The sequence below is a fragment of the Microtus oregoni genome, unplaced genomic scaffold, assembly GCF_018167655.1.
Source record: "Microtus oregoni isolate MIOR12 unplaced genomic scaffold, Mior012 000006F_ref0000085, whole genome shotgun sequence".
Classification (NCBI taxonomy): domain Eukaryota; kingdom Metazoa; phylum Chordata; class Mammalia; order Rodentia; family Cricetidae; genus Microtus; species Microtus oregoni.
Genome location: NW_024543065.1, coordinates 55972825 through 56114085, shown reverse-complemented (window position 1 = coordinate 56114085; position 141261 = coordinate 55972825). Strand labels below are relative to the sequence as shown.

Here is a 141261-nt window from a genome sequence, read left to right as displayed (position 1 = left end):
AGACTAGTTCTCAAAAAGCTAAAACAGAGCCAGGCTTGGCAGCGCATGCCTTAATTCTGTCACTCAGGAGGCACAGGCAGGTGGATCTCTGAGTTCAAGGTCAGCCTGGTCTACAGAGTGAGTTCCAGAACAGTCAGGGCTACACAGAGAAACCCTACTGATGTAGGTGGGTCTTCTTTCTATGTGTTGCTTTCATTGGTTAATTAATAAAGAAACTGCTTGGCCTGATAGGTTAGAACATAGGTGGGTGGAGTAAACCGAACAGAATGCTGGGAGAAAGAAAGCAGAGTCAGGGAGTTGCCATGAAGCTCCGGCCCAAGATGGATGTAGGTTAGAATCTTCCCGGTAAGCCACCACCTCGTGATGCTACACACATTAATAGAAATGGATTAATCAAGATGTGAGAGTTAGCCAGTAAGAGGCTAGAGCTAATGGGCCAGGCAGTGTTTAAATGAATACAATTTGTATGTTGTTATTTCGGGTGTAAAGCTAGCTGTGCGGGAGCTGGGCAGGACGAAAGGCATCCTACCCCCCTCAAAAAAGCCAAAACACCAGAAAAATTAGTTTTGTACTAAGAGTGCGCACAGCTCTGGCAGAGGCCCTGGTGTGCGTCCCAGCATCCACAAGGTGGCTTCCCAGCTGCCTGTAAATTCAGTTCCAGGGATTCCATGGCTGCTGCGGGCATGGGAACACACAGACACAGACACACAGAGAAACAGCTGCTAGCTAGCTGTCAGAGCTTTTGTCTGAGGAGGACCATTGTGGGCTTCTGTTTTGCCAAGTGGAAGATCTCTTGGGGTTCCTGTGGCTGTGTCCTTTAGCATCAGAGCCGTGTCTCAGCAACAACTGACCTGTGCTCACTGGGAGTCGGGGAAGTGTTCTGATTTCCCGCCCCTGTCATTATTCTCACTTGGGATGTTAGTTGCCATTACCAAGGTCTGGACCAGAGGGACCCTCACAGGTCCTGTGTTCAAGGCCACAAAGCTCCTTCCCCAGCACCTTCCGGTCGCTAGTGGTTGGTTTAGCTCCTGGGACAGAGGACAGCCTGGAACCAAATTTCCAATTCCAGTGACTTCAATTATCTGGTCTCCTAGCTATCTATTTGATATTTATTTATTTATTTATTTATTTATTTATTTATTCAGGGTCTCATTATGTAGCCCTGCCTGTCCTGGAACTGTGCATGTGGACCAGGCTGGCTCAGCATGTCCCTCTGCCTCTGCCCATGTCTCTGCCTCTCAAGTCCTGGGATTAGCCATGCATGCTACCGTGCTTGGCTTGCTAATTTAATTTTGAGACAAGGTAGCATGTATCGCAGGCTGGCTTCAAACTTTCAATGTTGGTGAGGCTGGTCTTAAACTAGCTCCCCTGCCTCCACCTTCAAAATGCGGGATGGCAGGAACACAACACTATGCCCAGTTTTGTGACTTTGCTTGGGTTTGTTGCCACTGTAAACACTGGCCAAATATGAGCCCAATTTTCCAGAGCTGTCTGTTCCTGTGTGTGTTGGCGCGGCAGGTGGGTTGTTGCCTTTTAGCGGGCTCCTGGGTCCCATGACTCCTGGTTTCTCTGTATGAAGACTTCTTCTGAAGTCTTGTGAGCGTCAGTGTCGAAAGCGTAATTCAAGTGTTGCTTTACCTTGAATAGCAGATTTTCCTGGCTAAGAGTGGTTCTTCTGCGTTCACCAGGGTCAGGAGCAACCTAAATTTTTAACCGCGGTCCTGAGTCCTTAGCCAGCTTTGGGAACCCAAGATCACCACTTAGAGACTGGGGTTAGAAAACATGCACTGTGCAAAAGTAGCCACTGGGAGGCGACAAAGAGCTCCTATTTATGCTCAGGAAGACTAGTCTAAGGGCAGCAAGAGAGACTTGAGGTATGGCTGGGTGGCCTGGGTTGTTTGGGATCCTTAAGGATTGCGAGATGGAGACACAAGAGCCACACCTGACTGAAGCTCAGCTGTAATCCCAGTACAGGGAGGAGGAGGCAGGATTACCAGTGTGAGGCAAACCTGAATTACAAAGCCAGACTGTTTCTCTAGGCTGGAGAAATGACTCCTGGAGAGGACCATAGTTGGATTCCCAGCACACACACAGCAGTTCAGAAGCAACTGTAGGCCGGGCGGTGGTGGCTCACGCCTTTAATCCCAGCACTCGGGAGGCAGAGGCAGGCGGATCTCTGTGAGTTCGAGACCAGCCTGGTCTACAAGAGCTAGTTCCAGGACAGGCTCCAAAACCACAGAGAAACCCTGTCTCGAAAAACAAAAAAACAAAACAAAACAAAACAAACAAAAAAACAGAAGCAATTGTAACTCCAGGAGATCTGACACTCTCTTCTGGCCCCTGAGGGCACTGAATGCACTTGGCGCTCAGACGTCCATGCAGGCAAAAACCCATGCACATCCTAAATCCTAAAAACAAAACCCCACACACCCATCAAGGGCTGGGAGTCAGGTGTGGGGGTGCATGCCTGTGGTCTTAGTACTGGGGAGGTTGAGAAAGAGGAATCTGCATGAGTTCCAGACAGAAAAGCCAGGACTGCAGCGTCTCAAATCATCAAGCAAGTAAACAACACAAAACACAAAATGGCAAGAGTTGGAGCTGCAGCTCAGTAGTAGTGCCTGACCAGGATCCTATCCTCACCACCACTCAAAACAACATACAACAAAATACCACATCTCGGCTCTGAGAAAGGGCTTGTTTGATAAAGTTTGCTCTGCAAAGTGAGTATGAGTTTGGAGACCCAGGTGTGGCTTGTACCTGTGGTCCCTCAGCTGGGGAGGTAGAGTTGGAGAACCTTTGAGACCCTCTGAAAGCTAGGTTACCTGTATCGGTGACCTTTAGGTTCAGTGAGAGACTTTGACTCAAAAAATTGATGGAGGAAGGTCATTGGTTAAATAAAAAACTGCCTTGGCCCATCTGATAGGCCATCCCTTAGGTGGGTGGAGTAGGCAGAACAGAATGCTGGGAGGAAGAGGAAGTGAGCTCAGACTCGACAGCTCTGCTCTCTGGAGCAGAGGCCATGCTCCCCTCTCCTGGGTAGACGCACGCGATGAAGCAAGCCGCCAGGTCAGACATGCTGAATCTTTCCCGGTAAGACTGATGCTACAGGGCTGGAGAGATGGCTCAGTGGTTAAGAGCATTGCCTGCTCTTCCAAAGGTCCTGAGTTCAATTCCCAGCAACCACATGGTGGCTCACAACCATCTGTAAAGAAGTCTGGCGCCCTCTTCTGGCCTTCAGGCATACACACAGAATATTGTATACATAATAAATAAATATTTTTTAAAAAAGACTGATGCTACACAGTTTATTAGAGATGGGTTGATCGGGATATCAGAATTAGCCAGTAAGGGCTAGAGCTAATGGGCCAAGCAGTGTTTAAAAGAATACAGTGTCCTTGTAATTATTTCGGGGCATAAGCTAGCAGGTGGCCGGGGGTGCTGGGGACGCAGCCCCGCCGCTCCTACTACTACAGAATGCCTCCCAAGTGTTGGGAACACAGCCTGCAGCTCCTACTACAGAATTCCCATGAGCTGGGGCGGCAGGAACACAGCCTGCAGCTCCTTCAACAAAAAGTAACATAGAGAGCTATTGAAGATGCTGAACCCCAGCCTGCACTCGCACGCACATACATGTTCACTGGGTACCCCCCCCCAGGTACACATGGGGAGACAGGGGGAGGAGGAATCATGTTGGAGACTGTCAATGGCACCGTATGTGTCCCAGATGGATGGAGGCCAGGGGCAAACAAACACCTCAGAAGATGTCCTATCCCACCTAGACATGGTCTTGTCCAAGGTCCTAGGCAGAGAAAATACTGAAGGATTCTTGAGGCATTTTTGAAAACTGGGCAATTAATCTTCAGTTTTCCACCCTACCCAGATGGCTGGCATTGCTTCCTGGCCTGGGGCAGGCTGGGAGGTTTGCAGAGAATGTTCAGCCCCATCCTGCCCTTCTTGGGACAAACTCATACTGTGTTAAGTCCAATCTAGTCTCTAGTTCATGATCCTTCTGCCTCATGGTAGAGCCCCTGCCTAGAATCCCCCAGTGAGGGGCTGGGGTGTGGCTCAGTGGTAGAGCCCCTGCCTAGAATCCCCCAGTGAGAGGTTGTGGCGTGGCTCAGTAGTAGAGCTCCCCCGCCTACATACACAAGGCATGAAGGTTCCATTCTAAGAATCAAGGGGTAGGGAGGTGGGGGAAAAAAGAAAAAACATTGCCATCTAAAGTTTGACCTCATAGTTTTTCCACAATGAAACACGAGATCTAGAAGATTCCAGGAGCCTTTTGAGAACAAAAACGTTAGCTCAGGGCTTTTAAACTTGAGCTAGAACTTGGTCCTTCCCATCTTTTCTCCGGCATAGACGGAATTAGGGAGGACCCTGCTGCAGCTCTGCTACATCGGGATGGCGACAGTTCTCACAGAACACTAGAAACAGACACATGTTGGAAATTGGGGGTTCTTGTGTCCCTCTATCTTGGGTGAATAACTACCTATAAATCTTTAGGTTCCAGAAAGTTCTCAGATATCCAGAGAAGTCATGATTTTCACTGTGGTTATGGCTCGGCAAGTGTCCTATATAAAAAGTCATTGGGTTTTATGTTCTAGCCATAGACTGAGATTTCACTGGGGTGAGATGTGCAGAGCAATGACCCACACAGACATAGGGACATGTGTGTGCACAGCAATGACCCACACAGACACAGGGACATGTGTGTGCACAGCAATGACCCACACAGACACAGGGACATGTGTGTGCACAGCAATGACCCACACAGACATAGGGACATGTGTGTGCACAGCAATGACCCACACAGACACAGGGACATGTGTGTGCACAGCAATGACCCACACAGACACAGGGACATGTGTGTGCACAGCAATGACCCACACAGACACAGGGACATGTGTGTGCACAGCAATGACCCACACAGACACAGGGACATGTGTGTGCACAGCAATGACCCACACAGACACAGGGACATGTGTGTGCACAGCAATGACCCACACAGACACAGGACATGTGTTTGCACAGCAATGACCCACACAGACACAGGACATGTGTGTGCAGAACAATGACCCACACAGACACAGGACATGTGTGTGCAGAGCAATGACCCACACACACACAGGGACATGTGTGTGCAGAACAATGACCCACACAGACACAGGACATGTGTTTGCAGAGCAATGACCCACACAGACACAGGACATGTGTGTGCAGAACAATGACCCACACAGACACAGGACATGTGTGTGCAGAGCAATGACCCACACACACACAGGGACATGTGTGTGCAGAACAATGACCCACACAGACACAGGACATGTGTTTGCAGAGCAATGACCCACACAGACACAGGACATGTGTTTGCAGAGCAATGACCCACACAGACACAGGACATGTGTTTGCAGAACAATGACCCACACAGACACAGGACATGTGTTTGCAGAGCAATGACCCACACAGACACAGGACATGTGTGTGCAGAACAATGACCCCCCCCCCCACAGGGACGTGCAGTTTGGAGGCTGGGAAATTGGGAATGACGGGTTTAATGAGTCTATGGTTTGTTTTGGGTAAGTGGTGGGTGGTGGGAGAGAAGAGCAACATCTGGAATTACTGCTGATGACTGCAAGACTCTGGGGACATCTGGAATTTACTGGTGTGTGTGTGTGTGTGTGTGTGTGTGTGTGTGTGTTTGTGTGTGTTACTCTGTCCTCCCCACATCTCTCCCCCATCTCACCTTCCTCCTCTCTTCCCCCCATATTTCCATATGTTTTAGATGGGGGTCTTATTCTATATCCCGACTGATCTGGAACTCATGACATTCATTCTGTATCAATAGCTTCCCAGGTGCTGAAAGAACGGGCATAGGCCTCCATGCCTGACTTACGACAGTGAAAGTTACAAGAGATGAACTGTGTCTCAGTCTGCTGCTAAAACATTTACTTCAGATATGAGCAGCTTATGGTATATCAATTACATGTGATAAAGCTCTATAAACCTGGGCCTGGAGAGATGGTTCAGTGGTCAAGAGCACTGGCTGCTCTTCCAGAGTAGCTGCAGAGGGAGGCCAGAAGAGGGTGTCAAATCCCCTGGAACTGGAGTTACAGACAATTTTGAGCAAACACAAGGTTACAGGAAGTCGAACCCAGTACCTCTCTGCAAGAGCAGCCAGTGCTTTTTTTTGTTTTGTTTTGTTCTGTTTTTTTGGATTTTTTGAGGCAGGGTTTTGAGGCAAGGTTTCTCTGTGTAGCATTGGTGCCTGTCCTGGAACTTGTTCTTGTAGACCAGGATGGCTTTGAACTCACAGAGATCCACCTGCCTTCGCTTCCCAAGTGCTGGGATTAAAGGTGTGCAAAACCACTGCCCAGCCCAGCCACCACCACCGCCCAGCCCAGCAATGCTCCTAGCCGCTGAGCTACCCTCTGTCCTCCTCCATTGCTTTTCTCCTGGGAGCTCGCTGATCTTCGTGGACAGGTATAACATAACCACTAGTTCTTCGATCCATCTGGATGCTTTCAGCTATATTTTTAAAATCATACTTTGGGAGATGGTAGTCCGAGGTAGCATGGCTTGACCTACTGCTTCAGCCTCTGAAATGGCTAGGACTGCAGGCGTGAGCTGCCACACCCTGCTTCGGGTATATCTTAGAATCAATTTCTGCCCGTTTCTCCCTCTCCTCTCATGGCGGGAATCTGTTCTCCATAATGATATCCACCTTTTCTGGGGGCGGGGTGGTGTTGGGGCTTTGCTCGTTTTGCCTCATTCTTTTTTCTCTCAGTTCTTTGGACTATGTAATTGCTCTCTGGAAGTTTGAATAACATTTTCCTGCGAGTTCTACTGTTGGCTCCTCTACAGAACTTGTGTTTTGGCTAAAGAAGCTCCATTGTGTGCTAGGCACCATCATGGTGCCCACTGAGCCGTTTGTCTCCGACTCCAGGCCCTGGAAGGTAAGTTCCTGGTAACCCCATCCAAAAATGCACAGCTGTTACTATCTCCTTGCTATGCTATGACTAACTGCTTTTTTTTTCTTCTGTAACTTGCTTACGCAGATCCCCACAGGTTGTTTTGAGTTGTCTTACCACTTAACTTGGCAGAACAGAACAGATTTTACTTGTTTGCGTAGATATTAAAGGTCTTCATGTGGTTTTCCCCTTTAAAAGTCCTTCCCCAAACCCCTCCTCCACAGCAGTCTCAAGTTTGGTTCCGTGATGGTTCAGTCGGCTAGCAGCTAATCAATAAATCATTAATTATAATTAGATTGAGTCTGTGATCTTTTTCCAAGGGTCCACAAACTCCTCAACATTTGACTGTTGTTTTGTTTTTTCCAGCCCCACGATTGCAAATTTGTTCTACTTTTAAAAAGTTTATTTTTATTTTTAAATGTTTTAGTTATGATTGTGTTTTTGTGTGTGTGTGTGTGTGTGTGTGCATGCATATGTGGCTATGTTTATCTGAATGTAGATACCCATGGGGGTCAGAGGCATCAGATTTTCTGAAGTTGGAGTTCCAAGCAGTTGTGAGCTTCCCAACGCGGTCCTGGGAACTGCAGTCAGTGTTCTGTAAGAGAATCACACTCTTAACCCTGGGGCCATCTTTCCAGTCCCTTTAAAGAGTTCATTTATTTTTAATCTTGTGTATACTGGTGTGATTTGAAAAATGGCCATAGGCTCCCAGGGAGTGGCTTTATTGGAGGCCTTGCTGGAAAGTGTGTCCCTGGGGCTGGGCTTTGAGGTTTCAGAAGCTCAAGCCTGGTCCAGGGCTCACTGACTCTTCCTGCTGATCCAGAGGAAGAACACTCAGCTACCTCTCCAGCACCCTGTCTGGCTATGTGCCACCATGCTTCCCACCATGATGATAACGGTCTAAACCTCTGAACTGTAAGCCAGTCAGTCCAATCAAATGTTTTCCTTTATTAGAGTTTCTGCGGTCATGTGATTTGGGAGTCCCCTCTGTGTGCCGTGATTACCATTAATGAATAAAGAAACTGCCTTGGCCTGTTGATAGGGCAGAACTTAGGTAGGTAGAGAAAACTGGACTGAATGCTGGGAGGAAGAAGGCAGAGTCAGGGAGAAGCCATGGAGCCACGGAGACATGCTGAAAGCTTGCTGGTAGGCTACAACCTCATGGTGATGAACAGATTGATGGAGATGGGTTAAATTAAGATATGGGAGTTAGCCAAGAAGAAGCTAGAGCTAATGAGCCAAGCATTAATTTTTTTTTTTTGATTTTCGAGACAGGGTTTCTCTGAAGTTTTTGGAGCCTGTCCTGGAACTAGCTCTTGTAGACCAGGCTGGCCTCGAAATCACAGAGATCTGCCTGCCTCTGCCTCCCGAGTGCTGGGATTAAAGGCGTGTGCCACGACCGCCCCAAGTATTAATTTAAATAATATGGTTTCTGTGTGATTATTTTGGTTCTGGGTGGCAGGGACAAACAAGCGGCCGGCTGCAACAGTCATGGTGCCTCTTCACAGCAATAGAGACTGTAACTAAGACAACTGATATGTGTTTATGTGGAGATGTTCATGTGAGCACAGGTGTTTGAAGATGCCAGAGGGGTTGGATCCTCTGGAGCTGGAATTACAGTGGCAGCCAGTCACCCCAGTGGGTGTTGGGAACTGCACTTGAGAAAGCAATATTCACTCTGAAGTACTAACCCATCTGTCCAGTTCCCCATCTGTGCTAGGTTTTTTTTTTGTTTTGTTTTGGTTTGGTTTTTCAAGACAGGGTTTTTCTGTGTAGCCCTGGCTGTCCCGGAACAACTCAGAGATCCGCCTGCCTCTGCCTCCTGAGTGCTGGGGCTTTAGGCATGTTTCTTCTTGTTATTTTTAACTCGTTCATTCTTTCTTTTTACTACTTCATTCATTTACAATATCTTAAGCATTGAGTGTGTGCACGCTTGCACATGTGCAAGGTGTGTGTGTGTATGCCATGGTCTTTGGCTCCTACTTGTCAGAGACAGGATCTCTCCTCTGCTGCTGTGTATGCCAGCCTAGCCAGCATAAGACTTTCTAGCTCTTCCTTCTCTACAGCCTGTGTCGAGAAGTGCTAAGACCACACAGGCACCCACACATTGTATAGCTATCACGTAAGTCCTGCGGATCCTCCCAAGCTGGGTCATTTTTCCAATACCCTTTTATTATTTTAACAAGATTAATTGTATCTATCTGTTTTGTGTGCTTGTGTATATGCGAGTGTGACTGGCCTTGATTTTCCGTCCTCCTGCTCCTCGAGCCTTCTGAGTGCTGGGATTACAGGTGTGTACCTCTGTGTCGGCTCCTCGAATGTATTTACCTTTTTGTTTCATTTGAGACAGGGTTTCCCTGTTTGGTACAGGATGGCCTCAAACTCTTGGCCATTCCCCTGGTGTGGCCTCCTGAGTATTGAGATTATAGTTATGACTGGCAAGCCTGACCTACCTGAACAGGCGTCCAGTGGTTATCACATAGATTTGGAGCATTCCATGTGACATCTGGTTAGTCTCACAACTGCCGGACGTCACTTGCTGGTGTCAGGGGCCACACTTTCCTCTTCTAGACTCCGCATGATCCCTCTTTGCTCACCTGTGTTTCCCAACAGAACACTTGGCAATGATGGCGGTGTCCACCTGCCTTGGACCGTGGGATGCCCACTAGTTTTTTTTTTTTTTGGTTTTTCGAGACAGGGTTTCTCTGTGGTTTTGGAACCTGTCCTGGAACTAGCTCTTGTAGACCAGGCTGGTCTCGAACTCACAGAGATCCGCCTGCCTCTGCCTCCCGAGTGCTGGGATTAAAGGCGTGCGCCACCACCGCCCGGCCAAGGGATGCCCACTAGTTAGATGTTACCATGAGCACTCATGATGCATTGAGTACAAATGAGAGATTGGTTTAAATATTACTTTGTTTGGATTCACCTAGACAGTCATATGCGGGCTGGAGATGTGGCTCAGTGTCCAAGAGCACTTGCTGCTCCTGCAGAGGGCCCACCGCCCACCTTAGGTGGCTTCGGGGACCTGCTGCTCTCTTCTGGCCTCCTGGGGCACCTTCACCCATGCAATGTACACACACAAATATAAATAAAAATATCCTTTTAAAAAAATTACTAAAAGGCCGGGCGGTGGTGGTGCACGCCTTTAATCCCAGCACTTGGGAGGCAGAGGCAGGCGGATCTCTGTGAGTTCGAGACCAGCCTGGTCTACTAGAGCTAGTTCCAGGACAGGCTCCAAAATCACAGAGAAACCCTGTCTCGAAAAACCAAAAAAAAAAAAATTACTAAAAGGCTAGCAGCTATTTTCTTAGACAATGAGGTTCTAGGTCACACACTGAGTCCCCAGAACCCTAGAATTCCCTGCCCACACATTCCTGACTCAGTTTTTGGCTTCCATGTCTGCCTCTTTCAGGTCTATAGCTCACCAACAACCAGGAAAGACCTGGTCTCAGTTCAAGGGGTGAGAGTGTGTGATCTAGGGGGGGATGAACGAAGTTCCAGCATATAGACTTGGGGTTCATGTGCCTGTGTGGCTGTCTCCTCCAGAGTGAGGGCCACAGACAGGGATGACTTACAGTTTGACTACACACTGTCAGTGATACGACTTTTCTTCCAGAGGGGTGAAAGGTCTCATAGTGTTACTGGCATGGAATTTCCTGTGTAGCCCAGGCTGGCCCTTGACTCCCAGCAATCCTCCTGCTTCAGTCCTCTAGATGTTGGAATTGCAGGTGAGGCACTGCGTGTGGCTTTGGGGATGCATGCTTGCTGCTCACATGCATGATGTGCTCCTGGAGCCTTACGGTGTCTTTACTTTTGAGACAGGGTCTCTCATTGAACCCGGGGCTCACTGATTAGGCTAGGCCTGGCTGGTCACTGAGTTTGGGAATCCGCTTGTCTCTGGCCCTCCAAGGCTGGTTACGCATGCTGCCACCTCTGGCTTTTATATGGGTACCGATGATCCAAACTCAGGTTTTCTTTTTTGTTGTTGTTGTTTTTATCTTTCCAGACAGGTTTCTCTGTGTGGCCCTGGTTGTCCTGGAACTCACTCTGTAGACCAGGTTGGCCTTGAACCCACAGAGATCCGCCTATCCCCGCCTTCCGAGTGCCGGGGTTTAAGGTGTGTGACCATCACCTGACTACCAGATGGACACATCTCCCTGGCCCCAAGGGATTTGTTTTGTTTTTGTTGTTGTTTTGTTTTTGGCTTTTTGTTTTTTGAGACAGGGTTTCTCTGTAGCTTTGGAGCCTGACCTGGAACTTGCTCTGTAGACTGGGGCTGGACTTGAACTCAGAGATCCGCCTGTCTCTGCCTCCCAAGTGCTGGGATTAAATGCCTGCGCCATAACTGCCTGGCGGGATTTTTTAATTTAATTTTATTTTATTTTTGGACGCAGAGTCCAAACCAGGTGTATAACCCAGGTGGCCTCAAAGTCACCAGGTAGTGAGTCTGGCCTTGAACTCTGAGCACCTACCTCCTTCATCTAAGAGCTGTGATTGCAGGTGTGCACCAGTTTAGGCCTTCGGGGATGGTTCTGACGGGCAGCTCTCTTTTCATCTATATGGTGGCTATATGTATGCTCGATGTCATTTTATTTACTGTAAATGTAGAAATATGCACATACACACAGCACAATTTTAAAGTGATATTTAGAAACTCAGGACTTTTCAGAAGAGAGTGATAAAGAGGTTGTAAGAACCAACAACATTTTCCAGATACAACAAAGCAGATTAAAGGCGCTTGTGCCTCTACCGCCCAGCTGTTGTTGATGTTGTTGTTGTTTTAAGAGAAACAGGACATGAAGTTGGGTAGGGGAGGTTCTGGGGAACACAAAATATGATACAAAATACAGTATAAAATTATAAAGGGATAATATTTTTTAATGATAAAAAGAAACAATCAGCTGGGCACATGCCTTTAATCTCAGCACTCGAGAGGCAGAGGCAGGCGGATCTCTGTGAGTGTGAGGACAACCTGGTTTGCAAAGTGAGTTCCAGGACAGCAGGGTTACACAGAAAAACCCTGTTTTGAAAAACCAAAACCAAAACAAACAAGAACACCAGGAAAACCAACCAAACAACAAAACAAAACGAGGGTTTGGGGAAGCCGTTCAGCAGTTAAGGGGACCTGGGTTTAGTGGTGGCTCACAACCTCCCGTATCCCCAGGCTTAGGGAATCTGACGCCCTCTTCTGGCCTCTCTGGGAACTGACTAGACTAATTTACAGACAAACCTGCAGGTAAAATACAGGGAAAACAAAGAGGAAAAGCAAAGCAAAGACCACGGTCAGGTTCAATCTCGAGCTCTCCTCACAGCCCCATAGAACCTGCACACTTCATTCCACCCTCAACCTGACCCCGGTCACCCTTGCTCATGCTCGGAGCCCCAGCCATACTGACCTTCCGGCCCCAGCCAGGAAGGCCGAGTTACTTCTTGGAGGAGGTTTAATTGGCTCTTTATTTAAGACTGTTCGTTTTAGCGGGTCCCCTGGGAATTGAATTAGGACTGGAGTGGGACAGCTGGTGTTCCAGGAATGATGTGGTAACTGCAGCTTCCCAGGGGTTGGAAGAAAGGTGTCTACTTATATAAGAAAGCTGGAGACAGTTCTGAAATCTGAAAGCAGCCAAAAAAGGAGCAGCCGTGGTGGAGGGAGCCATCAATCAGGTGTCCTGAACAGGTGGACGCTGGGGCGACGCTCAGGGGAAAGCCGGGTTCTGAGCTCCAGTTACCCGCTGTGGGAATCCAACCACGACAGCTGATGCCAGAAGGGAGGGGCGGGGGCAGAGGCCTGAGTCAGGGAAAAACATCAACTGTGGATCACCTGAGGTGACTGAAGAACCACCCGGCGGGGGCTGAAGACCAGGACCAGGAGCACCCCATCTTGTGATTGTCACAGTGGGACTCCCTGGGTCAGCAGCATCAACTTGACCACAGCTCTTGCTAGAAACTCGTTCCCAGGCTTACCCTAGCGAGTGTTACGGAGGAAAAAGAAGGGGGTACCAGTCTGAAAATTGGTGAAAGTTCTACCACTGAGCCACACCCTAGCCCCTCACTGAGGGATTCTGGGCAGGGGCTAGAGTCACACTCTCAACTCACTTGGGTCTAGGCAGGTTCTCTGTTGCTAAGCTTCATTTTCAGCCCTTAAATTTTTGCTTTGTTTTGTTTTTTCAACATAGGGGTTCTCTGTAGCTTTGGAGCCTGTCCTGGAACTCACTCTGTAAACCAGGCTGGCCTTGAACTCACATAGTTCGCCTGTCTCTGCCTCCTGAGTGCTGGGATTAAAGGCATGCACCACTACCACTTCCTGGCAATTTTTTTTATGGATTTTAAAAATTTAATTAATTTTTTGAAACAGGTCTCACTGTGCAACTCTGGCTGGCCGGGGACTCGATATGTAGATAAGGCTGGCAGGGAACTCAGAGATCCTCTTGTGTCTGCCTGCCTCTCAATGCTGGGATTTTTAAAATCATGTGCCACCATGCCTGGAAATTTTTAAATGGAAAGCAATCAAGCAAACCAACAAACAAACCAGAGTCTCCCTAAGTTGCCCAGGCTGGCTTTGCATTCATGAAGTCATTGCCTGTAGTCAGCCAGACTTTGAATTTGGGATCATTCTACCTCAGATTCCCACGTACCTGGGATTACAGGACTGTGCTCCCAGAATGGGCTTTTGTTGTTGTTGTTGCTTTTGCTATTTAATAAGTTACATTTTTATTAATATATTTCAAGTTTAATATATATATACATATATATGTAATGAATTCTTGGTTACTTCCCCCCATCCTTTCTTATTTTCCTCACATCCCCCTTCCTTTTTGACTCATGGGCTTCCTCAAACTCACAATTTCCTTGCCTCTAGTAAGTAGAGGCTAGGATCACAGGCATGCAATACTATGCCCAACTGCAGCCAATGTTTTACCAAGTCCTCTAGTTGAATTCATTGCCCAGTAAGTCTGGGAATCACTGATCTCCCTTTGAAATTGACTAGATACAAGGCACTGCTTTGAACATTTGCCTCTGTGAATTCACCTACTTACATAACAACACTGTAAACCAGGAGTCCCGTCATCCCTGTCTCCTGTCCGCTGGGCTTGTGCTATGTCCATATGCCTACACCTTCTCACTCTCTGTCTCTCTCTCTCTTCCAACACAGGGTTTCTCTGTGTAGCCTCGGCTGTCCTGGAACTCACTCTGTAGAGAGGCTGGCCACAGAGTGGCGGAGATCCGCCTGCCAGTGCCTACTGAGTGCTGGGATTAAAGGCGTGTCCCACCACCGCCCGGCCACCCGGCTATTTGCCTTTTCTAAGATAAAGCATGTCTCAGCCTGAGGCTCTTAGGGCGTGAGCACCTAACAGACTGCTAGCAACACAGAGCCACACCTGCATCCATCTGCGTGTACACCCTTTTCTGAACAAGGGGGTCATTTTTTCCTCCCCTTCATCACCGTCATAGTTAGATTCTGTTCAATTGTCTTTTTCTTACGTCTTTGTATGAGACCAGAAAGGCCTATCCAGCCTGAACTGGTGGGTCTGGGTATATGAGGGATAAGGGGGGAATAAAAGTGTCCACAAGTGAACACTTATTAGGGAGCGTCTTCTAGTTACTAACAATTCTGCGGAAGCTGAGAATGCACACGGCTAAAGTCAGATGCATCATGGGACATATGCAGTAGAAGAATTATCATATAACCTTAATCTATTAATCAAATGGGCGTGCTGGTGCCAACTTTTAATCCTAGCACTTGGGAAGCAGAGGCAAGAGGACCTCAGAGTTCAAGGTCAGCCTAGTTTATAGTTTCTGAACAGCCAGGACTAGGCTGAGAGACTCTGTCTAAAAAAGAAAGAAAAAAAGAGCCGGGCAGTGGTGAACACACCTTTAATCCCAGCATTTGGGAGGCAGGTGGTTCTCTGTGAGTTTGAGGTCAGCCACCTCTACAGAACAAGTTCCAGGACAGGTTCCAAAGCTACACAGAAAATCCCTGTCTCAAAAAACAAAAACAACAACTAAAAAGGACAACTAATTCACACCCTTTAGTAGCTAACATCTCTTTCCTTTAGACCTCATTTAAAGAGCCCCCAGGCTACGCTCTAGGAATCTTGAGTAGCTTTAAAAATATTTATTGTTTTTATTTTTTTTAATTTTTAAATTTTTTTTCCCATGATTTTTTGGGGCTCTACATTTTTCTCTGCTTCCCTCCCTGCCTCTCTCCCCTCTCCCCTTTAATCCTCCCCCAAGGTCCCCAATTTACTCAGGAGATCTAGTCCTTTTCTTTCTACTTCCCATGTAGATTAGATCTATGTAAGTCTCTCTTAGTGACCATATTGTCTACATTCTCTGGGATTGTGGTTTGTAGGCTGGCTTTTTTTGCTTTATGTTTAAAAACCACCTATGAGTGGGTACATGTGATAATTGTTTTTCTGTGTCTGGGTTACCTTACTCTAGTTCCATCCATTTTCCTGCAAAATTCAAGCTGTCGTTATTTTCTTCTGCTGTGTAGTACTCCCTTGTGTAAAAGTACCACTTTTCCTTATCCATTCTTCCATCGAGGGGCATTTAGGCTGTTTCCAGGTTCTGGCTATGACAAACAAAGCTGCTATGAACATAGTTGAGCATGTGTCCTTGTGGCATGATTGAGCATCCTTTGGATATATACCCAAAAGTGGTATTTTTGGGTCTTGAGGAAGGTTGTTTCCTAATTTTCTGAGAAATCGCCACACTGACAGCCAATGGGGTTGTACCAGCTTGCATTCTCACCAGCAATGCAGAAGTGTTCCCTTTTCCCCACATCCTCTCCAGCATAAGTTGTCATCAGTGTTTTTGATCTTGACCATTCTTACAGGTGTAAGATGGAATCTCAGAGTTGTTTTGATTTACATTTCTCTGATGACTAAGGATGTTGAACATTTCCTTAAGTTCATTTTAGATTTCTCTGTTGAGAGTTCTCTGTTTAGGTCTGTACTCCATTTTTTAAAATTGGATTATATGTTCTTTTTGGTGTCCAATTTCTTGAGTCCTTTGTATATTTTGGAGATCAGGCCTCTGTCTGAAGTGGGGTTAGTGAAGATCTTTTCCCATTCTGTAGGCTGTCATTTTGTCTTGTTGACTGTATCCTTTGCTTTACAGAAGCCTTTCAGTTCCAGGAGGTCCCATTTATTAATTGTTTCTCTCAGTGTCTGTGCTGCTGGGATTCTATTTAGGAAGTGGTTCCCTGTGCCAATGCATTCAAGTGTACTTCCCACTTTCTCTTCTATAAGGTTCAGTGTGGCTGGTTTTATGTTGAGGTCTTTGATCCATTTGGACTTGAGTTTTGTGCATGGTGATAGATATGGGTCTGTTTTCATTTTTCTGAATGTTGATATCCAGTTATGCCAGCACCACTTGTTAAATATGCTTTCTTTTTTCCATTTGATATTTTTTGCTTCTTTATCAAATATTAGGTGTTCGAAGATGTGTGGATTGATATCTGGGTCTTCTATTTGGTTCCATTGGTCCTCCTGTTTGTTCTTATGCCAATACCAGGTTGTTTTCAGTACTGTAGCTCTGTAGTAGAGTTTGAAGTCAGTGATTGTGATGCCTCCAGAAGTTCTTTTATTGCCCAGGATTGGTTTGGCTATCCTGGGTTTTTTTGCTTTTCCAAATGAAGTTGAGTACCGTTCTTTTGAGGTCTTTGAAGAATTTTGCTGGGATTTTGATGGGCATTGTGTTGAATCTGTTAGAGCTATACATTTTTCTCTGATCCCCTCTTTCCCTCCCCTTCCCAGTCTGCCCTCTCCCATGACCCCCACACTCCCAATTTACTCAGGAGATCTTTTTGGGTTTTCTTTGCTAATTCCTACTTTTTCATATGAATTTGTTCCTTAAGTGCACAGTTTCAATAATTGCTTAAGGACGGCTTTGCTATACAATTTGAATTAGATCATGTGACTAAATCATATGCCCTGTGTTCTGATCCTGCCAACTGAACAAATGATGCCGGGATTGATTGATAAGAGGGCAATGGCGATGGAGAGAGACCGTGGATGTAGACCATCGAATTACTCTTTACTAGTGCATTCTAATGTGTGTGTGTGCAGGTGGGCACAGGTGTGTTGACCCATACGTGGAAATGCATGCAGAGGACACTTTCGTGGCTTTGTTCTCCGTGTGGAGACATGCACCTTTTCTGGCTGTGCCATCTCTTCCTACCCTCTTACACCTTTTGCTTGAACACGTGTCCGTCATGTTTTGCTCCGCAGCACGTCTTTGTTTAGGCTGGGAGGGAACTGCTGTGCTTGGTTGGCGTTGTTGGTAGCGGACATGGGCATGTTTGAGGAAGCCAAGCACAAAAGAAGAAGATCCAATGGACTGAGTCATTTTAAAAGCCACTTTTGTTCATTCTTAAAGAGATTTTCACATGGAATTCCTTGTTGTAACAACATATCTAGGATTTATATTTGAATTTATATTTGAATCCCTTAGAAGCTTCAAAACCATTATTATAAGGTATAATTAATCACTTCTATACATAAGTATAATGAAATAGCTATTTTAAGCATACAGATTTTTTTTCTGTTTTTTTTTTCTTTCTGAAACAGTGTTTCTCTCAGTAGCTTTGGAGCCTGTCCTGGAACTTGTTCTGCATACCATGCTGGCCTCAAACTCAGAGAGATCTACCTGCCTTCTTCCCTGTCAGTGCTGCCATTAAAGGTGTGTGATACCACTGCTTGACTAAGCATACAGATTTTTCTATTTTATAGTAGACATTTTTTACATTGATATCCATAATGCATGCTACATGTGTCTTTGTTAGAATGGACTGTTACGGATGAGTCATATGGTTCTCCTTGTGCACACTGACTAACAGTGTAATGAACATCATCTTGTTCACATTTGTGAGTATTCTGTATAAGTGGAGCAATCTCACCAGCGAGAAAAGCACTATTCTAATGTAAAGAGTCATGGTCATTTGGTCACATCTGTATACACGATTTATGGGATTCCAGTCTCATTTTTATTAGCATGTTCCAGAAAATGAGTTTATTCCCTCTTGTGTCCTTTCTGCAACAATTTTGGGGACATTAGTCTCTCTCTCTGCGTACATGTCTGTGTGTTTATGAGCATGTGTGAGTTTCACTTCCTAGTCCTTCTAACTGGGTTGTCATTCTGAAAAGCTAAGCTGTAGTTTTAGTCAGGAATCAAAACATTGTAATGTACTAACAAACAGTAACACCTTTGAGGAGTATTCATCCTTTCGGGTGGAGCTACGATGAAGTTCAACAGATTCTATCTAACTTGTATTCACTTGTTTCTAATGTATTTCCGACTGTGGACAATCATTCTGAGTCATTATTTCCTGCACTGGGCCTGTTTGCCTCGCTGAACCCCTGTCCATTCCCTCTGACAGCTGCCAGACCCTGACTTTATGCTCCAGGCTCCTGCAGGCTCTCTGGCCTTTGGCTCTTGCTCAGGCTTGCTGAACTCTCAAGGCTTCCAAGTTCACTTAGTGTGGACAGAAATTTCTGTCCCGCCTGGTCCTGCAGCCCTTCAGCCCCAAGGAAACACACAGAGGTCTACATTAACTATAAACTGGTTGGCCTATTAGCTCCGGCTTCTTATAACTTTTATAACTTGTATTAGCCCATAACTCTTGTCTGTGTTAGCCATTTTTGGTCTTTTGAGAATTATCCACACTAATATCCATAGCAGCCGTCCTGGTTTACAATGCCACAAACTGAAGGAGAGCTCCCTTCATCAGCATCCTTTCCAGCATCTGTTCTCAGATGAAACCAAACATTCTTAACAATTTGCATTTACCCAATTGTTAAGGACAATGAACAAAATGTTAAGGTATTTCTTAGCTTTATTTATTTAGAGAACTCTGTTCAGTTGAATAGCATGTTTTCCCATGACCCCCACACTCCCAATTTACTCAGGAGATCTCTCGTCTTTTTCTCCTTCCTACGTAGAAAATTATTATTTTTTTCGAGACAGGGTTTCTTGTAGCTTTGGAGCCTGTCCTGGAACTAGCTCTTGTAGACCAGGCTGGCCTTGAACTCACAGAGATCCGCCTCTGCCTTCCAAGTGCTGGGATTAAAGGCATGCATCACCACAGCCCAGCAAGAAAATTAAAATTTTTAAAAAACTTAATTTCTGTGTATAATTGTTTTGTTTGCAAGTGTATATGTGAACCATGCATGTGCCTGGTGTCCTCTAAGGTCAGAAGAAGGCGCTGGAACCCTGAAACTGGAATTAGAGGCAGCTGGGAGACACTGTGTGGGTGCTGAGAGCTAAAGAAGGTCTTCTGTGAGAGCAAGAAGTGCTCTGAACTGCTGAGCAATCTCTCCAGCCCCATTTCATCAGTGTGTGTGTGTGTGCGCGTGCATGCGCGCACGCGTGTCTGCTTGTCTGTGCTATACCATGTACTCTATGTCTAGCTGGCTGGGTGAGAAATGGATTTCCTTTGGTTTGAACCTTTTGGAGCCAAGTCCTTCTATCTACAGTCAAGGAGTTGCCCACAGGTCAGTGTATCACAGTTAACCTTTTGGAGCTTGTAGGTAACTGGCCCTGTGTTGAGGCCTGGAAACTGAGCAGAAGGACTGCAAACTGTGACGTAGGTAGTTCCAGGACAGCACGGGCTACATAAAGAGGCCCTACAGAATTTTTTTTTTTTAAAGACAGGATTTCTCTGTGTAGCCCTAGAACCCCCTTTGTGAAGGGTCTAGAAATAAGAATATAGAAATGTAGGTACCAGAGATTAGCATGTAGAAAGAAAGACACAGAAAGTCGGAAACCCAGACAAACTACCAACAGCTTTCTCAGCAGTTTAAGGATCGATTGTCACAGTGGGTCATTTTCTCAGCTGCTTAAGGATCTATTGACAGCAGTGGGTCATTTCATTTTACAACTGGCCACTCTGTTTACAAGACCAAGTCTCGCTCTGCAAACTGAGAGTTAGCCCTAAGATAACACCCCTGCCATCCCCACCCGTCATTAACAACACAGATGAGCTGAGTTAACTTTTAAATAATGGGGTGTACCTGACTTTTGGGTTGTGCATTTTCCCATACCCTTCCCTGTTACACAAAACCAGCAGTGTCAGGGAAAGTGCAGAGCTTTGGTAAACAACATCAGGGAGCGCCAGGGAAAAACAACAGACTAAATACAAACACCAGTAAAACTCTGGAAGTGAAAATTGTAAAAAAAAAAAAAAAAAAAGGCAATTTGTATCTGAGTTTTACCTCCAGATTGTAAACATTCCTTTGTTCATGCCTAATGCTCTTGCATCTTGCTATAAAAAGGGGGAGTTCAGAAACCGGCCTCTGCCACAGCCTTACAGAAGCCATCTCTGGCTGTGGTCTCAGCTAGCTGATGAGCTTTTTGTGCCCCATGGAGATTTTTTAATTTTTAACTTTTTTCCTGGAATAGAGTTTGCTTCTGGTTTAATAGACTTTGGTGGTCTGTCCCCATCTTTGCGTGACCCCCATAGACACAACACTTTGTAGACCAGGCTGCCCTCAAACTCAGAGAGATCTGCCTGTCTCTGCCTCCTGAGTGCTGGGATTAAAGGCATGTGCCACCACGCATTTTATATATTTTGTTTTGGTTTGCTTTTTCGAGACAGGGTTTCTCAGTAGCTATGGAGCCTGTCCTGGAACTCGCTCTATAGACCAGGCTGGCTTTGAACTCACAGAAGTCCACTCTACCTGCTTCTGCCTCCTTCATTGAATAATTTTTTTAAAAAAGAAATTTATGTAGTATGCAAACACACATTTCCATCACCTAATACATGCCCTGTTGCACTGAGAGGACCAGTCACTCAGCATCACTCAGTCCTCCTGGGAAATGCAAATGTGTGGGCCCTGCCCCAGGTCAGTCCAGGGCTGTGAGGTAAGAGCATCCTTTCAGGAATGAGCACAGTGACACCTCCCACTGATTTCATTTGAGCTAGCTAAACTGGCCTGCGTCTCCATGTTGGTGTCTGGGGTCTGGGTTGGGTGTTTCCCGGTTGTTAGGCCTCTCAAAACTGACATAGGCTGGAGAGATGACTCAGTGGTTAAGAGCACCACATACATTCTGAGGACCTGCATTCAGTTTCCAGTACAAACCAGGCAGCTCGCCGGGCGGTGGTGGCGCACTCCTGTAATCCCAGCACTTGGGAGGCAGAGACAGGCGGATCTCTGTGAGTTCGAGGCCAGCCTGGTCTACCAAGGGAGTTCCAGGACAGGCTCCAAAGCTACAGAGAAACCCTGTCTCGAAAAACCAAAAAAAAAAACCAAAAAAACAACAACAACAACAAAAAAAAAACCAAAAAAAAAAAAAACCCAGGCAGCTCATAACCTCCTGGAAGTTGAGCTCCAGGGGAGCTGACACCTCTGGTCTCCGGCTCTTGCACTGGTGCCCGCTCATGCATACCATCTCCTTCCTCGACAATGAAATAAAAGCCTACATAGATTTCAAAGTAGCAAGGAAACCAATCAAAGCAAAGTGACAGCACCCATCAAAATACACTGCAAGACAGCAGTGGGCCATAAGAGTTAAGATACTCAAGGGTGGGGCTGCTGATGGGCTAGCTCTTACCAAGGACCTAGGTTGGCTCACAACTGCCTAACTATAGTTCCAGGTGATCCACTGCCCTCTTCTGGCCTCCACACTCACATTCATAAAGACACATAAATAATAAATCCAGAAAAATAGGTGGCCAGCTCCTGAGGAACACCTGAGATTGTCTTGTACACACACACACACACACACACAGTGAATGTAACTGGACATATGTCAATGACTAACAGAATATCAAAGGAAAAAAATGGATATTTTGCATATGAGTGCTCTGCCTGCATGTATATGTGCCTCGTGGTCAGAAGAGGCTATCAGATCCCCTGAACTGGATTTACAGTTGTTAACAGTCATGTGCGTACTGGGGCCAAACCTGTGTGTCTTCTGCAAGAACAATTGTTCTTAAACACTGAGTCATTTAACCAGCTTCTAACTGGCAGGTTATTTTTTGGTGACTTTAAACTGGGTGACTGATCCAGGGACTGGAAGGCAGGGAAAGGGATCCCGGGAGCAAGCTGGGTTCAAGTGAGAGACCCCCGATGTTAACTCACGTACATGAAAATACATGGACTTCTCCACACGTGAAGACACACACAGATATTGACACTCATGTGCATGAAAATGGATGGACTCCTCCGCACATGAAGATAAACACTGACATACAAGAAAGTGCATGGACACTTCCACACGTGATACACAGATGCTGACAGAGGGCTGGAGGGTAGGGGAACTCAAGTCCAGTACAAGCTCCTGAGAGCTCCCTTGGGAAGACTGTGGGGGAAATCTATGGATGAGACCTTTAGTTTGTTTTGAGACAGGATCTCATGTAGCCCATGGTGGCCTCAAAACTGTCATCTTGCTGTCCTAGCCTCCCAGAGGGCTGGGAGTACAGGCATGTGTCACGACTACCCAGGAAGAGACAGACTAATGGCAAATTCAGACACCTGGAACGAGCAGCTGGGAGAAGAATGCACTGAAAAGAACACACACCAAAAGCAGCCACAACAGGGAGTCCAGAGTACCCTGGACCAGCGTGGCTCAGCAGAACAGCCAAAACACAAACAGCCAATGTAATCCCAATTTTATTATTAAAATTTTGTTGATTTAAAATTTACATTTTTGGGTGCAAATGTCATGTGCCACAGCACCTGTAAGGACGTCAGAGATAACTTGAGGACGCTGGTTCTCTCCTTCCATATGTGGGTCCTGGGGCTTGAACTCAGGTCCCCAGGCTTGGCAACAAGCATTGTCATCTTGCTAAGTCATTTTGCTGGCCCTAATTTTAAATTTTCTAGTAGCCACATAATAAAAATAAAAACAATATAAGTGAAGTTAATTTTAATAATATATTTTATTTAACCCAAGATATCCAAAATATTACCATATCAACATGTGAGCAATATAAAAAATTATTTTTTGTACCACATCTTTCAAATCAGGTGGGTATTTTACACTTAAAATATATCTCAATTCACACAAGCCATATTCTCAAGTGCTCCAAGCCACACTGATCCTGGTGGCCAATGACTGAACAGTACAGCCAGGCCCTCACTATGCCAGGCTGTCACATCCTGGGCCCCTTAGAAGTGTGGTATCTTGGGCCCTTTCCAGATCCCAGAGAAGTCAAATGCACATTCAAGACTGAGGAAATGGGCCAGTTCTGCTAACACTTCTGTGGCTGCCTATTGCTCTCGTGCTAAGTGCCTAGTTACTGAGCGTGGCAACCATCCATCCATCCCTCCATCCATCATCCTAATGTCACTCACTCCACACCTGGTCCCTGAGCACTGAGTGCCAGGCCCCATGGTGGGTGGTTTGGGTGGTGCTGGGGACACAGCAGGCAGGCAGACAACAGTGATCATCCATGCTCCCTTTGACCAGTGTGGATGCCATGTGCTTCACAGTTATCGTGAGCGAGGGGTATCCCAGGAGGCCTGACCTGGCTAGGGTGGACAGGGACCCAGAAACTAAGCCAAATAAGGGAAGAGGCCCCAACTGTGGCAAGCAGCCATGAGCAGATGAAATGTCCTACTGCAGGAGACAGGACTGCCAAGCAACCTGGCCTGCTGTTAAGATGGATCACTTTCAGGCCGTACAGAGGCAAGGAGACAGGCCCCAAGCATAAGATTACAGGAAGATCTCCAGGGCGACATGACACCATGCTCAGAAAAGTGGGATAAAGGGGACAGAGGACTAGGAAGGTACTCAGCTGGCCAGCAGAGGAGTAACTTGGGTCAGAGAATCCTGGTGAGCCTTTCTTTAAAAAGTCCTTCCATTATCCAGGCATGGTGGCACACACTTTTAATCCCAGCACTTGGAAGGCCGAGGCAGGCTTATCTCTGTGAGTTCAAGACCAGCCTGGTCTACACAGTGAGTTTCCGCCATGTCTACATTGAGACTGTGTCAAAAACAAAACCAAACAAACAAAAGATTCTTCTATGAAACATACGTGAGTTTGCTCTGACATCTGAGCAGGGGATGAAACAGCAGGAAGAGATGAAGGGGGCTTTGGGGACACAGGGGTGTGAGGCTTCTGTGTGTCTGAAAGCTTCCCTAAGATGAAGGGAGTATCCTGTTTTCTTCAGGACAACTGGGGACTCTGAAAAGTTCCAGCCACTGGTGAAGGAAGGCATTGAAGCTCCTCTGAAAGGCGACCCCTCCTCTCACAGCTATCAAGGAGGGGAGTGGCTAACTGGCACCCAGGACCCAGAGAGCTGCCTTCAGATTCGGAACATGAAAGCTTGAGCCTGGTGCAGCGGCCCAGGTCTGGGGCCCAGCCTGCCCAGAGGCAGAGGCAGGAGAATCTGGAGGCAAGGTCAGACCACACAGTGAGCCAGGCTACAGGAGACCTTGTCTTTTCTCTCCTTTTGGAGACAGGTCTCACTGGGTAGCTCCCAGTTGGCTTGGAACTCTCTGTGTAGACCAGGCAGGAACTGAATTTAGAGCTCTGCCTGACTCTGCCTCCCAATCACTAGGATTAAAGTTGACCCACCGTATCTGGTTTTTGAAAAATATTTTCTGTGTATGAAGGTTTTGCTTGCATGTATGTATGTGCCCCACATGTGTGCTGGGCCTGCAGAGGCCAGCAGAGGGCACTGTGCTCTCTGGAAGTCGAGTTATGAGCTCCATGTGGCGCCTCCATAGAGCGGCAAGTGCTCTTCTTAGCTGCAGTCATCTCTCTGCCCTCTCTCCAGCGAACAGACAGGTGATAAGTTTAAACTCCAAATGTTTCACTGAAAACCGGGAAAGGAAAGGTGAATACCCACTGGGCTGTTTCAAGGTGATTGAATCTTGGCTGTGGTGTGGCTGAGGCTCCAGGCCCGGGTTCTATTCCCAGTGTGTCTGTGGGAAAACTAGGCAGTGACTGCAAGCTTACGAAGGGCTCAGGACTACAAGCTTACGAAGGGCTCAGGACTACAAGCTTACGAAGGGCTCAGGACTGCTTCGTCTGGAGAACCTGTCCTGGAGTAGGCAGTTATCAATGCAATTTGGGCTTCTGAGGCCAGCTGGCTGCAACCTTATGATCTTCCCGCCTCTGCCTCTCAAGTTCTGGGACAGGCCTGATTCACCACATCTGGCAGGCAGTCACTGTCATAACAAGTGTCCACCATGCAGATCACTCTGAGACAGCCCAAGTGACAGTCATGGACACCAACCTGCTATCCTCACAATGGCCAACACCCAAAGAACCCGTCAGCTATTCAGATGCTGCGACACTGGTGCAAGTCAGGTGACATCTGGAGATGCTTAGTGGGACAGCTGGCATGTGCGTAAGGGACAGGAGCTGCAGCGCAGATGTGTTTCAAGAGGCCTTGCAGGCCTGACTGTGACAGGCCTTCCCCTCCCACTCTAGGGCCTTGCAGTAATGCAGCAGTTCCTGGAGACTCTTATCCTTGTGGCTAAACACTATCCAACTTCTTCAGTTAACTCTTCCTTACACCAGTTATACTGGGCCGGAAAGGGGGTTGGGGACGGGAAAGAATCGCAGTGGATGAGGTTGAGTGACAGAGGGAGGTGAAAGCTCCAGCGGACAGGCTGGGTGGGCTGGTGAGCATGCAAGGGCCACTCTGAGAGAGGGCAGGGTGAGGCAACAGGTAGAAATTAGGGCCCAAGGACCAGCAGGGGCAGAGGCTGTTTACCAGGCCTCAGGGCCAGGAGAAGACAGGAAATGATGGCCCAGGGGTGAGGAGAGCCCTACATGGGAGAAACTGGGGAAACACAGGGATTTGCTGGATGCTGTCTCTGGGACCAGCAAAGGGACAGAGTGTGGTTGCAGGGAGAAGCCTCAAAGTGCAGGCCTGGCCATGTTGCCAGGTTCCGCAACACAGACTCCACAGAGCAGCCAGTTCACTGTAAAGAAAGGACAAAGGAAACAGGAGCCTGTTTGGACCCTGGGTGCCGACCTGGGTCAGAGACACGCACACGGGAACACAGCTGTGCTTGTGTGGGCTACAGATGCATGATGTTAGCTGACAGCAGGACAGGAGGCAGCAGCACATCCCAAGTCTAGACTAGACCCGAGTCTAACACCGCTCTCCTGTAGAAGGGTTCAGAGTTGCCTGAGGAAAGACCGAGAGCCTGCAGCGTGATGCAGCACAGAGAGGAAGCTCAAGAGGAGGCAGAGAGAATGCAGGAGTCTGCCTGGAAGGCAACAGCAACTTGAACAAAACACACGGAATCACAACAATGCTCTAGACCAGATGGTAAATGGATACCCTGAGTTCATGCTGACAGACTGTTGTAGAAACAGACAAAAGGAAGACAAATACAAGAATTCTCATTAGAACGCCACAGTGGTTGCTACAGGCCAGGTCCCTGGGAAGCACCAACAGCATCCTCCTGAGTTTGTTAGTTACTGCGGACTATGCCCTGGAAGGTGTGAACGCAGCTCAGGTACATGTGTTGGAAGCTTGGCCGCCTGGCCTTCACTGTGATGAGGTCACAGGGTGTGCTCTCCAATAGAACTAAGTTCTTGTGAGACCCCAGTTAGTTCTCCTCACTGTCTGGCTCCCTACCTCACCATCGACCCCTTTCCCACATGGTCCTTGCCATGATGACTTCTACCTCAAATCATGAAAAAAGGGGGGCATCTGGTCTTGGAGTTTCAGTTTCCCAAACTTAGCTCTTCTCTTTATACATTACCCAGTAGCAGGCATTTCGTTAGAGCAACAGAAAGCAGACTACTGCGCTGTAGTTGTAACACACGGGTACAAATCCTCGTGACAGCTTCTTCCTTCGGGAACTGGAGCTTAATGCTCCTCACTCTGAGTGTGGACTGAAGTCAGTGACCACTTCTTACAAAAAGGATGGAAGAGGAGAACAGGAATCCTACAGCTGGGAAATCTGCAGACTGAGGTCATGGGCGACACCACCTCAGCAGACTTTCCAGAATTTAAATCCCAACCTAGCCATGAGAAGAATACCTAACAGACAGACAGAGCAGCACGCTGTGAGCTCCTGACCACCATCTTTAGAAACCGTCACAGAGAAAGTGCCCCACAACAGAAGGATACATGCGATATGGCCTCCTGGGCTGGGTCCTGAACAGAAAAAGGGAGAGGTGTGACTAGGACATGAGTGAAGTGAGTGCCAGTCAACAGGGGGGAGGGGGGTGTCTTATGAAAGACACCGACACCAGGGGAGCCAGGCACACCAGGGGACAGCCTCTGCATGACCCCGACATTTTCCCACAAGGCTAAAGTGATGGATAGGAAGTTCCCCCTCTACTGACTTGGCTACAGTGGTCCTGTGCCCTCATTTGACTTCTGTAGACCTTACCCACGTCTCCTGGTGCAGACTGGTCCAGGTGTGGCCCCTGGGTTTCCCCAGCCCCCTGCCACCATGCCTTGCCCAAGCCTGTTTTCCTTGCTCAGCCTTGAGCACTCGGCAGGCGGGATGCCGCCCCGACTGGTGAGGTGTGAGCTCAGAGGCCGGCCCTGCCATCACTGTCTGACTCACAGGGATGCAGGTAAGAAAGAAGAACTGGGCCAGGAACACTCCTGGCCTAATCTTGAGCCCTTCTCAGCTCAGAGCCTGCTAGACTCTACTTTCTACGGGGATGCTCCAGGGTAAGTGTTTCTCACCCACTTCTCAGGTCCACACACCTGAGGCAACATCAACAGTTCATTCCACACACCCCTTCCCCCAAAACATGGCCAAATCCTCAACCTATTACACCAGCTGTCAGCACACTAACTGTGAGGCTTGGGGTGCCTGCCGAGCTCGGCGCCCTCTGAAGAGGACACACATCACAACAGGAGCTCTCCAGAGGCAGCAGGTCTAACTGGGCTGTAGTGCTGGCCCCTGCATTTCAACTCCTGCTGGCCACATTGTGACCAAGAATGGAGGAGCTGTAGGGAGCTGAGCAGGAAGGCCACATAGGGCTGGGGCAAGAGTTCCCTCCAGGGCAGCCAGCCACCTGCACAGAGGGGAAGCAGTAGGTGCTGAGAAGTGGGGGGAGCCTCGGCTGCAGGCGCCGTCACAGGTCCTGACTCTACTCCCAGGAGGGCCTTCAATTCTCTCGCTGTCACTGCTCATGACCAACCCATGAGGCAGGGCGTTCTGAATTCAACACTACTCAGACTTGGCAACCGCTCACCACCCCGTGCCCTGGCCCCCCTAGTCATCTCAGAGATTACTGTGGCCGTCCAGGCTGGGCCTCTGCTCTTACTCTCATCCCCACTTCCATCTTCCCCATTCTGACCTCCAGGGCTCTCATGTTAGCAACATGGTGACCGTTCTCACACGCGCCTACCCGACTGCTCTTCCACATTCAGCGGCCAGCACGCTTCCTCCTTCCTCCTCCACTCAGGCTGCTCCGGACTCATGCAAGCCAACACCTTGCATCTGACACCTGACCTCTTCTGCTACCACCATGACCAAGCCACAGACACCAGCGCTGACTAGACTGTCTGTCCCACTGGAACGTTCCATGCCTCTAATGCACGGCTCTCAGAGGCCCTTTGAACACCGCACTGCTCCCCGCTAACTGAAAGGAATGATGCTTTCCAAGACGCTTGGCATCCAAGTCAAGGCCTCCCTTGGCTGCTCAGGGACCTTGCCCTTGTCCATGTCACTCCTGTCTGTTTAGTTTTAGTTTCCCGACAGGGATGTCCTTCCTTAAAGAACACACGGCTTCCTCCCTTTTGGCCTAGTCCTCTAATGCTTTCCTTACCGTCTCTGTCCCCCAACCAGTGTCCATAGCTCATCTCCCTGGCATTTCACTGAAATCTACCTTGTCCCGGGATGCAGGCTTTGAAACAACAGGGGCGCTTGTTACTGCTGTAGCACTGGCACCCCCCTCCCCGCCCCAACAGTGCTCACAAAGTGGCAAGCACCTGTGACAGGATAAATCAACAAGCAGTGAACAGGAACCGGGTTCAACCAGGACTTCATGCTTCCTAGTAACAGGAGGCTCCGTCTGACTTGGCTCGACAAGCCGCTGGATTCCCTGGGAGCGAGTCAGAAGCAAGCGGACTCCACGGCACTAGTGCCACCAAGGACTCGCTGCCCTCTCCATATTGCCAAGGAAGCAGGCTAGAACTACATTCCTAAAATGTGGTTAACAATGCTTTCATTCACCTGTGCACCATCTCTTCAACATCTATGAAGAACTTAGTTCTCATAAACTCCTTGCTGTTATTAATGCTTGAGTACCCAGGACAGACTAAGGCTAAGGAACCCACAATGCTTCAGGGATATCTCTCGTGCCTTGATTCTTTATCTGTAGGATGGTCACAACAACACTATTTAGCTGAGAGAGATTCAAGTAGCGATCCCATAGTTAGACGACATCACCATTGAATGATTCGGAAAACACTGCTTTACCTCAGTTAGCTATTGCTAGTAGCAAATCATCCTAAAACAGTGTCATAAAATTCCAATTGTTTATTTCATGATTCTGGAATATGAAAAAGGTTCAGGGGGTGTGGCCTGAGGAGGACTCAAGTTTGTTCCAGGGTAGTGCCAGTTGGGTCAGAAGGTCCACGAGGTCATGCACAAATTTGGCCCAGCTGCAGTAGGTGGGGCAAAGACTGGACCTCTCTCTCTAAAGATGGTCAGGGTACCAGGGTGAACAGAGAAGTTGACAGACCCGTGAAGGCCACTGGGCTCAAGTTACTGGCCCAGTCATTACTCAAGAGGAAGGAGACTTCCCCATCTCGAGTATAGACAGCAGAATGAAGGCTATCTTTAAGTGTAGCCATGGTGACACCTGTCTGGAACCTTTTAAATATACAGCTGGGCCTAGAGAGTTGGCTCAGTGGTTAAGAGCACTTCCTGCTCTCCCACAGGACCCGGGTTCAGTTCCTAGCATCCACACAGTGGTCCACAACTATCCCTAACTCCAGTTTCAGGGAATCCAATGCCCTCTTTAGCACCAGACATACTCACGGTTCAGACATACCTAAAGGCAAAATACTCATACACATAAAATAAATAAATCTAAAACAAAAGAAACAGAATCCCAACACAGCTAACCTTGCTTTCTGTCCTGCTGTTTAAATTCTCCTGCAACTCTCTGTACACAGTCAGTAGGGACTCACGGTCCTCCTGAGAAGGACAAGGTATGACCTCAGCCTCTGGGTGTCAATCATCACATACATACTTTTCCGGATGGAGCCGATGCCAACCCCATGGGCTGGAATCTCTTACTTGGAGCCAAAAGCACCTATCAAGTTTTCCTTCGATGCTCTTGATCCTGGTCACTTCCCATAGCTGTGCTATCTGAGTTCTTTCATAGCAGAGACATACCCTTTCTCCTCTGTTGTTTCCACATTGTATACTGCAGAAGCAAAATCCCTGCTGACTGCCTTGAGCTCTCAGAAAGGTTCAGCTATACAGAAGGGGATGAGTGGAGTCCAGATCTACTCCCTGCTGGTGCCACATAGTCTTCTGTGTGGGAGAAAAAGCATAAAGTGACCCAAATGCTTGCTTCCAAGGAGTTCAAGGGCTCCTGGAAGGGGAGGCGGTTGGTGACAAGATACATTTCAGCATGTGCCAGCAATATGCCTGACCCAAGGAAAAACCTAAAGAAGGAAAATGGACAGGGCCGTCAGAAAGATGATTCAGAAGAGTGGACAGGCTGTGCTGTCTAGAGACAAATGATGCAGGCAAAGAGAACACCACGCACCACGGTCCTGAGGCTAGCTAGTGTGGCTGGAGCAGAGGCGGGTGATGAAAGGCCCGCAGGTCATGAAAGGATTGGGCTTTCACCCTGAGTGAGATGGCATCTAGGAGGCTTCTCAGCAGGGAGGGACAAGTAGGTGCTCAGAGTTTCTTTGGTTACATGGGGAACGATGAAGGCAGGAAGACCAATGAAGATGTCATGGACGTTCACCAGTGTGAACTCTAAGTACCCTCCCTGGAGACACCCAAGGAGGTATCAGGTAGTCAGCCAGCCTGGAGCAGTTCTCAACTACAAACAGAAATGGCATCCCACACCCATTCTACATTCCTCACAGGGCCAACATGATTTGGTACTGCTGAGGCCTCCAGGCTGAAATACACTTTGCTAAATTAATTTGGACTGGTAAACACACACACACACCCCAACCTGAGCCTATCTCCTAGTCGTGTGACCCTAGACAAGAAGTAACTTAACTTCCATCTGCCCTCACTAGGCCTAAACTCGGAGAGGTCACCGCAGTTCTGGTCTTCTAGGACTGTTCAGTCAAAGTCTTTTACTGGGAGGCTGGGTGTGTAGAACACTTGCCTAGCATCTGGGGTTCCTTGGGTACCATCTCCGGCACCACAAACACACACACACACAAACAAACCAAACTGAGACTATTAATGGGGCAGGAGACCTCCCTTCCCAGGCCCTCTCTATCTCATCCTTCTACTCAGCCTGTCAACGCAATCTTCTAGAAAGTTCACCTGTCCTTCCCTGGCCTCCTCAGCACCGCCCCTGCCGGGTCACACCGCAGACAGCTCTTGCCTAGGGGCCTGCCACAAGCCGCCAGACCCGAGTCTTTTACTGCAGCCTACTTATCATGTTTCAGAAAAACTGGGCTGTACACCTTCCTCTCATTGTGCCTCAGCCCCTTCGAAAAAGTCCAGCTCTCTACATAACCAAAGACCCCCAATAAATCTTAACCGGAATTCTCAAAAAGATCACTGACACCAGTGACCCACAAGCGACCAGGACCTTGCTCACCGCGGCTTCTGCGTGTGCCCTCCATTGCCCCGCCCAGGCCCTGCAAAGTGGATTGACAACTTCCAGCACCACCACCCCCGCCCCGCCCCTGCACACTATCCAATCACTACCCGTTCTCCTGACCCGCCAACATCCGGGCCCTAATGCCGAAAGCTCAGCCAACACCAGGCCCCAGCCACGTGCGCAGAGACTTCTGGGTTTTGTAGTTCCCCAAGAAACGTGAGCAAAGAGCTAGCCTAGCAGAACTCCATCTCCCAGGAGTCACACCGCGCCCGCCCATTGTGAGTGCTAAACAGTTTGAACCAGGTGGTTCTTCCAAGACTGACTGGGAGACAGCTGGTTCCAAATTGCCATGAAACAAAATTCACTTACCTGAAAGTCAGGGAGCGTCTTTTTGCCCGAGAATCTCAATATTCTGCAATGACTCCAGAATGGGGCTGGACACAGGTGGGGTAAAAATCTGTCCCCATGGCCTGTCTGGATAGTACCAAGGAAGGCCCGTGGAGTACACCCAGAGCCTACTGGGTGCCTGCCTGACACAAAAAGCCACTCCTTGGTGGACTCTATGAGAGCCCTGACAGACGAGTGCAGGACGTTACTATTTCCAGCAATAGGCCAGAAAGCGGCCTTTTATCCTGGAAAAGGCAAATGTGGGCCAGGATCGTTGTATCCAGGATGTGTCTATGGTTCTACAGCCCGCCAACTTCCCGCTGCCCAGTGCCTGCACCAAGTATGATGTCCCCAGGAGGGATATACCCACGCCACAAAGCACCCTTTCCCACACAACCTTCCCCACCATGCCTCTGAGGGTCAGGAGAGGGAGCCAAGGCCCTGCAAACGCTCAGGCAGGCATGTGAGAAAGCTCTTTACTGGGGGGTACAGCAAGGAGGAGCAAGGCCATCTCCCCCTACCTGCCCCCACCCCCTCCTAGGGCCCTAGGGTGAGGGGCAATCTCCCCTCTACCGGACCACCACTGTCTTTGGTACAATAAATAGAAAACAAGGGGGGAGAGGGGGCCAAGGGTCCAGTCTTAGTGGGGAGGGTGCGGCCAAAACCCCTCTCCCTTGACCCCCTGCCCTGGGCCCCAATCAGTGCAGGCCTCACCCACCCCAGCTGGGTAGCAGCAAGTCCAGTCAAGGGGAGAGATGAGGATGGGAGCCCAGGGCCCCCAGATGGGGGGTATGGCTTCAGGAGGGGCCCCAGGGAGGGGGCAGGGTCATGAGCTGGCTGCTGTGCTCTGGGGTACGCCATGGAGGCCCAGGCGAGGCCCCAGAGTGGCAGGGTCATCAGGGGGTGGGAGAGGTGGTCGACCTCCCGTCATCCGAGTCCGGAGGGCTGAGGCAGCCGGGTGCTGGGGGGCAGGTGCTGGATGAGGTGGAGAGCATTCTGGAGGGCTGCCTGCCAGGCTCACATCCATCAGCTCCGGGGGTGGTGGTGATGTTGGTGATGGGGGACGTCCAAGGCATCGGGGTTGGGGGAGTAACTGGGCCCCAGTCCCTGGCAATGTTGAGGCAGAGGTAGGGGCTGGATGTGTCTTGTGGGGCACATCACCCCCTGCCCAGGGGCGCAGAGGCTGGGAGGGTATAACCTGAAAACAAAGGAATGGGGAGTGTTGAGATCCTGGAGCCCCAGGCACCCGCACCCCTCTCCGAGGACTCACAGCTCCAGTACCTGGGGGCTGTTCATCTCACAGTCGGTGATGGGGGGCCCAGGCCCCCCACAATATCGGTAGCGGTAGGCCCTGTTGTCACTGGAGGAGCCACTGGAGCCTCCTGGAAACACCGGGATGGAGAAAAGAGGGCAGAGGCGCTAAGATGTGTGGAGTCTGTTCAACACCTAGACCCCAAGATTGACCTTTGAGACCAGAGTCCTTGTGAAGGCTCTAAAAGCCCAATTTTGAAATCTAGGATCTGAGATTGTGTGGGAGGCTAGAGTCAGTTTTAGGGGCTAAATCCCAAGCCTGGATTCAGAGATTCTGTTGGTCACGTGGGACTGTCCCACCCACCCCCTTACTCTGGAGCTCAGAATCTGGTAGCTCTAAGGCTCTAGGACAGAGGACCAGTAGCAAGGCCTCCAAGGCTAGGCCCTGCAGCACACATCTGACACTGGGCACCCACCAGAGCTGGAGATGGAGCTGGCGGTGCTAGAGGAGGGGCAGGTGTCGAGGCCCGCCGGCGAGGTGGAGGCACTGCTGCCCGCCGGGCCCGTGTTGGTGGCCTCGTCGGCCGTGCGGCGGAAGAAGCCGTGCTGCAGAGCGCCCAGCGGGCTGATGCGGGCGGCGGGCTCATATTCCAGCATGCGCAGCACCAGGTCCTGGAAGCGGAGGTAGTCGGCGGGGCTGTGGCCCGGCTCCCCCGCCCGCCGGCCCCCGGGCCCGCCCGTCTGCACGCCCAGCACCTCCTGCAGCCGCCGTGTCCCGGGGCCCTGGTAATCCTGGCAGGGAGGGGGTGGGAGGGGGGGCAAGAGAGTGGCCGTCAGTGGGCAGGAGGGGCAGGGAGACACACATGGGGAAACAGAGGCACAAGAGAAGAAGAGGAAAAGAGAAGCTAACAAGAGCTGTGGGGTGGGATGGTAATGGGGTGGGCAGGGGAGGAAGGAAAGGACAGACAAGGGGGAAGAGAAAGACAGGGAAAGCCACAGGGAGAGGGGGGAGCCCCAAGTGTGAGTGAGGGGCCACCCAGGGAGGGGGAAGTGGCACAGGGCAGGGGCCGCACCTTCCTGAGTTCCTTTGTCCTTCGCAGGGTCCAGCCACCCCCAGGCAGCCGCTCAAAGTACTTGCGAGCCTTGGGTGCCTGTTCCAGCATGGGTGCAGGCGGGATGCCCAGCACCTCGACAATTCTGCTCATCTGGTCCACCTGCGGGCAGGCGGCGGTCAGGGGCGCCGGGTGGCCAGGCTCCACCCCTCCACCTCCAGCACACCCCTTCCAGGGGCACACCTCATTGGAGCCACTGAAGAGGGGCTCTCCGGTGTGCATCTCCACAAGGATGCAGCCCAGGGACCACATGTCGATGGCCAGGTCATAGGGTGTGCCCAGGAGCACCTCGGGTGAGCGGTAGAAGCGGCTCTGGATATACTGGTAGATCTGGGGAAGGGGGCAGTAGTCAGGGCACTAGCTCCCCTGCTGGTTTCACTGAATACTCAAGACAAGCCCCTGCTTGAGAACAGGATGGAGCCTCTAGGCTCTCAGCAAGGCTGCACAAACCAGACACTGTCTTGCTGAGCTTCCAGTCTTCATTGGCCTGCCTTAACCCTGGCTCCATTCCCAGCTCTGGCCCCTTTTAAGAGAGGCTGGCTATCCCATACTGAATTATACTAACTAGTGTAACTCCTGTCTGCTTACACAAGGTCTTCTACCTGTGACCTGAAGAGCACAAGTAGGCAAAGCAGAGCTCAGGCTCAGATCTCACTCAACTTTACTACTCTGAGGAGCTGCCTGCCCCTCGGGGTCACCCTCTTTCTTCCTTGCTTGGGTCTCCTCTGCCCCCTTCATCTCTGACTCCCTCCCTCCAGGGGGCCTCCAATGTCATCTCTCAGATATCAGCTCCCAGGACCAAAACAAAGCCACCCCATGCCATCCCACCCAAGACACTGGTCCTGCCCAAAGTCAGAGCCGCACCCGCTGGCCAAGCTGGCAGGAGCTGCCAAAGTCCACGATCTTGATGGCACTGCGCTTAGGATTGCAGAGCAGGATGTTCTCAGGCTTGAGGTCGCAGTGGATGATGCTGAGCTCAGGCGTGGCCAGAAAGAGCAGCGCTGTGCAGAGCTGCTGTGCCAGCTTCCGAGTCAGGTTCAGGGAGACACCTCGGAAGTGTGTGTTGCGCAGGAGGTCGTACAGGTTGTAGGACAGCAGCTCAAACACCAGGCACAGATGATTCCGGAACATGAAGTGTCGCTTCAGATGCACTGTGGGGAACCACAGGCAACAGCTTAGAGACAGGTGACAGGGCAGATGGCCTGGGGCCACACAGCAACCACCTCTGCTAAACCGCAGCGAGCCCTCAGGAGTTTGTGCCCTGGGCTCAGCGGACTGGCAAAGCATGCTAATTCTCCTGAGGCTCTCACACCTCCTGATTTTTACCAAAAGGAAGGTTTCTGCCAGCAGGGAATAGTAAACACAACTGTAATCCCGGCACTTGGGAAACTAAGTCAGAGGATGGTTGAGTTCAGGGCCAGCTTGGCACATAGTACAGCCTGGAATTGTAAATAAAAAACAGAAAAACCCCAAAGGGTGGTATAACTTGAGGGTTATATTAGCATAGGGCAAGGATGACCAAAGAAGGGTTGGAGCATGTTTGCCTAGCAAGCACAAGGCCCTAGGTTCAAGCTCCAGCACCGCAAAGGGAAAATCAAACGCACTATCACCTTCTAATAGAGCTGCAAAACAATTCCAGGCTTCCTCATTTCACATTACAGCACGGAGCCAGGCCTGGTGGTGCAGGCATAGAGACCAAGGTCTTCAGATGCAGAAAGAGTGGAGCTCAAGGCCTGTCCGGATAACTCAGTGAAATTCTGTCTCAAAATAACTTAGTAAAAAGGGGTCTGGAGATGTAGTTCTGGGATGAAGCTCCTGCCTTGTGTGTATGAAGCACTGGGTTTGAACCCCAGGATGGCAAAACAAAACCCCAAGAAGTACCACCACCACTAAGAGCCCAAATGAACAAATGAACCTGCCTTCCTTTTAGCGGTGTCTATCTTTGTGGCAAGGGACACTGGTTGTCCTTTTAAGAGTCTATTAGTCCCTTTCCAGAGGAATGGGACCCATCTCGAGAGTCAGAGTTCCAGAGACTACTGCTTCTCAAATTATTAATTCTGTTGTGTATAAACTGTCACTTCATGTACGTGACAGCACTGAGTGCCTCAGTTTCCTATCTCCAACATGTGCACAAAACTGCCCTGTCACTGGCAGGGGTGAGGTAATTCATGTGGAGTGTTTGCAACAATCTGGCCCTAGTGAGCACTGGATCAACACTGACCACTGCTGATCAGGTAAGCAGAAGAGCAAAGCCATGACCAAAGCATGGCCACTGCGGTGGAGAAGCCCAAAGACCCTTACTGGTGGTATCTCCCACAGGCGCCCCGCACTCACCTATGTAGTACTTCATTTCTGTGTCATGCTGGTTCATCAGCTCCAGCAGCCGCAGCTCAATCTGTGCCTGGTTCAGGAAGGCCTTTTTGTTCTTGATGATCTTGATGGCCACCAGCTCCTGGGTCTGGTGGTCATAGGCTTTCACCACCTGTAGAGACATGAAGAGTTACCCGGGGAGGTGGGAGGACCACCAGCCACAAATTTCCAACTAACAACTCACAGCCCAGGGCTCACATCCTTTGTACTGGATACAAAATAACATAGTTTCCTTATGTGGAGTTTTGTTTTTTATACTTCTACAGAAACTGAAACAGAGGGATACTAAGTGGCCTGAGAGACTGGCCAAGTGAACACTGGGGGTGGAGAAAACGTGGGTAAGGTTAGTAACGTCTGCATCCAGACAGTGGATGAGTGGCGGAGTCCCACACCTGGCCAAAGGAGCCTTTGCCAATAAGAGAGTCAATCTCATAGCGCTCTAGCCAGCGCTCGCCACTGCGCACAATGTAGTCGTGGTTGTCGTCGTCATAACCGTGGTTCAGGACCTTCTTCTCCTTTTTGGTGCTCGAGTCCTGGGGTGGCGCCTGTTGGGCCCGCCGCTTCTTCTTCGCATAGTATACCTGCTCAGGCAACCAGGAAACCGGACCCCTGAGTGACCCCAGCAAGCAGCCAGGCCCCTGGATTTCCAGCACCCAGCAGGGAATCCCATTCCCCCACCTCATTGATGTGCTTGTAGGTCTTGATGAGGTCCACTGAGAGCTTGCGCAGTGGGGCTGAGGCTGCGTCCCGGAAGGCCAGGGGTAGTCTCCGAGGCAGTAGCCGCACATCAGGCAATACCTGTGGTGGAGACAGGCAGACACTGAATACAGGCCTTCACCTCCAACTTTCAGGGAGAGAACTGTAGGGCCTGTCACACATTGGGGTCCCCCAGATATTTGTTCATTGTGTGATGAAGTGAATGATTTACTGCCCACCCAGCCCCTGGTCAGCTTATCTGCTCTGTATATTTTCTTCTGAATCTCAGTGAACACCCTGAATGAGAAACTTGGGGTCTTTGCACCCGAGAGCAGTTTTGGGGATCCAGGCCATTGATTTCCCTGTAGCTCCATGTCCTCACCCTCAGATGAGTCTGTGCCCAGTTCCTAAAGCTCTTGGACCAGGATTAGACTTCTTGGGTTTCCCACTATCCTCAGCTCACTTTCCTTGCCATCCCCTTGATTTCCCTTCCAGGTTTTTCACTCCAGACCTCTGGCTCGGTGTGGACACTAAGACCTGTGTTCTGGGCTGTTGTGTGCCAGTGATAGTTCTGAGCCTGACAAACATTAACCACTCCGTGAGAGACAGAGGGTCACAGAGAAGCGCAGTGATTTGGTTCCCATAGCAGGAGTTAAGTGTGGACTTTCTACCCTACCTGAAACCCTGCCAGTATTACCAGGTCTGCAGCATCCTCAGAGATCAGGCTGTCTGAACCCTTTCACCCCAGTCTCTTTCGCCCCCCAGGCAGGTGAGAAGCCAGGTGAATGCCTACCTGTGTGTGTTCCTGGGGCCCCGGAAAGCCAGAGAAGGGACCATGGCCTGGTGGGACGGCCATGGTGGGCTCAGAGGGCCACAGGGGTGTGAGGCCTGGAGCGGGAGCCCGGCCGGGGGGCGCCTTCTCGCATCCTGCACCTCGGCTGCCACCGCCGCTGAGACCTGAGGGCAAGTAGGGAGACAACATGGAACAAGAGGGTATGTGGATCAGAGTCAAGCAAAGAAGTGGGCATGAAGAACACAGGGCAAGGGGGAGGCACCAGGTAGCAATGCAGAGGGGACAGAAGCAAGTGGCGTAGCAGTGTTCCTCAACACATCATCAAATAAATGAGATAACATAATGACAAAATGTAAAGGGGAATGGTTAGAGTCACACAGGGGTGGGATAGAGTGCATACAGGGCCAGGGCAGGAAGGACAGAGAAAGGCCAGTAATTGGGAGAGCAAAAGAGAAGACAGAGACCCAGCAGAGTCTGGGCAGTAGAATTCATTTTTCTCTCAATTTCTGCTGGTGCCCATTTGGAGTTCCTCAGAAAAAGACCCAACCTTCACATGGTCTTCCCTCAACATCAGGGTCTTCTGGGCCACAGTGAGGGCCCCATTTCGAATCGAGTCTAGAGAACTCCAGGATACCTCACACCATAGCAGTCCTTGTGGAGTGCCCAGCAAAGATCAAGGTTATCTGAGAACTCCTTTATGTGTGAGTGCTATGGGTGTCTCAACCACCAGGGCACACTTTCCCCTGGGACAGCTCCCTAGAGGAGTCTCCCGCACCAGGGACTCCTTTCCCACTAGGACTTTCCCATAACCCAAGACCCCTACTCCTAGGAAAACAAGAGGGAGATGTTCGTTCTCGACAGTTTAAGAGTCACTGTCTTTTTCTCCCTTACACTGGGATCCTTGCTATCCCCTTTATCAGATATTTCTAAACCGGGTCATTCCGCAATTGAGCCTGTTCCTAGAAGGGCCCAACAGCCAAATCCCTAAATAACACACAAGACGTCGCTCCCTCAAAGTGTCCTCCAGAACAAAGTCTTCTCCCTAAGAGCCTTCCCCCGTCAGATCCCTTCTGCCCTATGACTCGCTACTCCAGGTCCCCTTTACTGGGGCTTCACCGACAAACAACCTCTTCCCCGGCCCTCCCACACTAGGACCGACTCTCCCAGCTCCCACCCCTACCCGGGTCAGGGCTGGCGCTGGGCCCACGGGGGGCTGGGGAGCGATGGGGCCCCCAGTGCGGTGGGCGAACGGCCAGCATGGCGGTGGTGGCGGCGGTGATGAGAAGGTGGCCGCCTGTCCCCGGCCTGGCCAGTCCCGCGGCGGTGAGGGCAAGCGGGACAGGCGGCCCGGTGGGTGACAACAGCAGCCGCCGCCACCGCCGCCAGGGGGGGCGGGGAGAGGAGGGGACGAGGGTCAGATCGGGGCACGCGGGGGAAGGGGACAGCAGGTGGACGGGGGAGGGGCGGGTTAACCCTCGCCCTACGGCCCAGCCCCGCCCCGCGTGGCCACCCGCCCCCAGGGACCCTGGCGTCCCGCCCCCCACCCGGCAAGCCCGCCCCAGCCGGTGGAGTCCCGGCGGGCGGGGCCCAACTGAGTTCGGCAGGCCGCACCTCCCATGGCAACAACCACGCCATTGGTTGTTGCCGCCAAGGGTTTAGCCAATCAGCACTCAGGGCAGCTGTTGCTAGGCGACAGTGAAGCGGCCAGCACAGCCGAGCCCAAACAAAGGGCGGGAGTGGGGCCGGGCTGCCCCCTCCCAGACTCCCTCTCAAGACGGCTCCCTCGGGCTGGGCCCCTTTCAGAAATCCGGCCGTAAATAGCCGGGCTCCGCTGCACTGGCCTGAAGCCCCCTCCTTTCCCTTGCTAAGTCTCGCGGGGATGGGCAGGGCGGATCCCGGTCTGCCCCCCACCCAAGCGTGCCACCCCGCCCCACCCGTCGCCGGTACCGTTACCTGAGGGCGTGGGTAAGGGGACTCAAACTGCTCGGGGAGCCCGAGCTCAGACCTGCCCACTGGCTGAGGGTGTCCGGCGGACGCGGCAAGCCAGGGCCCCGATTACCCAGTAATGCAACCAGCAAAATGGCGACCACAACAAACCGGCCCCCCTGTCCCGGCTCCGCCCCCACACCGCTCACGTGACTTAAGAGATCACTGTGCGCCTGCGCCTTCAGAGCGCTGAGCCACGCACATGCGTAGCAGGTACCGATGGAGCATGCACCATGTGACCGGATGAAACTTTCCAAGACACCCCCCCACAAGCGCACACAAAGTTGGTCAAGGGCGCATGCGTCTTTTGGCCACTGAGCAAACAGTACCAGACAGGGGAGACAGATGAGTCTTTTAATAGAAAAAAAAAAAAAATACACGTGCAACAGTAGCAACACACATTTCTTCGAATCCAGACAGCTCCGAGTTTCAGTTCTTCACCTTGGGAGGTGGCCTGTGAGGAAATCAGAGGGGGTCCAGCTGTCAACATTTTCGGCTCCCAAGGCCCAGGGGAGCTCAGGCTGCAAGGGAGAAGTCTAGTTTGGTACTTACCTGTACACACCTACAACCACAGCGTGGTCCCGTTCGTAGGGCTCAAGTGTCAGCTGCTCCTGGGGCTTCATATTCTCCTGTTGCATCTTCTTTACTTCAGATGCAAACACAGCTTCTGCCGAGGCTGTGGAGTCAATGCAGTTCGCCTACAGAGAGAGGAGAAAGGACGAGGTTAGAGATTTGGAGACCCAGGGCTGGGCAATTATAAAACTCCATTACAGAAATTTTAATTTGGCTTGGACTGGAAACAGGATGTCCCACTTATTTAAGGCAGTGTTTTAACTCCGGAATTTTCTTTCATGTCCTGGTAACAGTAGAACAAATGCCCCAAGAGGCTAATTTTGAACACGGTGAAGAAATATAATGTTTCTAAAAATGCACTTTGTACTTATTTTCTCTGTATCAGAAATCTGTTCTAAGCACTTCACATATATCAATCTACTTCAAACCTTAAAGAGGGTTGATCAATAAACGAAGACGTAGGCTAAGTAGCATGCTCAGACACAGAGATCAAGCACCCACTGTTGCTGCCCCAACTTACATTCCAAGCCTCATACCTTAATGGAAATCACAAAGTGTCCTCCATTCCTCAGGAAGGTGTGGGCATTCAGGGCCACAATCCGGGTTTGGTCTGGCTGTGCCACATCGGCAAAGATCACATCCACCATGGCTAAGGAACAAGGGGCAGCAGTTACCAAGTAGAAGCCACCAGAGAGCTACCCAGAGCCTCCCAATATGGGGCCTGTGCTCCATCACCACCAGGTTCCTGGGAGTCTCCTGCCTCCAGTCTCACTCCCCACCACACCCTCCCTCCAAAGCACCCCAAAGGCGGGGCCAGAACCCAGACACATCACTCATCCACTCCTCTTGTAAAGCATGGTTGCCACCTACTCTGTGGCCAGCCCTGGGCTGGGCGTGGGGGACACAGAGACGAGTCAGACCCTGCCCTCGAGATGCTCCCGGGTCTGGGGGGAGACAGACATGTCATCAAAAAGACAAGTAAAGGTGAGCAGTTAAAGGCAAGACGTGGGCAGGGCTGTCAAATGAGGGAAGGACCAGAGAAGGGGCCAAGTGAACTGAGAAAATGCAAAGAAAAAAAGGAGGCGGGAAAAACCACTCCCCCCCAAACCAAATCAAACCAAAACAAAAAGGTGCAATGAAAAGGCAATGTTTTTAGGCAGTATGATTTAAACATGAATACATAAACCAAGTGATGGAATGAAAACATCTTTAAGGATTTGGAAAGCAGATGGTTAAGTATCGAGTACCTCTGGGGGAATTCATGAGGCTTTCCATTTTTATACTAGACCTTTGAGGTATTTAAAAAAAAAAGAGCCATTGGGTCATACTTGCCATGCTCAGGGCTGGAATGTCATCAGATAATATAAAGAAAGGCAGGAGACAGGGCAGTGTAAAAAGGCATCAAGTGTTGGAGGGGAGCAGAAGTGCATGGGACTCAGGGAGGGAGATCAGAGATGACCAGCACAATCTCCACCTGCAGCTCCTTACTCTAACTCCATCTGAATTTAGGCTCCACTGGCCTCTTCTGGGAAATATGCAGTGGCTTATCCTACCTTCCCTGGGCCGCCCCCAGGCCCCTCACCGATAAGCATGCGGTATTTGTGTGGGTGTCGGGCATCTTCAATCACAGGAATAATGTTGGTCCTCTTCTTGGCCAAGTTGATGAGGTCCCGGCCAGAACGGTGGGAGAACTCAACTGCATAGACCAGACCATCCTAAAAAAACCAACAGCGATGAGCATACACTTGTTCTCCATTACGGGCTCATGCGCCACTTGTAGCAGGCCCTCAGACCGTCATCACTAAACCCATGGTCCAGATGAGTAAATGGGCCTGGAGATGAGTCTCCTGCCATGGTTATCCACAACCAATAAAGGTACAAGATCCTAATTTATCTGGCCCAAGAGCCCAGGCTCCCAACACAGGCTAAAGTCCAGAGCAGAGGACAGAGCCAAGGGCATTTGCAATGGGCCAGCACTCACAGCAAGCATACAATTTTCCAAACCTTATTCTCCACAGTGATCACCTCTGGCTCACTCAGTGTCTCACTGAAGCCACACACTATTAAATACCAATAGAAGTCTGAGTTTTGTTGCGGTATGTATTTAGACAAGGTCTGACTATGTAGCTTAAGCTAGGACTACAACAGTGTGTGCTTTCACCCACCAAATTAAAGAGTCCGTAATTCAGCCAACAGCAAGAGGCCATGAAGTGGGACATCCAAGAGGCAGGTGCTCTCTGCACTGCCATCACCACAGAAAACACATGCCCACCAGCAGAAACCAAGGGCTGCGGATGTAGGCGTATCTGCCTAGCATCCAAGAGGCCCTGGGGTCAACCCCAATATGGGGGATTGGGGAGAGAACAAACTAGGTTTGGGGGCCATGAGTATTTTGTGTCTATGTATGTGGAAGCCAGAGAACAATGTAGGTGTTATTCTCCAGGAACTCCTCCCATCCTATTTCTGAGACAAGATCTCTCACTGGTGTAGAGCTTATCCATAGACCGCAGCCGATGTCCAGCATGCTCCACGGCTGCTGCTGCCCCTAGTGCTGTTACAGGGGTACACACACCACCACACTTTCATATGAATTCCGAGGATCAAAATCAGGTCCTCATGCGCGTGTGATAAGCACTTTAGTGACTAAGCTACCCTTCCAGCACTGGGACATCAACTTTTCAAGAGGGTAACCAAAATAGTTTGGTATCTATGTTCCCAGCTCTGGGTCATTTTAACAGTGCAGGTAAACAGCCAGGCTCGGCTCCCTCCACCTCCACCACCCATCCACTCACCGGGCCAACGATGTCAGAGACGTGAGAGACGGTGGTGCCTGAGGCTGCCCCGAGGTAGAGCACCTTGGCCCCTGGCTTGATGTGGATCTGGTCTACACCGCCCAGGATTGCTGCTGCCAGCTTGGAACGGAAAGGGTTCCAGGCTCGGTATTCAATTTTGTCATCTCCCTCCTGATCCAGGAGAGATGGGAACAGAAGTCAGTGCTGGGTTCCTGTGTAGGATACCACCCCATAACCGTAGGGCCCTCAAAAGAAATGTTGCAGCCCAATCACTGTATAAGAACCAAAAGCAGATGTACAATAGGGACAAGAACAGAACACAGACAGTAAACACAGAGGTGACAGAAAGACCTGGGCACTAGGCATTACTTCCTGCTCTAGCTGTTTCAGGTGTTGGAGACAACCTTGACTAGGACATGGATCCTGCCCCGAGCAGTAAGTGCCCACTGAACCAACACACAAACTACCTCAGGAGATGGTGACAGGCTAGAGAGACCAAGCCAAGAGAGAGGAAGGCAAACTAGAATGGACCAGGAAGGGCTAGGGACGTTTGAACTAGACCTAGAAGTGAGCAGGTAGGCTTCTGGCCAGCCATAGAGAAGAGGATGGAGGAGAACTATGTCCTGTCAGGACCAGGAGGTCCTGACTAGAGACAGAAGATAGGGAGCCGGTACAGTATGGAGCTGGGGAACAATAGGGCAAGGCCAGGGAATTGGGAGGGGAGCTGGGAACTGAAGAACTGGAGGCTATGATGGGCGGGCAATCTCAAGGCACATGGGACAGTGTGCATGGCCTAACTTATGTACTAACACCCCAGCTCCCCACTGTCACAAGTAGGACACAACAGCAAGACTGAACTGCAGGTGGCACCATCAGCTAGGGCTGGTACTTAAAACAAGGGTTTAGAACTCACTGAAATAGAGACTCTCTTCTCCCCATACACAGACTCTCCAGGGACCAGATTCTTTGTGACAAGGGCATCCTCCTTTCCACGACAGATAAAGACGCCTGGTGAAGGTAGCAGAGAAGAATGGGGCTGAGGACTCAGAAGGCGGCCACGGTCCACTTCTAGCTGCAGCTGCCGCCCTGCCCACCACACTCACCTTCATGACGATGTGGTTCCACCATCACATTCTTCCCTGACTGGTTTCCTCTCTTGCCTCCCCGGCCACCACCTCGACCCCGGCCGCCCCCAGACTGGAAGCCTCCACCTGCAAGAGAAAGCTGCAGGTGGAGAGGGAGGTCCCTTCTCTCCCCTCCCTGCACCCTTCAGGAGCCTGCTCCACCTCCCCATGTCAACCTCACTCACCTCGTCCACCACCTCCTCCTCCACCTCCTCGTCCCCTGAAGCCTCCACTTCCACCTCCACCTCGACCTCTGCCTCCACCAAAGCCTCCTCGACCTCCGCCAAAGCCTCCTCGTCCGCCTCGTCCTCCTCTACCACCTCTGTCACCACCAAAGCCTCCTCTGCCACCAAAGCCACCCCCACGGGGGCTGAAACCTGTAGTAGAAACAAAAACAGGGAAATGAAGGTTAAGACGTTTAACCTAACTTACCTGGCAGTTCTACAGAAGTGAGACATCAGCAAAGCACATGGCTGTAAGCTCCCGGAGGAAATGTCCACTACAGCCAACAATGCACACCAAGGCCACCCAATGTCCCACCAGCAGAATGGACACATAAACCAAGTAACAGTAATCAACAATGGAAATGATCTTCAGGTTGCAGCACAATGAACAAATCAGACCCCCCCAAAAGCAGAGAAACAAATTCCTATACAACTACACCCAACGACACACACTGCTCTTCTGAAATAGGCTATCGAACCCCAGGCTGGCCTTGAAGTCACCATGTAGCTGCTGATCCTCCTGCTGCCACCTCCCAAGTGCTGGGTTTATAGGTGTGCACCCCTGGACCGGGCACCTTATCTATCCTTATGAAGCATACCAGCAAGGGATCACTAAAAGCAAAACATGCCATAGACGATCTAACAGGATAGGGTTGAGAAAGAATGCAGACATTCTGGGCTTCTTGGTGGGACAGCCTTTGTATCGGTGAGCTCTGCACATGTGCTGAGTGCAACGGGACCTCCTATGCCCTCCCAGCATCTTCCCATGAGTCTGCGTGCATATGGGGGGGGGGAGCTCCAGCTCCTAATCTGATGCTCAGTTTCTCCCTTCTTTCAAGATTGTAACATTCCTGGGGGGGGGGGGGGGTAAAAAATCCCCAAATTTAAGGATGGGCAATGGCCTAGATGAGCAGATTAGAGCTCATCAGAAATCAGGCACGGGAGCACAGATCTGTGATTCCCGTACCCCAGGAGGCAGAGACAGAAGACTCTAGGCTCCTCCCTTCTCCCTGATCAACACACACACACACACCCACACCCGAAAAGAACAAACCAGCTCCAGGGTGAAGCAGCACTGTCCACTCAGCAGCGAACAGTGGGTGGGACTAACAGGTGTCTGATGCTGTTGCTGTGTTTGCTATTTCGCTTTTCTATGATGGAAACTTTTGAGTACTATGGGCAGGGGCACAAGAGTTGATCTGAAAACATAGTTTGAGATTAGTGTTGGCTTAAAACTATCTCACTTGATCTAAGACGTCAGATATAAATCTGCTTAAGTTTTGTCACTGTGCCTTGAGACCACACCTATCACCAGCTTCAAACAATTTTTTTGTTGTTTTTGAGACAAAGTCTCACTACGTATCCCTGACTAACCTGGAGTGATGTACACCGGACTGGCTTCAAACTCAAGAGATCCAACTGTCTCTGCTTCCTGAGTGCTGGGATTAAAGGAGTGTACCACCCTGACAATATTTTTAATGGTATTAAAAACAAACAAACAAACAAACAAACAAACAAAAAAACAAGAAACAAAAAACAAACCTTTGCTGATTCTCTTTTTGTTTGCTTGCTTTTTGCTCTCTTTCTATGACACTTAAAGGGCTAGATATTGTAGCTCTAATGTGTCACGCCAGGGTTAAACTCCCCAGAATCCACAGCAATAAAATACCTTGAAACTTGGTATCTATTCCTAATTTACTTTGTTTTTTTTGGGGGGGGGGGTCCTCTGGGTAACAGCTGGCTGTCCTGGAATTCCCTTTGTAGAACATGCTGGCCTCAAACTTACAAAGATCCACCTGCCTCTGAGTGCTGGGATTAAAGCTGTGCACCACTACCGCTAGGCCCTAATTTAATTTTTAAAGTTGTTAACAGTTTCCTCTTCAAAACTCTCAAACAATCCCAAGCCTTACACGAGATCCCATCCTGCTGCTTCCAACCTCCCACTTCACAATCCACAATAAACTCAGAATTCTTCTCTTTACAAAGAATCTCCGAGCCAGATGGTGGTGCACACCTTTAATACCAGCACTCTGGAGGCGCGAGGATCTCTGTGAGTTCAAGGCCAGTCTCACCTACAGAGTGAGTTCCTGGATAGCCAGGGCGACACAGCAAAACCCTGTCTTGAAAAACCAAAACCAAAAATAAATAAAATCTGAGAAGGGCATTTTTTTAAAAGTTTCCCAGAAGACCATAATTTATAGACCCAAACCATCATGCTGAAGACACGCCCCTACCCCGACTTCAGGCTCTCTGCTGGGCCCTACTCAATCAACAGCCAGCTTTGAAATCCCTCACATGAGCTGTTCTCACTTTCCAGCTCCTGCAAACAGGGCTGTGCCCATGCTACTTGGGTTTCTGATGAAATGGTGCTGATGCTACCTTGTTTTCTCGTCATATTGCATTGGATACTGCCTGGCACTCTCACAGGCCGTTACAAGTTCCAAATGCACGATTTGCAATTATTCTGGTTACCGCAACATCCCAGCACCCTGCACAACATGAAGCTCAATAAACACCAGCAAGGCTCTGGTATATCCCCAGCTCTGCTGACGCAAGTCTCTAGGTCCCTCTTCACAGAAAAACCACTGGAAAACCACCCTGTTCATTCAAGAGTGGATGGTGAAGGGGGAGTCCTGGTTCCTCCTCTCCTGGCCCATCCAGGAGGACCGCCATGCCATTGTCGTTCAGGACCCTAACGGAGGCAAGGTGCATGGGAGTCTGTTGTAAAATCAGGTGACTTTGTACCCACAAAAGTACTTAAAAGAGAAGCCACCCGCCAGGGCCTGACAGAACAGAGGTCTGGTAAGTTGTGGGAATCTTCATGGGGAGCAGTGGACCAGGGTCAACTCTCAGTCCCAGATACTCAACGAGTATCTTGGTCTATTTCAGGTCCTGGAGTTTTTAAGGAAAGGAACAAAAAGGACTCATTACTCAGAAAGACTCCATGCCCACATATAGTCCGCTGTTTTAGAATCTGCTTCCCCCCAGTAGCCCTCCCACCTCAGAACCCCTAGCCAGGTGAGGGATCCCAGGCCTGCAACCCCACTGCTGGGGAGAGTGAAGCAGAAGGCTGAGTGTGAGGAAAGCCCGGGCTACACAAGATCCCATTTCAAAACAACAAAGGACCTTGTTGGAAGGTCCACTAGAGCCTACAGCATACCTCTGATTAAAAATCTCCCCCGGCCGGGCATGGTGACAGGAGAGACAAACAGCTCTGTGAGTTTGAGGCCGGCCTGGTCTACAAAGCGAGTTCCAGGACAGCTAGGGCTGTTACACAGAGAAACCCTGTCTCAAAGAACCAAAAACCAACCAAACAAAAACAACTCCCCCAAAGCTGCTTCCGCCACTCAAGGCTCAAACTGTCAACGCAGAGTCCACGGCTAGAAATTTCTACAACTTTTCCTTCTATCATTTGCCAGAGCAAGGCTGGAGGGAAAAGCACAGACCACAGAACGGCAGTAGAACACACAGACTAGCAATCCCTCCACCCTACTTCACCAGACTCCCGGATATTCCACAGGTCTGGGACCGGGAGCATGGGTGATTATCCCCTGCAGCGACTCTCATCTGTCCACAGGAACATGTGTGCACACATCAGACAAAAGCCTACAGTAGTGAAAACTGATCCTTGGGCAACGGTGAGAAGCTCACGTTATCATTACTGTAGCACAGACTGGTGTCAAGCCTTAGCTTCCCGAGTACCGGGATTGACGAGCATTGCTATTGCCCAGAGTAACATTTTGCCAAAAATCCCTTATCCAGTAAGAATCCAAGAAAGAAAAATCAGACCTTCATCATCATCCACCACGTAGTGGATTCATCAGAAAAAGGCGGGAAATAAACGAATACATTTTTGTCGGGCTAGGTGGCACACGCCTTTAATCCCAGCACTCGGGAGGCAGAGAGGTGGTGGAGCTCTGAGGTCGAGCCAACCTGGTCTACAGAGAGTTCTAGGCCAGCCAGAGAGGCACATGGTGAGACGCTGTCTCAAAAGTTAAACCAAAACTAACCCACTCCGCTAAGGCCGGGCTCGTAACGTTTCTCACCACAGAACAGGTACACTCAAGTCCCCAGATCGTCGACTCCAGCACGTCTAGGACCCCGCCCCTCCCGGAAGGGCGGCAATCGAGACCCTCACCTCACCTACCCGGAGGTCCTCATCCCCGCCCCCCCGCCCTCCCGGGGAAGTTGGGCTGGGGATCAAGGTAGCGGTGACGGTAGGTGACAGTGGGTGACAGGGAAGGCTTGAAGTGGGGAGAAGGGCCCCTGGCCTCAGGCGGAGCCGTTCCATTTGCGACCCAAGTCAGATCCCCCGAAGCCACGCGCAGAGAGCGACCCGAGCCCCAGCTCTGGGCTGGGGTCAGGAGGGCCGCGCCGGCCGGCCGGGAGCCGCGAGCCTGTAGGCCTGCCTCTGGGAGCCGAGCCACCGGCCACATTCCCCGGGGCCCAAGCAGCCGCGGTGCCCGCCCGCCGCTCCTGGAGCCCCGCTCCTGCCCGTGCTGCGGTCTCTACCTGGCTTCATCACTGCGTTCTGGTCGCGCGGCTCCCGGCAATCAGAGGCGTCCCTCACTCCACGAGTCTCAGGCTTTCGCACGTGGAAAGGAGCGCATGCGCGCGACGACGTAGGACGCGTGACGGAAGGACGTAGCCCCACCCCTTACACGCGCCCTCTCCCGGAAGTGTACGTCTTGGGCGGGAATTCTGGAGACTGGGCTCTCTGCCTTGTTCCGCTTCTGTCTCTTTCCCAGAGCGCTAAATTCAATCGCAAATCCGCTGCGGCTTTCCCCCTCACTAGCATTCCAAGAATAAAAGGTTGTACTCAAACTGTGCTTTTTAATTTTTTCGAAGATTTATTTATCTTTATTTTATCCTTAGAAGTGTTTTGCCCGCAAGTATGTCTGTGCACCATGCTCATGCAGTACCCGCAGAGGTCAGAAGAGGGCGTCGGATCCTCTGGAACTGGAGTTACAGGCTGTTGTGGGCTGCCAGGTGGGCGTGGGACCCGAACCTACATCTTCTGCAAGAGCAATATGTACTCTTCATAGCTGAACTATCTCCAGCACAGCCTGTGTTTCTTGTTTTTCTGTTGTTGATGTTTGTATTTTGAGACAGGGTTTTGCAATGCGGCCCAGGCTGGCCCGGAACTATCTCCAGGTTGTACCTCGCTTTTCCTGTCTCTTTGTACTCTAAAAGCCCTCCTTCACTCACTTGCCCCAAGAACAGGCACCTCATTGCTTCTGTTCCCTACCGCTGGCCAGTTTCTGGGAATCTTCAGTCACCCTAATGTTGCCGCAGCTGCCTCTGAGGCCACTGCCCCGCTGTCAGTGCCCTCACTACTGCTGGTTTGCAGTTGGTTCTGCGGTCTGTCCCTCCTCTTCAAGTCCTGGATTCTTTCCACTCCACGCATAATGATCAAAACCAAAGCCGGAGTTGCAGAAGTTCCGAGGTTAATATTGCACCACCAGGGGGCAGCATAGGAACGACCTTCTCTCCAGGAAAAGCGTCCCAACAGCTATGTCACACAGCACAGCCTTCCAGGGAACCGAAAGGACCGTTTGCACACTCATCACACACTTTTTTGTTGGGTTATCGGGGAAAGAGTTTACCCTCTGGCCTAGGTGAAGTGGCCGCCATGCAAATAAGCAATAGTTAGGGCTGGAAAAGTGCCTCCGAGCAGTAACTGTCTTTCAGAATTAAGTGGTTGTAGCAGTCTGACTTGGATGGTTGTCACTCATTCAAAGCTGCCAAGTACCAAGGAAAGGCTGATTGTCATGGTGACAAATCACGTAGCCTCCAACACCCTTTTGTTGTTTTTTTTTCTTTTTTTAAGACAAATTAAAGTGGATTCTTAACATGAAATCCTATCATAGACACCGACAATGCTTAAACACACGCGCGCGCACACACACACACACACACACACACACTGCATGGGCTCATGCAGAGGCCAGCTGATGTCCTGCTCTCCGCCTTATTGTCTTCACTGGCTCTGAGGACCAGAAAGCCTCTTGTTTCACCACTGCCTCCCCAGCCTTGGGCTTCCAGGCACACAGATGACCACTCAGTTTTGTTTTTGTTTTTTTGTTTTATTTTTTTTTTTACACGGGTGCTGGAATTTGAACCCAAGTCCTTATCCTTTCTCAACAAGATCTCTTACCTGCCCAAGCTCCTAGTGTTTCTAATTATTTAATTTAAGATCGTTATTGATAAACAGGTCACATAGTATAATTTTCCCATTTATACAATTCAGTGACTCTTCGTGTGGTGTATTCATAGGAATTTCAAAACACTTGGCAATTCCAACATGTCTAAAACGTGTTGTGCTCATATTCAGCCCTTTAGCCTCTTCTCCGTTGCGTTCCTGATGCTCCTCCTGCTTCCATCTCCTTTTTGGTGTGACTCGTGTGCAGATAGCCACAGCTTCAGTGTGTTGTCAAGTTCCATGGTCACAGCATGTCCAGGAGACAGTATTTCACAGCGTTCTTCACCGTCATCCAGCTCTTAGGATCTTTCCAGCCCTCTTCGTCAGCGTTGCCTGGACCTTGGTTAGGATTGAACACTTCTCGGTCACTCACTCTCGGCACATATGAGTGACTTCTGAGTCCACTCACGAGTCACGGCAGTACTGTCAGCACTGCGGATGGACGATTCTTTGTCCAAGGCTGAGTGCTGCACAAATGCTTAGAAGGCAGAGTTTCAGATGTCCACTTAGCCCGGCCAGTAGTAGACCCCACCCCACCCTGCCCCTTTCAGAGTCTGCCATCTCCTCAGCCTTGGACTTTTAATAAGGCTCACAGTGCTAGGCACGAATTCCTTCCTGTGGAGCAAGCTGTAGAGCCAACCAAACAGTGGTTAGCTGCCCCCCGACAGTCACGCTGCTGTTGTACCAACGGGCATAGCTTGCCTCGTCAGCTGGTCTGGTAACAGGCAGGACCCACAGTTGGGTGAAACAGTTGATGACTTTTCTGCCCCAGCAGGCTACAGAGCACATTCTGGTACCATTAAACTAGCTAGCCAGCAGGGAAGAAGCTTTCAGTTCAGTTCCAGCTTGATCTGTTTGTATTCTGCAACCAAAGTATGTGGTGCCTTTGGCGATATGAGTCTATCATCTAGTTTTGGTGGACAACCGTGAGAAACGGCCATAAACTGTATTGTTTGGAGGGCCTCCCTGATGAAAGACTCATTGGCGTTTTATGCATGGCACTGAGATTTTCATTTAGTGACTTCGGCTTCTAGGAGTATGCAGACACGTCAATTCATGTTTTTAGTTTTTAATTTTTTAGAAATAATGTTTTCAGTTAGTGTTCATGCTTTTGATTAATCATCCCTCATACCCCATCTCTTCCCCATCCCCTGCTCCATCCCCATCTTAACACTTCCCACACCTCATATCCCTCCCCTCTTTAACCTCACCTGTGTGTTCCTACTTCCCTTTAGGGTCTCTCCCTCGTCATGGTTCTTTTCTTGCTTTCTGACCTCTGTTTTTTCTCATTCCAGTTTGAACACAGAATCCTGAAAACATTCAGATCTAAGGTCTACAAATGAGAGAGCGCATGAGGCATCTGACTTTCTGTGTCCAGGTTGCTCACCCTGTAGGATATTTTCCAGTCCTATCAATTTGTGAGTTCTGAAGTACAGTAATTTTAGTATCTGTGCTGCGTAGTTTTATATAACCTGACACAAGCTATAGTTATCTGTGAGGAGGGAACTTCAATGGAGACATTGCCTCCATAAGGCAAGTCTACAGGGCATTTTCTTCATTAGTGCTGGGGGCAGGCAGCCCATTGTAGGTGGTACCACCTCTCCACTAGTGGTCCTGGGTGCTGTAAGAAAGCAGTCTGAGCAAGCCATGACAAGCAAGCCAGTAAGTAGCACGGCTCCTTGGTCTCTACATCAGCTGCTGCCTCCAGGTTCCCGCGTTGCTTAAGTTCCTGTCCCGACTTCCCGAATGATGAACTGTTATATGGAAGGATTAGTGAAATAAACTCTTTCCTCCCCAACTTGCTTTTGGTCATGGGGTTTCATTCCTGCCATAAAAACCCTAAGACAGAATACAGGGAGCTTTCATGTTCTTACAGAAATGTACCTATGGAAATTGAATACTTTTAATGTTTCCTCCTATAATTCCTCAGCATGTAAATATCAAAAGTATCAAGTTGGTATATCTTTGTATTGAATTAAAATTTTTTTTGTTTGTTTTTGACGGGGCATCACTGAAGCCCTCAATGGTCTGGAACTCACTGTATTCCACAGCTCCCCTCCCCCTCCCCCTGCTCTTTTGTTCTTTTTGCCTCCTCTTTCAATTAAGTCCTGAGCCTTGGTGGTGGGGTGTGGCTATAGGTCTCAGCACCGCATTAGAACTTTGAAGTCTTAAAGAGACCTTGGACTTTTAGAATGCTGAAATTTATAAAGACTTAAGTGTTTGACAGTTGAATCCTAATATTAACCCAAGAATCTGGGGGACAAGAATTGAACGGTTAAGCTAAAGTGCTCTGTTTGTGTAGCAGGTTGATGAGGGATAGTGGGTCCTGGAAGAGCCCACTGTGGGTGGTACAATTCCTAGGCTAGCGGTCCTGCACTGTAGAAGAAAGGTAGCTGAGCATGGGCCTGAAAAGGAGCCAGCAGGCAGTGTCCCTCCGATATTTCTACTTCAGGTTCTTCCTTGAGTTCCTGGCTCCCCTCAGTGATTGGTGGCGACCTGTGAAATGAAGTCAGTCCTCCGCCATCCTTGGTTGCTTTTGGCTGTGGTGTCTGACACAGTGGCAGAGTGAAACTGGAATCTAGGGTTAGATCCTCGTTCTCCTCGGTGCCGTTGCTAAACCTTTGTCTCTGCCTCCTGGCTAAGCCGATAATATTGAAAGCTACCAGGCTCTGCTTCCATTCTCGTGATCCTTCTTTGGGACTTTAGCTTGTCCCCACGCTGCAGCCAGTCAGAATCTCAGTCGTGCGGATCCATGTCCCACCCATCATGCCGTCTCTCTGCTTGACTCCCTAATGTCCATGTCCGATTGAGTCACTAGATGGTTTAGATCTTCATCAGGCCCTACCCACTTGTCACCACACTGCCCTCAGCCGCCCGTCACTCTCAGTCACACACCTTCTTCATTCATAGCCTCCAACCAAAACGCCAACTACAAGACCTACAACGCTCCAGCTGCTCCGCCCCGGCATCCTAGCGGCTGGATGTAGAAGACGCTGCTCGGTTCCTAATAAAACTCTCGAAAGAAATTTTTATACTTACTATATTCTTGGCTCCATTTTTCTTGGGCCCATTCCAATCAGATTTGCCCCTCCATCATGCCACCAGAAACTCAGTAAGGACTCTAACCGGCTATATCATCTTGTTCTGACGTGTAATACAATAGAACGGGAGCTTAATATGCTCTTTCAGCCTGGCGCTCAGCACCATTCTCGGTTCTCTGGGCTGGTTTGAGTGGGAATGGTCCCCAGAAACTTGGGTCTTTGAACACTTGGTTCCCAGAAGGAGGCATTAGTTGAAGAAGTTTGGATGGGAGAGACTTGGTGGCAGAAGTCCCTCACGAGGTTTTGAAAAGTAAGGGCTTTGCCCAGCTTCCTGTTTTTTCTCTGCGTGTATTTGCAGTTGAGATGTGACTCTCAATTTCGTGCTCTGGCCTCCTGTTGCTGTGCTTCTCCTGCCATTGTGGACTCCCCTTCAGAGCCATGAGCCAAAACATAATCTTTTTCCTATAAGTCACCTTTGGTCATGGTGTTTTATCATAGTGTGATATTTTGAAAGAAAATGGCCCCCAAAGGGAGTGGCACTATTAGGAGGTGTGGCCTTGTTGGAAGAATTGTGGTCTTGTTGGAGGAAGTGTGTCACTGTGGGCTTTGAGGCTTCCTGTCCTCAGGATACCACACAATGTGACTGTTAGTGGACTTCCTCATGCCTGCAAGATGTAGGACACTCAGCTATTTCTCCAGCACCATGTCTGCCTGCATGCTGCCATGCTCTTCGCCATGATGAACTGAACCCCTGAACTGTAAGCGAGCCACCACAATGAGATGTTATTCTTTATAAGAGTTGTCCTAGTCCCGGTGTCTCTTCATGGCAGTAGGACCCCTAACGACAACCCACAGCAACTGTGGAGTAACTGGTTCATTTCCCTAGCACCATCTCTGTTCATTTGCCTTGTTGACTGAACTTAAGAACTAAATCCTCACTCCAACTCTGAGAAAATATGAGCATTCGTTCTATTTCTATTTACAGGTGATGGGACCAAGTTAGGGAGGAAGCAGGCAACTCACCAGGCTTGTCAATGGTAAGGCCAGAATCTATCTGTCTCCCTCCCTCCCTCCCTCCCTCCCTTCTCCACCTCTTCCCCGATCCTGTCCTCCATCATTTCACCATCCACTCCTCTAGTCCCCTGTCTCTATGACTCCCGATCTCCCCAGTGCTTCCCCACTCTGGCCATCTGCTCCTTCACCTGCCGCGCCCCACGTGAGCCCCCGTCCCCTCCTAGTAGACACCCGTCATAGACGTCATCATCATCCATGTCTCCCACTGTGGGGAGGAAGCTGGGGAGACAGCAGGAGGCAGACACACTGGCACACAGCTTGGGTCAAGACATTTACTCAATGCTTTCAGATGTGGCCTCAGTGGCTCAGCAAGGGAGGACAGGGAAGGGACACACAGGGCATCCTTCAATCACTGTAGCTTCGGGAAGATGCAGCTCTTGAAGTGTCCATTGCCAGTGCTGACTGATCAGCTGGAACTGCAAGAGACAGACACTTAGCACTTCATGCTGCAGACTAAGTACCCACCCGCCCACACTGCCTCCTCCCCTGGTCCCCTTCCATTCTCCATCCTCACCATGAGGAGAAGTCCTGTGCTCTCCACTTCTCCATCGGCCTCTTCCCCTGAGATTTACGCACGTCATTATTCTGATACCCATCGAAGTTTCCACAGGCCCCACACAGCAAGGCCGCATGGTCATCACCGACCATCACATCCAGATGCCCATCTGTTCCAAGCCAGACCTGGACCCCTGCCTTCTGGCGGACAAGCATGGAGCCATAGGACAGCCTCCTCACAGACACAGATGTTAACACGCTAGCTGGGAGATCCACTTGGAGACCGTTCACCTGGTGTGGGGGAGGGGAGATGGAGAAGTGAGACCTGAGTGACAGAAGAGCCGAGGGACCACCATGCTGGCGTCCTCATCACAGTAATGATTCAAGCAAAGGGACGGGCAGGCGCGGGAAGGGATGGGGCCTGGAGAGGAGCCATACATGAGGGATGCACAGGTGGGAAGACAGCTGGAGCTGTGTCCACACAAGCTCACTGTGCAAGCTTAACCCCAGTGCAATGTGACTCAACTTGACTTACTAATGCTTTCAGAATCTCTGGGTTAATATTTGCCAGTGGACAGAAGACTGGACCAATGGATCCTCCCCAGATTCTAAAGCTGGGGAAGAGCTCCTTGGATCAGATGGATAAGTAAGCAATTGAGCAAACCTGGGGTCTCTGCAAGTTCTAGTTTTTAGAATGATATAATGATTCAGCATGTCCTGGTTGATGCCTCTTCCCCATGCACCGTTTCCTCATGTCCTCTCATTGTAACCATTCTCGGCTATCGGCACAACCATGTGCTGAGCTCCTAGAGGGATCTCGGCTATCGGTACAACCATGTGCTGAGCTCTTAGAGGGCTCTCGGCTATTGCTATAACCATGTGCTGAGCTCCTAGAGGGATCTCGGTACAACCATGTGCTGAGCTCCTAGAGGGATCTCGGTACAACCATGTGCTGAGCTCCTAGAGGGATCTCAGTACAACCATGTGCTGAGCTCTTAGAGGGATCTCGGTACAACCATGTGCTGAGCTCCTAGAGGGATCTCGGTACAACCATATACTGGGTTCCTAGAGGGGATCGCAGAACCTAGAAATTGACTTGGGGAATCCCAATACTTCCTGTGATGCCAGGTTGGCAAATCATAACATTCTACCCCCAATACGAGAAGTGGGCAGGCAGTTCAGGCTAGTTCAGTGAGATGCAGTCCTAGGCTTGTGCTGGGTCAGTTTCTGCTCAGTTTTGGTGAGGCAGGTGGCACGTCCTTCATGAAACCAAAACTATCTAGGAATGAAGTTGTAAGCCAGGCGTAGGGACACTCTTCTTTAATTCCAGCACTAAGGAGGTAGACCTGGATGGATCTCTGTGAGTTCAAGGCCAATCTCATCTACAGAGTGAGTTCCAGGACAGCCAAGACTACACAGATACATACATCTGGTCTCAAGAAATTAAAAAAATAGGGCTGGAGAGATGGCTCAGTGGTTAAGAGCATTGCCCTGCTATTCCAAAGGTCCTGAGTTCAATTCCCAGCAACCACATGGTGGCTCACAACCATCTGTAATGAGGTCAGGTGCTCTCTTCTGGCCTGAAGGCATATATTGTATACTAAATAAATAAATATTTAAAAAAGAAATTAAAAAAATAGACATTGGCTTCAGGGACAAGTCTGAAACCTAGAGGTGTGAACTGACAGGGTAGCTGGGGTTTCCCAGATATGGACCCAGTCCATTCATTTCCCCTAGGGCAGTTTGTGTTTGTTTCCTGCCACTGGTAACCAGCGGAGGCTTGATTAAGACCAACAACAAAGCTATGCTGTTACTTAGTGTAAGAACTCAGGCCAAGGAGAGGGGCCCAGGCTGACCTCTGGAGACAGGTACAAATCCAGAAAAAGTGCAGAGACCTAGATGAGGGAAACACCACAAAACCACTGGATAGCCAGGATGAAGGATACCGTGATAGGAAGAAGGAAAGCCCAGGGAAGACGTCCGTGCCCTCTGTGCCCAGACTTACCCACACGCCGTTGCTTCGGGTCACAGTCACAAGTCCATCCTGGAAGAAGATGTGGACTTTGTCCACGATCTTGTCATTGCCATGGACATCAGCAACCACACGGTACCAGGGCACAGTTTTCTCGAGTCCGGGGCAGCGAGAAGAAACCTCATAGACACCAGGGGAGCTGATGGCATTGTGAACCCCATCGAAGGTGATAAGGTTGCCTTTCACAGAGAGGGAGCAAAGACCTTTGGCTGGCCAACAGTTCCGGACTCCCGCGCGTATCTCACAGACTTGGCCAGGTGAGCAGCCAGTTGGATAGCATGTCAGGCCGGTGCTTGGGGAGCAGAAGCAGCGTTCGCTGCAGTCTGAGGTCATCAGTGAAGAGTTCATCTGTGCACAGAAAGGGGTGGGTGGTGTGCATTCACACAGGGAGCCTGTGGAAGCTCCCAGTGAGAGACGGTGTGTGTCCTCTCCCCAATGGTAGGCTCAGTGATTTGTCAATAAAACCGCAGAGGCCAGCCTGTGACAATCTCATGTGTTGACTCAAGAGCCTTGACAGTGTACCCCATCACTAGCCTGTCTCAGATTATGCCGTTACTGTGAGAACAAGCCTGGGCTAGTCTGTTGGAGGATGAACCACTGTATGATACAGACAATGATTCCCGCCTAGGCCACTTGCCATGGTTTGAACATGGCTTGTTTCCCTGACCCATGCAGGACTTCAGTCCTCAAGGTTTTGTATTAATGGTGTGAAGAGATTGGAGACTTCATCCAACTATGGAGTTAAAAGTCAGGACTCTGGGTAGGTTGGGAAAGTATGAATATTCCTAGATGCTCTTGAAAAACTAGTATTAGCCTATGGCAGATGTCATTGTAACTGGAAGGGCATCTAGGGCAGAATGACTATTTGTGAGGCACGCAACCACCTGGAAAGAGAAGCCGGGGTGAAGTGTGTCACAAGCAGATCCAGTCACAAGGAGGCTGGGTAAGTTTGATTTATCCAATTAGCAGGAAATGTTCTTTTCAAATGAATATAAACAGTAGTTATTTTAGGGGAAAATGACTAGGGCTGAGCATGGTGGCGCACACCTTTAATCCCAGCACTCGGGGCAGAGGCAGGCGGATGTCTGCGAGTTTGAGGCCAGCCTGGTCTGCAGAGCGAGTTCGAGGCCAGCCTGGTCTGCAGAGCGAGCTCCAGGACAGCCTGGTCTGCAGAGCGAGCTCCAGGCCAGCCTGGTCTGCAGAGCGAGCTCCAGGCCAGCCTGGTCTGCAGAGCGAGCTCCAGGCCAGCCTGGTCTGCAGAGCGAGCTCCAGGCCAGCCTGGTCTGCAGAGCGAGCTCCAGGCCAGCCTGGTCTGCAGAGCGAGCTCCAGGCCAGCCTGGTCTGCAGAGCGAGTTCCAGGACAGCCAGGACTGTGTAGTCAGACCATGTCTCAAAATCAAAAATTCTTTTTCTTTGTTTCTCGTTTGCCAGAAGTTTGGCTGTGCACATTCAGGCTCAGAGACCAGTGAGACAAGGCTTAAGGATGATATACATGGCTAAGTTTTGTAAAGAAAGAACCCATTCTCCCTGGCGAGGCTGAATGAGAAGGGAAGGGCCAAAGTACTCAGGATGAAGTGATGAGTATCTCACTACAGTCCTTGCCTCTAAGTCAGAAATAGGAGATGTGTGGCCTTGGGAAGCTGGCCGCATTGGTAAAGTCTCTAGGATGGCATATCCAAGATAGAGGTCTTATGACTCTTTAAGGAGAGAGAGTACATGTTGACGGGGACATGCAGCTGCTTCCATGATGACAACATGCAGCCGGGGGGCCTCCCCAGAGCCTGCGCCATGCACCTTGTGATGGAGGAAGGTCATTGGTTAAAAAAATAAACTGCTTGGCTGGCCCTCATAGGTTAAAACATAGGTGGGAGGAGTAAACAGAACAGACTGCTGGGAGGAAGAGGAAGTGAGCTCAGACTCGACAGCTCTCCTCTCGGGAGCAGACGCCTCAGAAGAGACGCCATGCCCCGCTCCCGGGCAGACACATGCGATGAAGCTCCGACCCAGGATGGACGTAGGCTAGAATCTTCCCGGTAAGACTGATGCTACTCAGATTATTAGAGATGGGTTGATCAGGATGTGAGAATTAGCCTAGAAGAGGCTAGATAGAAATGGGCCAAGCAGTGTTTAAATGAATACAGTTTGTGTGTTGTTATTTTGGGCATAAGCTAGCAGGTGGCCGGGGTGCTGGGGACGCAGCCCTGCCACTCCTATTACTACAGAATCTCGCCCAGACATGTGGACAGCTGCTTCCACATAAAGCCTGAGACAGCTTGGGAAGTAATTCTAGAACAAAAATGACAGCTTTGTGCATGATTTCTTGGTAGCAGCACTCTCTCGGGTCTACTCTGCTTGCCAGAGGCAAGCAAGCGCTCTCATCTAAGAGAGGCTTCCTGCCTCAGCTTTAGCTGCAAAACCCTGCAGCTCATTAAGAGGTCCTGCTACGAAACACTTAAACGGTGTTGACGAAAAGCTGAACGCATACTTTTCGGTTTCCAGCCGTAGCAGGAAAAAAGCTGCACTGTTTAAAAATGCCGGCTTTCTGGGCTATCCTGCCAGGGCAAACTCTGACTGTTTGAGGCAGGAGGGCCGGCTACAGAGAGAGGACTTGAGTGTTGTCTGTTGCAGCTTGTTTGATGGCAAGGACCTTGAAACACTGTAGACTTGTGGCACTGAATGCAGCTCTGGCCGGTACCTCAGCCACAAGGTTGGAATGGCAGAAAGCTAAGGAATGGGCTACATCTAGCCGGCAAAGCCACGGCTTTAATCCTACTGATATTGCTTGCTAAATTAAGAACTCATGTGGTCAAAAAAGAGACATATACAGTAAAAGAAAGATTCAAAGTCAAAGAAAATGTTTAAATGGTTTACAGTGTGTTAAAAATATATGCATGCTAAACATTAAAGTTCTTAAAGTAAAAAACAAAAAAAAGGGAAGAGAGTAGTTGGGTGTGGTAGTACACACCTTTAATCCCAACACTTGGGAGGCAGAGGGAGATTGACCTCTGTGACTTCAAGGTGTGGTAGCACAGGCCTCTAATCCCAGTGCCTAGAAGGCAGGGACAAACAGATCTCTGTGAGTTCAAGGTGTAGTAGTGTACACCTTTAATCCCAATGCCTGGGAGGCAGTGACAGGCGGATCTCTGAGAGTTCAAGGACAGCCTGGTCTACAGAGTTATTCCAGGTCAAAGATACAGAGAACCTGTCTCAAAAAGCAAAAAATAAAAGTAAAAATAAACAAAATAGAGCTTAAAATAAAGCCGTACAAAGATGGAAGAGAATTTTGATACTGTATGCTATTATGCTCTTTTTGAATTGTTTGAATGCTGAGGAAAGAGCAACAGCTGCTAAAAGATATTTGTTTATAAATGCTGCTGAACTAATCAAACATAGATATTTTGAAAACGTCTTGACTTTGAAATTTGGATCTAAGGACATGATGCTTTGGAAAGGAGTTTCTTATTTTGTTTTCACAGAGGATGAGACCCTGTTCATTTCTTCTATTCCGATTTGGTATGATGGACCACGCCCTCCTGAAGGATTGGTGTGAACACCCTCAGAAAATTGCTTCGCTCAACTGCCAACTGAGATGAAACTAGCACACAGGTTATACCATGAAAGACCTAATTAACGACGCCCCCATTCAGCAGGAAGCAGTTTGGAGAGAAATAACTGCGCCCATATTCCCAAAAATTGTTTATAAATATTCTTTTACATTTAAAGGGGATATGATATAGGTATGAATAATTTGCATTGACATGGATTTTGCTTTATTGATAGAGATTTAAGGTCAATTTTGTTATATGTATATGCATATTTCTGCTATTGATTAAGATATTGTGATTGTGTAGTTCATTAAAAAATGTAATGTATAATTAAGAAATAGGTTAATGGATAATCATCAGTAATGGTCAAGCTTGTAGTCATGTTAGTTAGATTTTCTAGATATATAGAGATACATTTCAGTTAGATAGACATTCTTCATATCTTTCAAAGTCTGCAGAATATGGTATTTAATGTTTTAATAACTTAGAACTTTTCATGACAATGAGACACTCTGCTCCTGGCAGCACCAATCTACTTCAAGAAGAAGATGGGCATCGAAGAGGATCCTTATGGAGTTTGATAGCCATTTGGGCAAGAAACTGCTCTTGCCTGGACTATTGCATAAACTGGACACAGAGAACCCACAGAGAGAGGACTACTGGACTTGCCTAAAGATGAGATGATCTTTCGGGGTTCCTGATTCATGAAAGAGTCTGTGAGACATTCTGCAGGACACAACAGATAGTGACTGAACTGACTTTGAATTGTCCTGCTTCATGGAAATGTCTCTGGATACCATGGGCCTGTAGGCCGAAGACGGATGCCCCAACAGTATGGAGGAACTTTGGGTGACTGTCCAGGCAGCGAGATGTCTCTGTCATTTCTAGAGTTTGAAAGTTGCTTTTTTCTTGTTTGCTTAGGAAATATTGTATCTTTCTGGAGTCTTTGATGGAGTTAAGAATAGTTAGTTATAGTTATAGTTTTCCTTAGTTATGATAAAGATTATTGTAATTTTTACTTGATAACTGTTTCGTTATATGTAATTTTGCTATGTTAAAGTTAAAGCCTTCCTTTCTTTTTGTTTAAACAGAAAAAGGGGAAGTGATAGAGGAAGGTCATTGGTTAAAAAAATAAACTGCTTGGCTGGCCCTCATAGGTTAAAACATAGGTGGGAGGAGTAAACAGAACAGACTGCTGGGAGGAAGAGGAAGTGAGCTCAGACTCGACAGCTCTCCTCTCGGGAGCAGACGCCTCAGAAGAGATGCCATGCCCCGCTCTCGGGCAGACACATGTGATGAAGCTCCGACCCAGGATGGACGTAGGCTAGAATCTTCCCGATAAGACCAGTGCTCACAGATTATTAGAGATGGGTTGATCGGGATATCAGAATTAGCCAGTAAGGGCTAGGGCTAAAGGGCCAAGCAGTGTTTAAATGAATACAATTTGTGTGTTGTTATTTCGGGGCATAAGCTAGCAGGCGGCCAGGGTGCTGGGGACGCAGCCCCGCCGCTCTTATTACAACAACCTTGGTCTTCCAGTCTCCAAAGCTGCGAGTCACACAAACCTCCGTTATCCACGAAGTAGTCCTCCCTAGGCATTGGTTTACAGGGACAAAAGGCCAGTGGCCTACAGCAGCATCTTCTTCTGTCCTGTTAGCTGACAGATAACTCAGGACTGGAGGACTCCTACCTCAAACTTCAGTGACAGGACTAGACACACAAAAGAGGTCATTGTTTTTAATCTATTCATTTTGTAGTAATAACTAATTACATGAAGATATTTACCACTATAGAAAAAAACTAACTGGAGGAGAAAGGTAGGTGCTGGGGACATCTCCGAGTCTCCAGGGCCCACAGCAAGGCAGTGCCTCTCCCTGAACTGGGATCTCTTTTCTGATCATCTTATCCTGATTTTTTTCCCCCAGACCCAAGACCCTTGACCCCCTTGCCCTGAGCTCCATCCTCAGGCCTCAGTCTTGCCATTCCCTCCCTGGAGAGCTCATCAGATGTTAGGGATAGAAAACGGTGTCTGCTTCCTCAGGGGCCCTGGGTCAGAAAGGGTAATGGTTACAGATGGTGGGAATGAAGTAACCGGTGAAATCCGGACAGAGTCAACTGATAATGATATCGAATAACCGGGAATTTCCCGGATTTGATCTATTATCGGTCACATAATCAGTCGATTTCCTTCTTCTCACAGCACCCACACTTAATGAGCCTGGGGTACAGGAGCCGCTGTGTTTGCAAGAGAGTGGTTAGCAGGAAGTAACAGGCACACACTCCCGAAGAGCAGGCAGCAGAGCAGGCGTGGCATCAGTGGGTGAGCCTCAGGAAAGGGCACCCATACACACGTTTACACTCCTTCTAAAGCTTAATTAATTAAAAGAACAAAAAATTGAGAAAAGCCGGGCGGTGGTGGTGCACGCCTTTAATCCCAGCACTCGGGAGGCAGAGGCAGGCGGATCTCTGTGAGTTCGAGACCAGCCTGGTCTACAAGAGCTACTTCCAGGACAGGCTCCAAAACCACAGAGAAACTCTGTCTCGAAAAACCAAAAAAAAAAAAAGAAAAGAAAAAAATTGAGAAAAAAAATGTTGAAAATTCGGCAAGAAAAACCTCAGTGTAGTTATCACAGCAGAGGCATCCCCCTGGGGCCAGGAGCCTCTGAGGTACTGGATTGGAGGATGCTGAATCCATTCTATACGGTAGTGTAGTTTTTGCATGTAACATACCATGTCCTACTATACATCTTAAACCATGCAACGCTACATAAACAGTGGGGTACTGACTAGGAGGGGACACTTCTCACACAGCTGGGGACAGGTGGTGGTCCCCCATGACCCCATCCTTGAGCAGAAACCCAGAGCACAGTAACTCTGATTGTCCCTCCAGCTTCTCCTGCTTGGAGTCCCTGCTCACCGGTATATAGTGGCCATTGAAGGTGCAGCCACAGTGTTGGGCCGGAACGCACACACCCTGAGAGAGCAGAAAGTGATCGTCACACTCAAATCCTTCAAAGCACTGAGTGGTGCATTGGGTGAGGCCAGCGAGAGCAGCACAGGAATCCTGGCAGGAGCTTGTGCAGACAGAGTAGTGGCTGTGGGCAGGAGACCGGAGAGCTGTAGGGAGAGGAGGCAAGGGGGGTCACACCTGCTGCAGGACACTGACTAACTTGATGGATGTACTGACCTCCCAGCCCTGGCCAGGATGGTGCTGAAGTTGCAAATGCTGAAGGCATTCCCCGGTGCTGTCTTACAAAGCTTACATCCAGGTTTGTAGACAGCAACAGCTGCCATGCTGCATTGTGGGAGATCAGGTAGGGGGTTGTGAAGGTGAAAAATCTGGGACAGTCAGGCCTGGAAAACTGAAATGGCTGGGGTAGGATGGGAAGGTGTGGAGGAAGGTAGGGCATTGACTAGATGGCATCAGGAGGCTCGAGCTAGTCAGGGTGAAATGGGGAGGCTCTGACAGTATGGAGTTGGTGTTGGGGGACAGGCAGAGTATCGAGTTGAGATAGAAGGTGTAAGCAAAGGATCGGGATGGCACAAGAATGGGTTTGAGAATTGGGTAAGAGAAAGATACAGAGATATCAAAAATAAGGCACCAGGCTCCGACTAAGTGTGGCAGGTGGCCACTGGGGCAGGAGAGAAGGATCAGACTTGGGGTGAAGTCTGACTTCAGCTGGAAATGCAGCAGATGACCAGAGCACAGGGTGCACGGACCTAGCCTCCTGTTTTAGCTACAGACAGTGCCCACAGTCAAAGCCCGAGTGATTCAGTGCTGTTAGATGGCGCCCGGGCACTAGGTCCTGCCTAGGAAACTGAAGGAGAAACCGCTCTTCGCTGGAGCACCGGGGACCATTGCTTTGGCATGGGGCATCTGAGGGGACCTGCTCCTACCTTGTAATTTGGAAAGAAGTGTATTGTTTTGGATTGGGGACCCATTGCCTGTGGCCTTGAACACTGAACACATGAGAGGCTACTTGGTCTGAGGGAGGGGTCAGTGAGCCACAGCTCAGGACTCTTGTGGGCTCTTAATCCATCCAACTCCCTTCCAGGTCACTGCAGGAAGCTGAGAACGGCCCTGGGAAGAGGTGGGTGTGAGCTCTGGGGAGAATGGACTCTTGACTAGAGTCTGAGACCCCCGGGTCAGAAGTAAAGAGGAAAGCCACAGAGGATGCTGAGGCAGGGCTGGAGGAGGCCCTGTCACAGGCAGGGATTTCTCCATAGCCCAGAAGGTTCCAAGAGGGGTCCCCAGACACTCACGGCAGAAGTCTTCTGTCCTCCAGGGCTGCACGGTTGCACCAGCTGCCTGACAGGCTGCGGTATAGGCTGCCAGGCTTTGACAGAGGTATGTTTTGCTGCCCTTATTGGCACACAGGTCAAACACACATTGGCGGAAGTATTCCAAGGGACTCAGAACCTGGTGGCAGGCTGCGAAGGGGCCTTTGGCGTCCTGCATCTTCCCACAGGCTTCGTTTTTCTCATGCGCCTCTCTCTCCTTGGCTGAGCACACAGGACAGCCTTGGGCCCCACAGCCCTCACCACAGCCCAGGGGGGAGCCTGGAGCTCGCCAGGCAGCTCCAAAGGCCTCAGCACTGGGGGCTAAGGCTCCACTGGGCAATGCAAAGTCGTCACTCCGGTTCCCATTGAAGTTCCCAGAGAGGCCACAGATACGTCCACGGAAGGAACTAGGGATGGACAGAAGGATATGGCTATCACCATCGAAGAGAACCTTCAGCCCTCTCTTTGTCTGGAAGAACATGTTTCGGCTTTCAACAGTTATAAACATGGAGCCTACAACCACAGGCAGGTTCACAGCTTCACCGTCCACAGTCACCTGAGTGGAAAGGTCAGTCAGGTTAGAGGTCAGAGCATGCCGCTTTAAAGGAGGCCCTTATTGTTCTGCCATAGAACTTGGTCTCTCTCAGACCCTCACGGCAGAGCTAGGGACTTTTTATAGAGTGGAGTGAGATCAATCCAGGCTCCCACGGTAGGGATGTCTCCAGTAGGTTACAGGTTGGGACCTTCAATTCCTAAAACACCTAGTTCTGTGGTGATCTCAGGACTCTTTTTTTTGGGATTGTTTGTTTGTTTGTTTTTTGAGACCAGGTTTCTCTGTAGCTTTGGAGCTTGTCCTGGAACTAGCTCCTGTAGACCACGCTGGCCTCAAACTCACAGAGATCCGCCTGCCTCTGCCTCCCGAGTACTGGGATTAAAGGTGTGCGCCACCACTGCCCAGCCCGCTCTCAGGACTCTTTAAGTTGTCAGTGTCCCCTAAGACCTTCCAACGTAGGGGCCTGACTCCAGATGACCCTATATGGGCCTGTGTCCCTCTATCAGAACATGAACAGGTTTGTGTCTACTCACCTGTGGCCCTTGAGCCAGGACCACAACATGGCCTACCACGATAACCACCACTCGCTGGGTTTCACCTGCCAAGTTCTTCTCAAGCACAATGGAGAACTCCTCATCTCCAGGTTTCGGGTGGCAAACTTGTGCCAAGATGTAGGAGCAGGAGCCACGAAGGTCATACACCAGTCCGTCGGGCGTGGCATAATGAATGCCATTAAGAACCACCATTAGCTTAGAGCTTCTGGGATGGCAGGCACGGACGCCATCCACTAACCGGCACTCCTCATGGATACCACAGGACTCTATCTGGCAGATGACCTGCCCGTCTGACTTACACTCACAGAGCCACTCGCACTCAGGGCCTGGGTAGAATGTGGCACCCAGCTGGTAGTAGCGTCCATTGTAGAGGCAGCCACACTGGCCCACGGGCACACAGGTGTCACCACTGAGCACGAAGCCAGAATCACAGGCACAGCCTTCCCGGCAGGTGGTTTCACAGCCCTCGGGGGCCGAGAGGCTTGGGCAGCTCACAGGGCAGGAGTCACCACAGAGCTGGTAGTGACTGTTGGCAGGACACTGGAGGGCTGTGGGGACAGAGCAAGGGAGAGTCAGGCAGAGGCAGTGGTGGCAGCAGGAGGCCTAGTGTGTATGTGATTGGGTGCCATAGACTCAGCAGATCTGCCTGAATGTGCTGCCCCCACCTCCTGACTCAGTCTGCTTGGATCTGCCCAGGACAGGTCCTGATTCCAGCTGAGGGGTCTGACATCTGACCAGTGTGTGGCAGGCAGTGTAGGGTCTCACTGGGCTCTCTGACTACTCTTGTGTGTGTGGCAGTGGTCCAGTGTGGGAGATGGTCCAGGGTCTTCCGACTGGGCATAACTCCCTTGGCCTCTGACACGCACTCCTTGCTGAGTAACTGTCAATGGTCATATCCAAGTCCACTAGCAAAATATCCCTTCCAGAGTGGTCTGCACCCAGGCTGTGTGACTTTGAGTGTGTAGCTGGGTTCTTCCCTACCCCACTGGTGGTTTTCAGTATCAGTGCCAGGATGTATCTCTGACAGGAGGTGGAGGAGCTGGGCCTTGAGCTTCACTAGAACAACAGGGCTCTTGTCTTAGAGCCCCTGGAAAGAGTTGGGGGAGACCCTGTTTTTGTGGAGCTGCAAGGGTCAGTACTCACGACAGAAGTCTGGCTTTCTCCACTCTCCAAGTTGGGCTCCAGCAGCCTGACAAGCTGCCACATAGGTGGCCAAGGCAGGACAGAGACCTCCTGGATGCCCCTGAACTTGACAGGCATCCAGCAAGCAAGCCTCGAAGTACTGCGTGGGTGGCAGGAGGCTGTGGCAGGGTGCTAGTGGACCTGCGGGGTCTGAGACGATGCCGCAGGCGTTGGGGCCACGGAAGGGTTTCCGTTGCTCAGGTGTGCAGGGTTTTGGGCACTGCTCCTTCATGCACTGGTCGCAGCCTGGGGCTCCGCCCACCTTCCAGCGCTCAGGTTTCCCCACTGCTGTCTCTTCATCATTGGGATTTTTGTTGTAGTTCCCGCATAGGCCACAGAGGGCGCCTGCATAGGCTGCAGGCACACGCAGGCGCAGGAAATTGTCTTTGAAAGCCAGAGAGAGCCCCCAGGTGGTGTTTACCACCAAGCCCGTGCCGCTCACGTGAACAAGCAGTCTTGAGTCCAGCTGGAAAGGCAGCATTATCAGCTCTCCATCCACCTGCGGATGTGGGAGGGCGGCGTGAATTGAGTGCTGTCTATACAGGCTCCAATCCAGCCTACACCATTCTGTATTAGTGATCTTCAACATATGATTGCTGGTTATCAATAGTAAAGACACAAGTAACATTTGTTCTCTGTGCTACTGTGAAGCAGGTACTTTCAACACTCCTCCCTACAGAGGAATAACAGAAGGCTGAGTCTGGGGAAGCCTTTACTTCCAGCCTTTACTTCCAGCCGTCCTGGTCTCACAGTGTAGGCTGAACCCAGCATCATGGTTCTGCCAAGCTGAGAATGGTCTATCCCTCATCTCTCCTGTCCAGCAGAGGCTTCGTGTCCCACAGCCCACTCACCTGTAGCTGCCTTGGCCAGCGGGCACTAAGGGTCAGGCTGAGCCCGTAGATATTCAGAGTGACACTGCGGGTGTAGCTGACCGCCTGGCTGCCCCTGTGCTCATTGACCACAGTGACATTGAAGTATTCAGTCCCTGCGGGTGGTGCATGGCAGGGTGCGCTCAGCAGGTACTCGCAGGTGCCTTGGAAGTCAAACCAGTGCCCATCGAGGGTGATGTAATGGGGATCGCCCCAGGCTTGGCACTCAGCTATGCTTGTGGGTTGGCAGCTGAGCTGGCCGGAGGGCAACAAGGCACACTTCTCATCTGGCTTGCAGCTGGCAGACGTGCACACCAGGGATTCACCTCCAGGTTCACAGCGACACCTCTTAGAGCAACTGGTATCAGTCCAAAACTCGGTGCCTGCTTCATGGTATGTGCCATTGACCCAGCAGCCACAGCCACTGTCCAGGGGAACGCACTGCCCAGCACTTAGCACGAAGCCCTGGTCACACTGGCACCCCTCCACACAGGGCCCGCCACATGCAGCTGGGGTTGTGTGGCGTGCAGGGGGTGGGCAGCTGGCTGGGCAGGGTGGGCCACAGAGCTCGTAGTGGCTGTTGTCAGGGCAGGACATCTCTGTGGGTGGATGAAGGGCGGGAGAGAAATGAAGAATGGTGTTGGAGTGGCCTCTGGGCACGGAGTGGCAAGAGTCATCAGCAGAGACAGAAGAGGACAGGGAGACTACCAGATCCAGTGACGCAGTCGGGGAGGGAAGCCGAGACATAGTAGAGCAGATGGCGTGAGAGGCAGACAGAGATGATGAACTGGGGACACACAGAGACAGCCAGGAGACAGCGACAAACAGAAGCCAGCAGAAAGACCCAAAGGGTGGGAGTGGAGCCAGCCCAGCCCTTGCCCTGGTCCCCACCACTCACCACAGCCAGCCTGAATCCTCCAGTCCTTTATTTGGATGCCAGCGGCCTGGCAGGCAGCAGCATAGGCAGCCAGTGACTGGCATAGAATGTCTTTGATGCCACCGCCCATGCAGACATCCAGCACGCAGCCCTTGAAGAAGTTCTCAGGAGGCACAAGGGCATGGCAGCTGGTGAAGGGGCCCACTGTGTCAGGGGCCAGAGGTCCACAGTAGCCAGGGCCCTCATACTCCTCCAATTTGTTCTCTGGGCACACTGGACAAGAACCCTGACATTCATTCCAGCAAAGAGGGTCCCACCCTGGAATCTGCCAGCTGCCACCCCAGGTGGGTATTGAGGGTGCCGTTGTGCCGTTAGGGAAGACTTGGTCATTTTGGGGGTTTTTGTCCATGTTTCCACAGAGCCCACACACTGCGCCATAATAGCTACTTGACAGTACAACTTCTACCCTCCAGTTCCAGTCATAGATGACTTGAAGCCCGAAGTCTGTCACCAGAATAGCCTTGGAGCCCCCGTGGACCACTGAAATCCGCCCACCAGCCAGGTAGACAGGCAAGGCCGTCAGAACTCCATTCACCTAGAGAGAGGGAGCTAGTGGGGTCAAGGGAGCAGCCTGTGCGGATGGAGCTCTGCTGTCCCCGTTCCTTCCCTCCTCCTGCCACGGCTTCCTCCTGACTGACATGGTCACCACCAGCTCTTACCACTGGCTCTCAGGTATGAGCCCTGGCATCCGCATCTATTTTCGACCTCTCATTTGGTCGAGATTCCCACTCCAGGCTCCTTCGGGAGCCTGAACAGCCATCCTACTGAACGTACCTGGACTCTGCCAATCTCCTTCTTGTGGAAGGCGATGCTGGTGTTGTAGGTAGTCACAGTGACCCTCTTCACATTGGACACAGCAGGGCTGCCCTGGCTCTCATGCTTGGTGATGACCGTGAAGGGAGTCAGCCCGCCAGTGCTGACCCCAGGACAGACACTCCCTGCCAGCAGGTAACTGCAGGTCCCGTGGAAGTTAGTGTTCAGGCCATCGAAGGAATGATAGTGAGGGTCTCCCCACGCCAGGCATTTGGCTTCATAATTGGGTATGCACACACCCTTGCCACCTTTCTCTGTGCATGTTTCCTGTGACCGGCAGGTAACACCTTGGCACGGGTCTGTGGAAACAGGAGACACGTTCTTGAGTGGCTGCCCACCACAAGCATACCTGTTCCCAGAATCTAACTCAGAACGTGCCAGGGATATTGACTCTGAACGTTGCTATAGGGGAGACCAGATTTCCAACAACTAAGTTGACACCTAAGTCCTAGGTCCTTGGGTTGCTGTGGAAGAAAAAGTCAGAGAGATAAGCTCTGCAGTGAAGAGCACTTGTTGCTCTTGCAGAAGACCTGGAATTGGTCCATAGCATTCTGGAGGACCACAGCCATCTGTAACTCCAGTTCCAGGGGACCAAACACCTCTACTCTAGTTCTTTGTTCTTCGGCTCAAGATTTCAGGCTTGGGATTTCCTGTTGAGATTTCTGGGTCCTGGGCCTCAACCTTTCACACTGGGACTCAGTCCCCAGCCTAAATCTCATGGCATGAGGTGTTAGTTCCATTCACGGGCCATTGTGTGTTCTGTCTTAGGAATCTCATTACTTGGATACAGCGAGTGTCCATGTCCAAGGCTCCATGCTAGTGTCACTGTATCCATGTCTCCATTTGTGGGACACACATACACACTTAACAATTAGTTAGCTGAGTCTCGGGCCTTAGTCTGGGACTATGTACAGACTAAAGCTTCTGCAAGCTTTGGTTTGGAATCAGTAGACAACAGCTGGGAGAATGACTATGTGTATTGTCTGCAGGGTCAACCAGCCTGCTTTGAATCTGCCCTGAAGTTTAAAGTTCTGTTCCTCAGTATTATATAACGTAAGCAGGACTGGAGAGATGGCTCAGCCGTTAAAGGCTAGGCTCACAACCAAAAATATATATAACATAAGCAGAATCATCCTCTAGATCATCCACAGCTATCTGTGTGCCCTGTAAGTATAAGACGCACCCCCAAAGGGCTGTGGAAAGGACCCCACAGCTGTTTGTATTAGGGAGGCATAGCAGTGGCACCTGAGAAAGTTATGGAGCGAAAACAACCAGTCCTCCACAGTCAATAACCCCATGACTTTGCCTAGTGGGGCTCCCCAAGTGGTCCACCTGTTAAACACCAGCTGTCATTGCTGTCCAGTCCCACTGTCCTGTGCAGACCTCCACCATCAAAATCTTACCCTGATGGTCCCGCAGCCTCAAATCCCTTAAGGCTCCTTGACACCCAGACTGGGTAACCTCTGCCCTTGGCTCCGAAGTCTGACACCTCAACCCACAGGTCTTTGCACCTCTTACCATGAAGTCATGCCCCCTCAGCTCCCAGCCCCTGTCCTGTGTCCTCACACACCAGCCCGGTTCCACTGTACAGCACCTTTGGTGACGCAGGTCAGGATGCCTCCGGAGGGCTCGCACACCTGTCCTGGCTTGCAGCTGTGATTCTTGCACACCATGCCTTCTCCTGAATGGCACACACACTGCTGCTGGCAACTTTCAATGAGAACCGACTCCTCTGGCTGTGGGGACAGAGAGCATGCCATCAGTAACCAGAGGGGTGCGGACTCCGGCATGCCCAGCGTCCAGGGCAAAGAGAGCACTGGGCTAACAAAGTGGTGACTATGCAGCGTGGTCCATGGTCCGTTGTCAGTGAAGCTGAGGCACAGGTAACCGTGAGGCCCAGCTCATTCAGCTGCTCATTCAATATCCGTGTAGTTGCCCATTCATTCCAAAATGGGCACTGTTTAGGAGAAGCAGAGTTAAACAGTCAGTGAAAACAAAGCAAGCAGGCAGAGTGGTGCGTGCCATTATCTTATCACTAGGGAGGCGGAGGCAAGAGGATGGCTGAAAGTTTGAGACCAGTCTGGACTGCATAGTGAGTCACTTAGGGCCACATACCAAGGCCATCAAAACAAAACAGCAAAGGCTCTGGTGCAGACTGCTCATTCCAGACCCAAGACAAGATGACTTAATATCTTTATGTCCCGCTTTCCTCATCTGCAGGCTGTAGATATAATAGGACAGGACGAGGACAATACGACAGAGTTCATAAAATGCTTAAAGTACAGGTGAAAGCAGAGAGACGCCTGTTCAGTGATCCGGGCTGCTTCATAAAGGGGCAACAGTGAAGCAAGACTGGGGAAAAAAACAATTCTTGTTAAAGCTGAGTGATGCGCAGGGGTACAGTGTAGAGGTCACGATCTATGTGCTCGATGAGCCCGGTGAAATATTTCACTCTTCTCGTAACATTACGTTTGATTTCATGATGAAAAGTGTCTGTGTGATGTGTATATGTACACAGGCCCGTGGACAGTGCCACCCATGCACTAGCTTTTATTATTATTGTTCACGGGAAGAGAAGTACAGGGTGGGTACTGCTCTCAGAATCTTCACAGTTCTATAAACAAGGCAGAGTTTCAGCACACATACAGACACACAAACACACACAAACACCCCCCCCCACAAACACACACACACAACACACCCACACCCACAAGTTAAGGCAGTGCTCTATGTGGGGGAGTAGGAGGAGGAAGCACAGGCAACAAGCAGCTGCTATAACATAAAATCTCCTCTCTGGTCATAGGACAGAGGAGAGGACACATCTCTCCTTGGGGCACTGGCAGCTGTCATAAACTGGGACTGGAGTAATGGCTCAGTGATTAAGAGCACTGGCTGCTCTTCTGAAGGACTGGGGTTTGATTCCCAGCATCCACACGGCAGCTCACAGCCATCTGGAACTCCTGTCGTGTCCCAAAGGATCTGATGCCCTCTTCTGGCTTCTTTGCTGACACCCGCCAGGAGCACACATGGTGCGCAGACATACAAGGAAACAGAATGCTCACATAAAAACTAAAAATAAATCTTAAAAACTATTATAATTAAGATATTGGAGGATCAGGTAATCCGGTTCCCCGCTCGTCAGCTATCGGACTCTCTCTTGCTGTTGTAGCTTCCTTGAGCAGAAGGACTGCCACTCAAACGAGCCAGCCAGATTAGGCTCATGTCAGCAGCTGTGGTTTTGAGCACTCTACAGGTCTGCGGAGAAGGTTAGAGCTGGTTGTTCTGGCCCCTGAAGGTGCAGCTTTAGCCAAGACTTGGTTTTTACCAGCCCTTTTCCCTATCACAGATCTTTGTGAACTCTCGGTGACCCTGTACTCATTTCTAGACTAGGGGCAAAGTGCTTCCCCTGCTGGCCTGGTGGTGACTGTCACTGGCTGGTGCTGAAGAGGCGAAGCTGTGATTGGTGCAAACACCCCGCTAGGCAGTGTGAGCATGCTGTTCAGCTCCTCTAGCGAATCAGCCACGAGAGCTGGCTACATGAAGAAAGCAGCGAGACAGATGACAGAGTGCGGTGGCAGCAGAGACAATGGAGTGGCGGTGGCGGCCCAGCAAGCCTAGGTGTAAATGCTGCAAGCTTGACCGCTGAAGGAGAGATCAGCCAAATTAGCAGAGGGCTGGACTGCAAAAGCAGCAGAGCGGCTGATTGACAGCTGAAGGATGGGAGCTAACAGCTGCAGTGGGGATAGAGGACGTGGCAGGTTTAGGAAGGATGAAGGAAGAGTTCCAGAGAGCTTTGCATCCACAGAACTCCCATACCCCAGGCTTAGGGTGGAGCACTGACCGCTGCCAAGGGCTAAGGAACCCTTTACCTCTTAGGCCTTTACCAGAACCGTCATACTTCAAAGCTAAAGGTCTTGTTACCCAAGCTTGAGCCAGAGCTGTGGCACAAGAGCCTGCCACGCACTCTTGCCTGCTTGCTGCTCTCAAGCACCTGCAGAGACAAAGTGCCCAGGACCACCACTGGAGAAGCTTTTCCTTTTTTCCACATCTGTATCTCAGTAGAGCAGGACTCCACCAAGCTGACTGACAACGGGAGAGCCACCTTGGCCCAGGCATGGTACAAAAAGGTTAAGTCTTGACTTCAGGAGCCAGGAGAGAGTTTAAAACATCACAATTCATAGTGACGTTTGGAAAGGTCTTTACCACTGCCGTGAGGAGGGTAGACCAGAAGGAGGAGAATTAAGGACGGGACGAGGACATGGTGTACCCAGTCAGGGTGAGGGGAGGGGACAGATGTGGGCAGAGAGATAGTCAGGAGGTTGGGTGGTGGGAAGGCTATAGCGCTGGTGGGTAGGGGTTGGTTCAGGAGAAAGTTCCAGGTTCTGTCCTGGTGTCTGGGTTCCTACCTCATAGTAGACACCATCGTGGTGGCAGCCACATTTCTCCATGGGCACACAGCCTGCGATGCTCTGCAGGTAGTCGGTGTCACATTCGCAGCCCTCAGAGCACGTGTCCAGGCACTCTATTGGAGTGGTGATGGTTGAACATCCCAGGGAGCAGGTGTCTGCGCAGACCTCATAGTGGCTGTGGGCGGGGCACTCCATTGCTGTGAGAAGGGGGCGCTGATGAGGGTGCCAGGGTGGGGGCTGGGGTTCTACCCCTTCTATTCCCCAAGTTTCCCCTTTCCCAGCCCTCAGTGTCCCATCACTCACGACAGAAGGTTTTGGTCCTCCACGGCTTGACGTGCCCTCCAGCTGCCTGGCAGGCGCTCACGTAGGCGTGAATGCTGCTGCAGAGAATGCTCAGGTTACTGCCACCCAGGCAGAGATCAAAGACACAGTCTTTCAAGGGATCCTGGGGGTCAATCAGCTTGTGGCAGTCGGCCAGTGGCCCCGTGAGGTTGGTGAGCAGCCCGCAGAACTGGTTATCATGATATTTTTTCTCCATGTCTGGGGAACACTTTGGTTTGCAGTCCTGTCCCGGTTTGCAGGCAGGCTGGGGCCTATGGGAAGAGCCTGGCACGGTCTTCTGCCAGGAGTTACCCAGATCACTGGGATTGATAGCCTGTGAGCCATCCGGCTTCTGGAAGTCATTCTTGGGGTCTTCATTGTAGTCCCCACACATGCCACACATGTGTTTATAGTAGTTATGGGGAATGGTGACACGCACGTTGCTGTTGAGATCATAGGACACATGCAGGCCAAATCTTGTCTTGATGACCACATCTAAGCCATGCTGGAAGGCCTGAACACTGCCTTCATCCAGAATCACAGGCATCTTTGTGGTCACGCCATTCACCTGGAAAGTGGGGAATGCCGAGGTTCAGAGGGCACGCTTTGAGGCAGTCAGTCACTAAATATTCCTAGTCTGTCCCTAGATGTCCCTGTCTTGACATTGAAATCTGGAGTGACCCCATGTTTCGGGGCCTTAGCGTCCATATTTGTGAAATATGTATAATGACAGTGTCTTATCCTAGCCAGGATCTTTAAATATGACCACAATTGGGAAAGGGTCTTTGTTGGGGTCATTAAATGGTACAGTCTTGACATGAGGACACCATGGATCAGAGTGGCCTCTAAATCCAATGACAAGTGTCCTAGGAGGTAGTGGAGTAGGACAGAGCCCACAGTGGGGGCGGCATGGGAAGACCCAGCAGTCGGGATGGAGGGTTGACTCTGTAAGCCGAGGGACATCCTAGAGCCACCAAAAGCTGAGGAGGCAAGAAAGCTCCTCCTCTGCAGCCTCTGGAGGGGGTGTGGCCTTGTTGCCATCTCAACTTAAACATATGTGATATTTAAAAAGTTGTTAAGTTACATTTTCTTTAGGTATTTACTTGTGAGAGGGAGCACAGTCATGGACATCGGAGGACAGGTTTTGAGAACCGGTTCTTTCCTTCCACCACGTGGGTCTCAGAGATTGAACTTAGGTCGTTAAGCTTGCTGGTCAGTGCCTTTACCCGGCGGAGTAGGCTCACCAGCCCAACGTGTTGCTTTAAGTCAGCAAGCTTGTGGCGTTTTGTCACAGCAGCCACCAGGGAACTGTTACAGGTCTCAGAGGGGTAGTGACCTCACCAGCCTGGGTGAGGGGATCCTTCCTTACCAGGTGACATGGTGACTGAGCCTGGAGGCACACGCTGGTCTGAAGCTCAGCGCACCCTTTACCCCTCTGAGCCCTTGGGCAGGGATTCACCTGTGTTTCTGCTTCCTGTCTGTCTAGGGGGATCGGGCGCTTTGTCTGCAGAGTGTCATCTAGGGACTCTGATATACAAAGTGTGCGAAGGCTTGGGCTGTGGACTGCACCCGAGGGAGCCCCTCCCATGGCCAGGGCTGTGTTTGCAAGTGGACAGTCAAGGGCACTCAGAGTTGCTGCTGTCCCTGTGACTGGATGCAGTCAGGCTCCATCCCTCACCTGAAGATCACCTGAGGGCTCTGGTTCCAGCCAGGCCTGGAGGTGCACACTCGGTCACCACATATGTGCCTGTCCTCACACACACCCCGCACACTGGGTTTACAGAGCTGTGAGGAGTCGGGGAGGGGGCAGGGGAAAGACATGCTCAGGCATGTCTAGAGTGTCCTAGACATCAACAGCCATTCCTCCCTAGCAGGCTGTCCATGAATAAGGACAAGTCATTTAACGTCTGGGCTCAGTTTCTCCCTCTGCAGTGAGGGACAGTCACAGGGATGCTAGGGTTTGGTGAGATGCGAATAATGGACAGAGACTGTCCCCACGTGTCTGGAGCTGCTTACTTGTCAGGTGCTAATCTGAGAGCTTGGGGCTCGTTAGGGAAGATGCTGCACTCTGTAGCCCATGCCCAGGGCATGCGACAGCTCTTGTACCTAGTGCTACCAGAACAACAGCTGTGTGCTGCATGTCAGCGGGGGATACTCCCATGTATCTCAAGCGTCAGTCTCCATGTAAGACCCAATGCTTCCATTTCAGAAAAGCAACGGGTATGGGACAGGATCCAGTATGCTGTTTCTTAGCAACACACATCCTGTTCTTGCTACAGGATTTTAACAGTCATGGGGCCTTGTCTTCCAAACAAATGTACCTAATCATGGTGCCTTCTACAGCTACAATCTTACGTTAAATTGATGGTGAGGGTGCCAGGTGCTTAGTAGCCAATGGGCCCTGGGGGCAGCATGCAAAATGGGTAGTTATTTTACTGTTGTTGCTATGGTTGTTAAGGGACAATGAGGTCACAGATTGTCCTTTGTCCTTGAAACTTACTTATCCCTGAACTTTTCTATGCTGTGACTGTATCAAGTGCTCCTAATAGGTAGGAAACCAAGGAGGTGGCTAGGGCAGTGTTGGATAGAAATTTCCTGTGAATACATTTCATCCTTGAGGGAGGCTCAGGAGAACTCAGAAGTTCTAATGGAAAGCTCTATAAGACTAAGAACATAATAAGGACTAGCAACTCACAAGTCACAGAAAGGTCCTAAAACTTAGCAGATTCACAAGGTCTCTCTTCCCCAAGGTTCTATAGGCAGCAGGGGCTGCTTGGCTTGGAGATTCTCCCACTTGCAGAACTAACTAAAGATGGTACAGAAAGCTCCAGGGTTTCCACTTCCTCAGTCATCACCTGTGCTTGAGTGGACTTTTGTTTTCCCAGCTTCCTTTTGGTTGTTTATGCTCCTTGAGTTTATATTCCTTTATATAATCCAATAAATTGTTGGTTCACCACATTAAACTTGGGTGGTAATTTTACACTGGTGTGTCCTTGGTTCCATCTAGGAGTGAGCAGTGTGTGTGTGTGTGTGTGTGTGTGTGTGTGTGTGTGTGTATTGGGGAATCAACTGTGTCCACCCAAGAGTAAACATCTTTGATCTTGATGGCCCCTCTCTCTGTAGCAATACACTGCCCTCCTCATGATAACTATGAGCTGTATAATGAGGCTGTCCATTGACCGGTGGAGACCTGCTGGTGCCTAGAGGCTGAGGCTCAGAATGCCATAAGGCCTGTGTCTGTGATGCAGTGAGTAGTGTGTGTATCTGTGTCTCCCCAGACATGGTGTCATACAACAGGCAGGATGAGGGATGGTGTGAGCACACTGTAGGATGAGGAGAGGGTCAGTTAAGGATGGAGCAGAAGGAGAGACAAAGCCACACGGCGAAAAGCTCCAGGTCCCTGAGGCCTCCTTACTCTAGGCTTTCTATCAATATTTCCTCTTGTTGAGGTCATACTTTCTCCTATACTCTCTTGGGCCTCTTAACACCCCCTTTGGGACTGAGCACCATCTATGCCGTACCTCACACATCAACCCTCAAGACCCATATCTCCTCTAGGGCCCCACTTCCTCTCTAACCTTGACCTTCCATTGATTCTGCTCCAGCTGCAGGGTGTAGTTGGCCACCTGGACGGTGATCATCTTGGTCACGGCGACTTGCTCGTTGCCCCGGACCACATTCTCCTGCAGTACTGTGAACGGTTTCAGGCCGGGTCGGGTCCAACAGGTTTGAGCCAGCACATACACAGAGGTACCCATAAAGTCAAAGTGGCGGCCATCAAAGGTAGTGTAATGGATAGATCCTGACACCCGGCAGGTGGCCGAGTCCACAGCCACACACCTGAGGATGCCATAAGACACCTTACAGATCTCCTGTGGGCTGCAATACGAGGCCTGACAGGACACCAGGCCCCCCTCATGACAGTGGCAAATGGAATTGCATTCAGGTCCAGGATAGAAGTCATCTCCCACATGGTGGTAAACGCCCTGGTATAGGCAACCGCAGGAGGACAGCGGTATACACGTCTCACCACTAAGGACAAAGCCTTCATCACAGACACAGGCCTCATGGCAGTCTGTGCCGCAGCCTCCAGGCACTGGCAGGTCTCCACAGGTCAATGGACAGCCTCGTTGACACAGCTCATAGTGACTGTGAGGAGGGCAGTTCATTGCTGCGGAGAGAGGGGCCATCAAGATCAAAGATTTTACTCTTGGGTGGATACAGTTCACTCCCCAATATATAAACACACATACACATACGCACACAAGTGGCTCTATTTCTAGAAACCACCATGTTCAGTAGGTCAAGGGAACACCCACTTCTCATCACAGTTTCTGAGCCTCAGAAATAAGATTCAGTTCTGATGTAATAGTGGGTTGTGGTCAATCTGTAGTATCTTAAATGATACTGCTAACATTGGGCATAAATGCTAATACATACTACGTATTTTAAATAAGCTTATGCATGCGTGTATATACAATCTATGCAGTATGTGAGTAGGTTTAGCATTAGCTTTTTCATTTTACACTAAGAAAAGATTAGGTTAGTAATTTCAAATATTAAGTGCTACTTAGTAATTAAAGATAACTACTTTTACTATGGTGAAAGCATTTCATATTACAGCAAACATACAAGCAAACATGAGTCTGGAGATATGACTCAACTGTTAAGAGCACTTGCTGTTCTTGCAGGGAACCTGGGTTTGGCTCACAACATGCATGTAGTGGTTCACAAGGCTCTCTAAGTTCAGTTCCAGGGGATTGGATGCCCTCTTCTGACCTCCTTGGTCACTGTATACCCCTCAGTACATAGACATATATGTGGGCAAAACACGCACACACATAAAATAAAAATAAATAAACCTTAAAAAACCTTAAATAAACTTTAAAAAACTCAACCAACCAACCAAATCAAACCATTTCTTATTTCCCTCCCTAAACCCTAGTCACTCAAACATATCTGTCAAGCAGCTCCACAAAAGCAAAAGGAAGCTCCCAGCCAAAAAGCCTGGCCTGAGCTCGCTGGCAGAACTTGCCAAACTTGTGCCAAGCTCTGTGGTCACACCTTAGCGCCACAATAAAATCGAAACTGAAAAAGATGTCCAAACCCCAAACACACTGAAACTAAGCCAAAAGAACACCCCCACCCCGTGCGATTGCAGCGCCCCGTGCTACGATACTGTGGGCTCTAGAAACATTGGTCGTTTAAATGGAAGTAAAGTAAATGAAGGAAGAGGGAAGATTCTGTCTCTGGGTCACAGCAGCCTCATTTCAGACATTCCTATTGTCATTGGCTGACAGCTGTCCCTGGCAATCAAACTTGGGATGGCCAGGTGTAGCTGGTTGTAAGTGCTGTTGTCTATGACTTCTTAGTGTCATGTTGCTATCCCCCAGTTCCATGGCATAAGCACAGTCCCTTCCTCATGAGACGTTCTAAGGGGTTAAAACAATGTTACTTGTATATTAATGAACAAACATCAGATCCAGCCCCCTGGTTGCCACTTCTGGTACTCACGGCAAAGTTTCTCACTCCTCCAGGGATACACAGTGACCCCTTCAGCCTGGCAGATGGCGGTGTATGTGGCCAGTGTGTCACACAGAGGCTTAGTCTGGCCCGGCATGCGGCAGCTATCATAGATGCATTCTATGAGGGCACTGTTGAAGGCGGGCACTTTCCAACATTCCCTGAACTGACTGTCCTTGTCACGGAGGATCTTGCACTTCTTTCTGTTCTTCATCACTACCTCGCTGCTCATATTAGGACACAGAAGTTGTTCGTCTGTTCTGCAGCCAGGCTTCATTGTCACCAGCCATTTCTTCCCGAAGTCTCGAGGGTCAAGGGCTTCCCCTTTACTCTGCAGACCCAGGTCATCACGAGGGTTCCCGTTGAAGTCCCCACAGAGGCCACACACAGCTTTAGCATAGTTGCTGGGCATCTTGGCAGTCACATGAGTGTCCCAGTTGAAACTAACGGTCAGGCCGAAGTTTGTGCGCAGGACAGCGTATTTGCCTTTGCGGAACGCCACGACTTTTCCACCTGCGGCTTGGAAGGGCAGGTAGTGAATGATGCCGTCCATCTGGGCGGAGATACAGGAGGACCGTCAGGTCAGGGTTCCTGTTTCGCCCATCTCCACAGTGCTGACAGCACTCTAAACCTCTCCATTTAGTCTGCTCTCAAGACCTTGGCGTAGTTGTTTTAAAACACACTGTTAACTAATAGTCAAGTCTTAGGTACAATGTCATTAACACCTGTTAATAGTTGTGCCCTCTCTTTATCTAGAGCCATTCCATACCAAACACTGGGGGATATAGAGCCTGGTATATGGAAAGTTGTGCTTCCCACTTTTTATTTGTCCACTGTCCCTCTCCCCAGGGCACTGGCCATTACCCAAACTTCCTTCAGATAATTATATGCTATTGTGTGTGAATATCCAACAACTCATTTACACACACACACACACACACACACACACACATTTTAGACAAGGTCTTTCTGTAGCTTTGGCTGTCTTGTAGCCCATAGTCTGTCACTATGTAGACCAAGCTGGCCTCAAACTCACAGAGATCCTCCTGTCTCTGCCTCCCAAATGCTGGGATTAAAGGTATATGCCACTACACCAGGTACTGTCTGTCTGTCTATCTATCTATCTATTGAGGCAGGGTATCACTGGAACTAATTGGTCTGGAACTCAATATGTAAACCACCAGATTGAAACTCAAGGATCTGTCTGTCTCTGCCTCCTGAGTGCTGGAGTTGGTATGAGTCACCAAACCTGGCTTTTACCTTTTTTTTCCCCTTGTGGGCAACAGCTGTCTGTAGACTTGACTTTACCTGTAGCAAGACTCAAGAATGGCAGAGATGCTATCTTTGATCACAGGATGGGACTTACAGTGGATTTGCAAACTCTGTTTGGGAAGGCTTGAAGCAGGACACTTGGCCTCTAGGTATGGATTTGTGTGTGAAGGGTTTTTCTTTATCCCTTGCTGAGCCAGCTGGTCCAGGGCTCTGGGTTTTCAGTCCTACCAAGTTATGAATAGTACAACCAACATCTGGGAAAGGAGTAATGGGGTAGGACCTACCGGGGGAGAAAGAGGGTGCAGAGACGAGGCTACAGCCAGGCAGGCCGGCTTTTCTTTTGTTTGCTGAATTTTCTGAGACAAGATCTCACTATGTGTAGCCTTGGTGCTGTGTCTGGGTGGGCAGACATTGGCTCAGTCTGAGAGGCTGAATGAGGACCTCCATTTATTCCCTAACCTAATGCTCGCTTTGCTCCGGACATTTCATGTTCCATGGTACCTTGCTCTGTGGACCATTCCTAAGAAAATGCATCAGTCTCTCATTCCAAAGTTTCTAAAGAACAAACCTAGGGACCACCAATACATGCTGAGCATGAAGACCTCTTTTAAAGACCCTGCAGACGTGGATTCATCAAATCTCCACAACCACCCAGGAAATGGTGGCTCCTGGTGGCAAAGAAAGACAGGCTGGGGGACAGTCCACAGAACTGCTATCCCAAGAAGGGATAAGATAGTTGAATGATGGTGCTGGAGAGATGGCTCAGCAGTTAAGATCACTGCCTGTTCTTCCAGAGGTCCTGAGTTCAAATCCCAGCAACTACATGGTGGTTCACAACCATCTATAATGAGATCTGGTGCCCTCTTCCGGCCTGCCTTCAAGCAAAATACTATATACATAATAAGTAAATCTTTAAAAAAAGATAGTTGAATGAATCCCACTCCATCCGTCTTCACCCCAACCACTAATCTTTCAGCGGATTTTTGCCCTTCCCAGTCCCATGGCCGCTGCACGCACCAGCACTTTGCCTGGGTAGTCCCGAGGCACCTCCAACTTCACTCCATAGACCTCGAGCTGCACAGAGTGTACAAAGCTCACACTCTGACTTCCCCGACGTTCGTTTTCCATAACCACTTTGAAGTCGGGCAGGGAGGGGTGCTGGCCACACGCGGTGGTGAGCATATAGGAGCAGGTGCCCATGAAATTGTAGCTCCGCATATCCAAGCTCCTGTAGTGAGGGTCTCCAGACGCCTGGCAGCTGCGGAAGTATTCCGGGTAGCAACCCAAGAAGCCATCCTGTACCCCACAGTGCTCCCCAGGCAGACATCCTGCTGTGTCCCTGCAGATCACCTTCAGGGTGGCCGCATCACAGGTGCAGCGTTGCCGACATAGGTCATCAGCAAACACTTCCTGACCTGGGGCCAGCAGGCGGCCCTGGTAGGTACAGCCACAGGATGACACGGGTACACAGTGGCCACGATTGACCACAAAGCCTGGAAGGCACACGCAGCCCTCCACACATGGGCGCCCAGAGCAGTTGGTTGGTAAGGCTTCTGAGTTGCAGGAAGCTGGGCAGGCAGGGCTGCAGAGTTCATAGTGGCTGTTGGCTGGGCAGATCAAGGCTGGAAGGTTGGGGAGAAAGGGTTGGGTCACGCTAAGGTGGGGGCTCCTCCAGACAATGCTGCCTTCTCAGAGTTCCCCAACCCTCAGTTAATGGCACTCAAACCTTCTCGATGGATGCCCAGGGCCCAATGGGCTCCCCCACTTCATCCCTGAAACCAATCAGTGGGCAAATCCCGTGACTTTTACTGTCCGAGCCCACCCAGAATCTGTTTCCACAGCCCATGAACCCCAGCAGCCTCCCGCCTGGTGCCCTGGTCCCTTGTACCAAATCTGTTCCTCACAGCAGTCAGAGGGACTGGGAATGCAGGATCAGACCATGTACCCCACCCCCACCCTCCAATGACTCCATCTGGGGGTGGGGAGCAGAGTCTTCCCTAGGCCCAGGGGTTTCCCTCATCATCTCTTTGCCCACCATTCCCCTCTTGAATCACTCTGCCCCAACCTCAGTGGACTGGTGCCTGGTCCTGAGAGTCCAGTCTCAGACCTTTGCACTAAACATCCCTCTGCCATTGTTACCCTTCCCTCAGACAGATGCTGCAGGAGCCCAGACGGCCTGGACTCTAGCGCCAGCTCTCTCCTTGCCTGTGTGTCCATGAGCAAATGGCTCTGGGCTGTGAGTACCACAGGCTTGCCAGGACTAAATGGGATGGCACGACCCTGGTTTCCCTGGTTAGACGGACTGTATGAGGGGTGTTCCACGCCATCGTTGTGATGGCTGGACTCCGTTGCCTGGCTGCGCTCTGGGATCTAGGGCCATTGCTTTCCAAAGTCATCCCCAAGCTTCCCGATACTGTCACAGGACCTCGCTTTCTTTGTGCTTTGAAGGTATTTCATAGTTGATCCGTCTGTCCCTCCCCTTCCAGGACATGGATTCTGCTGGAGTGGGGACACAGCCTGACTCAGTCACACTGAGTCTTTAGCAGCCGACCACAGAGCCTAAGAGATGGAGCAGTGGGGAGGGGCAAGGACTCATTGGTTTTTCCTTTGTCTTAAGTTTGGACAGACTCAGAGAGGGAGGCCTCCGAGACAACGGGGTATCGTAGTGATGCAGGCAAGTCCAAACAGTGTCTTTGTCTCCCCCTGGACTAACCACCCTTCTGAAGTCCTAGTCTTAAGCCCTGGGCCTGAGGCCCCTTCTTCCCTCACCATCCTTTATGATTCAGCAGCATTTCCCCACGCTGTCTACAGGCCACAGATGCTAGTGTGGCCTCCACAGCGCCAGCGCAGGAGAGGCTGTTGTGAAGACCCGGCATGTTTGCTGACTGACTGAATGACTGCGTTAATGGATGGGTACCTGGCAGGTAGTCATCTGGGGCCTAGTCCAGGGGCAGGGGCATCACGGGAGTGTAACACGCAGAGAATGACCACTGGTTTTTATGTTGTAACTTGGCAGCTACCTTTCCTGCCAAACCTCTGTGGTTCCCTGGGTCAGGAGCCCACATCCTTCTTCTCGCCCTTCCTGTCTATTCTGGTCCCTCCCATAGATTTGAAATCTGAACTTCTTTTTCAAGGAACCTCCCCCCATAACTGCACAGAGACCTTCGCTGGCATCATGGATCCCTCTAGAATGCTCGCTGTCTCATCCTGTACCCCTCTCCACCTACTCTCCAGCTTTCCCTCGGCGCCCTCTCATGCCAACCATTGGATCCCGTCCCTGTTCCGCACTGTGAGCCTTGGGCCCGCTGTAGCAGAGCGGGGGTGTCTCGTCCATCAGTGTTCTCGTTATTGCCTGTCACTAGGCGGAAGCACAGTCAGAGCTCAGTTACTGTGCAGATTCAGTGGTCCCTGGGCCCTCGCCAAGACCTCCCTACCCTGGCTGTAACTCACGGCAGTTGGTTCGTGACCGCCATTCCCGCACAGAGATGCCCAGGTCAACACAGGCTCTGGCGTAGGCGCTGAGGCCATGGCACAGGGTGAGGCGCTCCCCTCCAGTCACACACATGTCGTACACACACTCTTCCAGGAAAGGCTGGGGGTCCAGGAAGCTGTGACAGTCTGCAAAAGGGCCCATGGGCAGAGTTAGCATGCCACATAAAAGGTCTCCCTTAAAGAGCTCAGACTGGCTTGTGGTGCAGGAGGGACAATTGCTGTAACAGCCGTCATCACATCGAAGGTCCCCATTATCCAGCTTCCAGCTCTTGGTGAAGTTCAGGACATCAGAAGCTTGCTTCCCGTCAGGCATGCGGAAGTCGTCAGCAGGGTCTCCATTATAGTTGCCACACAGCCCCCACACCTGGTCTTGGAAGCGCTTGGGCAGGCTCACTGTCAGCTGGTAATCCCAGTCAAAGGTGACCAGCAGCCCAAAGTCCAGCTCGATCATGCCTCGAGTTCCACTCTGGTACACACGCAGGCGACCTTCTCCCAGGGAGGCCGGGAGGCTTGAGTACTGGTAGTCGATCTGCAGAGAGGGGGGCGGAGGTCAGACCCCTGTGTAGTGTCCCCTTCAGCCCTCACCTCCTCCACTCAAGTCCCCAGTTCTAGGCACACAGGGCGCCTTCCTTCCTTCCCTAAGGATGCTGACCCTAGGGATGCTTGCTCTTGCACCTCTAGTGGCCTGAAGTGTTCTTCCCCAAGATGCAGATGTGCACGAAGACCCCATCCCGCCCCGTGAACGTGTGCTGAAACCTGCCATATTGCTGGCCCTGCAGAAAGGGATGATGTGACCCCATATGGAGCCTGTTGGGGTTCATCTGAAGAAGGAGCACTGACTCCCCACTTAAAGCAACATTTTGTGTAACAGAAAGTGCTCAAGGGAACCCAAGCCACACCTCCAAAAGCAGTTTTAAAGTGCGGTTTGGTCACCTTGCTGGCCACCTTACGATATGATACTCCCGTGTGACAGAGGAGGTCACTTCGTTCAAGACCCAAGGTGCTAATAGAATTGCCTAAGGCACCCACTCCACAACTGGGTCCTTACAGCCCTTGCAGGGTCTTACCAGCATAATGCTTCGCTGTGCTGAGTCTAAAGGAGGCTTTTAAAAAAATATTTATTTATTTCTTTTTATGTGTACGAGTGTTTTCTGAATGGATGTGAACCACAAACATACACAGAGATGCACAGAGGTCAGAAGGCGGCATCAGATCCCTCGGAAATGGGCTTAAGAGGCATGGGTGCTGGGAACCGAACCCCAGTCATTTTTAAGTTCAACAAGTGCTCTTAACCGCTGAGCCATCGCTCTATGGCTCAGCCCTTTTTCTTCTTTGGCCCCATTTTGCCTCTTAATTTTCACTCCCCTTCTCAGATGCTCTCTCTGCCTCTACAGATCAACAGCACCGTTTGACAGGGGACCAAAACGACTCATATCAACAGCAGTGAGGTGACCTCACAAGATAAGTCACCGCATTGCGATCACCCCCAGATCAGAAAGACTGTCCACAGTGGCCAGGCCACACCTTTGGGTGGAAGTAATTACTTCATGGGAATCAGATTGCTCCCCTCAAGAGCAGACGGCAATATCAGTGTCTCCAGAACTGGTCTAGAACCAGAGTTGAAAAGATGAACATTCAAACCATGCCTAAGCACCAGTGCCTGCTCTCTCTCGGCTGAGTACGCTCAGCAGAGAAGCTCTTCTGTTTCCCGACTCTATAAGCTTGCAAAGTTCTTGCCATTCCTCTCAAGAAGGACTGCAAGGTTAAGTTTAATTGTTCTACCCCAAGAGGCCACGTGGAGTAAATCACCCTCCACCCATCTCTTCCCTTGGTATGCTTGGATGATAGTTAGAGCCGAGGGTTTAGCCCCCCCCCCTTTTTTAAGGACCTGTAGTTTAAACCCGAAGCCATGGGGAACTCACCCGGGCAATGCCTATTTCTCCATAGGACAGGGACACAGTATGGTTGTAGGCATGCACGGTGACGAAACGCACGTAGGAGACTTTGCTGGTGCTCCGGTGCTCATTCTTGGCTTCTACTTTAAAGGCCAGCAGGGAATTCTTGGTGCTGTGCAGCTCAGCCAAGGTGTAGGTACAGGTGCCCATCATGTCATAGCGGCGGCCATCGAAGGTGGTGTAATGGGGATCACCCTGGGCACGGCAGACAGCTGTGGACTCTGCCACACAGCTGGCCTTTCCACTCACCATCTGGCAGCGCTGCCCAGATGTACACCGCATGCCTTGGCAGGAAGTCTCTGCTGCGGAGAGCTGACCTGGGAAGGGAAGATTCAAAAACAGAGTTGGAGATGTTCATGAGGTCAGAACCCCAGATCCCTCCTTCAGTGTGGACTATGGGCAGTTGGCTCATGACCGCCCATTTTACAGGCATGAAAATGGAGGTCTGAAGTCTCATGGAGAGGAATTCTCTGGGTTTCTTGACACCCCATGGCTTCCTATTTTACTGTTTTTCACAGCTTGACCCAGAGGAATGGCAGGCGGTGGAGAGGGAACAGGAGCAGCCATTGGAACATTCAACCGTTCACAGTTCCGTTTCCCTCGTCCTGGTCTTCCCATTCGGCTGGAATGGCTGAAGGATAGGAACTGGAAGACAGGGCAGGGCGATGTGGAAAGTGCTTTCTGTGTAAGTAGGGGAACCTGAGTTCTGGTTCCAGCCCCATGAAGAGCTGGGGTGATGGCACTGGGTTAGCTCAGTGAGCGGGAGGGAGCAGGACAGTCAGATCCCAGGGCTGGCTGGTCGGCCAGTTTAGCTGACTGAGAGCTCCCTTTCAGAATCCCAAAAACAAACAGACAAGATGGTAGGGATGAGAAGAGGACACCTGACATTGACCTCTGGCCTCTACACATGTGTGCTGGGGTATGCATGCCTGCATACACACATGCATGCCCGGGTGTGATACCTGCTTGCACACAGGTACACATGCATGTGTGTATGCAAGTATTTGCCTGGGTGTGCAAACCTGAATGCACACATGCATGCCTGGGTGTTTGTACCTGCTCTCACAGATACACAATGCATGCCTGGGTGTGTATACATATAGATACACACATGTTGTAAGTACCCCTTGAAGTGGGGTGGCGTTTTACCAGGATAAGGAATCCCTGGGTCTAAGTTCCCAGTCTGAGGAAGACCACCTGGGAAGAAATAGCCCTTCCTGGTCAGCTTCCAGCCCTCAAGAGCTCTCCCCTCTGACTCTCCTGGCAACAGCTCACCCTGCACCACCCTGATCTTTCACCACAAGCTGATCTAAGGAATTTACATACTTTCATTTGTTCCACTCCCACCACAGGCCTATTGTGGTGTGTGTGTGTGTGTGTGTGTGTGTGTGTGTGTGATTATCCCTACTTCAGAGTCACAGAAACTGAAGCCTAGAGAGGTGGAGTGACAGACTGAATGTCACACAGGAACAGCTGGGTTTAACCTCAGGCCCTCTGATGGCATCTTCTGAATGGGCTGAGCCTGACGTCTCACTCAGGACCAGATCCTGTCCCTTCACTCTGCCAAAGCACACGAAGCACCCATGGGGCTGGAATGTTGACACGCCCCATCTGGGTCCTCAGTGTTACTACTTTGGAGCCCCTGGCTTTGGGCATCAGCACTCCTACATGAGGTGCAGCACTGTGGTTAGCAGCAGGTGCAACTGCAGTAGTCGCTAAGGTAGCAAAATTCTGAGCATCCCCTTCCCAAAGAGCCCTCCGCCCTGGCTCCCTTCGTCTCCCTAGGACTCTCTATAACCTCCCCACAAACCAACCCACAAAGGTGGATGCTGGAACAGTGGGGAATTCTCACAGTGCCCTGCTTTTGGGTCACTGTGGGTGGTAAGTATTTTGAATCGTGTTCCTGGCAAAAAAAAGGGGGGGGGGTAGAATTAAGGAAGGATGCAAGGGCTGCTAATGGTCAGAGGTGGACGGGCCAGTTGATTTTGGGAGCCAGAGAGGAACAAGCAGGAAAGGTGGGGAAAAGGTGGTCAAGAGAGGTATGGGCGGTGAGCACAAGGCCCTCAGTGTCCAGGGCTCCACAAGGGCACAACAGTGCCATTTCTTCCAGGTTGGACTTGGCACCTAATTTCCAGTCTGCCACGGTGTGGTCAGAGTGGACCAGCACGGAATGCTAGAAGCTATTGTAGCTGACCATGATGTTGACCATGACTGACTCTCCAGGCTTCACTGTGACCTTCTGGGAGGTGCCATTGGCCTGGCTGAGGATGGTGACAGAGGTGGTGTTCTCTGACAGACTGGAGATGAAGACGCAGAGAGAGGCTGTGTTGTACCCGGGCTCGGAATTCTGCAGGAAGGCCGTGAGGAATTCTTCCCCACCCACCAGTGTTCCTGGGGTGCACTGTGGCCTCCTGGGTCAACCCTTAAGAAAACGCAGTTGTGGGTCCACTTAGCTATTCCTCCCCATTTCAAACCTGTGCCCGAGACCCTCTTGACATAATTCTCCTCCTCTGCTCCTATTTCCTTCCTTCCCCGTGCAGCATTTGTTCATCTCTGCTCCTATTTCCTTCCTTCCCCGTGCAGCATTTGTTCATCTCTGCTCCTCTTTCCTTCCTTCCCCGTGCAGCATTTGTTCATCTCTGCTCCTATTTCCTTCCTTCCCCGTGCAGCATTTGTTCATCTCTGCTCCTCTTTCCTTCCTTCCCCGTGCAGCATTTGTTCATCTCTGCTCCTCTTTCCTTCCTTACCCGTGCAGCATTTGTTCATCTCTGGTCCTATTTCCTTCCTTCCCCGTGCAGCATTTGTTCATCTCTAATCCTGCTCCGCTTTTACTGCCCCGATGGCTGAGAACTTTGCACAGGGCTCTTGAACTCGAATACAGCAGGGCCAGATGAGGACTAGAAATGTATGGAATAGTCCAGGTGGCCAGTGTGGACCCTGGAGCACTGTGCTCCACCTAGAATAAGTTGTTGCTCTTTTCTTTCACTGACTGGGATTGTGGTATGGTGTCCCAGTTTTCATTCCTCCCCTTCTACCTTCCAGACGACACTGGTTGGCTAGCTGAGGCTTACAGTCTGACTGGACTCTGTTGCCAGTGGGCTTTCTGTCTTACTAGGTCTCGGTGGTGTGTACAAGAGGAAGGAAGGGAAAAGGAGGGTTGTGGACGTATAGATGAAGTCTCCTAAAAGTAGAAACGGGTAGACTTCAACACTCCAAACATGGGGAAGGGAATCCTACCTATTTATTCCCAGGCTGCCACTTCCATGTCAGCTAGCCTGGGGGATACTGGCAAGATCGATGGAAGGGTATAAGTGAGAGATGCTGACCCAGGCAGGCAAGTTTCCCAAGGACATGGACAGGGCTCATTCTGACTTACCCCACAGGAGGGCTACTCCGGCCCAGAGCGCCCACCAGCTCCACAGGGATCCCATACCTGCAGCAGGGAGAGACGGAGACTCCTATAAGGCTATCCTGGTGGAGACTGTCATGGAGGTGGCAGAAGGGGACAGTCCTGGAGCAGGGGCTACCTGGGTGCAGGAAGGCTGAGGAGGGAATGAAGTTGGGCAGGTGTATGGATCAGGTGTGTGGACGGGGTGGGCAACTTCTAGCCAGATGTAGGGAGTGAGCTAGGGAGTTCAGAGTCCGGGAAAACAGGGAGAGGAATTGGGTATCCCGATGTCCCGAGGATGCCTCAAGGGAAAAGATAAGAGGTCTGGAAAGAGGGGCCAGAGGAGAATAGCTGTCCTTCTAGGGAGAAACCTGCTCCTTCTCACCTGCAGGTCCCTGGAGCTGCAGGAGCAGACCGTGGACTGAGCTATATAGTGGAGTTTCTTGTTCCCTCAGGCCACACCGCTGGCCACATGCCAGGCAGACGGTGCCAGCTTCCTAGAGGAGGCCGCTGATAGCAGGCCCGGTGGAATAGTGAGTCCTGACGGTCCGTGGAGGGATGAACCTGTAGCTTGTGCTCCAGGAGGGCTGAGATAAGCTGGCGCCTGCACCCAGGGGATGCGGGAAAATTTGATTCAGAAAGAGTGGTGTCCTTAGGGGGACAGCTGGGGAGTAGCGTGCCAGTGGCCTGGGTTTCTTGAGCAATGTAGTGGGGATGGAGGGTGAGCATTGATTGTGTTTGTTGGCTTGCTGGCCAGATTCCCATCTTTGGCCTCTACCTATAACAATATAAAGGTCCATATCCGGGTTCTGGCTCCTTGCAGTCCCAATGGGCTGATCCCTGGTCCGAAGCCACCCACATCTCGTTTCTAAATCCTAGTGAGGGAAACTGTCTAGGGATGTATGATCTGCGGCCTTGACTTGGGTTCTTGTGTAGGACATGAGGTTTTCAGCCCAGAGAATTATTTGGTTTGGTATTTGAGATACTCCCCTGCTTCATCTCTCTCCATGGAGAAAAAACTAATTCGGGGATGGATCTATGCCTTATCATCTCCGACGTTAGAATTTTCCTGAGCTGTCATAAGGGGCTTTCAGGATGCAAAAGTAACAGAGGGCATATAGACTTTCTGGATGTGATCCATGTCTCCCGAAAGGCTGGCACAACCCATACTCTGTTGGTTGAATCTGAAAGGTCTCCCACAGGCTATTGTGTTTTAACACGTGGTTGCAGCAACTGGTACTGTTTGATGAGGTTGTGGGATACAAGGTTTGAGGCACGAGGCCTCGCAAATCAAAACAAGCTACCAGGGACAGGCCTCGGAGGTTATACATGCCTCTGTTTCTGTCCTGCTCTGACGCTTGTTTGCTTGATGTAACCAACCACCCACCTCCTGCATGGGCGGAGATGCTCTAGCTGGAATGCCCTGCGCACCACGGTAGACTGCACCCTCTCAAACCATGAGCCCAAACGTTTTCTTCCTCTCTCGTTATTTCTCTTAGGCATTTTTTTTTAAAAATCACAACCATGACAGAAGTAACAGATGAGAAAATTGGTGCAGAGAAGAGGGGTCGTTAGTGTAACTAAATCTGACATTATGGTCCTTGTATCTCTGGAACCAGTTTGTTACAAAGACAGCCATGGAAGGATTTGGAGGCAGATGTGGATGCTGGAGGAAGGAGCCCCAGAGGGTGAAAACAGAGCACTCAGGACTAATGTGGAAAATCAAAGGCCCAAATGCCAATAGAAATGTGGACAATGGAGACCGAATTTACGAGCTTTCAGGCAGGAACAAGGACTTGGGAACAGTGGTAAAGACCATTTATGCTACATTCTGGCTAAGACTCTTACTCCATGCTGCCCATGAACAGTTTAATTGGGCGAGGCTGAATCTAACAGAAACGGAGTGATTCGTTCGGTAGAAGGATTATCACTGGCTGGCTCTAGTCAGGCACGAGGCGGGAAGGGAGCGAGGAAGTGGGAACCATGTGTAGCTTGGGGCTCGAGAACATTTGAAGCCTCAGACAAGGTGAAAGCGAATAGAGCAGATGGAATTATTTTAAAAACCAGAGAAGCTTCTCACATAGGAAAGGCACCCCAGGGAAGAGGCTCCCTTGGCATGGTTGGTTTCCAGGGTATGAAATGCATGGAAAGGATCTTTTTTAAAAAGAGAAAAGTACATACAGCCAAAGGGGTATCTGGCTTGAAGTGTGAATGTAGGGAAAGGTTTCTCTGGTTCCGAGGCACAGGGACTAAGAGCCAGGGTCTCTTGGGGAATATTATTTTAGGTTGTGTTGCTTTTGTTCAAGCTTCATTTATTTAACTCTGTGAAGCTGTGTCTAAAACGCCTACGGTTTAATAAAGAGCAGAATGGATATAGTGAGGCAGGAGAGGGGAATGGGTGGGGCTGCTCACCTGGGTCCATCGATTTTTCAGCCAGCGGCAAGTCACCAGTGGCACGGCAATGGGACAGGGTAGAAGGAAACATTAGTGGGGGCTTTCAAGGGTATCTCCTCAGTGACCTCGTTTCCTCAACCAGGCCCTGCCTCTTAGTCTCCGTCACCTACCAATAACTCCATAAAATCATAAATGCGCTAACAGACTAACCCAGTGATAAAGTCATAAATTGCTTGGGGAGCTGAAGCCGGGAAGGCAGATGTGAAGTGAAGAAAATGGTGGCGGTATCCTGTAGCCTTGTCTCCGACACACACACACACACACACACACACACACACACACCACACACACACACACACACACACACCACACACACACACACACCACACACTCTTAAAGGATTCAGATTTCTTGCTGGGCAGAAGTGGTGCACACCTTTAATCCCAGCACTGGAGAGAGAGAGGCAGACAGATCTCTGTGAGTTTGAGGCCAGCCTGGTCTACAGAGTGAGTTCCAGAACAGACAGGGCCCAGCAGAGAAACCCCATCTCTCAAAAAACAAAAACAAAAAGGGCTTAAATTTCATAAAGTCAAAACGCAGCATATTGACATAAAACAGGAACCTGATTCTTTATTTGGAACAAGGAGGTTTTCTTAAGATCTGTTCTTGGTAACATTTATAAGAACTGGCTTAAAGAACAAGTGTTTCATGCTTATCAAGATAATTACTTGTATTTTCTGTTGTTTATCAGCCTTTTTAACTGTATAGGACTCGTTTCCAAACATGTTCATTGCGAGTGGTAAGAGGAGCTTGAATGAAGGCCGCTACCTCCTCCTCAGGATGAGCGCACGTTTCCTGGGGGCGGGGGGGGGGGGTCAACCAAAACTTGGGGGTCAAAGCTGAAGAGGGTAAGGGACCAAGAAGACAGCCAGTGTTTTGGCCCTTGCCCTGCAAGGTCATCCAGGGCCGAGGAGAACACAATGTCTCATGGTCCTGCACCTCCTTCTGACTGCACTGCCCTCAGCACCCATCCAGATCCCCACCCCAAATCACACACCTTCACTCACATCCTCAAACTGTAAACTGACTCCAGCTCTCGGACTCTGTGCCAGCCCTCTAGAAGCCCGATGTGGACAGATAAAATACAGGGCCGCTCTGGCTACTTTGTAGCAAAGCTCCTTGAAAGGAACTTTTGTACTTCCTGTCTTTGTTTCATAGTTGCTTCTGGGACTCTTTCCAACCAAGCTTTCCCAACCATCAGCTGACCAAAACTCACAAAAGACCTCCATGTTACCAAAACCAGAGAGGCCTTTCCTGCTATCTTAAAGCAGCAGCCTTTGCCATGCTCTTCTGCTTAGTCTTCCTGTTTTCCTCCTAGCTTTCAATGGCCTCCACCAGCTTCTCTGTTCATTTGCCTTGTTGACTGAACTCAGGAACTAAATCCTCACTCCAACTCTGAGAAAATCCGAGCCTTTGTTCTATTTACAGGTGATGGGACCAAGTCAGGGAGGAAGCAGACGACTCACCAGGCTTGTCAATGGTAAAGCCAGAAACTATCTATCTGTCTCCCTCCCTCCCTCCCTCCCTCCCTCCCTCTCTCCCTCTCTCCCTCCCTCCCTTCTCCACCTCTTTCCCCATCCTGTCCTCCATCATTTCACCATCCACTCCTCTAGTCCCCTGTCTCTATGACTCCCGATCTCCCCAGTGCTTCCCCACTCTGGCCATCTGCTCCTTCACCTGCCGCGCCCCACATGTGAGCCCCCGTCCCCTCCTAGTAGACACCCGTCATAGACGTCATCATCATCCATGTCTCCCACTGTGGGGAGGAAGCTGGGGAGACAGCAGGAGGCAGACACACTGGCACACAGCTTGGGTCAAGACATTTACTCAATGCTTTCAGATGTGGCCTCAGTGGCTCAGCAAGGGGGAGGGACAGGGAAGGGACACACAGGGCATCCTTCAATCACTGTAGCTTCGGGAAGATGCAGCTCTTGAAGTGTCCATTGCCAGTTCTGACTGATCAGCTGGAACTGCAAGAGACAGACACTTAGCTTTTCATGCTGCAGACTAAGTACCCACCCGCCCACACTGCCTCCTCCCCCACTCCCCTAAAGTCTGGTGTCCACTCTCCAGCCTCACCATGGGGAGAAGTCCTGTGCTTCCCATTTCTCCATTGATGTGTTCTCCTGAGAGCCAAACTTATCATTGGTCTGGTCCCCATCGAAGTTTCCACAGGCCCCACACAGGATGCCCTCATGGTCATCACCGACCATCACATCCAGATGCCCATCTATTCCAAGCCGGACCTGGACCCCTCCCTCCTGGTGGACCAGCATGGAACCATCAGGGAGCCTCTTCACAGACACAGATGTTAACACGCTAGCTGGGAGATCCACTCGGAGACCATTTACCTGGTGTGGGGGAGGGGAGATGGAGAAATGAGACCTGAGTGACAGAAGAGCAAAGGGACGGGCAGGCGATGATGGGGCCTGGAGAGGAGCGGTACATGAGGGATGGACAGGTGGGAAGACAGCTGGAGCTGTGCATGCTTATGCTGCTCTAATAAAAAATTAATTAATGTGTACGCTCATGCCCTGATACAAACGTGGAGGTCAGTCAGGAGTTAGTTGTGGGTTCCAGGGATCAAATTCAGGTCCCATTAGGCTTGGTGGCTCGTTTCCTCACTAAACCATTTCACCTGCCCAATAGCGACTTACAAGTTTTGGGAGGATATCTTTCTGATACATTGATTAGGATAGAAAGAGGAGGAGTGGGGCATGGATCAAAGTTTCTCCACAACTTTCCAAGGTCTGGTGCAAAACATTCTGTACCAGACAGAGAAGCAAACCAGGAATTCCAGATGTGAAATATTAAATCATAATGTTCAAAGGGAACGACCCTCCGGGTTGTCTGCAAGTAACTGGGTCTCCAGCAAATGCAACCACATCAGCTCTTCTTCTGGGCTTGTGTCTGAATGAAGGTGACGATCTCGGCAGTGTAATAACCATGTGGGAAAACTCCAGTTTCTCGTCAAAGGCTGCAGACTCAGCAGCCTTGTGACTGTCTCCCAGCGTCTGTTTGTTCTCCCCAATGGGTTAAGCTTTCTTATGTTAGATTCCCTGGTGAAACTCTTTGGAAAGAGATGTTCCCACTCTTTCTCAAATGTTGATCCATCGAATCTCTCCCTCATGGAATTGCGAATGTAGGTACAGAGGTAGGAAAGACAGACAGATCTCAGAAAACAGAAGGGTGGTGGGAGGGAGGAAGGGAGGGAGGAAGGGTCAAAGAATGAGTAGGTGCAGACGCTGGAAGCGAGGAGGGGAACAAGGGATGACTGCAGCAGAGGACACAGAGATGCAGCGGATGGACAGTCTTGCTGGCTACAAACTCTGCAGTAAGAATTGGTTGAGTCGTTTCAGTGACCCAGCATGGTGCCTTGAGAAGGCTGAGCTTATTCACAAAAGTCAGGATTTCCTGGTACCTCCAAGCTGTCAGGCTGTGGTCTAGGTACTGGCAGGAAGTGGTGATCTGGACTGCTCTCTCATGATGGTAACAGTGGGAGCCATTTTTGTCCATGTCAGGCAGACAGTGCCAATGTAACCAGCATCACTGGAAACTTGAAGTGATGCTTATATGAACTTCCCTGAAGATACTTCCCAGGCTTTGTCATGACTATTGTTGGGGGATTTAAGGACTCCGTGATTCCAGTAGGGGACCCTTGGGAGCGAGTGCCTGAGTCTATAGGATTGTACTAGGTGGCTCCTTCCTCTTGCTGGTTTGGCCTCATGTCCTTTTCACTGTGATCTTTTTTAGTTATTAGCATAACTATATGCCGAGTCCTCTGAGGGAATCATGGCGCCTCTCTGAGAATGGCTCAGGGGGAATCCTGATATGTGACCCCAGCCTGGCCAATTATAGCATGCTATGCTTCAGATTTCATTGACTAATTCCAGTATTGGGCACATGGCATACACCAGCCTCATGAGATGCATCACAGGGACTTCCGTTAGATCACTTTGTACTAAGGTAGCAAAGGTGGCAGACTACAGGCCTGAGGCAGACGCTGGTCATCTTTGCTCTCTGGGAATGAAGCTGAACAATTGGTCAGCAAGTCTGAAACCTAAAGGTGTGAACTGACAGGGTAGCTGGGGTTTCCCAGATATGGACCCAGTCCATTCATTTCCCCTAGGGCAGTTTGTGTTTGTTTCCTGCCACTGGTAACCAGCGGAGGCTTGATTAAGACCAACAACAAAGCTATGCTGTTACTTAGTGTAAGAACTCAGGCCAAGGAGAGGGGCCCAGGCTGACCGCTGGAGACAGGTACAAATCCAGAAAAAGTGCAGAGACCTAGATGAGGGAAACACCACAAAACCACTGGATAGCCAGGATGAAGGATACCGTGATAGGAAGAAGGAAAGCCCAGGGAAGACGTCTGTGCCCTCTGTGCCCAGGCTTACCCACACGTCGTTGCTTTGGGTCACAGTCACAAGTCCATCCTGGAAGAAGATGTGGACTTTGTCCACGATCTTGTCATTGCCATCACAAGACTGGACATCAGCAACCACACGGTACCAGGGCACAGGCTTCTGGATTCCCGGGCAGAGAGAAGAAACCTCATAGACACCAGGGGAGCTGATGGCATTGTAAGCCCCATCGAAGGTGGTGAGGTTGGCCCCCACAGTGATGGAGCAAACACCTTGGGCAGGCTGGCAGCTCCGGACTCCGTCTTGGAGCTTACAGACTTGGCCAGATGGGCAGCTGGTTGGGTGGCATGACAGGCCGGTGCTTCCGGAGCAGCAACAGAGCTGACTGCAGTCTGAGGTCAACAGTGAGGAGTTCACCTGTGCACAGAAAGGGGTGGATGGTGTGCATTCACACAGGCGAGAGATGCCGTGTGTCCTCTCCCCAACGGTAGTCTCAATGGCTCTAAGAGGTCAGGCAATTCATCCGGTCACCACTCTGTCTCTGCCTCAGATTGTGCCCAGTTATTGTGGGAACAAGCAGGAGTTAGGCCAACCGGAGAATGAGAGACCACATGGCGATAATGTTACCGAATCTAGGCTATTTGTTATGGCTTGAATATGGCTTGTCTACCTGAACCCATTCAGGAGTTTATTCCTCAAAGTGGTATGTATAAAGAGATTGGAAACTTCATTTTTAGAAGTGAGGACTCCGCGGGGTGATTAGATTAATAGAGTCACCAAAGTAGAACTCCCAGGATTGACACATGGTGGCCTTTAAAGGCTAGGGAGGGGCTACACCTTGACAGAGGCAGACACACGCTCCTGCCATGGCCTCATGCAGAGGGGGCTTCATGAGCGCCCGCATCACGAGTGCTCTTTAGACTTCTAGCCTCCAAAACTGTGAGCTTTATAAGCCCATTTCCTCCATGAAGTAGCTTGCATTAGCTGTTTTCTTACAGCGACAGAGTAAATTCATGAGCCTAGAAACCAAGCAAATGTCACGGGACCCATCAAGTGAGTATAACACCCAAAAGCTAAGTGAGGAGAGAGCAGAATCCTTGGCTCAGACTAGAAACACATGGCTATAAGAACCAAATAAAACGGGCCTAAGTGACCCATTAGACGTGATCTGTAACGCTGTAAGAGCTAACTATATGTGTAAGGGTGGGCAGTGCACCCCTACAGGGTACAGGTAGTGACAGCACAGATACATGCATTCCCATGTGTAACAGGCCCCCATGTAAGAGAAACCATTCTGACCTTAGAACCTAGCATGTAGGCCCTGAAACCTGCCAAAATGGAAACAAAGACCTAATCCATTGAAGTCCTGGTCCATAGTTCCAGAAAATTCCCTAAATGTACTGACCTTGCTTTCTGGCTTCTGCAGTTCTGCTTCTTGCTAACTGAAGTGTGACAACCAGGATGTGGTTTTAGCACACAAAAGAGACAAAGGACTGCAAGACTCGGGGCTGCATGATTTGGACAAGTTCCCCAATGCAGATGCGGCTGACAGTAAAGACTCTGATTTCAGCTTTGTGCATGTCTGCATAGTGGCTCCTGCAGGACTCACCCCAGTCACACATCGACCTCCCCTGAGTCTCATCCCTCACCAGCTGCTCCTTCTCCATGCCCCTCTCAGGCTCCCTTGGCTCTCAGAGCCCCGACTCTGGTCCTAGGCTCTGCAGACAGTTTCTCTTCTACCTCCTTTCACTCTCTGGTGAGGTCATCAGACCCAGAGAGAAGTAACTGCTGTAGCCGACTTTACTGGAACAGCTGGTGAACTATGGTTAAAATCTACAGATTAGATAACAGTGTGGAGTCAACATTACTTTCCTGGTTTTGATAATTGTCGTCTGTCATATAAATAAATTTCCTTATTTTTAAATGTGAGATTAGGAGGTAGATGCTCTGGAATAAGCTAGAAGGTAAAAGAAGGGGATCAGCACTGGTCTGGGGCGCACAGCTGATTGTGAGAACACTGGGAGGCTGCCGAGATAACCTAGGGGACCCTGGACGACTGCCAGGAAACAGTAAGACCCGAAGGAAGAAGAGTTTGGCTCCCTTTGCAAATGGCAGACATTGTCTAGGCAGTCTCTGTAAAATGGGAGGAACAGCCAGCATATCTATCTTGCTGGACTGCTACGATTAAAGATGAATTAACATTTCAAACAAACTTGGCCACACAAGGAGCTTTCGAGAAGCATCAACAAGGATAAATTAACTATTAAATTCCAGATCACACTGTTGAATGTTGGCAGCTGAGCCACCCACTGCACTGCTATAGATTCTATTCTCGCTGAATGTGATGTACGGGAGGATGATCCTGTGCTCACTGGGTACCAACTGTCCTGAGCATCAAATGTGTATGGAGCCAGGATGCTGACCCAACCATTCTGCAGGTGAAGAAGTTCAGAGAGGGAAGAGTAGTGGAGGAATGATCCCACACCAAAAGATAGCAATTCCCAATTCCCGGGACCAAGCATGCTACCTTAAATGGAAATGTGTGTTTGCGGTGTGATTAATGTTGTTTAGATGGAGAATTATCCTGATTGTCTAGGTGGGGAATCCCGTGGACACTCATTAAAGGACTATACAGGGAGATGTCAGGTCACCCAGAGAAGTGATAGCAGATGCTGGAGTGGTGTGGCCAAGCCCAGGAATGACCAAAGCCACCAGAGGGTGGAAGAAAAAGGAGTAGATTTTCCTCCAGAACCTCTTAAGACAGTGTCAGCCTTCCATCGCATTGACTTTAGTGCAGTGAGCCTGACCCTTGACTCTTGGTCTCCAGAACTGTGGGGAATTAAGTTCTCTTGCTTTGACCTGCTCAGTCTGGGGTGACTCAGTACAGCAGACACAGCTGGGGAAAGGTGATGGTCCCCATGCCCCACCCTTGAACAGAGACCCAGAGCACAGTAACTCTGAACAGCCCTCCAGCTTCTCCACCCGCACTGCCTGCTTGGAGTCCCTGCTCACCGGCATATAGTGGCCATTGTAGGTGCAGCCGCATTGTTGGGCAGGAACACACACACCCTGGGAGAGCAGGAAGTGATCATCACACTCACATCCTTCAAAGCAGCGAGTGCTGCATTGGGTGAGGCCAGCGAGAGCAGCGCAGGAGCCCTTGCAGGAGCTTGTGCAGACAGAGTAGTGGCTGTGAGCAGGACACTGGAGAGCTGTAGGGAGAGGAGGCAAGGGGGTCACGTGTGCTGTAGGATGCTGATGGCCTGCATCTACTGAATCTTAGGTCTGGGATGAGTGATTATTGTAATCTGGATGTGAGGTACCCCCTCTCCTCATTCACAGAAAAAAGAGTGGGTCTCCAGCTGCTGTATGCAGTGACTGAGAGGCCTCTGACCTAGTCAATGGATTCATGATTTGCACAGCGTACCCACAGACTCGACAGCCTTTGGTGAGACACATACTTAGTTGTATGTAGTTTACTAGGGTTCTATCTTGTCTCTGGTTTTCCTTTTCTTTCTGATTCTTGGCTACCATGAAATGGGCAACTCTGCTGGTCATTGCTGTGGGACCATGATCTCTATCCTGTCACTTGTAGTTTAAATAAACGCTGATTGGCCAGTAGCCAGGCAGGAAGTAGAGGCGGGGCAACCAGGCAGAAAGTAGAGGTGGGGCAAGGAGAATTCCAGGAAGAGAAAGATTCAGTCTGAAGTCATCACCCAGACACAGAGCAAGCAAGATGTGACTGCCTCGCCAATAAAGGTACCATGCCATCTGGCTAACACAGACAAGTATTATAGACTAATATAATTTATAAGAGTTAATAAGAAGCCTGAGATACTAGCTAATCAGTTTATAATTAATGTAGAACTCTGTGTGATTTCTTTGGGATTTAACGACTGCGGGAACTGGGTAGGACAGAAACCTCAGTCAACAGGTCATGCCCTCTCTTCCATGATCAGCCTCAGCACAGCCCCCCTTGACAGACAAGTCACCCCCACACAGAAACCTGTGAGCCCACAAACCAGAGCAAAGCCACCCTCCTCTTCAGATGTCCAGGTACTTCTCATGGCCACAAGGAACTAACACAAAAATTGTTAAGAAGATGTAAGGCTGATGTTGTGACTCTGGCAATGTGACTCACATGGGAGGTGTTTGGAGAAGTGGGCTATAGAAACCTGGAGCTCGGTGAGTGGAGTTCACAGGAATTCTGGTGTGAGCTCAGAACAGATAGTATGTTTGAGAGGTGTCGGGCGGAAAGCTCCACCCGACAGAGGACATACCAAAGCTGCAGAGCCTTCCGCCTATAGCATAGTGCTCCTGGCCGGTTTTGTCAGGTTTATAGTCAGTATCAAGAACAAAATCAGAGCATAAATATTTGACAAATGGTTTCTAATGAGATCAGAGGTTCTAGAATGAAACCAGGAACATTGAACTTGGAGAACAAGGACCATGGTCTGAGGATGTCTTGGGAGTCATCAAGACTGGGCTATCATAATCTGAAAAGGGGGAAGTGTGAACTTGAAAGACCTTTCCCTTGAGGAAAGAGAGCAACTGGGACACCTTATTCACTCAGGGCCACCTCGATGCTTGTTTACCCAGAGTTAATTTCACTACGCTCCCAGGCACTCCCAGATGACTCAGACAACTGTCTGAGCTGGTGATAGACACTGAAGTCATCTGCATGGAGGTGAGTTTGTGAAAATGTGGAATGCAAGAGTTATGGGGGCCAGTGGCTTCTACCCACATTTTAAAAATAACCTTGAGAGGCCAGGCCATGGGTAGCGAGGATGGGATCTGTATGTGGACCCCTGAGCGGGTGAGGCAAGAGCTGTGAGAATGAAGCTGAAGATTCCAGGGAGTTAGAGAAAACAGGGATGTGGGGCATGTGGAGGAAAGCAGCAGGCAAGAAGTATGACAGAAAACTGGGCAGGAGTAGAGGCACTCAGGAGGCAGAGGCAGGCAGATCTCTGAGTTTGAGGCCAGGATGGTCTACAGAATGAGTTCCAGGACAGTCAGAGCTATAGAGAAACCCTGCCTTAAAAAACTAAAAAATGAAGAGGAAGAAGGAGGAACGAGAAGAAGAAGAAGAAGAAGAAGAAGAAGAAGAAGAAGAAGAAGAAGAAGAAGACAGAAGCCATGAGGCCTGTAGCTGATAAGGCCTATAGACTATGGGCTCCCTCCCACACTCTTTGGAGCTCACACTGTGTCAATATTTCCCCTGCTAGGTTTTGATCTTACTTTGGTTCCATCTTTCCCTTATAAGTGTCCAATCTTCCTTTTTAGTACAGGAATGTGCACCCCATTATACCAATGGATGTTGGAAATGTGCAATTGTACTTTGTTTGTTTGCTTGCAGAGGCACACATCTAAGGGTCTACATTGAGTCTTGTTTAGACTCTGGATTCGAACATTTAAGCAATGTGGGAACTATAAAGACTTTGGGGAGTTTTGGAGATGACACAGTTTTCGTTATGACATGGATATGAGTCTGCTGGTATCAGGGGTAGAGTGTTTGGAGATGAACTGTTCCCCCAAAGACTCATACACTGAAGACTTGGTCTTCTTGGTGGTCTAGTGATTGACTGGTACTTGAGTCACAAATATCTGAACTTATCAATGGCCAATCCACTGATGGATATATGGTTTTATGTGTTACTGAGGAATAATGGAGATTTTTGGAGGTTGGGCTTGGTTGAAGAAAGTGTATCAGCTAGACTGAGCCTTTCAAGAATATCTGTTGCCTGCTCCCGGCTTTGATCTCTGTGCTGTCTGGTCACCTCTGTCTGCTTCTGCCATAACCCCATCCTACCTCAGGCTCAAGCGTGCATTCAGTCATGCTGAACACAAATGACTGACACCTTGAGCCGATGTAAATCCTCAAAAATGGTTGCTTTCAAGCATTTGCCACAGCACAAAACCTACCACAATGCTGCAGGGGACACAGCGCTGAGGACTCTGTGCTAAAGAGCGTGTGTCCAGTGGGATCGACAGCTCGAGTGGCCATGGCTGGTGGCTGGTTGAGAACATCAGATACAGGCTTGAATGGGATGGGGAGTCATAGGCCGAGGCTTGAAGCAAGGAGAGTAGAAAGATAGGCATAACTCTGGGCTCTAACTAAGCAATATCAGAGTGGTGTGGCTGTCATCGGATGGGCACTGGGATAGAGAAGAAAGATCGGGTTTGGCATAAAATGCTGTACTCAGATTTAAGGATCACCAGGAAATAACCCAGGAGGCAATGGAAGTCCAGAGCTGGAGATAGTGTCTAGTGTTATCACTGGGACAGTTGCTATGCTGTGGAGGGGTTGATGGTACTGTGTTTAGTTCCAGCCCTCAGGAGACTGAGGAGAAATGACTCTGCCATGAAACAAACATCAGCCTTGTCATGCAGAGTCTGGCATGACTTGTCCCTGTCCTGCAAACTGGAAAGAGGTGTGTGGTCCAGGATTGGGGGTCTATCGGTTGCCACCATGTCTGTGGGAGGGGTCAGTGAGCCACAGCTCAGGACTCTTGTGGGCTCTCAATCCATCCAACTCCCTTCCAGGTCACTGCAGGAAGCTGAGAACGGCCCTGGGAAGAGGTGGGTGTGAGCTCTGGGGAGAGTGGATTCTTGACTAGAGTCTGAGACCCCCCGGGTCAGAAGTAAAGAGGAAAGCCACAGAGGATGCTGAGGCAGGGCTGGAGGAGGCCCTGTCACAGGCAGGGATTTCTCCATAGCCCAGAAGGTTCCAAGAGGGGTCCCCAGACACTCACGGCAGAAGTCTTCTGTCCTCCAGGGCTGCACGGTTGCACCAGCTGCCTGACAGGCTGCGGTATAGGCTGCCAGGCTTTGACAGAGGTATGTTTTGTTGCCCTTATTGGCACACATGTCATATACACATTGGCGGAAGTATTCCAAGGGACTCAGAACCTGGTGGCAGGCCGCGAAGGGGCCTTTGGCGTCCTGCATCTTGCCGCAGGCTTCGTTTTTCTCATATTCTTTTGTCTCCTCTGCCAAGCACACAGGACAGCCTTGGTCCCCACAGCCCTCACCACAGTCTGGGGAGGAGCCTGGAGCTCGCCAGGCTTCTCCAAAGGCCTCAGTACTGGAGGCTAAGTCTCCATTGGGCAACACAAAGTCGTCACTCCAGTTCCCATTGAAGTTCCCACAGAGGCCACAGATCTGTCCACGGAAGGAACTAGGGATGGACATGAGGACATGGGCATCGCCGTCGAAGAGAACCTTCAGCCCATTCTTGGTCTGCAGAATCATATTCCGGCCTTCAGCAGTCACGGTCACACGGTCTACAGTCACGGGTAGGACCACAGCTTCGTCATCCACTGTCACCTGGGTGGAAGAGTCAGTTGGATGAGGGGACAGCAACTCAGTTTAAGGCACGTCCTCAATTTTCTGCACAGAGCGTCGTCTGTCTCAGATCTTCTTTGAAGAACTAAGTCCCTTTGAAGCTAAAATCAGGTCCTGTTAAACTCCCAGGATGGGGCCATGACTACAATAGACTCTGAGGTGGAAACTTTCACCCACAAACCCAGAACTGTCAGGGCAGGGCTGTGCTGTTCCCATACTTTGGAACTCTCCAAGCTCTACTGAAACTCTAGAGGGTGAGACCAAGGTGGGGTCCTGTCCCTACCAGAACTCTAGAAAGGTTTGTGTCTACTCACCTGTGGGTCATGAGCCAGGGCCACAACATGGCCTGCAACGGTAACCACCACTCGCTGGGGTTCACCTGCCAGGTTTTTCTCAAGCACAATGGAGAACTCCTCATCTCCAGGTTTCGGGTCACAGACACTGGCCAAGACATAGGAGCAGGAGCCATGAAGATCATACACCCGTCCATCGAGAGTGACATAATGGATGCCCCCATTGGCCAGGCATTGGCCACAACCAGAGGGATAGCAGGCCTGAATACCGTTCTCTATCCGGCACTCCTCATAGGGCTTGCAGTCTGAGCCTTCCTTGCAGGTGACCTGCCCATCTGCCCCACACTCACAGAGCCGCTCGCACTCAGGGCCTGGGTAGAATGTGGCACCCAGCTGGTAGTAGCGTCCATTGTAGAGGCAGCCACACTGGCCCACGGGCACACAGGTGTCACCACTGAGCACGAAGCCAGAATCACAGGCACAGCCTTCCCGGCAGGTGGTTTCACAGCCCTCTGGGGCCAAGAGGCTTGGGCAGCTCACAGGGCAGGAGTCACCACAGAGCTGGTAGTGACTGTTGGCAGGACACTGGAGGGCTGTGGGGACAGAGCAAGGGAGAGTCAGGCAGAGGCAGTGGTGGCAGCAGGAGGCCTAGTGTGTCAGAGCCTGCCTGAGATGAGCCGGGGCCGCTGGATTGCTATGGGACGTGACGTAGGACATATGACAGGGGCACTGATTTGGGAGCTCAGGTGTGGGGGTGTGACCTCGTCTTCCTGAGGAGGGTGTGCCATGCTGACATCTATGGCAAGGGACTGTCTGGGGGATGCAACTACATGCATCTGACCAGAACAGACCAGAACCGACCATGGCTGCATCGGGGTGCATGACTAGGGACCCATGTGTGTGGGAGACCAGTCACCTGCCTGAAGAGAAGGAAGATGGTGCCAACATGACTGGAGCACCGGCTGGTCTCTCAGACAGCCTCCGTCTCAGGGTGTGACCCTGCCAGTGTGTATGTGATTGGGTGCCATAGACAGGGTGCCCCTGACTCAGCAGATCTGCCTGAATGTGCTGCCCCCACCTCCTGACTCAGTCTGCTTGGATCTGCCCAGGACAGGTCCTGATTCCAGCTGAGGGGTCTGACATCTGACCAGTGTGTGGCAGGCAGTGTAGGGTCTCACTGGGCTCTCTGACTACTCTTGTGTGTGTGGCAGTGGTCCAGTGTGGGAGATGGTCCAGGGGCTTCCGACTGGGCATAGCTCCCTTGGCCTCTGACACGCACTCCTTGCTGAGTAACTGTCAATGGTCATATCCAAGTCCACTAGCAAAATGTCCCTTCCAGAGTGGTCTGCACCCAGGCTGTGTGACTTTGAGTGTGTAGCTGGGTTCTTCCCTACCCCACTGGTGGTTTTCAGTATCAGTGCCAGGATGTATCTCTGACAGGAGGTGGAGGAGCTGGGCCTTGAGCTTCACTAGAACAACAGGACTCTTGTCTTAGAGCCCCTGCAAAGAGTTGGGGGAGACCCTGTTTTTGTGGAGCTGCAAGGGTCAGTACTCACGACAGAAGTCTGGCTTCCTCCACTCTCCAAGTTGGGCTCCAGCAGCCTGACAAGCTGCCACATAGGTGGCCACGGCAGGACAGAGACCTCCTGGATGGCCCTCAGCTTGACAGGCATCCAGCAAGCAAGCCTCGAAGTACTGCATGGGTGGCAGGAGGCTGTGGCAGGGTGCTAGTGGACCTGCGGGGTCTGAGATGATGCCGCAGGCGTTGGGGCCACTAAAGGATTCCTGTTCCTTAGGTGTGCAGGTCTCTGGGCAAGGCTCAGACTCGCATTGGTCGTCACAGCCTGGGGCTCCGCCCACCTTCCAGCCCTCAGGTTTTCCATCTACATCTGTCAGGTCATCCTTGGGATTTTTGTTGTAGTTCCCACACAAGCCACAGAGGGTGCCTGCATAGGCTGCAGGCACGTGCAGGCGTACAAAGCTGTTGCCATCGAAAGTCAGGGAGAGCCCTGCTGCGGTTTTCACCACTACATCTGCTCCACTTAGGTAAATGCTCAGTCGCTCGTCCAGGTAGAAGGGCAAAGCAACGAACTCTCCGTTCACCTACAGGGGGGAGAGAGGTGAGAGGCGCCGAGAGTTTTGCGTGTTTCCACCACTTATAAGATAAGGGATTCAAAGTAGGTTACTGCCCCTGCTATTTTAAGAGTAAAGACACGTGGAGTCATGGACTTTTTGTTTTTGTTTATATTATTTGTTGCCTCCTGTAATAAGGAACGACTAGTGTAGGCTAGGCTTCTACAAGTCTCTGCAACCCTCCTACCGCTGTCTCTAAGAGCTGAGTTAACAAAAGTGAACCACCTCATCAGTCCATGTCTCTGGTTCTTTGTGCTACCGTGAAGCAGGTACTTTCAACACTCCTCCCTACAGAGGAATAACAGAAGGCTGAGTCTGGGGAAGCCTTTACTTCCAGCCGTCCTGGTCTCACAGTGTAGGCTGAACCCAGCATCATGGTCCTGCCAAGCTGAGAATGGTCTATCCCTCATCTCTCCTGTCCAGCAGAGGCTTCGTGTCCCACAGCCCACTCACCTGTAGCTGCCTTGGCCAGCGGGCACTAAGGGTCAGGCTGAGCCCGTAGATATTCAGAGTGACACTGCGGGTGTAGCTGACCGCCTGGCTGCCCCTGTGCTCATTGACCACAGTGACATTGAAGTATTCAGTCCCTGCGGGTGGTGTTTGGCAGGGTGCGCTCAGCAGGTACTCGCAGGTGCCTTGGAAGTCAAACCGGTGCCCGTCGAGGGTGATGTAATGGGGATCGCCCCAGGCTTGGCACTCAGCTATGCTTGCTGGTTGGCAGCCGAGCTGACCGGAGGGCAACAAGGCACACTCCTCACCCAGCCCACAGCTGGCAGACGTGCAATTCAGAGATTCACTTCCAGGTTCGCAGCGGCACCTCTCAGAGCAGCTGGCATCAGTCCAAAACTCGGTGCCTGCTTCATGGTATGTGCCATTGACCCAGCAGCCACAGCCACTGTCCAGGGGAACGCACTGCCCAGCACTTAGCACGAAGCCCTGGTCACACTGGCACCCCTCCACACAGGGCCCGCCACATGCAGCTGGGGTTGTGTGGCGTGCAGGGGATGGGCAGCTGGCTGGGCAGGGTGGGCCACAGAGCTCGTAGTGGCTGTTGTCAGGGCAGGACATCTCTGTGGGTGGAAGAAGGGCGGGAGAGAAATGAAGAATGGTGTTGGAGTGGCCTCTGGGCACAGAGTGGCAAGAGTCATTAGCAGAGACAGAAGAGGACAGGGAGACTACCAGATCCAGTGACGCAGTCGGGGAGGGAAGCCGAGACATAGTAGAGCAGATGGCGTGAGAGGCAGACAGAGATGATGAACTGGGGACACACAGAGACAGCCAGGAGACAGCGACAAACAGAAGCCAGCAGAAAGACCCAAAGGGTGGAAGTGGAGCCAGCCCAGCCCTTGCCCTGGTCCCCATCACTCACCACAGCCAGCCTGAGTCCTCCAGTCTGTGATTTGGATGCCAGCGGCCTGGCAGGCAGCAGCATAGGCAGCCAGTGACTGGCATAGAATGTCTTTGATGCCACCGCCCATGCAGACATCCAGCACGCAGCCCTTGAAGAAGTTCTCAGGAGGCACAAGGGCATGGCAGCTGGTGAAGGGGCCCCCTGCACCAGGAGCCAGAGGTCCACAGTAGCCAGGGCCCTCATACTCCTCCAATTTGTTCTCTGGGCACACTGGACAAGAACCCTGACATTCATTCCAGCAAAGAGGGTCCCACCCTGGAATCTGCCAGCTGCCGCCCCAGGTGGGTATTGAGGGTGCCGTTGTGCCGTTAGGGAATACTTGGTCATTTTGGGGGTTTTTGTCCATGTTTCCACAGAGCCCACACACTGCATCATGGTAGCTACTGGGCAGTGTGACCTCTACCCTCATGTTCCAGTCATAGGTGACCTGAAGCCCAAAGTCTGTCACCAGAATAGCCTTGAAGCCCCCGTGGACCACTGAAACCCGTCCACTAGCCACGTAGACAGGCAAGACCATCAGAACTCCATTCACCTGGAGAGAGAGGGAGACCAGTGGGGTCAATTTCCTTTCCCTCTGCTCTTCTCTCTGAGTCTCTGTTCTAGATGTTTCCTTCCCCAGAAATGTGTCGGGGATTGAATCTAGGCCCACCCCATTGGGGGTCCAACGACCTTTCCACAGGGTCGCCTAAGACCATCGGAAAACACAGATATTCACATTATGATTCATAACAGTATCAAAATTGCAGTTATGAAGTAGCAACGAAAATAATTTTATGGTTGGGGTCACCACCCCTTCAGGGACTGTATGAATGTGTCACAGCAGTAAGAAGGGAGAGAACCACTGGTCTACATGAAGGCCAACATCATGAGTCTACTGTGAATGTTAGCAAGAGGGCTACGCTTCATTCCCAAGAAAGGACTGCCCTCTCTTGTAATTTCCCCAATGTGGTTCCATGTCTATGTGAAAACAGACTTTCCAGCTCCTAACTGCTGTTAGTTACACCAGGGTTCATTTGGCCTCCTGCCCCTGGGTGTTCCTGGGACCATCATCTTTAACATACCCGAACTTTGCCAATCTCGTTTTTGTGGATGGTGATGTTGGTGTTGTAGGTAGTCACAGTGACCAGTCTCACATAGGACACAGCCGGGTTGCCCCGGTTCTCATTCTTGGTTGTGACAGTGAAGGGAATCAGGTCCTCGGCACTGACCCCAGGACAGGCAGTTCCTGCCAGCAGGTAGCTGCAGGTGCCCATGAAGTCAAAGTTCCAGCCATCGAAGGAGTGGTAGTGAGGGTCACCCCACAGCCAACATGTGGAATTATAGTTGGGCACACACACGGCCTGACCACCTTGATCCTTGCAGGTCTCCTGAGGCCGGCAAGTGACATTGTGGCATGGGTCTGTGGGGAGAGGAGAGAAACACACTGAGGCTCGCCACAAGCATGGCTGCTCCCAGCATCCCCCTAGGTCTCTGCTAGGGACACCAGCTCTTGCCTGTTGATGCAGGTGTGACCAGTGTCCTGATACCTGAGCCCTAGGCCCTGAAGTTGCTGTGTAAGACCAGACCCTGAGAAGCCAGCACTAGGAGTCCAGAAATTTCATTATGTTATGCCTGTGGTCCTCACGTTAAGTCTCTGGGTTTGGATATCCCACAGTGCGAAACTCCATTCCTGGGTGTTCCATCGAGCGCCAGGATCTCACTTCTGGGGCTTGTCCTCAAGGCCTCCCCCTCCCAAGCCTCCACTAGTGCCTCTCTCTCTGTGACTCCAGCTTGGTGCCCAGGCGTCCAGCCTTCACACTTGCTCCTCTGTCTTGTTGCCTGTTTGAAATCAGCCTGGAAGCCTTGAAAGCAGAGGGCACTATGGAGTCTGTGGGGAGAGAGGCCCCCTGTCCTGACAACCTGCTCTGCTGAGCCACTGGCCTGTGACCCATGGGACCCTGGCTCTCTAGGTGGTCGCTTGGAAGCACTAGGTGGCTGCTTCCAGCTGATTTCTCCAGTACTCCAGGGGGTGGGGTGGGGTTCACTCCTGCATCTCCACCCTGCAGGATCCTCTGCCACCCAGTGGCTGCAGGGCGCCTTCTCCAGTGAGATCCCTGTGCAGATCTCCACCATCAAAATCTTGCCCTGAGTGTCCTGCAATCTTAAATCCCTTAAGATTCCTTGACACCCAGACTGGGTAACCTCTGCCCTTGGCTCCTGGAATCCCCTCCCAAAGTCTGACACCTCAACCCACAGGTCTTTGCACCTCTTACCATGAAGTCATGCCCCCTCAGCTCCCAGCCCCTGTCCTGTGTCCTCACACACCAGCCCGGCTCCACTGTACAGCACCTTTGGTGACGCAGGTCAGGATGCCTCCGGAGGGCTCGCACACCTGTCCTGGCTTGCAGCTGTGATTCTTGCACACCATGCCTTCTCCTGAATGGCACACACACTGCTGCTGGCAACTTTCAATGAGAACCGACTCCTCTGGCTGTGGGGACAGAGAGCATGCCATCAGTAACCAGAGGGGTGTGGACTCCCTCCGGCATGCCCAGCGTTCCGGGCAAAAAAAGCACTGGGCTAACAAAGTGGCCACTCTGCAGCGTGGTCCGTTGTCAGTGAAACTGAGGCACAGGTGATCGCGAGGCCCAGCTCATCCAGCTGCTCATTCACTATCCATGTAGTTGCCCATTCATTCCACAGTGTACACTTAATTGATCGTCGCTGCTCAGGAGGAGCGGAGTTAAGGAGCCAGAGCAAAGGTTCCGGAGCTCTGCTGTTCCTGAGCTGGACGACTGCACAACACTGCTTAGCTTCTTTGTGCCTCAGCTTCTTCACCTGTAAGGGACAGCTAGACACAGGACCAGTCCAAGGAAGGAGAACTGGGATCGGAGAAGGAGCTCTTCAGTAATGCAGGCTGCTTTGGGAAGGTGAGGAAAGATGAAGCTAGGCTTGCGGGGAGCTCGGTTTTAAAGCCAAGTGATGAACAGGAATATAGTGATTCAAACCAGTGTTCTCTCAACAAATGCACATTTGAGAATTTCCATAATATGAAGGCAGGCTATATATACACGTGTGTGTGTGCAGACACGTGTGCGTGCGTGTGTGTGTGACGTATATACATGATAAGATGGGTTCATGATAACAGCATGTACAACATCTGCTCCCAGGAGCCCTCAATCCTGCAAAGGAGCCAGACTTAAGCAAACACACACTCAAGTTAGAGGGCCCCTGTGGGAGAGAACAGGGAAAGCGGAGGGAGTGAGCACCTGGTGTCACAAACAAAATCTCAGCCTCCAGACCTGGAAGAACACCTCTGCTCAGATCTGGGATTAAAAGTTAAGTCTTGATCTGGGGAGGCAGTGAAGGATTTAAAACTTCAGGACCCATGATCATATTTCAAAAGATCTCTCCACAGTCATGGGGAGGGTATAGCAAAAGAAGAAAAAGTGGGGACTGGGAAAGGACAACATGGACCAAAGTAGGGTTTCCGGGGATGGGGGAGGACGGGGGATGACAGGGAACAGAGGTGAGCAGAGAGATGTTAAAGAGGCTGCAGGATGGAAAGGCTACAGTGCTAACAAGCAGCGGGAGGGGGTGTCCAGGAAGATGCCCTGGGTTCTGTACAGATGGATGGATTCTTACCTCATAGTAGACCCCATTGTGGTAGCAGCCACATTCCTGGACGGGCACACAGGCTTTTCCATTGTACAGGAAGCCGGAGTCACATTCACAGCCCTCAGCACACACTTCTGGGCACTTGGGCGGGGCACTGAGAGCCCAGCAGCCCAGGGAGCAGGTGTCTGCACAGACCTCATAGTGGCTGTGAGGGGGGCACTCCAATGCTGCAAGGAGAAAATGCAGGGTTGGGTGTGGATTCTACTCCTTTTCTGCCCCGGCCTCCCTGTTCCCTACTCCTCCATGTCCTGTAACTCACGACAGAAAGTTTCGGTCCTCCACGGTTCCACTTGCCCTCCAGCTGCCTGGCAGGCACTCACATAGGCATGGATGTTGTTGCAGAGAATGCTCAGGTTCCCCTCACTCTGGCAGAGATCAAAGACACAGTCTTCCAAGAGACCCTTGGGGTCTATCAGCTTGTGGCAGGCAGCCAGTGGCCCTGAGGTGCTGGTGAGCAGCCCGCAGAACTCCACCCCATAATACTTGTCCTCCAACTCAGGGCTACAGCCAGTGCCACAGCTGTCCCCTGTGCAGGGAGGAGTCGTTGGCGCACAGGGGGAGTCAGGCACAACTTCCTCCCAAGAGTTCCCGAAGTCAGTGGGGTCGGATGCCAGTGAGCCATTTGGCTTCTGGAAGTCATCCTTGGGGTCCCCGTTGTAGTCTCCACACAGACCACACATCTGCTGGTAGTAGTTGGATGGGATAGTGACCTGCACGTAGTACATGAGGTCATAGAGCACACGCAGGCCAAAATCAGTTTCAATCACAACATCAGATCCGTGCTGGGAGACGTGGATCTTGCCCCCATCCAGATCCACTGGGAGCTTCATGTCCACACCGTCCACCTGGGAGACAGAGAATGCCAAGCTTCAGAGGACACACTTTGAGGCAGCTGTCCCTAAATGTTCCTACCTAACACTGAAATCCTGTGTGATCTCATTTCTCTAGGCCCCAGTTTCCATATTTGTAAACTATATATAGTAATAGTGTCTTGTAGTGGGTGGAAAGGTGGTTTCCAAAAGGTAAGTCCACCCAGCAGTTAAGAACGTTTATTGCTACTCTCTCGGAGGACCAGGGTTCAAGCCTCAGCACCCACATCCAGCAGCTCACAACTCCTGTCAGTCCAGCCCCAGTGGACCTGACGCCCCTCTCTGTCCTCTGTAGTCACCCACAGCACACGCGCATACTCACAGAGACATATATAAATAAAAAGATATGTCTGCCAAGAACCTCAGAAAGCAACCATATTTGAAGAAAGATCAGCAGGTGTAATTAGAGTTACTGTCTTGAAGTGAGATAATTTTAGATTAGGCTGGACCGACAAGTGTCCTATGAAGGGAGAAGAGAAAAGAAGAGGGGGGGCGGGAAGAGGGAAGATCCAGGCAGAGACGTGGATGTTGAGGACACTCCAAGCAAAGGGACAGCTGAGCCACCCAAAGCTAGAGGAGCAAGAAGGTCCCCCTTCCTCCTCTAGAGGAGCGTGGCCTTGCTGCTGCCTTGATTCTGGACTTTTGACATCTAGAATGATGAGAGTATACGTGTGTTATTTTAAGTCAGCAAGCTTGTGGCATTTTGTCACAGCAGCCACCAGGGAACTGTTACAAGTCTCAGAGGGGTAGTGACCTCACCAGCCTGGGTGAGGGGATCCTTCCTTACCAGGTGACATGGTGACTGAGCCTGGAGGCACACGCTGGTCTGAAGCTCAGCGCACCCTTTACCCCTCTGAGCCCTTGGGCAGGGATTCACCTGTGTTTCTGCTTCCTGTCTGTCTAGGGGGATCGGGCGCTTTGTCTGCAGAGTGTCATCTAGGGACTCTGATATACAAAGTGTGCGAAGGCTTGGGCTGTGGACTGCACCCGAGGGAGCCCCTCCCATGGCCAGGGCTGTGTTTGCAAGTGGACAGTCAAGGGCACTCAGAGTTGCTGCTGTCCCTGTGACTGGATGCAGTCAGGCTCCATCCCTCACCTGAAGATCACCTGAGGGCTCTGGTTTCAGCCAGGCCTGGAGGTGCACACCCGGTCACTATATATGTGCCTGTCCTCACACACACCCCGCACACTGGGTTTACAGAGCTGTGAGGAGTCGGGGAGGGGGTAGGGGAAAGACATGCTCAGGCATGTCTAGAGTGTCCTAAAGACATCAACAGCTATTCCTCCCTAGCAGGCTGTCCATGAATAAGGACAAGTCATTTAATGTCTGGGCTCAGTTTCTCCCTCTGCAGTGAGGGACAGTCACAGGGATGCTAGGGTTTGGTGAGATGCGAATAATGGACAGAGACTGTCCCCACGTGTCTGGAGCTGCTTACTTGTCAGGTGCTAATCTGAGAGCTTGGGGCTCGTTAGGGAAGATGCTGCACTCTGTAGCCCATGCCCAGGGCATGCGACAGCTCTTGTACCTAGTGCTACCAGAACAACGGCTGTGTGCTGCATGTCAGCGGGGGATACTCCCATGTATCTCAAATGCTGGTCTCCGTGTGAGATCCAGTTCTTCCTATTCAGAAAAGCATGTAGCAAGGGTCTAGTTCATGGATTCTGTTCACTGTTGCGTGAACGATCTCTGCAAGGGTCATATTATTTGGCTCCCAGCCAGAGGCACTATTTTGGGAGGTTCTGGAAATTCTAGAAGGTGGGACCTAGCTGAAGGATGTAGGTCATTGGAGGCAGGACTTCATGGCATCCTGCCCCTGGTCCTTTCATTTCTTCCTCTGCTGTGTCCTTACGCAGCTCTCCTCCCCCACATGTCTGCACAGCCATTATGTCCTTCTCAAGCTCAGGGACAGACAAACATGCACTAAACTCTCGGAAATCCTGAACGACAATGAGTATCTCCTTCCTGAAGCAGCTCTTTCAGGCCTCTGCAACAGAAAAAAAAAAAAAAAAACAAAACAAAAAACTAACACTAAATTCTCTCAGGGACCTCGGGACAGTGGTGGGAACTCTCCCTCTTAAAAAGGAAGCAAATTGCCGGGCGGTGGTGGTGCACGCCTTTAATCCCAGCACTTGGGAGGCAGAAACAGGCGGATCTCTGGGAGTTCGAGGCCAGCCTGATCTACAAGAGCTAGTTCCAGGACAGGAACCAAAAAGCTACAGAGAAACCCTGTCTTGAAAATCCAAAAGAAAAAGAAAAAAAAAAAAAAAAAAAGAAAGCAAATTATGGTGCCTCCAACTCCACAAGGCTAAAAGGAGTGTGTGTCTCTGCCAACAGCTCTAGATGACAGGATCACAGACTGGCCTATTTGAACTTTCTTCTGTGTGATTGTACCATGTTCTGTCTATGGTGAGAGCCCAGCGAGGAGCCTGGGGCAGGCACCACACTGAAGGAAGATGGAGGACAGGGGAGATGAGGAAAGAGTCAGTAGGATGAGGCAGAAGAGCTGTAGCCATATGGTGAAAGGTCCCAGTGCCTGGCCTCGCTCTGGACTTTCTACCAATGCTTCCTCTAATTGGGACCCCCATTTCCCATTTTCTCCAGGGGTCTTGCATGCTCTCCTTGTGCTGCCCACACAGGGCTCTAAGGGATCCTCCTCCCATCCCCGGCCCCTGCTCTCACCTGGACCTTCCACTGACTCTGCTCCAGTCGCAGGGTGTGGTTGGCCACCAGGACCGTGATGGCCTTAGTGGCACTGGCATACCCATTGCCCCAGGGTGCATTCTCCTGCAGGACGGTGAACTGGTCTAGGCCGGGCAGGGTTCCACAAGTTTGTGTTAGCACATACACACAGGCACCCATGAAGTCAAAGCGTTGGCCATCATAGGTGACGTAATGAGGATCTCCTGATGCCTGGCAGGTGGTAGTGCCCGCAGGCACACAGCCCAGGACTCCATTGGACGGCTGGCAAGTCTCATGTGAGCCACACGATGAGGGCTCACAAGAAACCACGCCACCTTCGTAGCAGTGGCAAAGAGAGTCACATCCAGGTCCAGGGTAGAAGGTTTCTCCTGGTGGGTAGTAGGTGCCCTGGTGTACACAGCCGCAGGAGGCCAGAGGCACACAAGACTCACCACTGAGGGCAAAGCCATCATCACAAACACAGCTCTCTTGGCATTCTGAGCCACAGCCTTGGGACACTTTCAGGTCTCCACAGGATATTGGGCATCCATAGGAACATTGCTCATAGTGACTGTTAGGTGGGCAGGTCGGTGCTGCAGGGAGAGGTCATCATAATCAATAACTCTTTCAGAGGACACAGTGGATGCCCCCCATATACATGTTTATACATGCATGCAAGTTACCCAGCTGCAAGATGCCTGTATTTTTAATGGGGCCAGGAGAACGACTCCTGTAACATTTTATTTGTTCCTATCAATTAATATTTGTTTCTAATACCTAGTGAGATTTGTGATCATCTCTAACAGCTCTTCAGGTTTGGTATAAATTTGGTGCAATGCGTGTTTTAAACATGTGCACACTCGGGGCTGGAGAGATGGCTCAGTGGTTAAGAGCATTGCCTGCTCTTCCAAAGGTCCTGAGTTCAATTCCCAGCAACCACATGGTGGCTCACAACCATCTGTAATGAGGTCTGGTGCCCTCTTCTGGCCTGCAGACATACACACGGAGAGAATATTGTATACATAATAAATAAATAAATAAATATTTTAAAAAAAAACATGTGCACACATGTAATTTACACAGTGCATCTGTGGATATTGTCTTTCTTTGTCACCATTCTCCCTCCTGCCCACCCCTCCTCCTGTTCCTTGCATTTTCTTTTAACTCAGAACCTTTGATAGTCAAGCAAAGCATTCTACCATTCTCCAGCAGCATGCACGCACACACACACACACACACACACACACACACACACACGGCTGTAATAGCAGTTTTAAATGACAATACCATGTTGATCTTTGTGGAATGAATGATGGACATAAAGGATCCGCTGTCCTAGCATGCTTTGTGGTAGGTTCAACTTTTCCCACAACGAAAGGTTCTTAAAAGTCAAAGATTACCACTTTCTGGGAGTTTTGATGCTTGCAATTATCTACTCTTCAGATGGAGCAGCTAGAGGGGCATGTTCCACTCGCAGAGTTCAAATTTCCCTCCAAGGGCAGGGAACCTGGCACCATCTACACAGCTTGGCCTCATGCTGAAGCTAGTCGAGCTGTGTTTACGTGCGCAGTTAAAACATGTGCAGTACAGGGCATACCCAAGCAAAGTTTAAAACTCTGGAGATGTGTGCGTGGCTTTCCAAATCTCCGCGAAAGACAAGCAAAACTGCTTGCCCGCCCTTCCTGCACCCACACTTGAAGCATAGAGATGTATGTGGGTTAAATGGTGAGATGGGACCAAGGAGAAATGCAGAGGGTCCAGGCTCCATCTGACTTGGGGTCACCATAAATTTTCAGTCACCAGTGTCACTGTATGCTGTTGTGACTTCTTGGTTGTCATGGAGTGTTGGCATGTAACTATGAGTTGGTACTCTTCCAAAGTATAAACAATCCCTGCCTCACCAGACATCCAAAGGATTAAGCAATGCTACTTGTATATTAATGAACAAACATCAGACCCAATCCCAAGTTGCCACTCTTGGTACTCACGGCAAAGTTCCTCGCTCCTCCAGGGATGCACAGTGCCCCCAGCAGCCTGGCATGCAGCAGCATACGCAGCCAGAGCATCACACAGTGGCTTAGACTGACCGGGCAGCAGGCAGAGGTCATAGACACAGTCACGTAGTGCACCCTGCGGGTTCAGCAACTTGTGACACTCCCTGAAGGGACCCGAAGAATCAGTAAGGATCCCACATTCCTTTTTGCTTTGTTGTTGCTCAGCCACAAGTGAATCTAGTTGGGAACAGTCACCAGGATTAGTTGCTCCACACCCAGGGATTATCTCCTCCTGCCAGCTATTTCCAAAGTCCAGAGTGCTGTTGGCTTGGCCTCCGTCCTTCAGAGCCAGATCATCATCTGGGTCCCCATTGAAGTTCCCACAGAGCCCACACACAGCCTTGGCGTAGCTGCTGGGCACCTTGGCAGTCACACGAGCATCCCAGTTGTAGGTAACGGTCAAGCCAAAGTCTGTGCGTATGACAGCATCGTTGCCCTGGCGGAACACCTCAATTTTCCCATCTGCAGCCTGGAAGGGCAGGTACTGAAGGATGCCGTCCACCTGGGCAGAGATTCGGGCAGAGCAGCAGGTCAATGTGTCCACGTTTTCGCTCAGCTGGCTCCAGTCACCCCACCCTCCTGGGTTCTGCCTCAGGGCTTCACAACCGCTACTCCCTCTGCCTAACACATCACCCATCACTCCTTATCCTCTCCACTGGGATCCAGATCTCTCCTGCCTTTCCAATCCTGTCCCACCTATCTCCCTGGTACTCACTTGAGAATGTCCCCACGGGCTCACGTGTTTAAATGCCACCCATAGTTGATGGCGCTGCATTAGGAGGCTTTGGAACCTTTTAGAAGTGGGCCGAGCTTGGAGAAGGACAAAGCTGGGAGGAAGGTTTGGCAGAATCTAGCCCACTGACCTCTCTCTTTGCTGTCTGGTTCACTGAGATGTGAACAAACCTCTCTTCATATTCCAGTTACTATGGAGCCAATAACCATGGCTTCCTACCCCAGCGTACTGTATCCCCTCAAATCTTCCTACCCCAGCATACTGTATCCCCTCAAATCTTCCTACCCCAGCGTACTGTATCCCCTCAAACCTTCCTACCCCAACGTACTGTATCCCCTCAAATCTTCCTACCCCAGTGTACTGTATCCCTCAAATCTTCCTACCCCAGCATACTGTATCCCCTCAAATCTTCCCACCCCAGTGTACTGTATCCCCTCAAACCTTCCTACCCCAGCGTACTGTATCCCCTCAAACCTTCCTACCCCAGCCTACTGTATCCCCTCAAATCTTCCTACCCCAGCGTACTGTATCCCTCAAATCTTCCTACCCCAGCGTACTGTATCCCCTCAAACCTTCCTACCCCAGCGCACTGTATCCCTCAAATCTTCCTACCCCAGCGTAATGTATCCCTCAAATCTTCCTACCCCAGCGTACTGTATCCCCTCAAACCTTCCTACCCCAGCGCACTGTATCCCTCAAATCTTCCTACCCCAGTGTACTGTATCCCTCAAATCTTCCTACCCCAGCGCACTGTATCCCCTCAAACCATGACCCCTCTCAGCCGGCATTGGGTAACCCATCAGCAAGTTTTCCCGTTAGTCTAGCCTCAAGGGCTTTGCACTCCACCTGACCACCATCCACCAACGCTGCTGCTTCTGCTTTATCCTCCTGGGCTTGCCTACAGTTCAAGTGTCTCACACAGAATGCCCTGCTACCCCTCGGCTCTGCCAGCATCTTACCCATCATTCCTCAGCCTCTGCTGTCTCTGACTTTCCAGCCCTTGCCCGCTCTGATCGCCTCCTCTTCCACAGCACTGGGCAACCACACCCTGCTCTCAGCACGCCAACGTCCCTGCCAAACCTCTCATTGCGGCCCCCAATGTTCTAGATCTGCGTCCCACTGTCCCCTAGTCAATACCTCAGCACAGCCCTGCCCCTGCACCTCCACCCCTACACCTCCACCCCTGCACCTCCACCCCTGCACCTCCACCCCAGCACAGCCCCGCCCTTGCACCTCCACCCCTGCATGGACTTGAACTCTTGAACTCACGCTCAGTCCAGACTTGGGGCTCTTGTACTTGCTGTACCCCTGCTTGTAAGATTTTCACTCACGTCCACACCCCAGCTCTCACATAGCTGCTGATATCTCCTTTATATTCTACTTCAGGTCAAGCTGCTCTACCCAGCTGGCACTATTCATGCCCACTTTTCTGACCCACAGTTCCTCCTGCTTCTGCATGCCACCTCCCAGTGTTACTCTTGTAGGAGTGTTCTCTTCCTCTCAGCGCTATTCGAGTCTCTGCGAGGCTACCCAGTCTCAGACTTCACATCTGCTGTTGCCTCTGCCTGGAAGATGCTGCCATTTACCTGGTGGCATCTTCTTTGTTCTCCAGGCTGCACCTGAGTTCAAGAGCTTGGTTCCAGCTAGCCCCTGCCTCATCTCTGCTCACCGGCTCTCTCTGCTTACCGGCTCCGGCCCTGCCTCGTCTCTGCTCACCGGCTCCGGCCCTGCCTTGTCTCTGCTCACCGGCTCAGCCCTGCCTCGTCTCTGCTCACTGGCTCTCTCTGCTCACCGGCTCCGGCCCTGCCTCGTCTCTGCTCATCGGCTCCAGCCCTGCCTCGTCTCTGCTCACCAGCTCCAGCCCTGCTTCGTTTCTGCTCACCAGCTCCAGCCCTGCTTCGTTTCTGCTCACCAGCTCCAGCCCTGCTTCATCTCTGCTCACCGGCTCTCTCTGCTCACCGGCTCCAGCCCTGCCTCGTCTCTGCTCACCGGCTCCAGCCCTGCCTCGTCTCTGCTCATCGGCTCCAGCCCTGCTTCATCTCTGCTCACCGGCTCTGGCCCCTGCACCCAAGCTCCACCAGCATCCTTGCTGCTTGCTGCCCACTCAAGTTCATCCCTGCCTCAGGACCTCCTTCCTCCTGGAACTCCTGTCTGTCCACTTTCCTCACCATCTGTTGCATGGCTCGCCTTGGGACAGGCAATAGACTATAATGGACTCCTGCAGGTTGGAGAAGTACTCCGCAGTTAGCAGAACTACTCTCACAGAGAACACAAGGACTGAGTTCATTCCCAGAACACATGGTGGGCAGCATATTGCCTGTAACTCCAGCCCAGAGGGATCCCTTACCTCTGGGTTCCTCTGGCGCTATGTTCACAACCCATGTCCTCCAGTTAAAAATAATAAAATCATTTTTTAAAGTATGAATCTGGAGCAAAACATCAGAGTTCCAAAATCTAGCTCATGGGCATCTCAAACTCACTAGTCTTCTCAGCAACCCACACCTGTGTCTCTGTAGGTGATTTCACCTCTCTGTGTTCCTGCATTTTTTGGCTAGCTAGATCCTGGCATTCCATATGTCATCTTGCTCTAGGAACCACCATCTTTCAGAAGATGCCCAAGTCTACAACTCTGAGGTTTCGGAAGAAAGGCAACCACTGACATCTACTGGGCACCAGGGCATCTTTGAAAGAGCAGGCAAGCATGAGTTCATCAGAGCTCCACAACCACCCAGCCAGTGACTGCTGCCGCCCCAGAATGAAGCCTCTCTTACTCCGTCCTTTCTCAGAGGAAAATACAAAGGCTACAGACAGTCTGAGCTGAGAAAAGATGGTGCTGCCTGGCTTCCGGGCTTCCCCCTTAATCACAAGATTTTAAAATAAGCCCCTCCCACCGCAACTACAGCCTCTAACCTTTCTGGGAATTCAGAGCGTCCACCCCACACCCACCAGTTTCCTGCCCAGTGGTGCTCACCATCACTCTTGCTGGGTACTCTCTGCGCACGGCCACCTCTACACCGTGGGCCACCACCCGCACAGCTCTGGTGTAGCTCACGGTCTGGCTGCCTCGATGTTCATTTTCCACAAGCACCTTAAACTCGGGCAGAGCAGCATCCTGGCCGCACGAGCCCACCAGCAGGTATGCGCAGGTACCCATAAAGTCAAAGCGCTTTCCATCAAAGCTCACGTAGTGCGGGTCTCCGGATGCCTCGCAGCTGGCGAAGTTGTCGGGATAGCAACCCAGGAGGCCGTTCAGCACACGGCAGCGCTCACCAGAAGGACACCCTGATGTGTCGTTGCAGATCACCTTTTGGGTGGTCGCATCACAGGTGCAGCGTTGCCGACATAGGTCATCAGCAAACACTTCCTGACCTGGGGCCAGGGGGCGGCCCTGGTAGATGCAGCCGCAGGATGACTCGGGCACACACTCGCCACCACTGGCCACAAAACCTGGAAGGCACACGCAGCCCTCCACACATGGGCGCCCAGAGCAGTTGGTCGGTAAGGCTTCTGAGTTGCAGGAGGCTGGGCAGGCAGGGCTGCAAGTATCATAGCGGCTGTTGGCTGGGCAGGACAGGGCTGTGGAAGGACAGAAGTTGTGTTGGACAAGGGTGGGGCTCCCCCAGACAATGCTGCTTCTTCAGAGCTCCCCACCCTTCAGTTAATGGCACTCAAACCCTCTTGATGCAACCAATCAGCAGGCAAATCCCGTGACTTTCACTGTCCGAGCCCACCCAGAATCTGTTTCCACAACCCACGAACCCCAGCAGCCTCTGCCTAGTGCCCTGGTGCCCTGATCCCCTGTACCAAATCTGTTCCCCACAGCAGCCAGAGGGACTAGGAATGCAGGATCAGACCATGTACCTCATCCCCAACCTCCCATGGCTCCATCAGAGGTGGGGGAGCAGAGTCCTCCCCAGGCCCATGGGGTTTCCCTCATCGTCTCCCTGTTCTCACCCCTCTCACTCCCCTACCTATGCCTGTGCCTTCTCCATCTCAACCTCCAATCACTCTGAACTCTCCCTATCCAGTGATGTGTCTGCCCCAACCTTGGGCTAACTTTGGCAAAGCTTGGATGTCTTGGCCAACCTACATCTCTGGCATTGTTCAGCATCAGGCTGAAACACAATCACGACTCAGATATTGAGCAAATGCAAGGGGATTCCCAGGCCCTCACCATGGGCTTCCCATCCTGGGTGCTACTTACGGCAGCCTGCGTGTGACCTCCAGTTCCCATCAGGGACACCCAGTTCCGCACAGGCCTGGGCATAGGCAGCAAGGCTCCGACACAGGCTGAGGCGCTCCCCTCCAGTCACACACAGGTCAAACACACAGTCCTCCAGGAAAGGCTTGGGGTCCAGGAATTCATGGCAGGCAGAGAAGGGGCCTGTGGACAGAGTTAGCAGACCACAGAGCCGGTCTCCCTCATAGTGCTGGGTCTGGCCTGCAGTGCAGGTGGGACAATCGCCGTGGCAGCCATCAACACACAGGTAGTCCCCATCATCCAGCTTCCAGTTATTTGCAAATTCCAAGGCATCTGGAGCCTGTACGCCATCAGGTGTGAGGAAGTCGTCAGCAGGGTCTCCATTATAGTTGCCACACAGCCCCCACACCTGATTTTGGAAGCGCGTGGGCAGGCTCACTGTCAGCTGACTATCCCAGTTATAGGTGACCACCAGCCCAAAGTCCAGCTCGATCACGCCTTGTGTTCCACTCTGGTACACACGCAGCCGACCATCACTCAGGGAGGCGGGCAGGCGGGAGCGCTGATTGTCAATCTGCAGAGAGAACGCAGAGGTCAGACCCCTATGTAGTGTCCCCTTCAGCCCTCACCTCCTCCACTCAAGTCCCCAGCTCTAGGCACACAGGGCACCTTCCTTCCCTGCCCTTCCTTCCTTCCCTAGGGATGCTGACCCTAGGGATGCTGACCCTAGGAATCTTGCTCTTGCACCTCTAGTGTCCTGAAGTGTTCTTCTCCAAGATGCAGATGTGCATGAAGACCCTGCCTCCCAGCCAATGTCTGCCAGGGGTCCCTGACTCAGTGAGGCCATCCCTGAACCCCTTCCTGTTGTCTCTTCTCCGCTACTTCCCAGTCTCATGGAGTCTAGCCTGCGCCCGCAGTGTGCTGGTTCCCCACACTCTCCATCCGTCAGAGCCACTAGAAGGCCACTTCATGGTTTCATCTCCAGTGCCTCCAACAGTGCCTGGCAGGACAGCAGACTCACTACTAGTGTGAAACCAATGTGAGGAAGGGACCTGGCAGGCCTGGTGGCAGCAAGGGGCAGCTACAGGGAAGCAGTGAAACAATTCATGTTCATGCGACAGGGAGCGAGACACGGGATGCTGCGGGTAGAACTAGTCAAGACCAGCAACCGCAATGATGATGATAAATCTCCCGAGGCTGCCAGCTTCATTAAACCCTCACTGTGGCATGTCACTCAGCACGGTAAGATCTCTGCCCAGGGGCAGCTATAGCACAGGCACTGGCACATTCTGTGCGGTGTACAAAGTGGCACACGGTCCTGAATGCCTCCTGTTTGCCATCATTCTTCTTTGGAACACACCTTCACTTCAGAAGTGTCTCATTTCTGTCCTGCACCTTGCCTCTGCCAACTACTATGAAATAAACTCATTCCCCACCCTGCCCTATGCTGGAAGACCCCTGGAGATGGTGCAGAGAGATTAGCATCAGCAAATGATGCAAGCCAGGAGTCACTCTGGGACCAAGGAGGCTCTGGCAGAGGGTTGGGGCTGGAATTCTGCCAGCTAAGGAAGGCTCCCCAGAGAGGGGACAGTCGAGTCAAGCCTGGAAGGACCAATGAGAGCCCCAGCTATTCTGGAGGAGGTAGGAGGCTTGCAAGTGTGAGGCCAGCGGGGCAGCCCAGTGAGCCCCGTCTCAAAAGGAAATGAAGAGAGCTGGAATGTTGCCCAGCGGCACAGCACACAGCTAGCATTTGTAAGGAACAGAGTTCAGTAACAACATTTCAAAACTTCAATCTATTTTTTGAAAAAAAAAATGACTGACAGAAGTAGTTTCTTGTATGGAGGAGAAAAAATCCACCAACAGATAATGTCATATGCAGAAGTGGGAAATTTCATAGTTTGCCCTTTGATGAAATTCTCTGTAGATGAGGCTGGCCTCAAGCTCACAAAAGTACCCGTCTCTGCCTCCCAAGCACAACTAATCTAGGAGGGAAACATCAAGCCAGTGATATGCAGAGACAATCATGTGAAGACAGAGGGACCGCCCAAGGTGATGAAAGGTCCTCCATCTTAAGGAGATTTTGGTTACACATCTGTGAGGACACAGGTGAAGTGCACACTTACAGTGTGTGGTTTGGTTTGGAGGGGAGATGTGGGTTACTGTGGACTGAAACTGGGGCTTTCCAGCTGTGGAGGTGCACTTGGCAGGCAGAGGCAGGAGAACCTCTCCGTGAGGTTCAGGCCATCCTGGTCTACACAGTGACCCAGGGTTATAGACTAAATAAAAGTTAAACCGGAAACTAGGGCATTACACACGCCGGGCAAGTGCTGGACCACTGGGCTGCGGTCCCATCTCTCCTTTGCTTTTCATCCACTAAACTGCCCAGGCAGGCCTTGAACTTAGGACCCGCTCCTTGAGTAGCTTGTATTTATCCCATCCCATCAAGCTCAGCTATGAGTTTTAATATACAAAAATTTATCTGGAAATTAAACAAAACTTATTTATACATCACATTCTAGCTAACAATGTATATGTTGAAGTCATTTTGGTGACGTGATCTGATGTCTGTAATTGACTTTCAAGGACATAAAAAAAATGAGGCTGTCAATCTGACGGGAATGTACAGATGGGTATCTGAGGTAAGCAAAGAATAGTTAAAATGTTTAGAGTCTATGCAGGGGGCTGGTACATAAGTGTTCACTGCCTAGACTAAATACCCTGGCTCAAACATCTGAAATCTGAAATAATAAAAGGAATCTGACACTTCCTGAGCATTAACACATGGGTTCAGTCCCCACTGCCAGAAAGATTAATAAGATAAAAAACTGTGTGTGCTGAACATAGTGTGGAAAATCATCCTCAGGCTTTGTGCTAGAAATGTGACGGAACCTAAATGAACTTGTGTTTGCCATCACGATATATACATGTAAATATTCCAAAAACTTAAAAAGTTCAAAATCTGAAGCATTTTTGGTTTCAAGCATCTCAAACCGGGGACTCTCAACCTGAACAGTGACTAAGGCTTGTTTAGAGACCTAACCGTCTCCATGGAGATGGTAGGGCAGGTAGATAGCTGCTGCTTGCTTTCGCCGCACAGCAAAGCATTCACCAGACTCAGCACAGAGACCCTGCAGCCAGCCTGCATGTGCCCCTTCCAGGTGGTACCAGAAGACCTAACCCTCGGGCCCTAGGAAATCACTGCTGTCCTTCAACCTCCTTCCTCACTTGTCCCTGCTCACCGTACAACGCCACCTCAAGGAGGTCCTGCAAGCGTTAAACTCACAATGTACAAAGCAATGGATCCGGCACCAGCGTAGGATCACCAGTGGTGATTATGTCATGCCAGAGATCCCTACTGTTGGACAATTAGATCGTTTCTTTTTCCGTTTCTTTTTTCCCTTTTGCTTTTCCCAATAGCACCCAACTGTTTTCCTCCTGAGCCTTCGCTAAGCGTTCCTGATGCTTCTAGCAGTGGCGCTGGTGAGGGGAGGGTTTTAAGGAACCGCTACTGGTTCTCAAGTTTCACCAGTTCCCTACCGCCTCACCCACCAAAGGCCTTGAGTTTGGGGCCTGACAGGACATGGCCTCCTGGTTTTGATTGGTGACTCATGGGTATTAAACTCTGAACACTCACCCGGGCAAAGCCAGTTTCTCCTCGAACCAGTGACACAGAGTGGCTATAGGCGTAGACGGTCACCAAGCCCACGTAGGAGACTAGGAGGCTGCCCCGGTGCTCATTCTTGGCCTCCACACTGAAGGCCGGCAGGCTCATGTCCTCTCCAGTCAGCTCAGCAATGGTGTAGGTACAGGTGCCCATCATGTCATAGCGGCGGCCATCGAAGGTGGTGTAATGGGGATCACCCTGGGCACGGCAGACAGCTGTGGACTCTGCCACACAGCTGGCCTTTCCACTCACCATCTGGCAGCGCTGCCCAGATGTACACCGCATGCCTTGGCAGGAAGTCTCTGCTGCGGAGAGCTGAGCTGGGAAGGGAAGAGTCAAAAACAGAGTTGGAGATGTTCATGAGGTCAGAACCCCAGAGCCCTCCTTCAGTGTGGACTATGGGCAGTTGGCTCATGACCGCCCATTTTACAGGCATGAAAATGGAGGTCTGAAGTCTCATGGAGAGGAATTCTCTGGGTTTCTTGACACCCCATGGCTTCCTATTTTACTGTTTTTCACAGCTTGACCCAGAGGAATGGCAGGCGGTGGAGAGGGAACAGGAGCAGCCATTGGAACATTCAACCGTTCACAGTTCCGTTTCCCTCGTCCTGGTCTTCCCATCTGGCTGGAATGGCTGAAGTATAGGAACTGGAAGACAGGGCAGGGCGATGTGGAAAGTGCTTTCTGTGTAAGCAGGGGAACCTGAGTTCTGGTTCCAGCCCCATGAAGAGCTGGGGTGATGGCACTGGGTTAGCTCAGTGAGCGGGAGGGAGCAGGACAGTCAGATCCCAGGGCTGGCTGGTCGGCCAGTTTAGCTGACTGAGAGCTCCCTTTCAGAATCCCAAAAACAAACAGACAAGATGGTAGGGATGAGAAGAGGACACCTGACATTGACCTCTGGCCTCTACACATGTGTGCTGGGGTATGCATGCCTGCATACACACATGCATGCCCGGGTGTGATACCTGCTTGCACACAGGTACACATGCATGTGTGTATGCAAGTATTTGCCTGGGTGTGCAAACCTGAATGCACACATGCATGCCTGGGTGTTTATACCTGCTCTCACAGATACACACATGCATGCCTGGGTGTGTATACATATAGATACACACATATTGTAAGTACCCCTTGAAGTGGGGTGGCGTTTTACCAGGATAAGGAATCCCTGGGTCTAAGTTCCCAGTCTGAGGAAGACCACCTGGGAAGAAATAGCCCTTCCTGGTCAGCTTCCAGCCCTCAAGAGCTCTCCCCTCTGACCCTCCTGGCAACAGCTCACCCTGCACCACCCTAATCTTTCACCACAAGCTGATTTAAAGAATTTACACACTTTCATTTGTTCCACTCCCACCACAGGCCTGTTGTGGTGTGTGTGTGTGTGTGTGTGTGTGTGTGTGTGTGTGTGTGTGATTATCCCTACTTCAGAGTCACAGAAACTGAAGCCTAGAGAGGTGGAGTGACAGATCGAAGGTCACACAGGCACAGATGGGGTTTTAACCCCAGGCCCTCTGATGGCATCTTCTGAATGGGCTGAGCCTGACGTCTCACTCAGGACCAGATCCTGTCCCTTCACTCTGCCAAAGCACACGAAGCACCCATGGGGCTGGAATGCAGACACGCCCCACCTGGGTCCTCAGTGTTACTACTTTGGAGCCCCTGGCTTTGGGCATCAGCACTCCTGCATGAGGTGCCGCACTGTGGTTAGCAGCAGGTGCAACTGCAGTAGTAGCTAAGGTAGCAAAATGCTGAGCATCCCCTTCCCAAAGAGCCCTCCGCCCTGGCTCCCTTCGTCTCCCTAGGACACTCTATAACCTCCCCACAAACCAATGGAGTTCACAGTAAGGGCTTCCCGATGCAGTGCTGTGGATAGTGGTGCCTCGGGTCGCTCTTGTCGGTAAATATCTAGGATCATTTTCTCTAAGGGTAGAGAAGGGACGGAGAGGAATTAAGGAAGTGTGCCATGGAGGATAGACTTGAGATAGAAAGGTTAACTAAGCCAGGAAGCCAAAGAGGAATAGGTAGAGAAGGCATGGCTAGAAGGCCAAGGTCAGGGGTCATTTCCCATCACTCACTCTTTCCACAGGCAGCTGCTGTCCCATAGCCTACAGCCTGAGCCAGCCCGAAGGTGAGCAGCCCAAAGCTGGTGGAAGCTTCAGCTGTGTGCATCCTGTCAGTAGTGCCAAGGTCCACTTCCGCATAGGAGAACTCACTGCCTGGCACAGCCGCCCAGGTGAGCTTGGCCCCCAAAGCCTGCCCATCCATGGTTAGCTCACTGGTAGCCTTTGTCTGTGCAACCACCAGGGCCACACCCTCAGTGCCTGGCATACTCTTGATCACATAGGCAGAGCAGTAGGCTGCCACATCTGGGATCAGGACCAGGTAAGGGTCATAGGTCATTTGACCCTTTATGGCCCCTGTGCCAAACAGCACAACCTGGATACCCACATCTGCAGACAGGTAGAGTGGCCGGGTTGGCCGGATCTCGAACTCAGCCACATCACCCCTCTGGAGGCCTCGGGAACCAATGGTTCCCCCATGGTTGTACATCAGTTTTGTGGTCTGGCTGGCTACAACATAGGCTAGATCATAGCGGGACTGGAAGGTCAGAGGGGGAACCACATACTGGGTTCCCCAAGCAGATGTGGGGAGCAGTTGCTCCACCACATGGTTGCAGTTTGTGTGCTTCTGGACACAACTGTGGCCAGAAAGAACAGCCACTGGGCTGCTGGCTGTGACCCTTGACCCAGAGAGATCTGCTGTGCTCTGTAGCTGGGCTGCTTCATATGGTTCCAGAGTCACATTAACAACACGACCAGCTGGGTGGAAAGTATTGCGGAATGTCACTGCTGCCTTCAAGCTGATAGTAACTGAGGCACCGGCTCTGCCGGCCACCACAGCAAACTCTTTTACATGTTGGGCAGAGATGCCTGGGGGTGTGAGTACAAAGTACTCTGTGCCCAGGGCTCCAACAGGCCAGAGCAATGTTAGCTCCGCTGTTCCAGGCTTAGCATTTAAAGCCTGCACAGAGATGCGGTGGTCAGAGTGGACCACCACAGCACGCTGGAAAGTGCTGCTGCCAGTCATCTCTGCATTGGCATTGATGTTGACCATGACTGACTCTCCAGGCTTCACTGTGACCTTCTGGGAGGTGCCATCGGCCTGGCTGAGGATGGTGACAGAGGTGGTGTTCTCTGACAGACTGGAGATGAAGACGCAGAGAGAGGCTGTGTTGTACCCGGGCTCGGAATTCTGCAGGAAGGCCGTGAGGAATTCTTCCCCACCAGTGTTCCTGGGGTCCACTGTGGCCTCCTGGGTCAACCCTTAAGAAAACGCAGTTGTGGGTCCATTTAGCTATTCCTCCCCATTTCAAACCCAGCTCGTTGCCCTGGACCTGAGACCCTCTTGACATAATTCTCCCCCTCTGCTCCTATTTCTTTCCTTACCCGTGCAGCATTTGTTCATCTGTAATCCTTCCATGCCTTTGCTGCCCGAATGCCTGAGAACTTTGCACAGGGCTCTTGAACTCAAATGCCTCAGGGCCAGACGAGGACTAGACGCGTGTGAGATAGTCTAGGTAGTGGGACTGGGACCTGGAGCACCATGCTCCACCTGACACAGCTTTTGCTGGTTGTTAATGTGAAAGATTGGAACCTTTCGCCTCTTTTAAGGAAAGCTATCTGGCTAGCTCAAGTTCTTAATGAACTTTCCACCCAATCTATGTGGATTCTGTCTGAATATGACTTGGGGATTTATGTGAAGCGGGTGAAGGGGGAGAGGGATTGTAGAAGTGCGGATAGAGCATCTGAGAACTAGAGGGTAGTGGGCTTCTCAGTATCCATGTGTGCATGTGTGTGTGTGTGTCTGTGAGAGAGAGAGAGAGAGAGAGAGAGAGAGAGAGAGAGAGAGGAATTCTCTCATATCTCTTTCACCACTTAAGGACTTCTCGCATTTCTGCTAGCCTCTGTCTCTTTTAAGTTAGCCTTGGAGTGGCACTGGGAAGCGGTTTGTGGAGGGGTCAAAGCTTGAGGGTGCTGACCCGGGCAAGTAGACTTTCCCCAGATATAAATGGGAGCTTGATCTGACTTACCCCACAGGAGAGTCGCTCCAGCCCAGAGGGCCCACCAGCTCCACAGGGATCCCATGCCTGCAGCTGGGAGAGAGGGAGGGGAGATGATGCTGTCCGGTTGGAGACCATTCCCGATAGGACAGAAGGGGACAGTCTCTGGAGAAGGGTTACCAGGGCGTAAGGAAGGCTCAAATGGGAAAAGAAGTTGAATAGATAGGACCAGATGGGTCTGGAGTGGGGGACAAGGCTGGGAATGAGGAGAGGAAGTCAGGATCAAGTGCAATAAGTAGGGTATTGAATATCCAGGGGTCAGAAGGTGGAGGTAAAAGAGGCAGTCTAGAATTCGGATCCAGAATAGGGCGCTAGTTGTCCCTCTTCTGCAGGAAATCCCAGCCCTTCTCACCTGCGGGTCCCGGAGCTGCAGGACCAGATTGCAAGCTAGGCTATATAGTGGAGATTCCTGGCCCCGTGGGCCACACCTTGGGTCACCTGACAAGCTCATTATGCCAACTTCCTGGAGGAGGATGCTGATCTCAGACCAGGTGGAATGGGGAGCCCTGAAGACCTGCCCAGGGTGGAGGACGAGGCTGTAGCCTGTGTTCTGAGAGTGGTGTAAGAACAGCTGGTGGCTACACCCTGGGAGCTTATGGATCAATTCAGTCCTGGAAGGGCGTTGTCCTCATGGAGACAGCTGGGGAGCAGCATGTTGAGATCCTGGCTCCCTGGGCAGGGCTAGGGTGGTGGGCAGAGTCTGAAATCGAGATGGGAGGTGGTGACTGGTCATATTTGCTGGCTCACTGGCCAGATTACTTTCTTTGACCCCTGCCAGAAACAACAGTAAAGGACCCATATCCGGGTCCTAGTTCCTTGCAATTCCTAGCTGAACCTTGGTTCCTCGCCGTCTTCTTTCCAGTCACCAGTGGAGGACAGGGGTCTGGGAGTGAGCAGGGGGCTGAGGCCTCACCTAGACCTGTGATATGTATCATCACATCCTTGCCCCATTAGGGTCCCCTGGGCTTCCCCCCTATGATGTGGAAGCATGGAGAACTCGCTTTGCTAGGCTCCTTGATGTTCTGAGGTGCTCTTTATCCGCTTGTGGCAGAAAGCGGGTGGAGTGGGGCCCTGGAACTCAGGCTGTGTGCGACAGATGCCAGAGGTCTCTATTTCCTGGTTCCACAAGACCATGAGGGTTTCACTTCCTAGAGAATTATTTGGTTTGGGATTTTTTACTTTCTGTGGTTTTGCCATCCCCTCTCCTTTCTTCTTTCTTTCTTCTTTCTTTTGTACCCTGAGAAGGGACCGGCTGGACAGGTTTTGAGTGCCTCTCCATTACCCTGCAATTGGTCTGAGATGAGGCATGGGGGCCAGATGGCATAGTGAGAGTCAAGGTGGTGTGGATTTTTCTGGGCTGGAGTCAGATGTCTCATACTGGCTTGGCCCATATCATCCTCTCCTGATCCCTACTTTGCAGATCGATGTTTGCTGAGGAGTCTCCTCAGGAAACAGCAGCTGCGAAGCCTAGTGTCCTCTGTCAACACCCCCTCCCAACTCCTTCTCCCTTATCATTGAGACCTGGGCTTCTGTGCAGCCTGGCTGGGTGGGGGATCTTCTCTGTTCAGGGCTGTGACTTTCCATCTAACAGCCCGTGGCAGGTTTTCAGAGGGGAAGATAAAGCCTAGGTATTGATGATAGGGCCCTCAGAGTCAACAGAAGTGGAGAGAGTAGGTGGGAGGCTGGATGGAAGGCGGAGAGAACTGGAAACAAGTGCGAGCAGGGCCAGGAGTGGGAGACTGAGAGTGAGGACTTTGGGAGGACAGAGGCATAGTACCCTCGGGAAGCCCCCGAGAGCTGGGAGAGAACACGACAGAGTCCCCGAGGGAGAAATGGAGTGGGAAGAGATGACACCAGGACTCTCAAGGGAGAACGTGATAGCAAAGCAAGATGTCACCCACTCTTTGTGGTTACCTCTTTTCTTCCTTGAGACATAAGGAATGTCTCAGAGAAATATGATGAGGAGGAAAACATTAGGGTGAGATTTCAGAGATAATGCTGACCCCCCCTTTCTGCACACTCCTCTAAGCCTTAATGTATCCCCTGGCTGAAACCAAAGAGAAACCTGCCCCTTTGGGCACTGCTCTCTGCAGGTGGAACCTGGAAATGGGTGGTGGAACAAGTCTTATGAACACTGTAACTTGAAACCCGTTAGGACCTTGTCTCTTTCCCCTTCTAGAGAGCGTGTGTGTACACTTACATGTATGTGTATAATGACACACTCCTGTGCCCTACCCCAGATTATTTATGTTCTCATGAATCTTACTAACAACCCCGGAAATAACCCACAAGAACACTTCCTTATGGTCAAAGAAATCATATTCATCCTGCCAATTGTAGCTTTCTTCTGACCCCAAGCAAAGGGCTCATCTGAACCCTCCATATCTATGATGCAGGCCACACCATTCCAGACCGTGGGGACCCCTCTGACTGGTCTAGGCTCTACAAGCCAGGCCACAGGGCAAATGATTTTCTGTCCAGCTAAGATCAGGTTTTGCCGGAAGTTTCTAACTCTACTCCTTCACACTATGGTCCCAATGACTTGCACCTGCACAGAAACTGCTCTATGTTCTCAAATGATTTGTTACTTGACGCATGGTTCTAGTTCCTTCTCTGTAATACCAAACATCAGTGTTTCTTCATTGAAACTGTCTTGGCTTCCATAGCACTTTCGGGATTTTGTGATACTTTGGTCTGTTTCCTACATGTACACCTTCAACGCTGGTGACTTGTAGATTCTTTTTATGATCTTTCTAGAATTCTCCAGAATATAACCCTGCTCCCCCATGTCATCCAACAGAGCGTCCTACGCGATGAACACTTTCTCTCCTTTGCCTGTGGTAGACAACTGAGCTATTGAGCTCACGAGGCTACTGAGCCTTTGAGATGTGACGAGTGTGGTGGAGGAGCTGGATTTTTTGTTTGCCCGGCCAGGTGTCTAACCAGCTACCACACAGCCCTAGGGCCGTTACTAGCACAGGCTCCGTGCCATCTACGCTTCAGGATGCTTATCTGCTCGGCCATCCACACACCTAATCAGTTACTCCCATACTCCCTTTCCATTCATTTAGTTTCCTCATAGACAACCAGTCTGATGTGATCCAAGAGTCTATTTTTCAAATATCTGATTACAATAATAGACTATTAATAAGTAAACAAACCATAAATGTATATAGCTCATTAAATCACCTCAAATAAATACACCCTTATAATCTTCAGGTGAAGTCTAATAAGCCAGGCAAAGTCTTCAGCAAGAACATTCCAGCATTGCAGAGACCCTCTTCATGCTCCCTTCCAAATACTTCTTACTCCTTACCTCTTGAAAGCTAGTGACTGTTTCTAAGATCATAGGTTATTTTGTTCTTGAATTCTGTGTAAATGAAATCATGTTTGTCTTGTTTTGTGATTGTCTACTTTCAATTAATGACTTCTTTGCCCAAGTAATTATAGTTCATTTTCAATGTTATATAATAGCCAGTTATATGACAACATACTTATCTATGAGCACTTGGATTGTTTTTATTTAGCTAATGTATTTTGTGCATGTGCACAATTTCCTTGGAAAGTAGCATGAAGTTCCTAGTTGTAATTTTTCCAGGTTACTAAATTAAGATTTAGATGCTGTCAATATTTTTCAAAACTAAGGGACTAATTTCAACTTGCACAATATGTATAACCTTTATGGCTGCTCAGAGCTACAGCACTACTTTCTAAAAGTGCACTGGTATGGATCTGAGATTCTAAAAATTTATTTTTTGCACATATGTGTCTGGGTATATGTCTGTACACCACATGTTGGCAAGAGTCCCCAGCATTCAGAAGAAGACATCAGATGCCCTGGAAATGGAGTTACAGAGGGCTGTGAGACACCATTGGGAATCAGGAGCCAAACCTGGCTCCTCTGGAAGAGCAGTCACTGCTCTCAGTAACTGAGCCATCTCTCCAGACCCTCACCTGTGCTTTTAGTTTGTATTCCTTTGTCAGTAAGCTGAACACATTTTCATGTGTTCACTGACCATTTGTATCTCTTTCTTGTGATTTCAGACTTATTAAGCTTTCTCCCCAATATTTTTAATTGTCTGACTGATTAGTATGGACTCTTTATATATTCTGAACTTAAACTGTTGGTTATTTATTCTGAAAATATTTCCCGCTTCTCTGTGTCTTGGCTTTAATATTCTTAAGAATGAAAAAGAATCTTAATTTTAATAGAGTCCATTTTGGAAATGGCCTTTTCTTGTGACAATACTGAGTCCCAATCATGAACATTATTTTCCCATTTATTTAGATCTTGATTTTATCAGTATTTTGAAATTTCTTAGAATACAAATCTTCTACTTATTCTGTTAGATTTACTAATGAATCTTAACTTTTACTGGTGCAATTATAAATTATAGTAGGCTTTAAATTTCAGATTCCAGTGACACGGTTTTTGTCAAGTTGGGCTTTCTTGTTTTTCTCGAAGCCTAATACCTCTTCCTTTTTTCATATTCTTGCTGCCTTCTGAAGGCTGGCTCTCTCTTTTCACCTTTTCCCATGGCTCCTGGGGATCAGACCCAGGTCATCGGGCTTATGTGGCAAAGGTGTTTGCCCCGAAACCATATCACTAGTCCTTGCTCAGTCCTTTGCCATGAACTGTCAAATGCCTTTCTGCAGCTATTGAAATGACTTATGGTGCTGTCATTCGTTCTGCCAATGTGTTTGCCATGTTTACTGTGTTACATATGTTAAAACAACCTTGCATCTCTGAAATCCCATGTGGTCACACTATTTAGAATAATTCATTCAATTGATGTCTGATTCTGTTTGCTAATTTTCTGTTTAGAATTTTTTGCATCTATGTTCATCAGGGATATTAATATTCCTTTCTCTTTTCCTTTTGTTTGTTTGAGACAAGCTCTTCCTACATAGCCCCAGCTGTCCTGGAACTCACTATGTAGACCAGGCTGGCCTCAAATTCACAGAGCTTTGATTCCCCAAGTGCTGGAATTAAAGGCGTGTGCCACCACAGCAGGCTGTGCTGCCTTTCTTTCTATTGTGATCTGTGAAGATCAGTTTTCATTGCCAACTGGACTGGACTTAGAATCACCTAGAAAATAGAACTCTGGGCATATATTGGTGTTTTGCCATGAATGTTGGATCCCCTGGAACTGGAATTATAGACAGTTGTGAGCTTCTATGTGAGTGCTGGGAGCTGAACCTGGGTCCTCTGGAAGAACAGTCAGTGCTCTTAACCACTGGATCATCTCTCCAGCCCACTAAACAGTGTTTTAACTATTCCTTTTTATTCAGTCTGGGACCCCACTGATGTAGGATACCCCTCTGTATGCTGTGAATATGTTTTATTACTATTGGTTAATAAAGAAGCTGCTTTGGCCTATGGCAAGGCAGAATATAGCTAAGCGGGAAATCCAAGCAGATAGGGAGAAAGAAGGTGGCATTGGGGAAGATGCCAGAACATTATCAGTAAGCCACGGGGCATGTGGCGATATACAGATTGGGTTAATTTATATGTAGCTAGCCAGGAAGAAGCCTGAGCCATCAGCCAAATAATGGTCATTAATATTATGCCTCTGAGTCATTATTTTATAAGCAGCTGTGGGAATTGGTGAACGGGAGAGAAACTGGTGCAGTGGACCGACCGGATGGGACAGAGAAGAGACTTCCAGGTACACTGCACCATAAATGCTGATGGCACCATGAACTGATTAGAAAGGAACAGAGAAAGTAAGCTGGACACCAGTACTCACGTCCCTGTGTGTTGAATGTGGCTGCAATGTGATGGGCCACCTCATGGTGCCAATAACATGCCTCCACACTACGACAAACTATTCCCTTAAACTGTGGGCTAAAATAAACTCTTTTATGAGTTGCTTTTATCACAGCAATGAAAAAAGTAACTAGCACACATTTGGAATCTAGAATCGGGGTGGTAGTTTTCTGGAGGAATGTGGAAGAGTTTAGAAGGCCTAAAGAAACCTTAGACGGAGTCAGGCGGTGGTGGTGCACACCTTTAATCCCAGGAGGCAGAGGTAGGCAGATCTTTGAATTCCAGGCTAACCTGGTCTACAGAGTGAGTTCTAGGACAGCCAGGGCTGTTACACAGAGAAACCCTTTTCCAAAAATAAAGACACCTAAAGCTAGAAACAGAGCTTAACAGGATATCCGGTAGGTGTTGGAATGATGACAAAGGCAAGCAGTGGACCCTGTGCTAGAGAGACTTTAGAGTGAGAACAAAGACTCAGCCAGAGCTGGAACAGAGACCCATGTGTTCCAGTCTGTTAAAAAAGTTTGTGTCTGGGGAACTTCAGTGAGGCTGAATTCAAAAGGGAACTTGGAGACAGCATTCAGTCTGTGGTACGACTACTGCGCTCTGCCGGCAGAGAGAAAGATGAGCAGAGGGAGCACAATGGCATGAAGAGTATGCTCTTGGGTAGCGAAGGGCATGGGCACGCTGGGAGGTGCAGACGAGGCCTATGAAGGGAAAGCAGCCATGATAGGGAAATTAGCACAACTAAAGAGAAACCTCGAACGTTTCACTGTGGTAATAGGAAGGCCGCTTTTAGGGCAAGAACTAACTTATGAACAAGCTCCTGCTTGTAAAAATGAAAATTCATTTGAGAGACTGAACTGAGACCATAGCCGAAGAGGTCCTCTGCTCAAAAGCAGCCAGCTAAGGAAGTGTTCTCCCGGGTTCAGCTGCCAAGGTACACAGACTACAGTTGCAGTGGAAAAGAGCCAGATATTATCTCAAGGTAGCAGTGGAACTTGGCCAACACTGTCCAAATGGTACCGGCTTGGCATGCATTCAAAACACGAGATCGGGTGGAGAGATGGCTCAACCGTTAAAGGCTAGACTCACAACCAACATATATTATATATGTGTGTGTGTGTGTGTGTGTGTGTGTGTGTGTGTGTGTGTGTGTGATGGGATCATAGAACCTTGCCTCAAGGTTCCAGAAAGCTGCTAAGTTCAGGCTATAAGTGTTGCAGATCTGAGGGGAAAATTTTTCCTAATGCAAGTGTTGCAGCTTTGAGGGGAAAGGTATCCTGGCAGTCAGAAGCCAAGGAATATCAGAGTCACAAATCACAACAAACCTCACAGGAGAAATATATTGGGAAAGACACAAGACGGTGGCTGCCTCTGCTTGGATGAGAAGCAGCAGAGAATTGAGTGGGAGGCAGCCTGGTATAGGATTTCTTAGGAGTGGAGTTTTCCAGGGTGGGGATTAGTGATATTTCAAGTCCTAAGTTTGGGGTGAGCTCAGGGATTGGTGGGTTTTCAAAACCCAGAAGTAAGCTCGGACTTTTTACCCTATACAAGCAATGTGTGACAGTGTCCGATTCAATGCAAAAAGTTTCATTGGGTTTCATAGGGCTGTGAATGTGAAACCTAAGTTGCAATGTGGACGTTGGAGATGCTAGGACCATGGAAGGTCTCTCAAGGAAAGCTGTAGGCATGGGATGGAACTATCCCGATAGAGGGGGTGGGTATCACATTGGCTACAAGTATCGGAGCTTGAGAAACAGGGTCATCACCTACAACTGTTGGAACTGAGATGATGCTAAGAGCCCAAGAAGGCAAGCATGAAGCTGTAAGATTTGGCATTTGCTCTACTGGATTTCTATCTTGCTAGCCCCAGGCCCCTCTTTTAGGACAGGACTATTTACCATGTTGTTGTATACTGAAAGTGGAGAAATTTCTCTAAAACAATGTTCAGAGTTGAGGAATTATCTAGTCTTAGCATACGCCCTGTCTTTTTACTATTCTGAGTCAATGTCAGAGATTGCTAAGCTTTTGGAGACTTTTATTGGCAATCTAAATTTATTGGCATTGTGAGATAAAGATGAGATTTTAGGAGCTAAAATAAAATGTTATGATTTAATGGTGATGGTTTTTGGGTGAAAGTTGACAGGAAAGGACTTGTGACAATTGTCTTCACTGTCAGATGGACTGGATTCAGAATCAACTAGAGATGCGCTCCTGGAGTCTGTGAGGGTGTTTCTAGAGAGTTTTATTCGATCAAAGACCCAACCACCCACTAAATGGGATGGCACCATTCCATGGCCTGAGATCCCAGGCTGAATAAAGGTGAACAGAGGAGAAAGTGAAATGAGTCTCCGATTCACCTCTTCCTGCTTCCTAACTGTGGCTCCACGGTGGCCAGACACCTCACTGCACTACCATGCCTTCTCCACAACAGGACACACTCCCTCAGACCGTGAGTCCAAACAAAGCTTCCTTTCCTGAAGGTGCTTTTGTCAAGTACTTCTTTAAACAACAACAAGAAAAGTAACTAGACGTTGTGTCCATGTCTTCATGCTGGCCTTATAGGATGTGTTAGAAAATTAATTTTCAGACCAATACTGTTGCTCATACTAATCTACAATGCTCCTTTGTGGTGATCTGTGGAGTCTCTCTTTTGCCCTTCACTTTATTTATTTGGGCTGCATTTCTTAGTCCGAGTAGTTGTTTGTCTTATTTACAGTGCTTGAAGAAACCAAAGGAAGAGGCATTAGGAATCTATTGCTGTGTCCAGATTAGGACCCCCAGAGAGAGACAACCAGAGAAGCTCAGACTGTAATAAGCAAGGTTTAATCAGCATAATACAAACATGTTTGGAACCCTTGTCTCCAAAAGACCCTGTTACAGCGAGATAGAGAAAGGAGTTGTATCTCCTCTGTGGGGTAAGCTTTCAGAGGCGTAACTACAAAGAGGTTTTTTTGAAGCTGCTTTGGCAGGGGTGCAAGGACTTTCTGCTCTGTCTCATCCTGCTGTGTCAGCTTTCTCCTTGTTCTTAGAGCAAGGCCACTGTTCCTGAGTTAGGCCATCTTTGTCAGCCTGTACCAGGTGGCTGGCTGGCTAGGCTAAGTGACCTTGTGCTCAGAATCTCCGGGGTGGGAGAGGGGAAGGCCACTATCTTCCTGGGAAAGCATTCTGCTAGAAAATTTCTTCTCATCCCTTTGAGAATAAGGGGTGAGGGTCCTACACTACTTGATGTTTATGCATTCAGAAATCATCAAGTGTCAACCAAAGTCCCAACAAGTCCATGTCAGCTTTGCTTTAACAGTGAACAATCAATACAATGTTGATTTATTCATTCATTTATTTAGGTTTTTATTTTTTGAGACAGGGTTTCTCTGTGTAACAGTTTTGGCTGTCCTGGAACTAGCTTTGTAGATCCGACTATCTTCGCCTCCCAAGTGCTGGGATTAAAGGCATGCACTACCACCACCTGGCTACAGTGTCAATTTATACTAAACAATAAAAGGAATGAACTGTTAACACACAACAATATAGGCAAATCCCAGAATAATTCTACTGAGTGAAAGAGCACATGCTATTTAGTTATATAATTTCTTCGGTGTAGTTTCAAAGACAGAGGAAGAACAGAAATGAATATAAACATTATATATTTATATATAATTAAAGAACATTAAAGTGTAGAAGAGACATTTATTATCTTAATTCTGATGATGGTTTTATGAATGTATAAAAACACCAAACCATATCAAATTGTACACTTTAAATACGTGGCAGTATATTGGGCCAGTAAGACAGATGTGCCAGCAAGTCTGACAATCTGGCTTCCACCCCTAAGTCCCACATGGTAGAAGGCAAGAACAGACTCCCAGGAGCTCTCTTCAGGCCTGCACACACAATCCAACTGGTTCCTTAATAAAAAGCAGCAGAATCTGAAATATGTACTATTTATTATAGATTGGGTCTAGCTACTTCATAAAGGCATTGTTTAAGGAAGTGAATAGGTATAAGCATACTGAGTTATATGGATAATCTGGGCTGAAAGGGGGGAAAGAATAAAGAAGGCCTATCACAGGGTATAGATAAGCAGTGTCAATACCGCTACAATGTCAGGCCTTCCTGAGTGCAATCCACATAGAAATTCTAGAAGGGTTTTGGTATATCATGGAAACATATATATTGTACACACATGTGTGGAGAAAACCCAGGCTAAGAGTGTGAGCAGTTCTTAGAAGTTTTCTTTAACTTTGAAAATTTAAACTAAAAAGATTTCCGAAAAAGATTTATCCTTTTTTATTTTGTTAATTTTTTTTTTGAGACAGGGTCTCACAATCTGCTATGTAGATCACACATGTGCCTGCCTCTGCTTCCTGAGTGCTGGGATTGAAGGTGTGTTCCATAACCCCTGGCCTTAGTTTTCCTTTCTAAAGTATTATTTGTGAATACTTCACTAAATCCTTTAAGTTATAGGATAGCCCATAACGAAGGTCTCAAAGTTTATTGACCTAGGCTGAACAGATGGCTTGGTGTTAAAATACTACCTATTCTTCCAGAGGACCCGGGTTCTGTGGTAGCCCACATGTGACTCAGTTTCCACCTGGAGTCCATTCTGGCTTAC

The 141261-nt window shown here is 50.3% G+C and overlaps 4 protein-coding genes across 9 annotated transcripts; all 4 read right to left on the bottom strand.

Annotated features, from left to right (window-relative positions):
* Positions 1-32508: 32508 nt before the first annotated feature.
* Dyrk1b (dual specificity tyrosine phosphorylation regulated kinase 1B) lies at positions 32509-40381 on the bottom strand. 4 transcript variants are annotated; one of them, XM_041653385.1, is made up of 12 exons: positions 39449-39639; positions 38269-38432; positions 37458-37577; positions 37172-37360; positions 36744-36891; positions 35274-35560; positions 34593-34739; positions 34371-34511; positions 34054-34089; positions 33774-33969; positions 33328-33428; positions 32509-33244 (listed from the first exon to the last, which is right to left on the bottom strand). In XM_041653385.1, exons 1-12 carry the CDS (start codon positions 39525-39527, stop codon positions 32873-32875), a joined length of 1980 nt encoding a protein of 659 aa, XP_041509319.1. In that variant the 5' UTR covers positions 39528-39639; the 3' UTR covers positions 32509-32872. The 4 variants fall into 4 exon arrangements, with proteins under 4 accessions (XP_041509319.1, XP_041509321.1, XP_041509318.1 ...); XM_041653387.1 differs by lacking the exon at positions 39449-39639 and adding an exon at positions 40222-40381 and having other exon boundaries at positions 33774-34089; XM_041653384.1 differs by having other exon boundaries at positions 33774-34089; positions 39449-39638.
* Positions 40382-40594: 213 nt separating this feature from the next.
* Positions 40595-49607, bottom strand: Fbl (fibrillarin). The gene is made up of 9 exons (XM_041654099.1): positions 49480-49607; positions 44929-45120; positions 44723-44830; positions 44533-44627; positions 43620-43790; positions 42410-42542; positions 41364-41476; positions 40807-40952; positions 40595-40708 (listed from the first exon to the last, which is right to left on the bottom strand). The coding sequence occupies exons 1-9, from the start codon at positions 49487-49489 to the stop codon at positions 40684-40686; spliced, it is 993 nt and encodes a 330-aa protein (XP_041510033.1). The 5' UTR covers positions 49490-49607; the 3' UTR covers positions 40595-40683.
* A 5984-nt stretch (positions 49608-55591) lies between these two features.
* Positions 55592-131244, bottom strand: LOC121449124 (Fc fragment of IgG binding protein). 3 transcript variants are annotated; one of them, XM_041653349.1, is made up of 20 exons: positions 131232-131244; positions 130850-130912; positions 126733-127082; positions 123102-123672; positions 121869-122473; positions 118099-118666; positions 116111-116703; positions 112821-113406; positions 112529-112728; positions 111233-111374; positions 109966-110303; positions 108863-109436; positions 107947-108563; positions 106917-107463; positions 105382-105953; positions 104476-105049; positions 100736-100935; positions 97757-98140; positions 95439-95710; positions 55592-55700 (listed from the first exon to the last, which is right to left on the bottom strand). In XM_041653349.1, exons 2-20 carry the CDS (start codon positions 130902-130904, stop codon positions 55691-55693), a joined length of 7758 nt encoding a protein of 2585 aa, XP_041509283.1. In that variant the 5' UTR covers positions 130905-130912; positions 131232-131244; the 3' UTR covers positions 55592-55690. The 3 variants fall into 3 exon arrangements, with proteins under 3 accessions (XP_041509283.1, XP_041509281.1, XP_041509282.1); XM_041653347.1 differs by lacking the exon at positions 131232-131244 and adding an exon at positions 128835-130082; XM_041653348.1 differs by lacking the exons at positions 55592-55700; positions 131232-131244 and adding exons at positions 95169-95329; positions 128835-130082.
* On the bottom strand, positions 55795-90948 carry LOC121449239 (IgGFc-binding protein-like). Its single transcript, XM_041653539.1, has 18 exons — positions 90894-90948; positions 87485-87834; positions 85521-86091; positions 83088-83692; positions 80790-81351; positions 78854-79446; positions 75258-75843; positions 74952-75151; positions 72140-72281; positions 70507-70844; positions 69694-70267; positions 68778-69394; positions 67888-68425; positions 66724-67292; positions 65620-66193; positions 64274-64473; positions 57785-58159; positions 55795-56070 (listed from the first exon to the last, which is right to left on the bottom strand). The coding sequence occupies exons 1-18, from the start codon at positions 90946-90948 to the stop codon at positions 55795-55797; spliced, it is 7725 nt and encodes a 2574-aa protein (XP_041509473.1).
* Positions 131245-141261: the final 10017 nt, after the last annotated feature.

What these genes read in the sequence shown, in the direction of transcription:
- LOC121449124 (XM_041653347.1), bottom strand. Translation starts at nt 130,904, where the DNA reads ATGGGATCCCTGTGGAGCTGGTGGGCCCTCTGGGCTGGAGCGACTCTC. An exon ending in GAGAAACTGGCTTTGCCCGG is followed by an intron (nt 123,673 to 126,732) that starts GTGAGTGTTCAG and finishes TTCTCTCTGCAG; the next exon opens with ATTGACAATCAGCGCTCCCG. An exon ending in ACAATGGGGTCTACTATGAG is followed by an intron (nt 111,375 to 112,528) that starts GTAAGAATCCAT and finishes CTGTCCCCACAG; the next exon opens with CCAGAGGAGTCGGTTCTCAT.
- Fbl (XM_041654099.1), bottom strand. An exon ending in AGAAGAGAGTCTCTATTTCA is followed by an intron (nt 43,791 to 44,532) that starts GTGAGTTCTAAA and finishes CTCCTGGATCAG; the next exon opens with GAGGGAGATGACAAAATTGA. An exon ending in ACTTTGTGATTTCCATTAAG is followed by an intron (nt 40,953 to 41,363) that starts GTATGAGGCTTG and finishes CTCTCTCTGTAG; the next exon opens with GCGAACTGCATTGACTCCAC.
- LOC121449239 (XM_041653539.1), bottom strand. Translation starts at nt 90,948, where the DNA reads ATGGGATCCCTGTGGAGCTGGTGGGCGCTCTGGGCCGGAGTAGCCCTC. An exon ending in GAGGACCAAAACCTTCTGTC is followed by an intron (nt 75,152 to 75,257) that starts GTGAGTGATGGG and finishes CCCTTCTCACAG; the next exon opens with CAATGGAGTGCCCCGCCCAC. An exon ending in ACGATGGTGTCTACTATGAG is followed by an intron (nt 72,282 to 74,951) that starts GTAGGAACCCAG and finishes CTGTCCCCACAG; the next exon opens with CCAGAGGAGTCGGTTCTCAT.
- Dyrk1b (XM_041653384.1), bottom strand. Translation starts at nt 39,527, where the DNA reads ATGCTGGCCGTTCGCCCACCGCACTGGGGGCCCCATCGCTCCCCAGCC. An exon ending in GCAAAGGCTCCTTTGGCCAG is followed by an intron (nt 36,892 to 37,171) that starts GTGTGGGACTCC and finishes ATGTCTCTACAG; the next exon opens with GTGGTGAAAGCCTATGACCA. An exon ending in AGAAATGAAGTACTACATAG is followed by an intron (nt 35,561 to 36,743) that starts GTGAGTGCGGGG and finishes GGTTCCCCACAG; the next exon opens with TGCATCTGAAGCGACACTTC.